This window comes from Lepisma saccharinum, chromosome 28, assembly GCF_977018435.1.
Source record: "Lepisma saccharinum chromosome 28, izLepSacc3.1, whole genome shotgun sequence".
NCBI lineage: Eukaryota > Metazoa > Arthropoda > Insecta > Zygentoma > Lepismatidae > Lepisma > Lepisma saccharinum.
In genome coordinates this window covers 1,018,022-1,162,200 of record NC_139256.1, presented here as the reverse complement: position 1 = coordinate 1,162,200, position 144,179 = coordinate 1,018,022, and the positions used below count along the sequence as shown (strand labels likewise).

The 144,179-nt window shown below is 39.1% G+C and overlaps 1 long non-coding RNA gene across 1 annotated transcript; it reads left to right on the top strand.

The window, feature by feature from the left end:
* Window positions 1-62,409: 62,409 nt before the first annotated feature.
* Window positions 62,410-128,150, top strand: LOC145981054 (uncharacterized). Its single transcript, XR_014440922.1, has 3 exons — window positions 62,410-62,535; window positions 113,333-113,389; window positions 127,992-128,150. It is a non-coding gene; the product is annotated as an uncharacterized LOC145981054 (long non-coding RNA).
* The last annotated feature ends 16,029 nt before the right edge of the window (window positions 128,151-144,179 follow it).

Below are 144,179 nucleotides of genomic sequence, written 5' to 3'. Positions count from 1 at the left end.
GAAATTTCTAACCTTGTTTTGATTATCCAGTATAATGTCATCAAACACAACAACAGAGTTATCAAGACATTCATCTAATGGCTTAACTTCTGATTCAAAAGTGGCTATATCCAATCCATCATATAGCTTCATCAGCTGCTGATATTTTAATTGTTCCAAGCTCTTAGAGAAGACATACAAGTGCCTGTTTTTCCAGTCTAACCAGTTGGGTGCCAATAAAAAATTATCAATCATTAGTGTAGTTTTACCACAAGCAGATGGCCCAACAATAAGACACCTAATATTATCAGGCAGCAGCGTGCCATTTCTCTTATTCTGTTGTTCAGGTTCTGGCAGCCTTTTTATAACATCCCAGGTGCTCATATTATTATTTTGTCTGCATCGATCCAGCTGTTTTCCGGATGACCCAGCCATTTGACAAATAACTTGTTGCCTTTTCTGCGGATGATTTTTTCTATGAGATATGTGTCAGGCTGTTTAGTTTTGCTGAGCTCTTGTTCATAGAACCTGCCTTTGAGAATTTCTCCTCGGTGATCTTTTATTATATATGTGTTAAGGGTCCCGGGTTTAACTTGAACCACTGTAAATAATTCAGTACTCCAGTTTCTAGTAAAGCCTCTTTGGAATAAGTGCTTATATTTGCTGATTCTTACTTGGTCACCCACCCTGTATTTGGCCCTTCTTGTTGTTGGCTGGTATCTAGGATAATAAACAGTCCTGATCAATTTTTGCTCATCAGATGAAGTTACTTCAGAGGGTTTCATGTTGATTGTGGAATGAACCGAGTTGTTATATTTATGTAGAAGTTCTGGAAGAATATTAAGCCATTTATAATTACCTTGAAGTGTAAATTGTTTATACATAAGATTTTTTAAGGTTCTGTTGAATCTCTCTACAATTGAGGCTTTGAGATCACTGTAACTCGAGTAATGTTTTATTGCCTGGCTTTTAATAAATTGTTGAAACACTGAATTATAAAATTCTTTGCCATTATCTGTTTGCAAATAGCGCGGTGATCTTCCTGAATGATTGATGATTGTCCTGAAGGCTTCTGTAACACATTTTCCAGTCTTGGATTTGAGTGGCACAGCCCAGGCAAATTTTGAAAATGTGTCTATTACAGTGAGTAGATACTTGTAGCCCTTGTTGATTTTGTCTAAGTTTTTCAACTGTCCAGTTGCCAACTCAATCAAGTCGCTCTGCCATAAATCATCTATGCCCTTTGTGACTACTGGCAGTCTCTTATAATTATGTCTGGCCTGTCTGTGTAATTCATCAACAATAATTTGTCTAGACATAATATGTAAACAAGAATATTGCAACTATAGGGTGTTCAGCAGCTGATACTGCAGGATTTTCTAAATATAATTTGTCCCCTATTTGTATTTTAAATTCCATAGTGCCATCATCTTCAGCATAGGCTGTTTCTAATGTATTGGGGTCTGTAAAATCCTCTAATTCTACACTGGTGATTTTCACTTTGTTATCAGCATTTGTTATTGATAAGGTAGGGTAGTGGTGTGCCTGTGGCTGATGCCAATATTTGATCTTGATTGGTCTCAGTGTGCCCCCAACAAAAAACTGGTAATAAAATTGTGCAGGGGACAGCATATATATTTTGCCACCTGGTGTAAATGGTGAATCATATTCTTTGTTGGGGATGCTGTACAATTCAAGAATTACTGTATGTTTTGGATTCTCGATTATGCCTGTTATTTCTTTTTCTGCTGTAAGCAATCTGCTTGTTACAGATTCAAGGTGCTCATTGATGGTCCTAACAACATCATCGTGGCCTGGCTTAATTTTTATGTCCACAATAAGTTTCTTGTATTGTTGTACAATCTCTTGAAGCTGGGTGGCAAAAACAGACAGAGCATTTGCTTGATTGGATTCCATGGTTCCTAGCTGCTGATTGATATTAGCTACAATTTGCAGCAAATTGTAGCTAATATCAACCAACAGCTAGGAACCATGGAATCCAATCAAGCAAATGCTCTGTCTGTTTTTGCCACCCAGCTTCAAGAAATTGTGCAACAATACAAGAAACTTGTTGTGGACATAAAAATTAAGCCAGGCCACGATGATGTTGTTAGGACCATCAATGAGCACCTTGAATCTGTAACAAGCAGATTGCTTACAGCAGAAAAGGAAATAACAAGCATAATCGAGAATCCAAAACATACAGTAATTCTTGAATTGTACAGCATCCCCAACAAAGAATATGATTCACCATTTACACCAGGTGGCAAAATATATATGCTGTCCCCTGCACAATTTTATTATCAATTTTTTGTTGGGGGCACATTGAGACCAATCAAGATCAAATATTGGCATCAGCCACAGGCACACCACTACCCTACCTTATCAATAACAAATGCTGATAACAAAGTGAAAATCACCAGTGTAGAATTAGAGGATTTTACAGACCCCAATACATTAGAAACAGCCTATGCTGAAGATGATGGCACTTTGGAATTTAAAATACAAATAGGGGACAAATTATATTTAGAAAATCCTGCAGTATCAGCTGCTGAACACCCTATAGTTGCAATATTCTTGTTTACATATTATGTCTAGACAAATTATTGTTGATGAATTACACAGACAGGCCAGACATAATTATAAGAGACTGCCAGTAGTCACAAAGGGCATAGATGATTTATGGCAGAGCGACTTGATTGAGTTGGCAACTGGACAGTTGAAAAACTTAGACAAAATCAACAAGGGCTACAAGTATCTACTCACTGTAATAGACACATTTTCAAAATTTGCCTGGGCTGTGCCACTCAAATCCAAGACTGGAAAATGTGTTACAGAAGCCTTCAGGACAATCATCAATCATTCAGGAAGATCACCGCGCTATTTGCAAACAGATAATGGCAAAGAATTTTATAATTCAGTGTTTCAACAATTTATTAAAAGCCAGGCAATAAAACATTACTCGAGTTACAGTGATCTCAAAGCCTCAATTGTAGAGAGATTCAACAGAACCTTAAAAAATCTTATGTATAAACAATTTACACTTCAAGGTAATTATAAATGGCTTAATATTCTTCCAGAACTTCTACATAAATATAACAACTCGGTTCATTCCACAATCAACATGAAACCCTCTGAAGTAACTTCATCTGATGAGCAAAAATTGATCAGGACTGTTTATTATCCTAGATACCAGCCAACAACAAGAAGGGCCAAATACAGGGTGGGTGACCAAGTAAGAATCAGCAAATATAAGCACTTATTCAAAAGAGGCTTTACTAGAAACTGGAGTACTGAATTATTTACAGTGGTTCAAGTTAAACCCGGGACCCTTAACACATATATAATAAAAGATCACCGAGGAGAAATTCTCAAAGGCAGGTTCTATGAACAAGAGCTCAGCAAAACTAAACAGCCTGACACATATCTCATAGAAAAAATCATCCGCAGAAAAGGCAACAAGTTATTTGTCAAATGGCTGGGTCATCCGGAAAACAGCTGGATCGATGCAGACAAAATAATAATATGAGCACCTGGGATGTTATAAAAAGGCTGCCAGAACCTGAACAACAGAATAAGAGAAATGGCACGCTGCTGCCTGATAATATTAGGTGTCTTATTGTTGGGCCATCTGCTTGTGGTAAAACTACACTAATGATTGATAATTTTTTATTGGCACCCAACTGGTTAGACTGGAAAAACAGGCACTTGTATGTTTTCTCTAAGAGCTTGGAACAATTAAAATATCAGCAGCTGATGAAGCTATATGATGGATTGGATATTGCCACTTTTGAACCAGATGTTAAGCCACTTCACGAATGTCTCGATAATTCTGTTGTTGTGTTTGATGACATTATACTGGATAATCAAAACAAGGTTAGAAATTTCTTTACACAGGGCCGGCACAAAAACATTGACTGCTTCTACCTGGCACAGACTTTTTCTAAAATTCCGAAGCAGCTGATCCGAGACAACAGCAATTTTATATGTGTGTTTCATCAAGACCATACCAACCTCAAACACATACATGATGAATATGTAGGTGGGGACTTGAGCTACAATGATTTTTCCAAATTTTGCAGCAGGTGCTGGAACCAGGACAGTTATGGGTTTGTCACAATTGATATGACAAGAACACCCAATAGTGGCAAATACAGAAATAAAATCAACGATTTTCTAGACGTTGAGACATAAATAAATAACCATGAAAAGGCCAATCATTGATGATCTTAAGTTAAGAGATTATCTTGTAAAAAGATTTAAGGGATGGAAATCAGAGAACCGTGGAATTTATGAAAAACACAAACAAACAGAACAGCCTGTAATTGATGCTATTAATAATTTAGGTAAGAATATCAAAACTGTTACAGAGCAAAATCAAAATTTGATCACAGAGCTTGTACCTGTAGCTGCAAGGAACATATTAGATTATCCATTCACCCCACTTTCCAGTATTCATACACCTAGTCCTGTTGCCCCTCGAAGAATTGAAGCTACTCAGGATCCTATTGAATTGGGTCTTCTTGCTCAAAAATATTTAACCACACCTAAAGACAACAAAGATGAGGTTTTTGGCTTATATGCCGACACAGAGCTTGATGGCAGCATTATTCATAGAATCGGCAATTTCAGAGTAACTTTTATGGGGGATGATATAATTGTTTATTCAGAATCTCGTCTCGGAGAAAAAGGTGGTTTTGTTAAGTACCCCGGAACACCTGGATTGTGGGAACTGATGACTAGGAAAAGGCCTGGCAGCTATACAGATCAAGATTATGAACATTACAAAGAAATATTAATAAAATCAGATGCTCTATACCAGAACAATGATCCCACACAAAAAAGAGTCAAGTCTAGCAGTGGAGCAAAATACAACAATTTAATCAAGCCCATATGGTCACAGATCAAGACTGGCAGTGGAATCAAACAATACAACACCCTGCCTAAAGAATTTGTGTGGGTTGATGATGTCAGGAAACTTGTAGATAGGTTGCTGGTAATAGCTGGGGAGGAAAATGCTGGGAACCACAATTTTTACAATGAAAAAGTTGGAATTATGGACATGATAAGCACAAAATTGTCTAATTTTATAGTGAATGACCCTAAGGGGATTGGATATCTCATAAAAATTATTAATACTCTACCACCTAAATTTTGGAATATTTCTGAGGGTCGGGGGTTGGTTAATGACATTATAAACAAGCTGCCATTTGAACTACATATTCCAGGCTATCAGTATTGTGGTCCAGGCACAAAATTGGATCATAGATTAAACAGAGGTGATCCTGGTGTAAATCCCCTAGATGCTGCTTGTAGAGACCATGACATAGCATACAATACACATACCGACCTTGACAAGAGACATGTTGCAGACAAGAAATTAGAAGAGGCTGCATTTGGTAGATTTGTAAGCAAAGATGCATCTTTGAGTGAGAGAATATCAGCATTGGGAACCACCATAGCTATGAGCACCAAACAAAAACTGGGGTGGGGGCTGTGAATATGTATATAATAAACCTACAATGAAGGCCAAGGGTGTTATGTATCAAATACCTTATGCAGGTCTCAAATCTCTTAAAACTATTGACAGTCTTTTAACCAAAAAACAGCGCAAGAAAAAAAGCTCTTGTATTGCAAAGGGCCATGGTATGAAATTGTTGCTTAGCACACCCCAATTAAAAAAATTACAGCAATCCAGGAAAAAATTGCATACAGGGGGATTCATATTTACCATCCCTGCCATCTTAGCAGCACTCGGGGCTGTAGGGAGCTTGGCTGGGGGATCAGCTGCCATAGCAAAAACAGTAATAGATGCCAAGAAGAATAGGGCAGAATTAGATGAGCAGAGGCGCCATAACCTGGCAATGGAGAAAAAAGGCAAAGGTGTTAAGAGAGCCATGAGTAAGTTTAAAAAAAACAAGAGCCGCTTACAAACCAAGATATTGAAGCTTTAATCAAGCCACTGGGCATCAAACATTTTAGGGGTGTGTACATGTCTGATTCTTTACCGGAACAACCACTCAACAAAGAGTGTGGCATTGTTAATTTGGATGAGTACAAAAATCAGGGCACTCACTGGATCTGTTATCTTAAATATTTAAAAGATGAGGCATTTGTGTTTGATTCATTTGGAGGTAATCCACCTGAAAATTTAATAAAATATCTAAAATCACCCAATCTTTATTACAATAATGCTCGTGTTCAAAATTTCAAAGATGTTAATTGCGGACATTTGTGTTTATCTGTTCTCAGATATATGTCTCAAATAAATAAACCATCAATTGAAGATTTTCAAAAGGCCTTGTGGTATCTGAAACATCATGGGGGTATTCCATCTCACCAGCCAAAATTCAATATTGAAACTCAAATTGCATGATGACATAGTGTATCCCAAAACAATAGCTCTCAGGGCATTTTACGGCATGTACTTGATCCCTAATATTACGCACCACAACAATACAATTGCAGTAGGGGATCAAAAAATTGTCATCACTCCAGGGCAGTATAATCTGTCCACTCTAAATGCTCACTTACCCAGAGGTGTGGTGTTAAGTCAAAATTCTGTCACTCACAGAGTAGAAATTGCATCTGCTACAGAAACAGTGCATCTGGGTACTATAGGAGAGCTGTTAGGATTTGAGAACAACACAAAACTCGAACCGGCCATCAAACACACTGCTATGAATATACCCAAATTCTTAGCCATAGAGACTCTGAATATTCACTGTAATGTGGCCGAGGGTATGATCACCAAATCAAATGGCATAGGCACTCACAAACAAACCGGCATCATTGCAACATTCAAACCTAATTCCGAATTCATGGAGCCAATCATCTACAATCCATCCCCAACATTATATTTTCCTGTATGCCATAATAGAATAGATTATATTGAATTGATGGTCACTAATGAAAAAGAAGAATTAGTTGATTTTGCTGGAGCCACAACAACTGCTATCATAGAGATTAACATTTAAATAAAAATACATACAATGGAAAATATTGAGAGTTATGAGCTACAATCATTCCCCCCAAACAGGAGGACATTTGCAAATTTAAATCAACCCAACACGGAGGTTGAGGTTGATCTTGATGTTGGGGATGGATTTATACACCCTCACAGAGCAGATCTATACATCAAATTTGATGTTGTAAAGCTCGATGGAACAGATTATCCGGCAAATTCGAATATAAGATTGGTGGACAATTTTGTGCCGCATCTGTTCTCTGAAATTGAGATCAGAAAGCATGGCGTTGTTATAAACAGAATAGATTATCCCGGCATTACCTCCACAGCTTTGGCCACATTAAAATTATCCAAAACCGAGGCTTCATACTACAAAATAGGCGGATTTGAGGCTGGTGATAAGATATTAACCAAGAGCCACACAGTGCTGTTCCCGATGCGCCTGTTGCCAGGATTCTTCTCAGATTACAAAGATATCATGTGGAAGGGTGGGTTAAGAATTACATTTAGAAGAGCTGCAAATGATAATAATGCTTTGATGAGGTACAGTGCGATAAACCCTACAGGAGAAGCTCTGCCCAATACCTTACCTGATGAGGGCAAGTGCATTATTCAGACTATGGAGTTAAGAATCCCCGTTGTTGAGTATGAAGCCAGTTACGCTCTTAAATACAAAGCAGATATCCTAAAAAATCCCCAGATTCCTCTGCAATTTTACACATATCAATGCGTACAGAAGGTTGCCACTGGTACCTATTATGAATTTGATGCAACAAATTCATTCTCCAGCATACAATTTGACATGCCCGATTTTGTGGTGGTACTGTTTCAGACTGGGAGACACAACAATCAGGAAAAAAATTCAAGTAGATTTGATAACTGCAACATCAAGAACATATATCTTAAAAATGGCAGAAATGAGGTATTCCCTAGGGAAAATTATAATTTAGACATGTCCAAGAATGATTTTCTTAAATTATATGAGGCTTTTTCTTCCTTCAAGCGCGTCACTACTGGCAATACTGACCTGTACTACGCACCAGATGAATTCAAGGAACGGAGACCCATGTTTGTCATCAACACTTCAAAAAGAAAACAAGTTGTGGTTAATGACAGAACAAACATTAAAATTATCTGTGAATTCCACGAGGCATTACCTGAAGACACCATATGCAGTGTCATTCTCATAGGTGAAAAATCATATATTTATGATGTGAGAAATGAGAGAGTCACAGAGCAGTTCTAGAAGAATTACATTATCTTAATGCTAGATATACAAGTTGAGCCTGGTGTCCAATTGAACTCAAACCGGAAGTGGACCGGAAGTAGGCAAACCGGAAGTGGACCGGAAGTGGACCGGAAGTGGACCGGAAGTGGACCGGAAGTAGACCGGAAGTAGACCGGAAGTGGACCGGAAGTGGACCGGAAGTAAATATGTGTGGGTGGGTGTGGGTGTGGGTGGGTGTGGGTGTGTGTGTGTGGGTATCTGAGGGGCTTCGTACTTTCTGAGGGGGGTTCGTACTTTCTGAGAGATTCCCGAGGGCATTTTTACAAAAATCTTGGATTAGGCAAGAGTTCCACACTTGAGCAAAAAGCTCATGTAACCATGTTGAGCAAGTTTTAAGTATAGCAAAGCTGCTGGAGAGGGGTTCGTACTTTCTCGCACTGTCCGTACCACAAAACCTACTACTGGCGTATGAGGATTGTTTGCGAGAGCATGGCGTCGGGGACATTGGACGATGCCACCGCGTATCGCACTCTCCATGAAAGCATACTGTTCTTTCTCTGCGATGAGACCCAGTTCCATGTTGGTGTATTTCATCATAGATTCCCAAGTCAATCCCGGCGTCGTGAAGAAATACGCAGGATCCAACTTGTAGATCGAGATGCATCTCTTGCGAAACGACTCGAAAATGTCCATGAGAAGTGTCACGTCCAATTTGAGATAGAGATCGTGATAGTCGCGAAAAGTTTGGCAATTGAAGGCCGTCCACACACTACGAGCGTGTTCGTAGTCCTCTTCGGAACAGACGTCCTCCGTGAGATGAGAATAAAATGCCTCCCGGGGTGGAAGTTCCGTCTCGTCAAATTTGTCGAAATCGTTGACGTACTCGTAGGGGTAGACTCCCTTGCGACGCAACAGATTCAAATTCTCATCTCCCGAAAACATTTGCTTGGTGGCCACAAGATCTTCGTCGCCAAGTTGAGATGCAAGGGTGGCGAGGCTGGAGGACAGGAAATTGTGAGAGTCCAGGATTCTAACTTCCACACTTCCTCCTTCTTCGAGAGGGATCCACACTCTTACTGCAATATACTTCTCGCTCGTTCTAGGGATGATGCTGATTCGAGTCGTGATATTGTACAACTCTTTGATGAACAGATGCGTATCATATTTTTCCGTTTAATGCAGAAACACATCAACAAAATGCGACTCCTTAATTTTAAGATTGCACGAATTACAGATGGTGTTCAGGAATAATCCATTCTGATGGTCATGGTGTACGACCTTGTGATTTTCGGGGGTGAAAGCCTGGTTACACTCCGCGCATCTTGTCGCCGTGTCATGTCTCCGTTGTTGTTCCGTTGTCAGAGCAGGTGGAGAAACGTAAGAGCCTTTCAGGCTGGGTGCAAGTTCTCTTGCGCATTCCGCTATCTTCTTAACAAAATTTTTTGCCGCATCGGGTCCACAATACAAGATGACATCATTTAATTTTTCTCCGTAGATGGAGAAACTGCAAGGCTCGTGGTGAAAAATTTGCATTGTGCTTGAGGTAGAGGGATCAGGGTTGCAAGACGTCATGGGAACTTGGAAGCTTTCAAAGTCGGCATAAAGGACGACGGGATGGTGGAGAAGAGCCTGGTGCTTCTGAAATTTCATCTTGGTTCCGGGTTCCGGCATGACATCTTCGGGTTCTGCATTCACGGAGCCAAAACACTTGTGCTGTTCTTTCATCTTCTTTCCCTCGCGAAAAATTCTCAAACACCGATCGCAAATTTCAATCTTATCGTGATCCTTGCTGATCTGTCTTCCGACTAGGCGAGAAAAATTCCGTATCAAACTGTAACGGCCATCTACAAGCAGGAGTCGAATTACATTATTCTGGCTTCTCGCAGGTCTTAACACACGAATGTCGCCGCAATCGTCAACCCCAAACACAGAAATGTCGAGATCTTCTTTTTTTCCTCTCTATAGTTTTTTAAAAATTGATTGATCTTATTCAGGGGCACAGGATAGGAAATTCCTCTCATGACATTCTTAAATTTTCGCTCGTATCGTCTGTAATTGGACAAGCGTTTCGGGTTTTTATCATTATTAGCCGGGTGTAATGCGGCGATGATAGACCATAAGAAACTCTTCGCATCATTACTTTCTATGTTTAACACTGCATTTTGCTTTTTTTTGTTTTTTTTTTTTTGAGCGCTGCGTAAGGGGTTGAAGTTGCACACTCGAAGCTGTAACATGTGGCTGCGACCGCAAAGACTCCATCCACTTCCGCGTCCTTCAAACTCTTCTTGTTTTTGTCCCAGGTGCTCAAATAGCCGTGTCACAATCTCGTCAAGATCGTCGTGATTGCCCTCATGTAAGCCTTCGCACCCTACGTAAAAGCTGAAAGTGCTTGTCTCGGACGAGACAACTTTCTCATACAGCAGGGTCAATACGAGATGAATTTTAACTGCAACATTAATGAGGGAATCCCGTAATTTATCAACTACCAGAGATTTCACATTGTCGAGGAAGGTGCTCGAGTCACACTTTTCGTCACTTCCAGATTTATACGTCATGATGCGTGCACTTTTATTCAAAGCACCGCCTTCATGCGCATCAATGCGAGATTTCTTTGCCGGGGGGACGACATCATGTTCCGGTAGACGACATTTTTTCAAATGCTTCGAGATGTTCGATTTCGAAATTAATTTTCCACAGTTGCGACATGCCGTCATTTTACCGCAAAGACCGGAGGGGCCTGGTTGCGGTTCCATTTTTCTCAGTTATTTATATATACAGAGAAATTTTTTGGGGCTGTGGTGGTGGTAGGGGAAAGCGCACTGAAACAGAAGGAAAAAAAATAGATAAAAAAAATGCTAGACATTTTTCCTTCCACAAGTGCATATATATATATTAGACGCGAACAGTGTGTGACCTGTTGTAGGAGGTGTGTGTCAATTTTTATGACTCCTCTGAATATGTGTGTGTGTCAGACGCAAAACAAAATAAATATATATCGTGAAAACAAAATATAACACACTTGAAAAAAAAAAAGAACTTACCTTTCAAGAGAGATAGAGAGACTTCAAAAAAAACTTGTAGCTCACTAAAACTTCCACGATGATATATATGTATACTGTCAGACAAAACAATTAAGTAGTGGGGTTTGACCTATAACCAGCACCACTTACAAGTGTAGAAAAGGAGAGGCTATTTGATTGAACAATCCGATTTGCCTACACTTAAAACAATGGCAAGAGGGGCTTATACCCCAATTCTTCAGGTGTAATATGCCCTGATTTTTTAAGAATTTTGAATTCTAGTGTAGAAAAGGTGAAGCCTCTCAGACAGATTTGCCCACACTTAAAACAATGGCAAGAGGGGCTTATACCCCAATTCTTCAGGTGTGATATGCTCTGAATTTTAAGAATTTTGAATTCTAGTGTAGAAAAGGTGAAGCCTCTCAGACAGATTTGCCTATACTTAAGACTATGCCAAGTACCCATATCATCTTATTGTTTATAGTGTGTTTTTCTGTCAAAATTCCTGGGATTTTGAATTCTAGTGTAGAAAAGGTGAGCCCCCCCTCAGATTGATTCTGCCATGTGTACAAAAGCTGAATCTCTCAATTTGCTGTCTATAAGCTTGTCAAAAATAAGCCGCCCCCCTGTTATTGTTTTGGCTACATTTGAAATTGAGGGAAAAATATTTATATTCTCAAGCAAAACTCCCCAATCAATATATTGATCCAAGGGCAGGCTGTTTCATGTTTTTTCTAATCTTTTGATCAGTCACATGTCCCGGCAGGCAATTAATTATGCAGGGGCCTGGGAGAGTTATGCGTGCATCCAAGAGATACAATCTATATTGTGCTTTTCAGGGCAAATTCCCCCCATACATGCTCTCATGTTATTGACTCCAAGAGGAATTCTCAGTAATAAGAATATTGACCCCTTGCATGTTGTTTGCCGGAACACAATTCTAATCTTGTTTTGCTGTATTAATATAAACCTAAGCAAGAACTTACAGAACATTCAATGCACAATTTTTATAGTCCGACTATGAAATTGTATTTAGCTGATATAGAGCTATGAGTTCTGGGCTCTCAATAAAATGTGGACATAGTCCCATGGCTTATTGCCTTGTAAACAGGAGGCTCGGGTTTGAATCCTGATAAAATATAATGCCTCCCCTGATGGCAAAGTGTTAATATTGGTGCCTTGTAAACAAGGGGCTCGGGTTTGAGGCCTGATAAAATGTGTAAGATTGAAATACATGTGGCAAAATAATATCTCTACACGTGAGATTTTGAGAATATTCACTGCTAGCTGATATACAGCTGAGGTTTGAAAGTGTGTTGTACAACAGCATAAAAATATACACACACACACACATATTTACTTCTGGTTTAAGTTCAATTGGACACCAGCCTCAACTCATATATCTAATATTAAAACAATGTAATTCTTCTAGAATTGCTCTGTGACCCTCTCATTTCTTACATCATAAACATGATTTTTCACCTATGAGAATAACACTACATATGGTGTCATCAGGTAATGCCTCATGGAATTCACAGATAATTTTAATGTTTGTCCTGTCATTCACCACAACTTGTTTTCTTTTTGAGGTGTTGATTACAAACATGGGTCTCTGTGTTTTGAATTCATCTGGTGTGTAATACATTTCAGTATTTCCAATAGTGACTCTTTTGAATGCTGAAAATGCCTCATATAATTTAAGGAAATCATCTTTGGACATGTCTAAATTATAATTTTCTCTAGGAAATACCTCATTTCTGCCATTTTTAAGATATATGTTCTTGATGTTGCAGTTATCAAATCTACTTGAATTTTTTTCCTGATTATTGTGTCTTCCATTCTGAAACAATACCACCACAAAATCAGGCATGTCATATTGTATGCTGGAGAATGAATTTGTAGCATCAAACTCATAATAAGTACCAGATGCGGGCTTCTGTACACATTGATATGTATAAAATTGTAGAGGAATTTGTGGATTTTTTATTATATCAGCTTTGTATTTAAGAGCATAACTGGCCTCATATTCAACAACCGGGATTCTTAACTCCATAGTCTGAATAATGCATTTGCCTTCATCAGGTAGGGTATTGGGCAGAGCTTCCCTGTAGAGTTTAATGTGCTGTACCTCATCAAAGCATTGTTATCATTTGCAGCTCTTCTAAATGTGATTCTTAAACCACCCTTCCACATAATATCTTTGTAATCTGAGAAGAATCCTGGCAATAGGCGCATCGGGAACAGCACTGTGTGGCTCTTAGATATAATTTTATCACCAGCCTCAAATCCACCTATTTTGTAGTAAGAAGCCTCGGTTTTGGATAATTTTAGAGTGGCCAAAGCTGTGGAGGTAATGCCGGGATAATCTATTCTGTTTATAACAACGCCATGCTTTCTGATCTCAATTTCAGAGAACAGATGCCGGATAATCTGTTCCATCGAGCTTTACAACATCAAATTTGATGTATAGATCTGCTCTGTGGGGGTGTATAAATCCATCCCCTACATCAAGATCAACCTCAATTTCTGTGTTGGGTTGATTTAAATTTGCAAATGTCCTCCTGTTTGGGGGGAATGATTGTAGCTCATAACTCTCAATATTTTCCATTTTCTTCTTGTATGTATTTTTATTTAAATATTAATCTCTATGATAGCAGTTGTTGTGGCTCCAGCAAAATCAACTAATTCTTCTTTTTCATTAGTGACCATCAATTCAATATAATCTATTCTATTATGGCACACAGGAAAATATAATGTTGGGGATGGATTGTAGATGATTGGCTCCATAAATTCAGAATTGGGTTTAAATGTTGCAATGATGCCAGTTTGTTTGTGAGCGCCTATACCATTTGATTTGGTGATCATACCCTCAGCCACATTACAGTGAATATTCAGAGTCTCTATGGCCAAGAATTTAGGTATATTCATAGCAGTGTGTTTGATGGCCGGTTCGAGTTTTGTGTTGTTCTCAAAGCCTAACAGCTCTCCTATAATACACAGATCCACTGTTTCTGTAGCAGATACAATCTCTACTCTGTGAGTGACAGAATTTTGACTTAACACTACACCTCTGGGTAATTGAGCATTTAGAGTGGATAGATTATATTGCCCTGGAGTGATGACAATTTTTTGATCCCCTACTGCAATTTTGTTGTTGTGGTGTGTAATATTAGGGATCAAGTACATGCCGTAAAATGCTCTGAGAGCTATTGTTTTGGGATACACTATGTCATCATGCAATTTGAGTTTCAAAATTGAATTTTGGCTGGTGAGATGGAATACCCCCATGATGTTTCAGATAGAACAGGGCTTTTTGAAAATTTTCAATTGATGGTTTATTTATTTGAGACATATATCTGAGAACAGATAAACACAAATGTCCACAATTAACATCTTTGAAGTTTTGAACACGGGCATTATTGTAATAAAGATTAGTTGAATTTAGATATTTTATTAAATTTTCAGGAGGAACACCTCCAAATGAATCAAACACAAATGCCTCATTGTTTAAATATTTAAGATAACAAATCCAGTGAGTGCCCTGATTTTTGTACTTATCCAAATTAACAATGCCACACTCTTTGTTGAGTGGTTGTTCTGGCAAAGAATCAGACATGTACACACCTCTAAAATTTTTGATGCCCAGTGGCTTGATTAAAGCTTCAATATCTTGGTTTGTAAGCGGCTCTTGTTTTTTTTAAACTTATTCATGGCTCTCTTAACACCTTTGCCCTGTTTCTCCATGGCCAGGTTATGGCGCCTCTGCTCATCTAATTCTGCCCTATTTTTCTTGGCATCTATTACTGTTTTTGCTATGGCAGCTGATCCCCCGGCCAAGCTCCCAACAGCCCCGAGAGCAGCTAAGATGGCAGGGATGGTAAATATAAATCCCCCCACATGTGATTTTTTTCTTTATTGCTGTAATTTTTTTAATTGGGGGGTACTAAGCAACAATTTCATACCATGGCCCTTGGCAATACAAGAATTTTTTTTCTTGCGCTGCTTTTTGGTCAAAAGGCTATCAATAGGCCCAAGAGATTTGAGACCTGCATAAGGTATTTGATACATAACACCCTTGGCCTTCATTCTAGGTTTATTATATACATATTTACAACCCCCACCCCAGTTTTTGTTTGGTGCTCATAGCTATGGTGGTTCCCAATGCTGCTATTTTTTCACTTAAAGAAGCATCTTTGCTTACAAATCTACCAAATGCAGCCTCTTCTAATTTCTTGTCTGCAACATGTCTCTTGTCAAGATCAGAATTTGTGTTGTATGCTATGTCATGGTCTCTACAAGCAGCATCTAGGGGATTTACACCAGGATCACCTCTGTTTAATCTATGATCCAATTTTGTGCCTGCACCACAATACTGATAGCCTGGAATATGTAGTTCAAATGGCAGCTTGTTTATAATGTCATTAACCAGGCCCCGGCCCTCAGAAATATTCCAAAATTTAGGTGGTAGAGTATTAATAATTTTTATAAGATATCCAATCCCCTTAGTGTCATTCACTATAAAATTAGACAATTTTGTGCTTATCATGTCCATAATTCCAACCTTTTCATTGTAAAAATTGTTGTTGCCAGCATTTTCCTCCCCAGCTATCACCAATAACCTATCTACAAGTTTCCTGACATCATCAACCCAGACAAATTCTTTAGGCAGGGTGTTGTATTGTTTGATTCCACTGCCAGTCTTAATTTGTGACCATATGGGCTTGATTAAATTATTGTATTTTGCCCCACTGCTAGACTTGACTCTTTTTTGTATGGGATCATTGTTCTGGTATAGAGCATCTGATTTTATTAATATTTCTTTGTAATATTCATAATCTTGATCTGTATAGCTGCCAGGCCTTTTCCTAGTCATCAGTTCCCACAATCCAGGTGTTCCGGGGTACTTAACAAAAGCACCTTTTTCTCCGAGACGAGATTCTGAATAAACAATCAGATCATCTCCCATAAATGTTACTCTGAAATTGCCAATTCTATGTATGATGCTACCATCAAGCTCTGTGTCAGCATATAAGCCAAACACCTCATATTTATTGTCTTTAGGTGTGGTTAAATATTTTTGAGCAAGAAGACCCAATTCAATAGGATCCTGAGTAGCTTCAATTCTTCTAGGAGCAATAGGACTAGGTGTATGAATACTGGAAAGTGGGGTGAATGGATAATCTAAAATGTTCCTAGCAGCTACAGGCACAAGCTCTGTGATCAAATTTTGATTTTGCTCTGTAACAGTTTTGATATTTTTACCTAAATCACTAATAGCATCAATTATGGGCTGTTCTGTTTGTTTGTGTTGTTCATAAATTCCTCGGTTCTGTGATTTCCATCCCTTAAATCTTTTTACAAGATAATCTCTTAATTTAAGATCATCAATGATTGGCCTTTTCATGTTTATTTATATATGTTTCAATGTCTAGAAAATTGTTGATTTTATTTCTATATTTGCCACTATTGGGTGTTCTTGTCATATCAATTGTGACAAACCCATAACTGTCCTGGTTCCAGCACCTACTGCAAAACTTGGAAAAATCATTGTAGCTCAAGTCCCCACCTACATATTCATCATGTATGTGTTTGAGATTGGTATGATCTTGATGAAACACACATATAAAATTGCTGTTGTCTCGGATCAGCTGCTTGGGTATTTTTGAAAAAGTCTGTGCCAGGTAGAAGCAATCAATATTTTTGTGCCGGCCCTGTGTAAAGAAATTTCTAACCTTGTTTTGATTATCCAGTATAATGTCATCAAACACAACAACAGAATTATCGAGACAGTCATGAAGTGGCTTAACATCTGGTTCAAAAGTAGTAATATCCAATCCATCATATAGCTTCATCAGCTGCTGATATTTTAATTGTTCCAAGCTCTTAGAGAAGACATACAAGTGCCTGTTTTTCCAGTCTAACCAGTTGGGTGCCAATAAAAAATTATCAACCATTAGTGTAGTTTTACCACAAGCAGATGGCCCAACAATAAGACACCTAATATTATCAGGCAGCAAGTTGCCATTTCTCTTATTCTGTTGTTCAGGTTCTGGCAGCCTTTTTATAACATCCCAGGTGCTCATATTATTATTTTGTTTGCATCGATCCAGCTGTGTTCTGGAAGTCCTAGCCATTTGACAAATAACTTGTTGCCTTTTCTGCGGATGATTTTTTCTATGAGATATGTGTCAGGCTGTTTAGTTTTGCTGAGTTCTTCTTCATAGAATCTGCCTTTGAGAATTTCTCCTCGATGATCCTTTATTATATATGTGTTAAGGGTCCCAGGTTTAATTTGACCCACTGTAAATAATTCAGTGCTCCAGTTTCTTGTAAAGCCTCTTTTGAATAAGTGCTTATATTTGCTGATTCTTACTTGATCACCCACCCTGTATTTGGCCTTTCTTGTTGTTGGCTGGTATCTAGGATAATAAACAGTCCTGATCAATTTTTGCTCATCAGATGAAGTTACTTCAGAGGGTTTCATGTTGATTGTGGAATGGACCGAGTTGTTATATTTATGTAGAAGTTCTGGAAGAATATTAATCCATTTATAATTACCTTGGAGGGTAAATTGTTTATACATAAGATTTTTTAGGGTTTTGTTGAATCTCTCTACAATTGAGGCTTTGAGATCACTGTAACTCGAGTAATGTTTTATTGCCTGGCTTTTAATAAATTGTTGAAACACTGAATTATAAAATTCTTTGCCATTATCTGTTTGCAAATAGCGCGGGGATCTTCCACTCTGATTGATGATTGTCCTGATGGCTTCTGTAACACATTTTCCAGTCTTGGATTTGAGTGGCACAGCCCAGGCAAATTTTGAAAATGTATCTATGATAGTGAGTAGATACTTGTAGCCCTTGTTGATTTTGTCTAAGTTTTTCAACTGTCCACTTGCCATTTCAATCAAGTCGCTCTGCCATAAATCATCTATGCCCTTTGTGACTACTTGCAGTCTCTTAAAATTATGCCTGGCTTGTCTGTGTAATTCATCAACAATAATTTCTCTAGACATAATATGTAAACAGGAATATTGCAACTATGGGGTGTTCAGCAGCTGATACTGCAGGATTTTCTAAATATAATTTGTCCCCTATTTGTATTTTAAAATGCAAAGAGCCATCATCTTCAGCATAGGCTGTTTCTAATGTATTGGGATCTGTAAAATCCTCTAATTCTACACTGGTGATTTTCACTTTGTTATCAGCATTTGTTATTGATAAGGTGGGGTAGTGGTTTGCCTGTGGTTGTAGCCAATATTTGATCTTGATTGGTCTCAATGTGCCCCCAACAAAAAATTGGTAATAAAATTGTGCAGGGGACAGCATATATATTTTGCCACCTGGTGTAAATGGAGAATCATATTCTTTGTTGGGGATGCTGTACAATTCAAGAATTACTGTATGTTTTGGATTCTCGATTATGCCTGTTATTTCCTTTTCTGCTGTAAGCAATCTGCTTGTTACAGATTCAAGGTGCTCATTGATGGTCCTAACAACATCATCATGGCCTGGCTTGATTTTTATGTCCACAATAAATTTCTTGTATTGTTGCACAATCTCTTGAAGCTGGGTGGCAAAAACAGACAGAGCATTTGCTTGATTGGATTCCATGGTTCCTAGCTGTTGCTCGATATTAGCTACAATTTGTTGCAAATTTTCAACAACTGCCAATTTTGAATTTTGAGCAGTAAGATCATGGACCTGTCTTCTGATATCCTCAAACAGGGCATGCAGTTCATTAATATGTTGATTGGTTGGTAGAGTGGCCACTGTCTGAGTGAGATGTTTGATCTCTGCTTGGATATTCTTGATATCTTCTGATTTCAATATCCTATTCACTGCCCTCTTAATATTTTTAAGTTCCTGTGATGTAGGAAGATTTGATACTGTATTTTGCAAAGATTCAAGTGCCAATTTTACATTGTTTAATTCAGAAGCATCAGCCACATTTTGCATAGCATTTTGGAGCAGGGCTATATCTGCCTGAGTGGGTGTTGATTGTTGTAAAATTTCAAGTTTTGTTTGAATATCATCGATCAAATGATGAAAATGAGATAGTTCAGATTCAGTGTTGAGGTTTTCAAGCTTTGTGATTTGGTGCTGGACACTAACAAGAGTGTCTACAATACCGGGCAGGCGAGATTCTAGAGTTTCTTGTACATTTGACAAATCACTTTGCACTGCTGCTATTGTACCTTCAAGATGGGTTATGGTACTTTGAATTTTTCCAAAATCTTCATATGTTTCAAGTTGCAGCTTAATATTTGCTACACTCCGAGTTATTGCACTCAAAGCATCAGAAGATGGCAAATTGTTCATAAAATTTTCAAGTGTCTCAATTTTTTCTTTAACCTCGGCTATGGCATTGTGCAGAGGATCCAGATTAGGTATTTGGAGTGATTGAATCTGTTCTTTTAGAGTGGAAATCACTAGATCAAAATCTTCTTGTGATTTTATGCTTTTGACAATTGTTTGGAGCTGTGCCTGGACATTATTTATTTGCTCTTCCAATTGTTGTTTCAATTGCTCAGAATTGGTGGCCTGGGTCTTAAATTTGGCTTGAAGAGCTGCTACAGCTTCTTCTAAACTTTGAAAATTATCTAATGTTGCCAGATCAGTATATTTTTGAAGCAACAATTTGAGTTCAGAATCAATTTTAAGAAGAGGGTCCATGCATTGTGATTGTAAATTTGTAATTTCTAATTGAAGACTGGCATTGAGTGTGGTTTGTAAAGCTTGTAAATCACTTCTTAATTTCTTGACTCTGACATCAAGCATCAGAATCTCATCACTGTTATCTTCATGCCTTGTATGGCCAAATATATCATTAGGCATTTTTGTTTTAGTGGTTATTTATTATAGAGTATCTGATTCTTAATTCTATAAAAAAGGGTATAAGCTTGTCATATGATCCAGGGACCTCAATATATAAGCAGTCACCAGCAGAAACAGTATATACAGTGCCAGAAATCATGTTTGAGTGCTTAATTCTATAAATATTTCTCCCTACTGAAATCTTGACATCACCCTCAGGGGTTGTAATAAATTGCAATTGCCCACCTACAGGTAATTGGTAATGATTTAAATTATTGTTAAATATGTACAATATTTTGCCTGTTTCATTATCAACATCTGTAAGTATGCTGTTCAGATGAATAATTAACAAGCCACTCAGTATAGATATCATATCAGAAGAGGGTTGTGGTGTTGGCAGCTCCATAATAGCCTGTTTTTTGAACCCAAATAAGTTCATAGGCATGTTTATTTATTTCAAATCATGCTCTGTAATTGGGCATTGATTTCCATTTTTCAAATCACAATGCCCCCAAGGTAAAGTATGTATGCCACATGATAAAATGCATCTCTTATCATCATGTGGGTCCAGAGCCACTTTTCTTACAACATTTGTAGTCAATAAGTGATCCACACTCTGAATTCTGGATTCTGATGTTCTGATTGTGCTACATGATTTGAGGCAATTTTTGTAATCTTCAAATTGGAGCTCTGTTTCCACAATCACTCTGCCAATGCCCTTGGCTTTTTTGGCAATAGCGCCACTACATGTTTCAAAACTGTACATCTTGGCCCTTAACCCAGCAAATGCCACAATAACATCACCAAGTGTCTCATCTTTTAACTTGCCAGGCACCTTTTTGTTGTGGAGTTGAATCTCTGTATGTTCACTGGTATCAAAGTATTGAAACAATTCAGGCTGTGCCATATCTTTATAAACATCTTCTGTTTGAATATCAAGAACAAAACTATCTGTATCCATGTACATCAATTTTACACAATCACCATAAAAAGGTTTCAGCACATCATAATACAATTTTAACATGTGTAATTTTGCCAATTCCAATATCACAGCCCCTACATAAATAGGTTTATCAAACTTAATCTTTGTTTTTTTCATGTTGAAAAGTGCCATATTTTCATCATAAATTCTTCTATAATTGAAATTAGGCTTTGCAACCAATTTTTTGCTCAGGCTGGGGTCAGTAATTATTTTAACATCGGTATGTTTTCTGACATTTTCAATAGTTTTGCCATATACAGAATTGACCATCAATTTAAACAAAGATTTATCAAATTGGCTTATTGCTGATGTTCGAAGCTCTGTGTTTGTATCAATATATGACTTCAACCATTTTGAGTGCCTGAACCTCAAAACTTTTCCAACTTTGGTCACTTGAACACCATGATTCATCAGGAACTGGAGGTTTTTGTAATATATGACATATCCCTGTTTTGGCTCCAGTGTCATCATCAATTTCTTCTGTTTAGAGCCAGGTGAGCACTGAACCTCGGGAATTGGGGGCAGATCAGAAAATTTGTTGTGTAAATTATCTGGAATTGTCAGATCAACCTCTAAGAAGAGGCCATAGTCACTGTCATCAAAATCCTTAAGATTCTCAATATTAAAATCTTCGACCCATTCAAGCCCTGCATATGGCAATTTTTTCATCATGGCATAACCATACAGGCTGTTTGCATCCACATACAATATATAATTTGATGGCCGTGCAGGATCATAATCAGGATTATATTTGTTATTTGCTCTGGCATATCTCTGAGAGCATTGCACCATGCCCCCTCTTATACATTGTTCCATAAACAAGTACATATCTTGATCTTGGATCAGATCCAATTGCATTTTAGTGTTTAAAAACATTGCAGACCATGCTAGGCCCGGGGCACTGTAAAAATATATTGGATCCAGCTTATAATTTTGCATGGAAGATTTTCTGAATACCTGCAATATATCAGCTAAGAGGGTCACATCAAGTTTTAAATAAGCCATGTGATAATCACCAAATGTCTTGCATTTTAAATTGTTCCACATCAATTGGGCATGGTGATAATCTTCATCAGTGATTCCAGATCCTCTGATTCTGCTGTTAAACTCTTGTTTTGGTGGCAGAGAACACTCATAAAATTTAGAAAAATCTGTAACATAATCATATGGATATACACCCTTCCGCCTAATTAATTTCAGGTCCTGATTTGGAAACAAAGCACATGTGATTTTGATTTGTTCATCAGATAATTGAGTGGCCAGTGTAGCCAGGCTAGCAGATAAAATTCTGTAAGAATCAAGAAATCTTATGTGAATAGAAACACCATTAACTTTAATTATTTTGCTAATAGCAATATATTTCTCATCATTTTCAGCTAAAATATTTAAATTCTGCTTGTCAAACCCCTCGTACCTGATCAAATGATGAAAATCATAATTGGATGCTCCATGGCAAAATATGGGGATAAATTTTGGTCTCTTGATCTTAATATTACAGCTATTACACAGGGCCATTAAGAATTTACCATCTGTATGAGAATGGTGTTTCACCTTGATATTTGTATCTGAAAATTCAGAATCACATACCGGGCATTTTTCTGCATTGTTGAAATCTTCAATCTGTTTCTCTGTTAAAGGCAACATGGGTTTTGATTTTAATAAAATATTAGATGCTATGTCATGGCACTCATTTTCTATTCTAAGTGCAAATATTTTGATGGCATCTGCTCCCATGTATAAATTTTCTTTACTAACAACACCATCCTGTACAACCACATAATAAAAGCTGGAAGGTTCATGTAGCTGGTATGGTGTAATTGAAGATTCTTCAGGATCTGGATTGCAGAATGCAAGAGGTTTGAGGTTTGATTCAAAATCACAGACAATATATGCTGGGTGTTCCAACAAGGCTTCAAACTTTTTGAATTTTGCTTTTTCACTTGTATTAGGCATCACCATATGAACAGGTTTATAATTGCCACAGTATTTCAGATGCTCAATTAACTTGTTTTTAGCAATTTCTGCATTCTTTTCACAAACACCATTCACCATTTTTCTACCATCAAATACACTCAAACATCTTCTGCACAACTTGAATATTGTATTGGATTTGTCTAGTTGTGTTCTCACTAAAGCTTCAAGATTATGTATCAGAGTGTAATGATTTGTGCCATCCTTTTCAATTAAGAGCAGATCAATCGGAACAGCAGATTCATCATCAAGTGTACTGATTCTGAGAGGATCTATAAAGCAATTGTCACGGCCACTAGAACAAGTAAATACATTAATAGATAATTGTTTGCCATTGATGTGCGTGGGCTTTTTTTCAAATTTATCAATATTCTGAACAAACATTGGATATTCTAAACCCTCCATTGCCTCATCAAAATCATGCTCATGTTGTTTGTAATAACTTATTCTCTGAGGATTCCTTGAAACTGGATACAAAGCAGCTAAAATACACCACAAAAAGCATTTCTGGTCATTATTTTTTATATTAATCACGGCTGTTTTGTTTTTGATATTGGCAGGTAATGGCACATAAGTGGAACCTTGTAATGGGTTGAATTCAGAAATATTAACATATAACTTGTGTGGAGATCCGCATAGGCTCCATCCAGACTCTTTTGCTGCAAATTCAGAGTGTTTAATATTCCATTGTTCTATCAAACTGCTTATTATTTTGTCTGAATTTGTATTTGAATATACCGGTACAGTTTCTGTTATGTGGGGCTGTGTAAATTTTGTGCCATTTGGCTTCTTATATTGTGCAAACAATTTGAGGGACAGCTTATAAGACCCATTTTGTGCATTTAGAATTGCCTGCACATCAGGATTTACACTGTTCAAAAAATTCTTAATGCCACATTTTGGCTCTGATTCAAACGGGTGATCCCTTAATTGGCCCTTAAAACTGCTAGGGATGGGTGGTGCATAGCGTGGCTGCTTTGCAGGTCCAGCATTAACAGGTGCTTCATGCTTCCTTTTCAGACCAGATGTGGATGGTTGTGAGGGCAATGTTGATGACTGTACATAAGAATTACACTTATGCCATTTGTAATATGCCTTGCTTAATATTTTGTGGCATCTTGGACACATTTTCATGGCCTTTCTGCATTTCTTACGGTCGCAAATATGCCGGTGCCTGGCCCAATGAGAACTAGATATATTTTTATTACACTGATTGCAATATTTTTTTTTGGCATTTTTGTTGTTTATTTATAAAAAATTTCTTAGTCCAAAAAAAAACAGAACTATGCCAAAACAATAACTAGGCCCTGGTGATCCCCAATATAAAATAATTTTGCTCTTTTTATGCTGTTGTATAACACTTTTTACCAGGTTTTCAGATCTGGGAGCTATCAATTATATATCAACTAACAATAATTATTCTCAAAATCTCACGTGTGGAGATATTATTTTGCCACATGTATTTCAATCTTACACATTTTGTCAGGACTCAAACCCGAGCCTTTTGTTTACAAGGCAACAATATTAACATTTTGCCATCAGGGGAGGCTTCACATTTTATGAGGACTCAAACCCAGAGGCCTCCTGATTGCAAGGCAATAAAAACCATGGGGCTATGCACTACACTCTACTGGGTCTCCAGGAATTTTGACAGAAAAACACACTATAAACAATAAGATGATATGGGTACTTGACATAATTTTAAGTGTGGGCAAATCTGTCTGAGAGGCTTCACCTTTTCTACACTAGAATTCAAAATTCTTAAAATTCAGAGCATATCACACCTGAAGAATTGGGGTATAAGCCCCTCTTGCCATTGTTTTAAGTGTGGGCAAATCTGTCTGAGAGGCTTCACCTTTTCTACACTAGAATTCAAAATTCTTAAAAAATCAGGGCATATTACACCTGAAGAATTGGGGTATAAGCCCCTCTTGCCATTGTTTTAAGTGTAGGCAAATCGGATTGTTCAATCAAATAGCCTCTCCTTTTCTACACTTGTAAGTGGTGCTGGTTATAGGTCAAACCCCACTACTCAATTAAGAATACTGAACTGCCACGATTGACGTTTACTATGATAATGATGTACAAAAGGAGAAACTGGTACGTTATATAGGAACCCCACCCCACGCGACCCCTATTGGTTGAAACACAATGAGCGCTATAGTCAATGAACCCCCGTTGACCGATTCACTCATGCATGTGTGTGTGTGTGTGTGTGTGTTGCCCTGGTACAACGAACAATGCTATACTTTTTTTTCAACAAAATACTTTTTTTTGATGCACACAATATCCTGGGGGACAAATGGCAATGAACGGGCGTTGACAGTTCCAGCCATGCATGTTGTCGATCATTTCCTCGGCCTCTTCCACGCCCGTCAGGGGTGATGTGGTTTAAAATTCCAAAACAGCAAGTTGACGAGCGTTTTTTTTTGTTTCGATCCCAAAGGGGTTTGGCCAAACTCTAATTGCGTGAGAAACGGGTGGTTCCGCTCTGCGAGAACCAGCACGAAACTCAACCATGCCTGAAACAAAGCATCCACTTGTTTCGTGCTTGTGATTCCATAAAAATAATACGCGAAAAGGTTGGAAGATTCCACGTGCAACAATGCAGCTTTTTTGGTCGAGCGTAATGTGGATAGGTAATCTTCCAAAGCGGATGTTGCTGTGCTCGCTTCCGCCGCATCCGCTTCTGATTCGATTGTTATCGGGGATGTGGATTCTTCATTCATGACCGTGGAGGCGGAAAAAAAATAGATTCGCTTCGGGTGGAAGAGGATGCGAACTGAATGGTTTCGGGGAGTTGCCGTTGATGTTGCGGCGGCGGGGTTTCCGAGGTGGGGTCGTCCGCTGCGGAAGCGGGTAGCATGGGCGATGCGGGCGAAACGATTATTTCTTGCGCCCTCGAAAAAATAACATTGTTCTCCAATCGTGCACACACGCCTGCAAGAAAGACAAAAAGCTTGCGAGCGAAACTGCGAATCGTTCCAGTATGCAGGTTCGGAGCAGAAAAAAGCGAGTGATGTTTCGAAGCCACGAACGTTCGATTTCCGCATCACCCGCACATATCGCCTCTAAAGTTGCGTCGTTCAACGACGATAGTTTCGGAAACGGTTGCAAGATGCTTCGCACGTTGCGCGAAAACAACTGCAATCTTGGACGAAATTTCGGGCTCTTGCCGTGCAAGTCCCGGAATGATCAACGTTTGGGTCGATGCTCTCAACGAATCGAAAATCGATTTCAATTTTTCTCTCCCACTCTCGAGCGACATTCGATATTTTGGATTTTTTTCTCGAACGTTTTGCAGAAAATTTGGATCGTTTGAAAGCGTTTGGTCCGTGATGAAGACGTTGCGTTGAGCGATGGAACACAATTTCTCTATAGGGGTTGAAAGATTCGTTCGACCGAGCGTCGCTATCCACGCAAACATCAAAAATTGCGTAAATACTTTGGGGGCTTCGCACAAGATTATCAGTTTGTTTTTCATGGAATAATCTACGTAAGATTCCAGCATCGAGAACGAACAACGTTGATTAAATTTCTGGCAACATTCGCAATACAAATCCAAACTAGTGACGATTTCGCCACCACGCACCCTGTCGGGGTTATAGGGGCCAGGAATCCTAAAAAACAATTATTATTATTTTGTTTGTTTGCTTGCGTCACAATACAGAAATAATGAGAGGCGCGTGTGTGTGCGTGTGTGGCACATCGTTCCCGAGAGGTTTACAAAGGTGACGATATATAAACATGGTCCCCGGACTTGGAAAATTACGATAAGGCGCATTCGTACTTCAAGGATGAGAAAGTGTATTTACTCGTACCGGCTTTTCTGCGCTGTGAAACATCGTCAGGGCAATAAATGAGGCGCGGAACGTGGAGAGAAAGTGAGTTTTTGAGGTTTTGGTGCAATTTTCTTAGAGGTCAAAAAATCAGGGTTGTCATCAAAGGCATATTTACTATCTACTAGTGGAAATTAAATCTCAAATTACTATACTTTAAGAAAATTATTTATTTGAAAAACTTAAATTGATGTTTTAAGTCATGTTTACGCACAGAAAGGCTAATCAGGACTGGACCTACCGTTTAAATTGGGATCCGAACCACTGTGCAATGCGCCTCCACCATGTATCGAACCTCTTGAGTAGCTACAAGGCGACGACTTTACCACCACGCCATCGGGGAGGCCTTTATTTGAAAACCGGGAATAAAGGTAAACGAGCAGCAGAGTGATTGTTTGTTCGTTTCAAAATACTTAAGTACAATTTTACACAAGTTGCCTCCCACAATGTCCAAAAGTCCTGTTTCACAGTTCTTCACGAATTATACTGGTTTGTTCTGCAGCTGTCTTTGGAAGTAACAGTAACATTTTCGAGTAACATTAACTGTAAACTACTTACCTTATGAAATTAGTACCTGAAATTCAGTTATTTTCCCACCTAACTAGTACCTAACTTCGAAGTTAGTTGTACACTCCTGTTCACATAAAGTGTCACTCTTTATAGGGTCGAACAGTTGAAGTATGTACCAATTGATGTGAACAGAAGTGTACAATTACTATTTTTTTTTTTTTTTGCATAGAAAGGAATTTTCTTCTGTTCCATTTTTACAATTTGTTGAATCATATCCTCGCCTGAAAGAATGGACGAATTAGTGATTATTGAAATCGTGAGACCATGAGAACAATCTTATTTATTGCCAAGAACCAGAATGTATCTATTCCAAGTGTATTTTAATTAGAATAATTTCGACATAAGACTATATAATCTCCAACAATCCTCATTGGTATACCACAGTTCAACAGTAATTCTGAATAATATATTGTTTGCTCAACAAAAATACAATAAAATATTATTTTTTCATCTTTAAGTAAAAGATGTGGATTTTATTACCTCTGTATTTACATATAAAATATATTAACTTAGTTATAATTATGTGGTTGATTGATTTAGTTTATTTTACTATTCTTTTCTGCCATTTTTGTCTAATCGCAAAGACGAGAACGAGTGATAAATGATGAAACTTATGAAGGATCACATACAAAGCATACCCATGCCGGGATTCGAACCAGAGACTCCTATCGTCGTAACGCGCTGTTCTAACCACTCCAACACGGACACCAGCAGTTATAATTGAAGACTAAAATTGGTAAACGCTGTAAGTGCCACAATAGTTCAAACACCGTTTTCCACGTTAAACTGTGAAATGTGCCATGCTTTATAATGTGGTAAATGTAAAATGTGGCTGGTAGCCCTCTAAGTAGTTCAAAGGGCGTGTAAAGAGGTCACTAGTGTGCACGTTCTTACGGGCTGATGTGCGGAACGATGCGATTTCCCAACACTTTCGCTTTTGGCACTTACAACGTTTACCACTTTTAGTCCTCAATTATATATGAACTTAATGCTAAGTTGTTGGTGGTCATCTGTGATTAAATGAATAGTGCACTTGCATTTCATGTTCTGAACCATGTCTTACAATATATAAATAATCTAGAATAAAGTAATTGTATAATTGTAACTAAATTAGATACGTTTTAAAGCTACAGTAATTATAACTGAATTAATTTCTCAAGTGATTAACTTTGAATTACTTTTGAAAAGTAACTTTCCACACACTGTCGATATCTTAGATAAGATACTCAGATAAGAATTGTGAGAGAAGTTTTCTAAGATACAATATGGTAATAATTACCATTAGAATAAAATTCAAATCATTCAAAAATCATTGCATGAAGGGACTACTAAAACTATATATTCGGGATATACGTATAAATTCACATTAACATTTTTCTTTCAATGTAACTTCATTCTCCTTCTTGCCCATCCTGCAACATTATGTGGTTCTCTCATAGATGCGTATGCTTCTTGCTGTCTTGAAATCATCATCCCATTCAGAAAGCAATGAATACCCTAAGATTGTGGGCAAATACCCTTCAAAATTGGAACTAGCAAAAATTTCAAGGAATGTGTGCTATAACTTGACAGACAAGACAAACAAGTTATACCATTCCCATTATTTTCAGTTTCTCAAATATACCGTTCCCAATTGCTGACTACTTGCAACCAGATATTAAGAAGTCTTGCAACATCATTTCTTGAGTATATTTTGGACTCTTGATATCTTGTAAACCATCACCATCCAACCATGTATGTGCAAATTGTGTACAGTTCAAACAATCCACACAGACGATTTTGATTCCATAGAAGCATATCCACAAACTTCCACGGTATTGGGTTGCCATTGTTAGTCAAATCTGTTGACCTTTTTACAAATTTCAAGGTATTCTTAGAAGACACATCAAATAGATTCTCAAATGTTCATCTGCAAAAGGAGCAAATAAAAATATTGTTAATATGGTGTATGAGACTTTGAACTTAACAAAGATGGAAAAAATAATTTTCATTACATTGTTACAACCACAGACAAGTTGAGTTAATAATAAAATGAAAACAACTTAGAGATGTTGTGTAAGTGGATGTGAATATAATTGATCTAAACTGAACCATAATGGTTAACGAAGTGGTCCTTTTATAACAGAATTATAAAAGGTTTGATTCACGGTATCAGCTCACTTCAGTGACTCAGATCTATCTTTACAGTGCATGTTAAATATGACCATAGGCGTGCGCAGACCCTCTGATTAGGGGGGGAGGGGGGTAAAAGCCTTGGAAGTTTAGTCGGAAAGAAAAACTTCACTTTATCTCACTGCTTTAGTTCTATTGCATTGATGGGTATGTGTGTGTGTGTGTGTGTGTATGACATATTATTTATATACATTACATAATCAATTCATTCGGCCCATAACAAACCAATAGCAAAAATGTTATAAATTGTCTCTGAAATATGCGCGCTCCTTTTCCTCCAAACCAAGCTGTTACAGGAGCTACTGTCTGAAGTACTTAATTGTTTTTACACTGTCTCTGGTAATTTACAATGCACTAGGCTACAGAAAATAAATTGTGAGTGAAGCGAGCAAGAAGATTTCACGATCCAAATTTTTGCAAAGTGAAAACTGTATTGATTTAATATGGCGCAAAAAAAATCACGGCACGCCATGGCGTTCTCTTTTACAATTTTTCTCATTCAGATTGTTCAGCGTCGAGGGACAACTCCCGCCGTCCCCTAGTACAGCGCCTAGAATAACGTAGTGTGGAAAACGGCATGGTTCTGCCGTCTCTCGCTGGTTCCACTCGAAAATGATCCGCTAGAGGCGCTGGTGTTGACCCCGGTGCTTGGTGTTCGACTGCTTATAATGGAAGTAAAGGAGGATTTCGCTGCAACGTCTGATTCTTTTCCTTGTAACATTTCTTTGTATCAGAAAATTGTTATGATATTTGGTACAGTAGTCGCGAAAATATTAAAGAATATTATGAACAGTCGATCATGACCTGTCCTTGAGTTTTTTATTAACAATACGGAAGAAAACATAGGCATGGATTGTAACACGTAACATGGCAATTGCTGCGAGAATTAGTATTGTGTATGCATTATCCTGAAAGGTTCATTAATATTATCATTGTCACAAATATTATTTTTATGGAATTTCATACAGACAATACTCGTTTATTTTTCAAAGATTGTTTTACATCCACTCGCGTGTTGTCCAACTTACCGCCCAAAAACTCGCAAGCGTGAAATATGGCACTTTTCGTTTCCCGCTTGCTGGAAAAATGTAAACAACGCGTTGGTTGAGTTATATTTTCATCAATGTTCTACTTCCCAGTCGACACGAATGTAAAGCAATTTGTTGATAGAGATGACAAGGTACATCCTAATCGGCTATTTCAACTCCATGGAATATGAAATTAAATTCTTTCGAATATCTGCATTTCGGGAAAATGACTTCATAATATGTACGCCGCGAAACATTTTTTCTCCTTCATGACACTATTTCAATTTTATTAGTATACAAAAATAAACTTGTGTACACAATCCAACGTTTGACGTCCAGCCTCACATGCGATATGTTGATGCTCGTGTTGCGTTGCACATAAAACGTATTTATGTTACTTTTCTGTGTAAATTAATGCCATTTTGTGACTGCAAATCACTCCACAAATATAATTGTTTCCATCAATTCACTTACCGCTTTTCTAGAGAAACAAATCTACACAATATATTCAAAAAACTAACTAAGCCGCATTACTTTCATAACAAAATTAGCACTTGGGTCGATCGCACTGCCATCTACTTGTCATCGTCTCGGGGAACCAGTTTCTTGGGTCGTTTTCCACACTACGTTATTCAAGGCGCTGTACCCCTAGCTATGACTATGAACTTGACAAGACTGTAAGAAAAGCAGATATTGCGAGCGAACCGAGCAAGAAAATTTTACGAATTTGAAGTCGAGGGGGCAATTGCCCCTCTGTGCCACCCTACAAGTGCTCCTGGCCGTCTGGAAAAAATGATGATAGAAAGACGTGAAAACTAATTCCATTTCGAGTATCCTATTGCCCTGCTACTCTTAATTTCTGCTAGTTTTACTTTCTCTTAATTCAATGTTTGCCCTCCTAGAATTGATTTCCGTCCAAGGTTGTGAAAAAGCAATGTCCCTCTGCCCCCTTGTGGTTGCGCCACTGCAACCAATATCGTTTAATAAGTCATAAGATTCCTCTACACTAAATTTCTAGTTGAAAGTATAATAATGTAGGGACATGGAACGTCTAGAAGGGGGGCAAGGATTACCCCACCTCCCTCTTCGAAAACGAATATCTACCTAAAAGTATATATTTCACACGTATAATTTGATTTCAGTCATAGTAATTTACATTAATTATTACGTAAGTAATGGAGGGACGCAAGTATGCGATAATTTCAAATTCAAGTGGTGTTTTTGAGGGGGCAGAACTATTATCGGGGTAATATGCCCCACGGAAAAATATCTTGCTTGTCCCTATGTGGAAAAAATCTACGAACGTCCGTGAGCCCCCCCTTCCCGCCCCGTGCGCACGCCTATGAATAGGACTTTGACTTCAGTAGGTTATTGAATCAAATATTCATAACGTAATCTGGACAAATTATGATTTCTCTGAAAATCACTCAATTTTACCCACAAATAAATAATTGGCCTTGCACTTGTGAAATATGTGAACTTCTAATATTTACTAATCTATACTAATTTGTAAATTCTCAATAAACACGAAAACTATTGTTTGGTAGACTGTTAGGACTTTACTCTTTTAGCTGTTAGGGTGTACTTTTACACTTTAAATACATAAAGCTTGAACTTATTGGAAATGTTGCGCTACCATTACAAGACGTTCAAAATTATGAAAGAACGAGAAAACCAAATGTTTTATACACCTTACAAAACCGGTTTTCTGACCTGATGCTGTGAAAGAAGATAACAGAACGTTGTCCAGAACTTGCACAAAATTCGGGGATCTCACAATAAATCTATTCCAATCCAACCTAACAGCTTAACCTACTTATTGCATTTAACATTTGCGAGCTTTATGAACTGTGTTCAAGTTTCAAAAACATAAAAGAGAAAAATTTGTTCAAAACAGGTCAGAAACAACTCGTTCCAACCTTGTACAAGGGCAAAGTGAAACTATAATGAACGACTGATTTGTAATACAAATTCCGATGTACGTACATTTGAATAGCACCAGTGAAATACGAAAATAATCTTCCAAGAACGATAGTAGAGTATTTTGTGCAATATCGATTTAACGCCAGAATATAATCTACATCAAGGTATTTCATGCTCTAGTAATAATCACAAAACTGTAATATCTGCATGATGCCTAATTTAATATAACATTCTCTTCTGATTTTACAATTGCAAAGAATTATGAACTTCGTTTGTAAGGAAAAATGCGTGCTGCGTTGTAAAGGTTGAGACGTCGAAGCGATATTCTCACAGAAATTATATCGGAAGGTATTTCCTCAACATATAAATAAATCATACATTCTGCATCACTCTTGCATATTGCAAACGTTTTCCTCTTGATGTATTAAGCAACAAGCATTTAAATATAAGACTTACCTTTCAGTTTTTTCCGATGTTTCCTTTTTCCAACATGTACTGGATTCGTTATTCTCTGGTAACTTGGTTTAACTTTCACGATTTCGACGCACTTGTATTGATCATATCGTTAGAAAACACGGCGTGAAATATCGGCAACAGTGTTGGCTAAAATCTGCACCACGGAGTATATTGCGACGAAACGCCACTTAAAAAGTTTTAATGATAGGCACTACTCTCTGAAGGTACGAAATGTTTTCATTTTTTCACATAGTATTTCAGATGCTTGCGGGAAGAAAATGTGATCTTTGTTTCACCACGAAATCTTCCATACTAGTCATAAAAGAAAGAAAATGCACAGGTATTAACAAAACTACCATTTCAGCGCCATCTGTACGCAGCACTTTGAACATGACGGAGACCTTATATTTTCTGTTATTTACTTAAATCCCTTCAATCGTAACAGAAATATAAGGTTCACATGTTCTAGTGAATAAAACAATCTTTTATATCGGAAAATTTCTTCCTTACAGAATCTATATTAGTTGTACGGTTACCCTTAGAAATTTGGGTCTATGCTTTAGCATGGCTTTAGAACCTCCTTAAGACGTGCTTTATTTTGCTTAAACACAAAATAAGGAAAGTAATTCCCACATGTAAATACAATATGAATTAAGAGAATCTCCTTTTATTAAGAAAATTTACTTTTTCATCTTTTAGTTTACATAGTATATATATATATATATATATATATATATAGAGAGAGAGAGAGAGAGAGAGAGACCATACAGAACAATCTTGGCAATATATAGTGACTGAGGCTCTGTATACCAGCTCTTCAAGCAATCTGAGCACACTATATTTAATCAGAATAATATACAATAGATTTCTAGACCACTCAAAATACTGACGTATTGCAAAGAAAACCATACTAGAAACTCTTCTAATAGTCTAGATGGAATTTTAGACATATTTGTGTATATAAATATTTTCTCCATCATACATAATTGCATTCTTATGAAGTACAGCAACTGTGGATTGGCAAAAAATATCATCCAAGTTATTCTTCTTATACACTTACTGTCATTAACTTTCTTATACTGTGTAAGTTGTCATGAATATACACATACTGCTTTGACTTATAAGCAATCCTAGCCTCAAATAAAATTCTTAAATATTTCACTCAGTTTTATCTTTGGAGAATTGTTTTTTTATTTTTATTTTTACTTTAGTTTTCTCTGAAACTAGGTATACAATGTTTCTAGTAATATACACTTATAGTGTTCTGGAGTAAAATTTCCTAAGTTCCAGTCTCTCTTAGAGAAGACAAAACAATAATTCAAGTTCAGATTAACAGTAAAAATCTATCTGTTATATATATAAAACACTCTTTTTGTTGAAAATATTTCTAAGTCAGAGCCTTTCTCAGTTTGAGGATAACTTTTTACTGACACAAGTAAGTTCAGATCAACAGTAAAAATCTATCTGTTACATATATACGTATAACACACTCTTCGTGTTGAATATATTTCTAAGTCAGAGTTTCTCTCAGTTGGAGGAGAACTTTTTACTGACACAAGTAAGTTCAGATTAACAGCAAAAATCTATCTGTTATGTATAAAACACTCTTGGTGTTGAAAATATTTCTAAGTCAGAGTCTCCCTCAGTTGGAGGAGACAGAAATCAGGCAGAAATGAACAGTTGGACCGTATTTATATAAGAGCCTGGAAACAAAAATGTCAATATCCAACTTTGAACTCAAAGGTTCATGCACATAGAAAAAAACAAAGCAATAACATTACCCTATTACATGAATAGAGTCACATGTAGCTGATTAATATCTCAGGTCATTAGCTCAGACTATTAACATCAACCTAGAACTTTTGCAAGAAATACCTGTAGGAAACTTCCACATGCAAGCTTATAGATAATCAATATCTTACTTCTAACAACAGGGTGTGTTAAATGTAATATACATTTCCCCCTACGTTGACTCCTGGCAAATAAGAATAAAGAACAGGATGTGTTAAAAGTAATGTCTATTTTTTATACAAGTAATTAATACTTTAGTTCCAACAACAGTTATGTTTCAAAAATTATATACATTACTCTCTATGTTGAGTTGTGACTATGAGGATAATAAACAACAATTTTCAAGTATAAATTAGTTAACCTAGGTCAGGCACTAACTTAAACTCAGGCACCATTTTCAAACAAAACTAGCCACCTGCTTGGAGCATAACCCCAAATACACTCACAACTAATCAACAGAGTGTCACATGACCCTAGGAGTAGAATTCCCAAGCTAGATATTAAAAAATTTAAGCTCTTGTTAATCACCTTACTACGAGGGTACTAGCAATGTTAGGCATCTTGCTACACCTAGAACAGCTAAATCCAACAGAAGATATGAAAATATAGCTTGATTTGGCCAAAATAGGCTATGGTATCAAACGGATTTGTCCTGTGAATGCCTTATTTCTCTACTACTTATTTGCGGTTAAGATGGAATATGGATTATCTTCTCGCACAGAAAATAAGCTGTCTTGAGAACAGTGCTCTCCATAACCATTCCCTTTGGCAACCAATTTACAGTTCCTCATTTCACAATGTTCCCTATATATACTAGATACATTGACTGCAGGTTCTTTCCATTTTTTTTCTTTCGAAACATGCAGCTGAGGAATGTCCCTTCTTCTTTCAGAAGCTGCAAATAACATTGAATACAGGACCTTTCTCATTAAATACACAACATAACCTTGCACAGCGCTTACATTTTATATCATTTGCCTGATTTTGCCATGATACAAATTTTTCTCTAAATGTAGTATGGGGTTTAGATTGTAGTATGCCTTTATAAAAAATATATGCTCCGAATTTTGATTCGCTTGTGCTGTCTTGCTGGTTCTTGGAAAGAATAGCTTTAGCAAACGAATACTGATTGTACGTGACCCTACCTGTTTACTTGTACCTACGAAAAATGTATTTTGGTTGCTTTATTTTTTTGTTATTATTATTTCATTATTTTTTCAAACTTTTCAAATGTGCTGGACATGCCTAACAATAATCTGTCTTTTAGTATGCTGTGGGATAGTCCAAACAAGTGTGTTTCTCTAAGACGAGTGTCTAATTCATGTGTTGTAAATTCACATGTTATTGAACCAACTTTCAAACTATTTATGTACGATGTAGCTGCCTCACCTTGCTCCTGCTTTTTTGCATAAAAACAAATTGTTGAATCCATTTATTAATTTCTGGTGCTAATATATTTGTCACTGTAATAAATACGTAGTTCCTCCAAGGTGCAATGTTGTGGATCTTTCGGACTTAATCTGTTATCCAGTACTTGTTATGGTAAACTACCGATTATTTAATTGGAGTAAACACTCATTTCCATTTTTCTATATCATTGGCTTCAATAAAATCATCGAATCTTTTAATATACGAATTCATATCCTGGCTTGGGTCATAAGCCTCAAAGGCAGGTATAAAACTTAAGTGTTTTTTCATACTGTACAACTTGGACTTAGCTTCTATAATTCTGCTTACAGCAGTTTTTATTTATATTCTTTAACCCTCGTCGCCACTTGGTTATGTGTTAATCTTCGTTACAGAAACATAAATACGCATGTCAAGATTGGAACTTCATAAAAGGTATTATTTAAACTTTTAACAAGGTGGATTTACATCTTAACAGTTAAAATCATACATAACGATTACATAAAAAGGGTGCATCAGAGTTACTATGCACAGACTATTACATTGGCCATAGCTGCCAATTCCCCATGCATAATAATGTCTGTTATGGTATATAACAATGATAGTAAATGTAAATACAAAGAAAATCATTTTAAATTACGAACATTTTTCCTTCCAGACAGATGGACGTCATCACAAAGTTGTAGACGGTGAAGTGCTCTGTATACCTGTCGCCCATGAGAGAATCTCACTGATCGTACAAGACTAACAACTTTTTTGTTCAAGAGAGTCTCCCTTATCATACAAGATTCAAACAACGTTTTGTTGAAGAGGGCCTCTTTTATTGTACAAGACTCAAAAACTTTCTGTTCAAGAGCCTCCCTCACTGATTTTACAAGACTCTAACAACCTTCTGGCCAATCCCTCCTCTTCATCTTCTGAAGTCAGTCAAAATACTTGAGGTTAGATTTGTTACACTCTATCCCAATAATCTGTGGAGCAAAGCAGCACATAGAAGCAGAATAGGGGAGAAATCGAACGAGGAATATACGCTGCTTCAAAGGCTGTTAACTGCATTCGCTTCCACCCACGCAATTCGGTTTCCTCTCACGTGTTCATCAGTCGAGACACCTCGAGTTACCACTTGCGCAGAGACTTGTTTTCATTCGATCGCTCGAGACATTCCAGGGACAGAGTATAGGCTTAGGTCTCCTAGCATAAACTTTTTATTCAAATTCCAGTGAAGTGTCGCCTACAAAACATCCAATCACGTTAGTCATTATCTTCAAGCGAAATCTCTCACTCAATGTCTAGGAAGGCTATAATGAACGAGTTGCACAAACCAGCGAGTCGCAACTACCAACGTTTACCGGTGGTGACAAGAGGCATCGACGATTTGTGGCAATGTGACCTCGTGGAAATGAGCAGTGGTAATTTGAAAAAAATACATAAAATCAACAAGTACCTCCACACCGTTATACAACCTCTGACAATAAAGTTCGGTGAATGATCCTGAATATCGAAAGTAGACGAATTCTTAATGAAACCTACCTTACTGACCTTCGAAGTAGTCCCCTCCCATGGCTATGCACCGTTGAGAACGGCTGTATATGTCCTGGAAACGTTTAGAAAAGTCTTCTTTCAGGATGTTGTTCAAGACCCTAGCCACGTTCCGTTGGATGTCCGGAATATCCTCAAATCTCTGACCTTTCAAAGCGATTTTGAGGCGTGGGAAGAGAAAGAAATCTGGAGGATTCAGATCCAAATTTCTTGCAATGCATTGCTACAGAGGATGAGAGCTGGTGTGTGAGGTACGACCCTGAAACGAAACGTCAAAGCATGGAATGGCGTTCTCCTACATCACCCCGCCGGAAGAAGGCCAAGGCGGAAAAATTGTTGTTCCCTCCGGCAGGAATTCCTTGTGGATCATGTCATCACTGTCAAAGAAAGTGATAAACATCGTCTTGATGCCTGATTTTTAATCCTTGACCTTCTTCCGACGGGGTGATGCAGGAGAACGCCATTCCATGCTTTGGCGTTTCGTTTCAGTGTCGTACCTCACACACCAGCTCTCATCCTCTATAGCAATGCATTGCAAGAAATTTGGATCTGAATCCTCCAGATTTCTTTTTCTTCCCACGCCTCAAAATCGCTTTGAAAGGTCAGAGATTTGAGGATATTCCGGACATCCAACGGAACGTGACGAGCGTCTTGAACACAATCCCGAAAGAAGACTTTTCTAAAAGTTTCCAGGACAAGTAAGCCGTTCTCAACGGTGCATAGCCATGGGAGGGGACTACTTCGAAGGACATTAAGAATTCGTCTACTTTCGATATTCAGGATCATTCACCGAACTTTATTGTCAGAGGTGTATATACATTTTCAAAATTTGTATGGGATTTAGCAATCAAGGCCAAAACGAGAACACGTGTTGTTGAAGCATTGAAAACAATTTTCGATAACAATGGCAGACAACCCGATTTCTTCAAACAGACAACGGTAAGGAAATCAACAACTCTGATTTCCGACAATTCATTCAAAAACACAACATTCAGCATTATTCGACCTTCAGTCACATAAAAGCCAGCATAGTGGAACATTTCAATCGAACCTTGAAAACACACAATGTGGAAACGTTTCACGCTTCAGGGTAATTACAAATGGGTCGACATTCTACCGGAACTCGTAAACGATTACAAGCACACAGTTCACAGCAAGATACGCATGAAACCCGTCGACGTTACTAAATCTGACGAGCGGCGTTTAATTTCTACGGTTTATTGTCCAATGTACAGTCTCACGACCAAAAAAAACAAAATATAACATTGGAGAACAGATGAGGATCAGCAAATTCAAAAGTACATTCGAGAAGGGATTCACAAAAAATTGGAGTACGGAACTTTTCACAGTAGTTCGAGTTCTACCCGGAAACCGTCACACGTATATAATAAAAGATAGTCACGACGAAATTTTGAAAGGTAGGTTTTACGAAGAGGAGCTCTCTAAAACAAAATACCCCGACACTTATCTCATCGAGAAAATATTGCGTAGAAAATATAACAAACTGTTGGTAAAATTGCTGGGACTTCCGGAAAAGAGTTGGATCAATGCAAACGAAGTGATTCTATGACTACGTGGAACGTGGTGAACCGTCTACCTGTTTCGGAATGTCAAACTAAAAAAAAAAAGAACGGCGAGTTGCTACCCTATAACATTTGTTGTCTAATCGTGGGCCCTTGTGATTGTGGAAAAACTACGTTACTGGTGGGCAATTTTCTCCTTGCACCGAATTGAATTGATTGGAAGAACATACACCTGTAAGTGTTCTCCTAAGGTATCCGAAGCGCAAACTTTTTTCTTCGACTCCCACGATATATAAATAACCGATTGCCAAGATAAGAAAAAAATATCACGTGAATTATTCACAAAACTCATAGACCTAGCGAGAAATTACCTACGATAAATTAACAATATCAAGATCTCAGATCACACCGAACACAGAGAATAATAATATTTTCGATCACATCATTGCGCTGAGTGACACAAAAAAGTTTATTTTTTATTTTTTTCCAGAATATATATATACATAACATAGCATCATCATAAAACCCAAGGGTATCGTGTATCAAGTACCTTACTCGAATCTAAAAACTCTGGGTGCCTTCGATGGGTTACTCACCAAAATACAACGCGAAAAGAAACGTTCTTGCTTGTCGAAAGGCCACGTAATGAAATTGTTGCTCAGCACTCCTCAATTGAAAAGATTGCAGCAATACAGGAAAAAAACGTCACAGGGGAGGTTTCATATTCAGCATTCCAGCAATTCTAGCGGCGTTGGGTGCCGTGGGAAGTTTAGCAGGTGGGAGCGCCGCCATAGCAAAAAACGTAATCGACGCGAAAAAAACAAGGGCGAATTGAAAGAACAGAAACGTCACAACCTGGAAATGGAGAAAAAAGGTAAAGATAAAACAAATCGACGCTTTGTGAAAGTTTTAGAAAGAGAAGAAGACCTATGTAACCACGACATAGAGTCTCTGATCGAACCTTTGGGAATCAAACACTTCAGAGGAGTTTTCTTGTCAGATTCTTCGCCTTCCTCCATAAGAAAAAAAGAGTGTGGAGTCGTCAACTTGGACAATTACGAAAATCCAGGTACACAAACATTCAAATAACGCTTTCGTTTTCAATTATTTCGGAGGTGTTCCACCATCGGGGTTAGTAACATATCTCAAAGCTTCCAATCTCTATTACAACGACGAGATAATCCAAGGTTTCGAGGAAGTAAACTGCGGTCACCTTTGCGTTTCCATGCTCGCCTTTTTGTCTCGAATAAATAACCCATCAATTCAAGATTTCCATAAAGCACTGTGGCACCTGAAACAACATCATGGGAGTGTTCCATCTCACAAGCTAAACTTTGGTCTTGAAACTCACGTTTAACAACGATATCGTCTATCCTAAATCCATCGCTCTTCATGCATTCTACAGCATGTACCTGATTCCAAATGTGACCGAACACAACAAAATCAAGATCGGAAACGAAAAAAATCAGCACCATGCAGGGACAGTACAATTTGTCCACCTTGCAAGACGGATTACCAAAAGGAGTACTTCTCTCTTAAACTTCCGTGACCCACAGAGATGAGTTGGTGTCTGCAACAGAAAATCTGGACCTGGGTACGATCGGAGAGCTTTTGAGTTTCGAGATCAACACCAAACTCGAACCTGGCATCAAACACTTCGGCGTCAACATTCCTAAATTCGTGATCATCGAGACTTTGAACGTGCACTGTAACGTAGCAGAAGGCATGATCACAAAAGCAGACAATATCGGCAGTCACGAAGAAGCGGGAATCATCTCGACCTTCAAAGCAAATTCAAAATTCATGGAATCATCTCCACGCCTTCGTCGCCAATCTACTTTCCAGTGTTCCGCAACAGAATCGACCATATAGAATTAGTGGTGACCAACGAAAAAGGTGAAGTTGTAGATTTTGCAGAAGCCACGTCAACGGCCATCGTGGAGATTAACATATAAATAACTGCAATCGTAAAAATGGAGCAAATCGAAAGATACGAATTGCAATCTTTCCCTCCCAACCGTCGCACGTTCGCCAATCTCAACGAACTAAACCGAGAGATAGAGGTGAGCATCGACGTTGGAGACGGATTCGTTCATCCTCTCAGAGCAGACCTTTATGTTAAAATCGACGTGGAGAAGCATTCCAGACCAACGCAAATATGAAACTCGTAGACAACTTCGTGCCTCACCTGTTCTCACAAGTTGAAGTTAGAAAACACGGAACGATCATCGATAGAGTCGATCATCCAGGCATCACTTCCCACTGAATCTATCGAAAACAGATGCAACTTACTGCCAAGCGGGAGGTTTTGAAGCAGGAACGAAAATCTTGACGGTACTGTTTCTCATGCCTCTACTTCCGGTTTTTTTCTCAGACTACAACGATATCATCTACATAGAAAGGAGGTTCGAGAATAACTTTTTGCAGATCCTCGAATGACAACAATGTTTTTATGTGATATAGTAACTTGAACACCGACGGCACGCCACTGCCCAACACCCTGACCGAAGCAGCCAAATGCGTCATTCAGAGCATGGAGTTGAGAATTCCAGTGGTAGAATACGAAACCAACTACGTCATCAAGTACAAAGCGGAAAGCTTGAAAATCCATAAGTACCCATTCAGTTTTACAATTACCAGTACGTGCAGAAACCCGCTTCGGGCAACCATTACGAATTCGACGCCACGACACAGTTCAACAACATACAGTTCGACATGCCAGATTTCGTTGTTGTGCTTTTTCAGACCCGACGCGATAACGACCAGGTAAAAGATTCCAGCATTTTCGACAACTGCAAGATCAAGAACGCCTTCCTCACAAACGGAAGAAACGAAGTTTTCCCGCGCTATAATTACAACCTCCACATTACCTCCAACGATTACTTCAAGCTTTACGAAGCATACACCGCATACAAAAGAGTAACCACATCTAACGTGGATATGTACTACACTCGTAATTACCACGTCAAATAGAAAGCAGGTTGTGGTCAACGATCGCACCAGCATCAAAATAGTGTGTGAATTTCACAATCCACTACCCGACGACACCGTTTGCAGCGTCATCCTGGTGGCAGGAAGTCATTCGTCCAAGATGTCAAAAATGAGAGGGTCACGTAACAATTTTAACACCAAGAAGTTTCAAAGTTAAGAACAAGTATCACCATTTTAGAAATCATAAAAATTTGCAAAAAAATGTAAAAAAATTCAAAATACTAAAAACAAAAATGTTGACGTATTAAAAAAAGAGTTGTCAGAAAATTCCAACATCCGAAAGTTCCAACATTTTGCTCGTAGATGGCTCTGTCGTCGCCTATCAAAATTCCGCAACCCTTCCGAAAAACATCCGAAATTCAAAATGGCGACCGGAAGTGGACGTATCTCGGAAACGGTAAGAGATAGTGCAAAAATAACTCGAAAAATCCTCCCCGTTAAACCTCCTGTTGATTTTGTGAACATTGAGTACACGTAAAAACATTGGTGGTCCTGAGGTCAAGGCGTGGGCGAACTGCCGAAATTATTTTTTTTTTTCGATAACTCGTAACTTTCGAAAGGATGATCGTAGGAACATGTTTTTTTTGCGTTAACATCGTCTCGGTGTCTTCTCTGACTGGAAGAAATTCATAATGGCAACCGGAAGTGAAAGACAGTGTACACACACACACACACACACTTGATCAAAAAATCTGTTTTTTCTTGGACATGCATACGTTAGCTTAGCACGTAAAAGTCGTAAAAATAAAAAAGTAGATCAAAGGAAGCGATCAGCGTAAGATAAACATGGCGAAAATTTGCAAAAGGTGAAAAAGTGTTGCCAGAACCTCTACTGTGCATTTTTTCTCCTTTTATGTTAGTTTAGTCCGTAAAAGGTCGTAAAATCAAAAGTAGGTCAAAGGGCGTCTCCAACTCCTACCGTTTCATACTACTCTACATGTAGGTTAGTTTAGTGTGTACAAGATCTAAAAAAAATTCTCATGACAGGTCACAACTGGAGTGAATGTAATTTGTAAAAAGTGAATAGGTTAAGTTACTGTATATCACGTAAGATCGTTGCATACCTACAAAGGATGAGATGGAAAAAAAACGAGTTGCGGTGAAAATTGTACTGGAACGTAATCGATCGTCATAAAATCCACAAAAAATCGTCATAATATGATACAACTGAGGCTAAATCCATAGAAATTGGGGATACCTGCTTGGGATTACTTTGAACCGGCCAAATACACTACTTTAGACGTTTTACATAAACGAATTACACCCTATGTAAGCCTTCATGGTGTGGTGTAAAGCACAAGGGCGCAATTTACTTATATATATATATATATATATATATATATATACACACACACACACACACACACACACACACACACACACACACACACACACACACACACACAGAGCCTCCCCGATGGCGCAGTGGTAGCGTCATTGCCTTGTAATCAAGGGGTCCCGGGTTCGATACCCAGTGGAGGCACAAGTGGTTCGGATCCCACTTTAAACTGTAGGTCCAGTCCCGATTAGCCTTACTGTGCATAAAGTGGACTTAAAACACCAAATCAAACCAAACCAAACACACACACACACACACACACAAACATACACACACACCCCCACACATATATACACACACACACACACACACACACACACAAATATATATGTCCTCCTCTGTTGTTGCCCGTGGGGACAAAGACGCTGAGCGTGACGGTATGGGTTCGAGTACGCCTGGGTTCAGCGTCTGGATTTTCGGCCTCTGTATAGAAGCGGCGTCAACCCTCATCGTGAGAAAATTAGGAAGCTACGAGTGAGCAGTGTAACTCGGTCTGAGAAATATTCTATATGGCCTGAGGTTTCAACGTGACACCCAACGTCACCCCATTACCGGTTCAAGATCTGCACATCTCTAGGTAGGACTGTGGGAGGGAGACTGGCAGTTGGGAGATAGATGAAGGCACTTCGATGGCTGTCTTCGAGCTTGGATTATTATAAATGAATATATGTTTGTGTATTTTGAGTGAAATATGCTCTAAGTATTTAATAAGTATTATGTTATTGGAACGGTTTTATTGGGAAATATTGCTAATTTATTAAAGGAAGTTGTGTCACGTAAATTTTTAAGGCATAGAACTCACTGTTTTAACTCCCTTAATAAAGATTATGGCGTTAAAATACATTGAAAATATGTTTGCATGAGGAGGCTGAAATCCTATCGTTTAAAATTATATTAAAATTCAAGTGATTAGGTACATACAATATTATATTTTACGAAGTTATGCGCATTATAAAAACTGGAAAATCGTAACGGACAGATCTATTTAATTAGAGAAATTCAGCTAATATTTCCTATAGAGATGTATCATTCAACTGCATTACATTAGCTACTGTTCGTTGCTCTGTATTAATATTGATTTTCATTTGTTGACTTTATTATTTTAATAATAAAAATATCATAACAATGATAGGAATGCTTGTGCTAATATGATAACAAATTTTCAGAAGCTTTAATATTTTAATTTCATCTCCACGTCCTGAATTGTTTCTGAGAAAAAGGAAAATTCAATCACGATATTTATGCATCATATCTATTGAGCAGCATCGGCTTCGGGGGGTGGGGGTGGGGGGAGTTACGAAGAAGTGCTCGTTTTCTTCTACCACTCTTATTGAATAGATATTTTTAAACGAAGGCACTATTGAATCTTGCTACATAACACTTTATGTCGTCATTTTGAGCTTAAATGTTAGGATATTATTATATATAATAGTCAAGCCCTTGATCCTACTTTGAAAGAGAAGCAGGGGTACTCACAGGGGTGTACTATGGCACAGACTGCGCCATCAAGATTTTGGGGGGGATTTTTCACCTTTTAAATAACATAAAATACAACACTTATATATTTTTCTAAAATATATCTAAAAATTTTACACCTTAAATGCACCATATTTAATCCATTAGATGAAGAAAAAAAAGTACTTAGGGGCAGGTGGGTGTGCGGATGCCCGTTGCGTCAACCCAATTTGGGGGGATTTTTATGATGGAAATTTGACGTGAACAATATGCATTGGACACAAGTTACCATTACTGCTATATAAATAGCAGATTTTTAGACTTCCAAGGGAAATGTAAAGGGTAATAAGGTGGAATGAAATGTGCAAATCTTACATTTTGACAGGTGGATTCTGCGGGGATTGAGAATTAAACGTTGGGGGTAAGACAATATCCAATTCTTGAATATCAATTTTAAGTCTAAGATTATAGAAGGTATTTAAGTTAGGCGGCGATTGAGCTTTAAATTGAGGGGGTATCCAATTCTCGTATATTACTATTGTCTAGACAAGGGGTTTCCAAACTCTTTCGTTTCCCGCCGCCCTTAGTGTTTCAAGATTTTTCCGTGGTGCCCAAGTCAGAATGTAGACCTCTCTAACACTTGCAACGCTCAGTTAGTGTGATTGGGTAGCTTTCCTTAAGTTACAAAATAAACACATATTTCAAATTCAGAAACATTTTATGTGTAAAATGTACTAAATAAGCACATATTTGGAACAATAATATCATTTCATTGGAATTATTGGATCATTTCGCCACGCCCCTGTAATCGCCCACTTTGGGTTCCTCTGGAGACTGTTGCGAAAATTCTGGTGATTGTGAGTTATTCGTTTTGGAGGAGGCAACATCCACTCTTCAAGATAAACAGTAATAACACCATTAAGCCTTGTTTTCATGATATGAAAAACTCAATATGCTGACCAAGACAGAAATTGATTTTATTATAAAACATGAACTAAATGTAACGTTTCAACCTTCTAGCAAGTCCTTCTTCAGACTCTGCACCAAGTACAAATGTAACAAGGTACAAAACAGGACGATATATATGCACAAAATGTACTCCCTTCCAAACTATCAGAAAGTAGTTTTGCTGCAACATTCTAGCAGTTGGCCTTCGCTTGCCAACTGTACTTTCACCTGATAGGCGATTTAGCTAAACATATTTTCTTTCATCTGGAATTCGCTTGGACTCTTTATCTCACTCTCTTTTTCCTTTCTTTCTTCATTCTTATTCTTTCTTCTCTCCACTTTCTTTCTTGTCCTTTAAAATTTTTCTAACACCTTCTTCATTTTTTTTATCTTTAGTCTTCCATTCCAGTTCATTGTGTTTTCTTCACCTTTTTTCTCTATTTTCTTGGCCTCCTTCCATTTTCTCACCAGCATTCTCTTCTCCCTTCCTATTTGCTTAGCCTCATCCCTCTCTATGTCATGTCCTGTTTCTCTCGTGTGTTTAAATATCGCATTTCTCTCTCTCTCTTAAGTCGTACATCATCCCTATGTTGTTTGAACCTGTCTTTAAGCCTCTTTTTTGTTTCTCCTCTGTACACACTGTGACAGTGTTTACATTTCACTTCGTAGATAATACTTTCCTCTTCTTGTTCTTTGTTTTGTTTTCCTTTTCCTTGTTTGCATTCTTCACTATTCTAAAGATGCTTCTCCTTCCTGAGTTTTGTAGCCCGCTTTCCTAAGCACTTTGCATATCTTTTCTGTGGTATTCCCCATATTCCTTATTCCAAACCTTCTCTCTTTTTCTCTTCCCCTCTTTCTTTCTCTTCAAATTCTCCCCTGCAACTTTTTCTTTCGTCTTCTGTTTATGTCTAGTTTATCCTGTTTCTCGTAGCTATTTTTTTCCAGCCGTTTCCATAGGCTATTTATTTTGCCTTCTCTTTCGTGCATATTTTCTTGATTATGTCCTCCATATTATTTTAATATTTCTTTTTGTCACCTCAATTACATAACTTCTTTTGTGGCAGAATAGCCCTGCTGCACACTTCTTCTAATGCCAAGCGGTTTCAATTTCTTGTCCTCTCTTCCTTTTTATCAATATATCTAGGTAGATATCCTTTTCATCAATATATATCTTGTCTTCTTCTTCTATTTCGAGTTCCAACAATATCCCTCTTTCTTCATCTTGTATTTCTTTGGCAAATATGTCGAGCTGCCTCTTCGTTCCCTTCCATATGCAAAAACCATTGTCCACATATCTGCAAAACAGAATTATTTTGTCACCTCCTTTCTCTAACACTTTCTTTCCCAATTCATTCATAACCAATTCAGCCAATTTTGGGCTTAGGCTAGAACCTATATTCAGTCCTTTACTCATTAACATTATTTTATCCCCCATTTTACTGTAACGTAGTGATGATGTACGACTTAAGAGAGAGAGAGAAATACAATATTTAAACACACGAGAGAAACAATACATGACATAGAGTGGGATAAGACTAAGCAGATAGGAAGGGAGAAGACAGTACTAGTGAAAAAATGGAAGGAGGTCAAGGAAATAGATAAGAAAGGTGAAAAATGAACTGGAATTGGGGACTGAAGATAAAAAAAAATAATGGAAGAAGGTGTTAGAAAGAGTGCAAAGGACAAGAGGGAAAGAGGAGAGAAGAAGGAAGAAGAATCAAGAAAGAAAGGAAAAAGGAAAAAGAGAGTGAGATAAAGAGTCCAAGCGAATTCCAGATGAAAGAAAATATGTTTAGCTAAATCGCCTGTCAGGTGAAAGTACAGTTGGCAAGCGAAGGCCAAGTGCTAGAATGTTCCAGGAAAACAACTTTCTAATAGTTTGGAAGGGAGTACATTTTGTGCATATATATCGTCCTGTTTTGTACCTTGTTATATTTGTACTTGGTTCAGAGTCTGAGAAGACCTTTGCTAGAAAGTTGAAACGTTACGTTTAGTTTGTGTTTTATGATAGAATCAATTTCTGCCTTGGTCAGTATATTAAGTTTTTCATAAACAGTAAGTCTAAAATTGGCACTGAAATTTGTAGTGGGAGGATTGAATATTAAATTTAAAGGGGGAGATATGAAGCTCTTGATAAATGTTAAATCTTAGATTGTTAGTGGATTTCTGTAGTGGGGGAGAGTCCGAAAATTATATTTAGGGGATTATATTTAGCCATATGTTATCCACACGTTTTTTTGGCGCCGAACGTGGGAAAAAAGAAGGTGGAAAAGAGTAAATATCGCGGGGTCCTAAGAAAGTATTGGCATCCCATTAAATTAATATTCTTGAAAGACTGCAAAGAGATGAACTAACTAACTAGCTCCCTAGCCTTCTTAAACCCGAAGGTTCATGGCTGCAGCAACACAGGCCTTCCATCTTTCCCTGTCTTGAGCAAGTTCTATATACTCTTTTCCATCCCTACCGATTTCCTTTAGGTCCATCTCAACGTTGTCCCTCCATCTTCGTCTAGGCCTTCCTACAGGTCTCTTACCATCAGGTTTCCCAACAAGAATCCTGTAAACTCCTCTTTCCTCTCCCATTCGTGCCACATGGCCTGCCCACCTAAGTCTTCTTGATTTAATCATTCTAATAATATCTGGACATGAATACAAATTATGTAGTTCTAAATTATGTAACCTTCTCCACTCACCTGTCTCCTCATCCCTTTTAGGTCCAAATATTTTCCTAAGGATCTTATTTTCAAATACTCTCAATTTATGTTCCTCTTTCAACGTAAGGGACCAAGTTTCGCATCCATATAATACTACAGGCAAAATTACCGTTTTGTATATTTTAACTTTTAGTTTCTTAGATATTAAACGAGAAGACAAAAGTTTATGAAGAGAGAAGTAACATGCATTTCCTGAGTTAAGCCTACTTTTTATTTCCTCTTTAATATAATTTTCATTTGTTAATATTACTCCTAAGTATTTGAATTTGGAAACTGGTTCAAACGAGTTGTTATCAATAATTAGATTTTGATTATTACCTAACACTTGGTTTCGGCCTGTAACCATACATTTAGTTTTCAAAGAGATGAATGTAAACATTTTCTTGCTCGCAATATTGTGTCAGGAAAATGCGTGCCTCGCATTTTACTAAAGTTTTATGCTATAGTTGCATTACATAACACCACTTCTTAAAATATAATGCTTATAGTGTTGGTATTCTGCTTAATTTAAAGCCGGTGCATCATTTATATGATGTACGTCTATTTGCAGTATTATTGTAGTACTGATTCCCTGTATGATGTAATAATTGTACTAAGTATACTTCATACGGTAACATTCTTGCACGTTACGCGATAAAACAGAAAAATAAAAATAAATAATATCAAATTCGTTCATCTTGTCGCAGAACAATTTTACTTTAACAAGCGACATTTGCACTGAAGATATAGAATCCACGTAATTATTGCTATGGATTACCAAAATAATTTTCTTTACCCCAAGCAGAGGGGGTGAGTTCTTTGAAGGAGGAACCGTATTAAATTCTCGCCATTGGCTTAGGAATTTCTAGCTAAGGTTCTGTAATGTCTCGTGAAAAAATAATTGAATCGGTCACACGGCTGCAGCATGTTATTTGGTTTGCCCAGGTTGAATTTTCTATCTTTAAGTTGTGTAACATTTTCTGTTAAATACCCAAATCTTATTCCCCATTTACAAACACTGTTTAAATGCATATTTATATAACTTAACTTATTACACCTAACGAATCAATGTTCTATCTTTCCGTTATTTTGACAACAGAACTATTAAATATACATGGACAGTTTATAATGGTATTTTATTCAAATAAACATAAATTATTACTTATTCTTCAAAACTATTTGAGGAAGTGTAATGAACGATTTTGGGGAGGTAGTGCATCCACGGTTTTGGGGTGATGTTCGATTAAAGGTTATTGAAAGTAGGTTGCGTTCCAGTTTAAGGGATTCATTATTGTCAAGTTTGCTTGTTTTGTGTAGTGAGAGTGACTTGCCTGCACAAATTCCAAATAAAAAAATAATAGATACATTTGCAAGGTCCAGTATACAGAGACAAAAGCTTATTATAAGATGTTCATACTAAAGTTTGTTTTAGTATCTATGCTGTCTTGTAAATAAACTTTAATTTGAAAACAGCACAAACGTTCTACTTCTGATATTCCTTTTCAATGAGTAATCAAAAAACAAAGCAAAAAGAGTAATATGGCTTACGATTCACGTGATACTCTGAGAACTTAAGATTTCTTATGTCGTCATAAAAATGTACTGTGTAAATCGTGTTTCAACATATACGATTAATTGTTTTATGTATACAAAATATTAAGTTTTTAGTTCTTATTAGGGACACAATTGTACAGTTTGTTAATATACATCTTTTAATGAATGATCAACAGAAATAAATAGTAAAGTGTCAATACATATCTTTACTAAAATCCATATAATTATAATTCCTACCTATTGTATTTCCAAATATGCAGCATATTTTCTCTTAACAGAACTCGCACATTGTTATTTCATATAAATTAAAGCCGATTTAAAATCATAATGCATTTTATGACGTTAAATATGTTAAGAGTTATCATTATATCCATACATGTAGTTTGATGTGGAAATTCATCTCTTATCCCCTGATTATTGGAAAATCTTGCTCATTCTAGATTCTAAACAGATCATAGTCTTCACTTTGCACTACACAGTATTTGATGTCATAGTGACATGTTAGATAAAGAAAAGGAATAACTCAGGACGGGGAGTATGGAGTGAAGTGTTCATTAATACTAAATAAAAAAATATCCGAAAAGACTGTCCTAATTAAATACTTTGTGGGGATTATGACATGAACTTTTGCTTCATTGGCTTTTGGGGGGATTGCGCCTTTTGCCTTTAGGGGGATAGGCACCCCTGAAGAGAAGACTAATTTACCTTCCTGTAGTGGCGGCTGTCTCTACACAAATGAAAGTATGTTGTATTTCCTTCCTCAACATTGTTATTAAGATTTTTTTCCTTTCTTCGTTGTTGTTTATTCAGATGGACTCTTAAAGGACCCGTACACTGAGACGCCGGAAGTGCAGCAACAGAACGGAACAGTGTCTCTTCCCGTCTCAGCGGGACATGACCTACAAGATAATCTGCAGACTTCTAGTCGGAAATTCCGTGCTTCGGTTCCGCACGTTATCCTGTAGTTAGCGTTAAAGCAATTGATTTCAATAGAAGCAGACGACAGAAGTTCAGTTGCCGGAGTTTCCTTGAGCGTCTCAGTGTACGTGGTCCTTAAGGGCAGCACACACAGGATCCGGGGACGAGTCATTTTTGTTGCTAACCGCTCGGTAAACTTTTCACATGGGGTTCTTATTGGCCGCCACGCAACGGAAGGAACATATTACTAGAGTCATTTGACAGGATCGCGATACAACAACAGGCTCTGCGGATGGGCAAATCCTTTCTTCCTAGTGCACGACCTGCATGTTACTCATCACTGCAGTCGTTTTACAGCACATATTAATTTAGGTTTAACGGCGCGGTCAAGCATAGGCGCCGAATTCTTCAGATACTTGGAGGGGGTGGGCAAAACTAAGGAAAGTATAAATACCAATTTCTTTCCGTTTGAGGGAGGGCTATGAATTTTCTTTTTTAAAAATCAATAGTGGAGTCCTCAGAATATACCCACTTAAGTTAACCTTCGTAAAATTGTAATTACGATTAGTAGCTTTGGCAACACATATCAGGGTACATCGACCTTAATGAGCGGGACAAAAAATATTATATTGTGATTTTATGCTTATATAACTTTTGGTTGAGAGTTTATCATTCTCTTTATAACTACTTTTGAACGCAATCCTTTATGGTAGTTTAATATCTTCACACATGCTCACACATGCAGACATAAATGTATTTTTTTAACATTAGTTACGCATTGTATAAATATGTAACACTAGTCACAATAATGCAGTATCAAGTAAGACACATCTGATTACAGGTGTAAGTAAAGGAACATATTAATCTTGAATAAATAAAACAGTAGCATATTGCAAAACAGAATATTTTCAACTTCCACTGGACTTTTGCGACGTGAAGCAATATTCAATGAAATATTTCATGGTCGCTTTATCGTCAATAGTTGTCCTGATTATACACCATGGGTTCTGATCTGAAAGTGGCATATGGCATATCTTTAGCATATTGATTAGAGATATTTTAGGAACTACTAATGAGAATATATCATAATAAATTAAATACTAATACATATTTCGTTATTTATTTTACAGTCCTAGTTCAATAATAGTTCAATTTTGGCAATTCATTTTCCACCAAATTATCTGATTAGTATTTCGAACAAAGTACTTTTAGTTTTCTTAGATAGGTACAGGATTAAGCCACTTTAATGTCGTTTGCAGACGCAAAATCAAGTTCCTTTACACCCTGAAAAAGGACTGCTTCTCTTTTATTGCAGTTACACTTCCCATTCCAGGCGCGTACAAGATATAACTATATTTCGGGATCGGTCCGAGAAAATTGTTTTAAATGTAATAATAATGATAATGAGTCCTTAAATAATTTATAAAATTTCCAACACACAAATAATATTTTGCCACAAAATGAAATCGTGTTGACATTTATACCTTGTGCTTCTTATGGAGGGGGCCAAACTAGAATCCTGCTCCACCCCCGGTTTCGGCACTCCTGCATCAAGGTTAGAGATGGAGCTTGGTCCAGAGACGCTAATCGATCTTTTGCAAGAGAGACTTTCGTTTTACGATTACACCGGTCAGCATGGGTTTGGATAACTCGCAGATGACTGTCGTCTCTGGATAATTTAGGCATGCTGATTCAAAAAAAAATAATCCATTTTTACCCAAAAAATATATTGTTGTTTCAGAAAACAGCAATATGTTGACTGCCTTCATTTCACAATAAAATTTCTAGTTCCATCTTTTCCTCAGTAGATAGCTTTGTTTATAAATAGTAGTAGATAGCTTTGTAAAATATTTTTTTTAAATACGAATCCTCCAATTTTGAACTATAAATGAACATAAAATAGTAAGCATTTAATCCACCTTCTATCTTCACAAGGCACCTTGTCACGAAAGTTGTAAACTTTGATTACGTAAGTTCTCTTTTCGAAATCCCTCATACAAATTTACTTCATGAAATGTCCAAAACTCAATGTTATAATGTGGTGGTTGATTCAACTTAATAACGTAGCTAAAAATCCTGATCTAGGGCAAAATGAATGTCATGTGTGTAATCAGCATTCAAAATACTTCGAGAATCACCTATTGCTTTGTAAACAACCAAAATTTCCTTTGCTTAAATTAATTTTGTTCCGTTCTGTAATAGGTGTAATGGAATGGAAAATTTGAGAATTTTGATTGTGAAATTATGAAAACTTCTGACATGATGGATCGCATGTTCGTGATCAGCATTAAAATAATTGCAGAATCACGTATTGGTTTGTAAACAACCGAAATTTCTCTTGTTTAAATTTATATTGTTGTGTTCTGTAATAGGTGTAATGGAATGATTAATATTAGAATTTTCAATCTGAAATTGTGAAAAATCCTGACGTCATGGGAGAAATGGATGTGCTTCCCGTGATCAGCACTCAAAATATTTCCAGACTCAACTATTGATTTGAAATTATCCAAAATCTCCCCCCAAAATCCAGGGCTGTTTTATTCCTCAACTGGTTACCATAATGAGGACAAAATTAAAGCGCTATGGAATTAGGTAGCATAATTGCATTACCTGAAAATATACGTCTAGTGGAAATTCTCTTGCATTTTGACAGATAATGTAGTGGTCAACATGTTTCGTAAATTGTACAAAAAATGCAATCTTCAAGCCGCTTTGATATTTATTGCTCGAATAACTATGTGTTTGCAGTTTGCGAATTAAAGTTTTTCCTCTTTCGCAGAGGGTTCATTTATTTCTGGATTTATGAGTAAAGAGGAAATACATCTATAAGGAAATCTCTTTTCAGATGAAATAAATTAACATTATAATAAGAAATATCTAGACTTACAAAGCAAAGCTACGAAATTAGTTACTTATTTCTCACACAAAAAATGTGTTTCCAAAGCTTTCGCGTTTTCACGTATATGTTGGTGATTTTTGGTTATGAAGCTGTTTTCGAACATACATATTAACAAAATTAAATTATAATATTTACCTAAAAAGTGCCTAAAGTTAGGGGGATACAAACATCCCTGGAATAATTGGCCTCTATGGAGTTATTCCCGATCCCCCTCTTCCCCGTTACCTCATGCATCCCTTATGGCGCAGTCGTAGCATCGTAGCCTTGCATTCAAGGTGTCCCGGGTTCGATTCCCGATAGAGGCACATAATTGATCCCACTTTAAACTGTAAGTACAGTCCCGATTAACCTTCTTTTGCATAAATGGGAATTTAAACACCAAACTCAATCAATCAATGAAAAACGTCGCACACTCTGTCGTGTTACACCCTCCTAACTTCATTTTCTTAGGCATTTTTAAAGAAATGTTATAATTGAGCACTGGCATGAATGGAATGAAAGAAATAAGCACCTCTGTTGCCCTCTCGTTCTTGTATGAAGAACACAATGAGACAAGTCTTGCCTCGTCGTGTCGTGCTCCATTGCTTCCCGTCGTGTCTCGTGGTCTTGTGTCTCGTCTTGTCTGGTCCAGTGTGCGGTTCGGATTTTTCAAATGCATATAATCAGCTGCTGCAAGAGACTCGGGCCTCTCCTAAGCGTAGTGGCTAACACGGCCACCTTGGAAAACTTGGTGCCAGGGTCGATTCTGGTACCATTCCGCATTAGATGACTAGCTTTAACTTCATTATGATCACTTTTCTATTTTCCGCAATTGTCTCCCCATACCAATGTTTTATATCTAAGCCTAGTCCATTGAAGGTCAACAAGAGACCACAAGAACGATGTTTGTCAGTGAATGCAACAACCAACAATATCTTCTATTTTTAAATATTTTTCAGAAAAGTTTACAAATATAAGGACTAATTACATATTTTGTTTTGTGACTCAAATCTAACAGAAAAATACGTGGATATCTTAAAACATTCTAGAATGTATGTTGTTACTCTAGACGCTATTAAGTTATGAGTTCATTAAGCATTTAGATTCCCAAATAATGGTCGTGGATTTTTCGCCTGAAATGTTATTGTAAAACTGTGTCAAATTTTTGATATAATTTCTACGAAATTTCTATATCAAGGTTCCGGTACGGCGTACCGTTTCAAACCGCAAAAAAGAGCACTGTGTGTGTGTGTGTGGTAGCCCCCCAAAACTGACCAACCTAGAAGGAAAAGTATATAATGATTTCCGAAATGAACGGGTAAAATTATTGATTGATTGATTTCCACTTGCATTAATCGCATCCTTTGTATTGGAGAATCTGTTTAGGAGTTTCAAAATGCAATTTCGAACACACTATGTATATTTGTTATAGGGGACTAGTTAGTTGTAAACAATGGGAAAGCTTGAGAAGTATACCAGTGAATTTTAGTTCGTTCTCTTAAATAACGTAACACGGATGAAGAAAGTTCACGATAGGTGATGCTAGTTTATGGTTGCAGCTAATATTGTTCGCGTCATACTAGTTCAAAAATTTCTCGAAAGTTGTATTTCGTATGTTCTCATGAGGTAAGGACCATGCATTGTTTTTGCACAACTGTAGTGCTTAAATTTAAGGCTGTAAATTAATGGGTTTGTGATTGTTGAACTGCACGAGAATCTAAATTTATAATCATGTGCAATGAGAGATATTTCTGCACATCCCTGTCATGGCTGTGTTAAGAAAAAAATAAAACAACGAAAACAGCATCTCGATATTTACGCTTTGTTTATCTAGAAATATGCATTAGCTGGTATCGGTAGGTAAATTCCAAAGGGTGTTTTCCGATACTGATACTGTTAATATCGTCCGATACTGATAGATGAGCATCGATATCAACTCAGCCCTAGTACAGACGCATCACCGATGAAATAGCACCAAATCGATTTTCTCTTACGTACTGGAACTCTAAACTGTTCTGTATTTGCTGGAAATTTTACATTGATGACAAATATTGCAAAATAATTCTTCAGTAAATTTTGCTTGCAGTTCGAAACACTTCTTCAATTTTCAGTAGCACCAACGCAAGCAAGGCATTTCTTTCTTATTTCCCTGTTTCTTGCTTGTTGAACACAAACAGATGTATTGGGACGGGATGCAGTTAATAGTTTTGTGGTCCGCCCCGGTCAGGGAAGTCTGAGACCTATTGAAATTGCACTTTTCCTCCCTGCTGCACACCAGATCCAGGATCCCCCCAAAACCCGAACTTTCTCTTCATCTGGCCCTACACTGGTTCCATGGGCGCCGAAAGGACGACACAAACAGGAAGATTTAGCTAAGGGTGGCTAGAACTTTGTGCGTTAATTATTTTATGGTTCAGAAAATATATTCCCATGCGTTTCAAATTCCAAGAACAGAATTCTAGTGCTTGTCCCTTTTTCGGCGCGGGAATGAATGACGTCACATGCACTCAACACTCCTGCTAATGACCTGCCCTGCAAAGGAGGGAAAGGCCACTTTCTGAAAATTCGGAGAAACATCGAAGCGGTCGGTTCATCTGTTGATTTGGTAGACAGTTGATATCTAAAAGAGAGTCTGACTACCACACAAGATCTTGGGTTCGACTCCCAGGATGATTGATCTCATGTATAATGAAGAATAAACCACGTTTCAATTAAGGAAGGAAACTAGGTATGTAGCAATTGTTTTTACAGCCGTCTGCATGCTCTATAAGTATTATGTTACACAATTTGTATATATTTCTGACTTTCTGTGATTTTTCTTCATTTACCCTCCACCTGCAAATGCGGAAGCTGCTGCTGCTTAGGTGGCTAGGTTGGCTAGACATACAAATATAATTAATCCCTAGTCATACAGCGAATAATACTTATAACATAGTCATGAGTTATGGAGAAGCAAAAAACTTATCAATTATTTTCTGTTTCTATTTGTTGTGCAGTGGTTAACAAGGTGCATTACGATGCCAGGGGTCCTGGGTTCGAATCCCGGTCTGGGCGTGTGTGTTCTTTATGATGGTCCTCTCATCAATTTCACATTACTCATTGTCATATCTTCACGATTAGCCAAAAATTTGCCAGAAACACGAAGTAAAATAAACAAATCAGTCATTTATATATTACGCCGGTTTTCTATCTCTTGGGTTAAATGCGACGATGAAGATGAATGATGCGCCGAAGGAATGGCGATGGGACAGAAATGATACAATCATACCTGTCCAATGTCCAAACCTTGAACCTCTGGTTTCGTAGCGTGTTATACTCGGTGGAATTCTTAGGAAGAAAAACTGTAAAAGTAGTGTGAAAAGAAGCAAAGTTGTACGATGCATAAAAAGCCATGTTTAGTTCATCTAAAACCTTCCAATTATCGAGTTCGTGTTTTAGGTACACTGTATGCACAGTAAGGCTAATCGGGGATCCGAACCACTATGTGCCTCCATCGGGTATCGAACCCGGGACCACTTGATTGCAAGGCGGCGACGCTACCACTGCGTCATCGAGGAGGCCGAGAAAAACTTACAATTAGTCAGTAAAGTTAATATTGAGGGACAAGGCTTGCGAAGAGTTCTTTCATTCGGTTGCGCGTGGTCATCACATCGAGTCACATAGTTTCGAGAGCAGAATTTGCGTCCATATCGTTTTCAAGTACTTCCCAAATTGTCCTCACGATGTTGGAACATCACAGAAATTTTGAAACTAATACAAGCAGGCACATACCCAGGGAAGGGGCTCGGGGGCTGCAGTCCTTTCCCGAAATCCTACAAATATCTGATGTTAATAATGTGTAGTAGTAATTAAATTTACTTCATTAACAGGATTAAACATTTTGTATATGGTAAGTTGCAATATACCAAAAAATAATTCATCTTCAGCGCATTTACTCCTCCCCCAACCTTTTCGTCTTTAGATGGCGGCTGCCGATAAGGGATAAGCCCCTTCCGAAATCAAATTCTGGCTACCGGCCTGACCACCAGGGATCGAACCTTGAACCTTTCATTGATTGATTAATTGAACTGGTGTTTTAAGTCCACTTTATGCACAGTAAGGCTAATCGGGACTGGACCTACAGTTTAAAGTGAGATCAGAACAACTATGTGCCTTCATCGGGAATCGAACCCGGGCAGGTTGTTGAACCTGCCGAATCAAAGACGAGAGCGTAATTACTTGAGAGTGTGGGAACTTTGTTTTATCCAGTGCCATCATATATTCAGTTTTCCACACACAAATAAGATTAATTTTAAGAAATTAAACTTGTGCATATAATTCCTTATCGTCATCATCTCCAAAGTGAACAATGAGATGCCATAGAAGACTCGGGCCCGCCTTTGAACTAAGAGATACCGGATTCGATTCCGGTATGAAGTGTATACATGAGATACCTAGCTTGAACTCATTAAGCACACAATTCATAGTTGTACTGTTGCCAATACTTGTAAACCTGGTTCCAGCACTTTATATCTAAAACCACGGAAAAGTGTTTTATCTACTTCTCAATTTTTTTCCAGCAAATTTACAAATCTAAATACTAATAACATTGTTCTTGGTGTATAAGCCATTAAGCTAATGAGTTCATTCTGCATTTAGTTTCCAGAATAATGGCTGTGTATTTCGCTAGAGTACATCCGTAGACTGTTGGGGGCTACAGAAAGAAATTATGTTCCTTTCCAATTTATTGATTGATTGAGTTGGTGTTTTAAGTCCACTTTATACACAGTAAGGCTAATCGAGACTGGTTCTACAGTGTAAAGTGGGATCCGAACCACTATGAGCATCCAGGGTATCGAACCCGGAACTCCTTGATTACAATGCGACGATGCTACCATGCTCCACCGAGGAAGCCCTTGATCCTTTTCTTTCCAAGACTATATATATATACACACACACACACATATATATAATGTATGTATACAGCATAGGACAATATGGCGTACAAATATTTTGTTAATTTATAATAGTTTGATGGAAAAAATATTACGTTTGGAACACCCCAAACTGATCAACCTAGCTACGTCCCTGTTCATATAATATTGAATCATTTCATCAGAACACCCTACAACGCCAATGGCACCTGCTTCGAAACCCGGCCTGGGTATATGTGTACTTTGTCACTGTTCTTTCATCAATGTCATCATATTATCCCTAATGGCAGAAGTACGAGGCAATATAAGCTGAATCAACAAACCAATCAGTCAGTACTGAATCATTTGTATTTTCAAATATGTAATATATTTTATATTGCTCTGATGCATTTCAAACATATACAGAGTGTCTCAAAACAACTTCAACAAGACTTGGGTGCTGCTATATTACATTAAAACAAATATTTTTATTATAAATTTTACCTCAAGAGAGCTTCGTTCCTACCCTACAAGCGCTTAATATCTATCCTGCGTATATGCAACCCAATACAGCAATCGAGCGCTACGACATAACTTCCAGGGATGTGTGGCAGGCTTGGCACTAGCGTTCCTCGTTAAGACAAATGACTTGATTGGTTTGATTGGTTTGATTTGGTGTTTTAAGTCCACTTTATGCGCAGTAAGGCTAATCGGGACTGGTTCTACAGTGTAAAGTGGGATCCGAACCACTATGAGCATCCACCGGGTATCGAACCCGGGACCCCTTGATTACAAGGCAATGACGCTACCACTGCGCCAAGGGGGAGGCCCACAAATGACTTGAAAAACAACAACTTGGGAGTCTTACCTGAGCAAAATTCAAGGGAAGAATAGTACTTCCGATGTTGTAAGAAGCATTTACAGTATTTACAAACAGACAAAGGATTTTGCAATAAATGCGGACTGAAATCCAATAGTGTGCATTCCAAAATGCTTCCATGAACAAACTCACGAACGAACAAATGCAAACGTAAAGTCTTCACCACATCGTTTCGGACACGCATACTGTAATGTCATAACATTTGCTTTTTCTATTCATTGGAAATAACACATAGATATTTTAGTACAGTTTGTAATCGAGTACACGAGGTAAGTCTCTTACTAAAAATAAAATAATATAAAGTGTTTCTGCAATAAAATGTATAACACCGTTTAATAAAAAATAATTCAGAATGAAACTAACAAAAGGATCACCTCCTTAATAAGAACTATGACCAAATAATCCATACTTATATCAAGCTCTGAGCTGCATAAAATTATAGCACTTGAAGAATTGTAAAGAAGTTTCATTCTCTTGAATGAAATTTCTTATTTGTATGCACGTAAACTATTCTGTGGAAATTTGGGGAAACGTGAGGACGAAAATACCTCGGGGTTGGTGTCTACAGCGACGGCGTAAGAAACGCAGGAAGAAGTTTTATGAAGCCAGGGTAATAATAATAATAATAACGAAAATGCAGTAAATATTCTAGAAAACAGTGGCCAAAAGGAGTCACCAAACACGTACTACAAACATTATTGACAAGTTCAGTGTCAACTGATATGCATGTGAGGATAATTATTTGGTGTTACAGAGTGGGTTTCAAGAAATTTGCGAACATTATTTGCCATACTAGGAAGATGGGAGTTAACAACTGTCGTAAAGTAAAAAGTGAAATGCTCCCCTATGCTTTACACTACTCCATGAAGGCGTATAGGAGATGTGGAGTTAGGGCCCCATATTTTCTTCACCTCGGCCGAAGATGAGGGGGTTAAATGATCAGCACCACGCTCCTGGCTACCAATACCCCTCTAGGTACACACTTTATACGACGCTGGGTGGGCGCCGGATCCGCTAAAATAGGTGTGAGAAGTACAAAAACTTCAAGTGAAAAACTGTGTCACAACAAACTCTCTTTTCGCTCGCTCTCTCTCTCTCTCTCTCTCTCTCTATCTATCTATCTATCTAGACAAAGTGTGGCATATCAAATCCTCACTTAATCAAGTTATATGAAGAATTTCATTTTCTTCGAAACGAGTTCTGTTCCTTTCCGCGCTTATTCAACACTTCATGATATCTAATGACATTGGTTTATAAACAGAGATACTCGCAATTCATACTTATTTACGTGGGAATTAGTTCCCTCATCTTGTGTTTTTGTAGCTGATTTTTATCATCAAACGAGAAAGATTGTTAAGAAAGAAAAAAATGAGAACACATTGTCCATATATTTCATGATTCATTTTACTGTAAGGCTGACATTTCCGGATGGCGTCAGAATTTCAACTTTTCATTTACTCTGTTGGAGATGACAAGGGAGTTTCTCAAGTGGATCAGTTTCCAGAATAATCCGTGCCTACTTCCATTTTTCTCATTTTATTTAACCTTTCTGCCTTTTCAGGGAAACCACATCGACGATCACAAATATTCCAGTGGCACCTTTTCCAGGCAGGAACTCGAACCCTGACCCTCCGAGGTTGAGATCGTGTGTCGATCATTCACAGTAATCGTCCACTGAGGCGGCTCGAGAATATTCCTTGGCAGGATTTCATAATTGCCTTACGTTATTTCATTGTGCATTCCGAGCGCACCATACAGCTCAGCGCTTGATATTAGTATAGATAATTTGATTTTAGTTCTTAGTAAGGAGCTGAACTCATTATATTGAACTAAATGACATTTTTCATTTTATTGCAAGAACCATTAACGTTTTTTTTCTTTTCAGCAATTGACTTGCTCCTGTATTATGTGACGGTCTCGATTACAAACTTGGCTACCATATCTAGGTGTGGTTTAAAAAGAAATGAATTGTTACAACATTACAGTCTGCGTGTTCAAAATGAGGCAGCGAACACATTATGTTTGAACTGCTTCGTTCGTCTATTTAATGAACACCTGTCGCACGTGTCTCTTGCGATTGTTCGAGTCCCAATTTGGAATTCTGGCCTGGACATGATTGTTCTTTTGAGTGTATATTCATTATTTCATCATATCATCACGTAGTTCATCATACCAATTTCATCATATCATCACTCATCCTCATCTTTGCGACAAGCCAAAAGTGGCAGAAAGCGAAGTATAAAAAAACAAACAAATCAATCAGCCAAGCGATTATTCACATTGAATGACACTGGAAACACGATGGAGGCACTTTAACACTGTACATTTGATTAGTTTGTTGTCAAGAGGAAGATCGCGAAACGTACTAGATACACGTTAGACTAGAGCCACATCAGCAGGATACGATAATATTACGTAGCCAATGGAAAATATCCTTAATTTACAGGCGATTTCAGAAACGTAGTAATGATCATAATTTCGTTTTGGAGAATGACAGGACATGTATTTTAAGGGGAAATGGTATTCCATTCCCTGTGCAGCACTCTATGACCGAATCATGAGGGAAACATTAGGAGATAAATATATATAATTCGTCAAGGACTTCCTGTAATGGAGGTATTGCGCGCATTTAGTGGAGTATAAATACGGCACGCAGTGGCTTGGCAATTAGACACAGCATCAAGAAGGCATCCATGGAGGCGCTTATCATGATAGTTCTACTCTTCATTTCATTTGTCGCCATGTCGTTGGCCTGCAAGGGTGTCGAAAAGGAGGTAAGATAACATCTTATTGTAGTACTAAATTAAAAATAGTTTCATATGTGTTATTCAATCAAGTTGGTACTAAATGCATGATTCATATCATATTAATTGAATATTGAAATATTATACTTCCATAAGTCTACCTCAATAAATATCTGTGATTCGTTTGAAATCCTAAAACTGTATCCACATTTTCCATTTTTTATTGAACTCCAAGTTACCGAGATTTTACAATTTCATATGTGGACATTTGTTGTTTTACATTATATTCGTATGTCACGTAATATCAACAGTTACCTTCAACAAATAGACAAAATTTCGATTTATTTATGCTTACCTATTATCATAGCCACGGTAGCGAACTGGTCTGACTCTGTAGCAGAGTGGTTATCACTGCAAGCTCCGACACCAAGGATCCCGGGTTGGAATCCTGGTTAGGACATGGATGTTTGCGTTTGTCGGGGGATATTACCTCATAGGGATTTAACTTTAAAAAAAAGTTGTGAAGGAGTCTGACTACCATGCGAAAGACCGGGTTCGATCACCGGTGGGGACAACCTGTATTTTTTTTACCTGTTCAAGCGCCTTCGGTGTACACCCAGAGCAGTATAACGTTGGTACCTGGAGGAAATTACGGGTAGTAAAAGCGGTCAGGGCCGTGATGCTGATCACATCACCCCAGCTTCGGCCAAGATCAAGAGAATGTGGGACACTAAATCCACACTCCCTATTCACGTACGTAGAGCACAGCGGAGCAATTTACTTTCTTTAAAAATGCTACTATCTATTATCAATTTACTCAAGCGTACTATATTGATCTTCCTATCTGAGATACGTTACTAGATAGGAAGATGCATGTGGCGAACACACAATCATAGGAGCACCAGAAAAGTACTGCTACTGCACTTAGCATTGAAATATGACAACCTAATATTTCTATAAGTAACGTACATAGTAGTCTAAAGAACACAGTACCATGTGTTTAGAATATGACTGATTCCACATCAAATCACCTAGAAAAATTTCCAACTGCAACCCACCGATTCAGATTTTCATGTAGCTTGATGTATTGGTTAATAATAACAAGGTATGAAGACATGCAAAAAATCTTCTCTACATCTCTTAGTTACTGAGAAACAGAAGTTTAAAGTTCCAGAATTTTGCATGGATCAGTCAATACCGAGGGTATGGAGGTAGCCTGCAGTGATTAACAGAGAAAGTTATATCTCAGAGTCAAATCGAGATATCACTTTGCATTCTATTCGTGTAGTTCATACATCTATGTATATTCCACTTGAAAAGCTGTCTCAGAGATTCCTTTGCATAGAGAGCCAGAAAAAAAGTATTGTAAATAATGTTGATTTCTTGTGTCAACGTCTGACGTTACTAAAATTGCATTGTCACTAAAAGGCACTGCAGTTATCATGTAAATTTTTAAAGTATGTTCTAAATTTATTTATTTTATTTTATTTATTTTACCTAAAGTTTCAGATACAGAACTTAATGACTATTTTACACTGAAACAGTAACAGCAGGAAAATAACAATAACAACAACAACAAAATAGAGTACAAGATGGCACTGAAAACAAATCAAAATTATACATACATCGTTAACAATTTTCTAAAACTTTGTTCTGGCAAGAATATGTCCACATTTGGAGGCAGGTTATTATATGAGTGAGGAAGCCTGTAGAAAAGAGACCGCTGTAGAAGGGAGAGCCTTGTGGTGGGATTGTGAAATAGCTTAACGTTGCGGGTTGGCCGTGTGGGAACACGTAGATGAAATTTGTTGAGCAGAAATTCGGATTTAATTTTACCATTCATGATTTTGTGCAAGAATTTCAGGTCTGCTAATTCGCGACGAGTGAGTGGTGGTTGGATATTGAAGACAGACATAATATCTGTTATCTGAAGGTGCCTCAGAGAAGGTATTCTGTGGCGAGCAATGGCGAGGAAAAAGTTGAGAACAGAATCAATCCGGGAAAGATTTGTTTTTGAAGCCATGGTCCAGATAGGAGAGCAGTATTCAAGAATGGGGGAGATAAGGGATTTGTAAAATATGCTGATTGATGATTGGTTTTGGATTTCAGTGAACCTGTACAGAAGACCGAGAAGACGCATTGCTCTTTTAGTAGTGTTCGTAATGTGCTCATTAAAGTTTAGTTTTTCGTCGATGATAACTCCGAGATCTTTTTGAGATTTAACTTTTTTGATGGGATTGTTTTCAGGATAGTAAGCAGAATCGGGGTTGTTCCTTCTTAGGGAAATGGTGAGGCAGGAGCAATTTTTAGGATTCAATTGAAGTTTCCACTGGCGACACCACACAAGTAGTTCTGTAAGAGCTTGCTGTAAGATTAAAGCATCGTGTTCTGATGAGATTTCTGTGAAGAGTTTACAGTCATTGGCAAACAGAAGTATATTTATAGGGAGAGATAACAGTCTGTTGGGGAGATCATCCATGTAAAGAAGAAAGAAAGGTGGGCCTAAGACGCTCCCTTGGGGAACTCCAGACAAAACAGGAAGAAAGTTGGAAGAGGTGCCAGGAAGGATGGCACGCTGCTCACGTGCACTCAAATAGTCTTGTAGGAAGGATAGAAATTTCCCATGGATGTTAAATCTGGATTGTAATTTATGAAGAAGGAGATCATGATTTATTTTATCGAAGGCTTTTGAAATGTCCAAGTATATAACGTCAAGCTGGGAATTATTTGAGATAGATTGAGTAGCATGTGAAAGTAATACCGATAGATTGGTCAAGCAAGAGATGCCTGGAAGGAAACCTTGCTGAGCAGTATTTATAAGGGGAGATGTAAACTTTAGCAACCTGTCTTTAATGGCTATGAAATAAAATTATTGGCTTTTTCAATGCTTCTATTAATAAATCTTCATTGAAACAATTTTTATGTATATTCATATGGGTTATTACATGCCAAATCATCACAAAAAATGAACATTTCAATCTGACCATTTCAATTTTCATGACATTTGGTAGGATTGTTGAAGACATGAATTAAATTACATATGTACATTTTTAGCCGTCAGAAAAGCACGGTATTCATACAGCAAGGTTGCAAATATTATAAAAAATGTATAACTTACGTGAGGAAAGGTAAAACAAAACAATTCATAACTTTGCTTTTAATTATGATATAACTTCCGTCTTGGGCTTGTTTTGAAGCTAAGAGAGCATACGTACAAATTTTTAACAAAAAATGCAGGCTCGACCAGTACATCTCCTCTGTGTGCCTAATCTACAATAAGAGAGCATAATTTTCTTAAAAAAATATCTTTATATGAATATACACTACAAGGTCACATTATGTGACGTTGGAGCTTGCATATGCAAACATATGTATGTTAAAGTTTGTGGGGAATAAAGTATGTTACACACTTAAATGCAGTCTCCGTTTGGTGTAAGATTAATTTTGGGATCACGTTGGAAACAGGAATAAAAAATAACGTAGACTGCCGAAAACCTGTGACCACATCAATATAGAGTGTGTCGTATAAGAATTCGGGGTTGAAAATTGGCCAATAAGTTCATATTCTGTTTCCTCCATATAGGTTATAGAACTGATTGGATCCCACTTTAATCGGTGGTTTATGTTGCGATCAGCCTGTCTGCTTAAAGTTAACTAGTGTTCTAACTAGTGCCAGATCTACAAGCCGCAAAACCCCGCATTGCGGGGAGCCCTGAGACAAGTAAGCCTTTAAGGGGGCCCTCAACCATTGACATAGTAGAGGGTACGTATATTTAGAAAATAAACTTAGTTACTCAGGGGTACAGAAACGAATACAATATATACAGGAAAATGTAAAGTTAAAGTTGCCTGTGAATAGATAGCACCATGCGAAAAGGCACATTTAGGGTATGTGGGCCCCTCATTTCTTCAATGTCGGCCATATTGGAGGTTATGTGATCAGCACCACGCTCTGGGCGCCCTTACCCTCCCCCCGGTACCCTTTGATTTGAGGTTGGGTGGACCCTAGATCCGCTTTATGCGGGGACAAAAATCAGACCTCAGATCACCCATCCAGGGTTTCCCACGTGGCAGTCAGACTAGAATCAAATCAGGCTACAATATCACGAGAAAAGCAGTGGTGAAGGTTTCTTCAACCTATCTTTAATCAGGAAAAAGTTATGACTGCATGATTGTAACAAATGTATATTTTTTAGGTGTGAGAAAACAGTGTCATATATATATATATATATCACATCACCCCCTTCTCATTTAAAAATTTGAGTAGAATTCAATATGGCGGCCACAAATATGGCGGGTGTCCGCTTGGAACATACCTCTAAGCCTAACTTCTTTCTATGATTACCAATTGTGCCCAGCCTAACTCCTTTACTTTTAATAGGCGGTGTTAGGGAACTTTTGAATTACCCTCTACGCCCTTATATACGAGATCAAGAATTACACACATACATTATGTATGTGTGTGTGTGTGTAAAGGTAGGTAGGTAGAGGGACCTTTGGTAATATTTTACGGGGAGGCCCAAGATTTGTAGATCCGGCACTGACTCTAACATCTGAGTTTTAACAGCGATATTTGCCGAAAATTTAGATATTTAGTCAAAAATTCACATATTAACTAAACACCTTAGAGGATTGAGCCGGTGTAGAATTTCAGTAACATCGGACCAAACTTAATAAGGTGGTTCATAAAATATTCTTCTTTCATGTATTGCATCCATTCAGACTTCTCCCGGTGCTTTTCTTGAATCCTTCCTAATAATATATTTATTGAACTTCAGAAACTTTTTTTATGTAGAACGGTGTTAGTAAACTTTTAAAATACGATTCGTCGTTTTGAATGAGAGTAGATACAAAATTATAAATATTTTGATACTTTAATTGTCGTACAGAATTCTTACGCTGGAATTTTTACAGTATTCTTGTACCTTGGACAGTTTATTTTTTGTGACCTTGATCAAGGTTTTTTTTTTCAATATTGCGGACCAATGGCAGATTTCATCTGTGGTGCTACTACATGAAGTTCTAATCCATTGGTTCAGAATGAGAAAGTGTGTCCAGTGAGTGAGAAAGGAAAGTCCAGTCAGGTATAAGTAATTATACACATCACGTAATATAAGAACTATGTTACGTAATGCGTTATTTCAAAGAGACATTAAAGTCGGAATGTTGAAAGTCGTTAGTTTTACGGCCACGGTAGTTACATCATACATCTACTACGCACCATGAAATACGTCAAAGTGCTTAAAGAGAGCGAGAGAAATTCAATTCCTCTTAAGTCTAAGCATTTCAAAATCTTCTGAAGTTTCATAAAACCTACTATTCTGCAATTTGATCAGAAATTTTATCGCATACATTTGAAGTGATTTTATTCAGAGTAGCTATTTAATTTTAATTTGCCAATTACAGGATTATATCATAAATTTTTATGGCATTCAAATGCTTTGCCACATTTCGTAGGCGGTTAAGTGGTTAACTTTCCAAGTTGGTGTTGAAATTCTCGTGTTGAAATCCCAGCCTGAGAATGTGTTCTCGACATTCCTCTGACCGCTGAGTATCCATTCTTCGAATGGTTGCTGTGGAAAGGAGGGGGGGGGGGTGGTGGTGAAGATAAATACGTGAGTATCATTTATTTAAAACAAAATTGAGTATTACATTAATTTAAAAATGCTTTTTTACAATTTTGTTAGATATTGATATCCTTTAAACGACCTGTAAAGTTCAACAAGTAGTAATGGTAAGAATGTGTAATATATTATTGCTTTGATTATCATGCATTCCTTCTATTTTTCCTTTCATAGTGACTCATATATTTTTACTATGTTCCCTGAATATTTAGAGTCCTCGCGTAGTGGCATATTCAATATTGGCAGCTCTTCTCAGCTTCGTTCTTGTTTTACGTCTTGTGAATGTATATAAAACAAATCACTTAAACTATTAACACTGGGTGTAGAAATTCTGGGGTGACTGAAGTCTGATCTGGGAATGGGGTATGTAATATTGGACCGGCAAGACATGCTAAAGTTATCCAGATATATGAACTACGCTTGTTTTCTCTTACTTTAGTTAATACGCGTATTGGAGATGCCTTACATTGTTACCATTCAATGTTCGCGTTATTCTTTATTTACTTTTTTTCTATATGTGTGTCCTGCCTAACTAACATTGCAAGCAGGAATTCTTCTTTGATAGCACACAGCGCCGCGAGCCAGATGTTTGACCTTTGCCAAGTCGTTCGCGCATGCGTTTTTCTATCTGTCAACACACTCATCTCAGGAGTGCACGCATTTTGTGACACTGAATCTGCAATTTTTACGATGTTTCCAGGTTGACTCGAATGGATAACTTTGCGCTTTATAATTATTTACTTGTTATTATGACGTGTATTAAACGTTCTTTAGTGGTCAAACTCTGTCCAGAATTTTTTACTAATTCTTTTTGTTGAAGTTGTGATTGCATATGCATAAACTTGGCAACGCTGTCGGTATTCACTTGTTACTCAACCTCTCTGCGTGGCGTGGTTTTTGACAGTTAGAGCTATGTTTTGCTCTCTCAACGTGTTAGTTAAATGCGCGTCGAATATTCTGGAAACTGGACAAAGAAAGGTAAATGAGTGAATAGTAGAATGTGTAATTGATATCTTGTGTGCAAATAGATTATTTTACATGTGCATTGGCAAACACAAATTAAAAAAATTAAGAAAACATGAAGAGGGTTGAGATGTGTTCGAGTTGATGTACAAAAATTGCTTTGCAGATCGAAGTATGAAATGGTGTGCTTATTATTCAGTGTCTAAGTTATTGTCTTCGTATCGTGCCTTCAGTCGGGCTATCCTAATTGTATCTATTTTTTGCTATTTTGTACCATCTATGTAAGATACTTTTCAGGGAGTTCGCGTCCATTCGCGTCGGTACTTGTAAGCGTTTGCAAACGCCTTTCGCGTATGTGGGACAGGAGAATTTTCTTTTGATGTTCGGAAGGCTTTTTGAGACTTTCATGTGCCAGTTTGCGAAATACGGCCAGCTGCACTAAAAGCATTTCATTTGTGGGAGAGGTGGGTGTTGATTTTAGGGGGTCGAGAGGATTGATCCATAATAAAGTTTGGGTTCAAATGCATACAGGAGAAAACTGTGTTTGTTTTGCTCATTGTTGTTCGGCAACATTTTGCGACGAGGTTGCAGGTTGAAGATAATATTGCCACGTTTTATCTCTTGCTTACAGTGCAAATGTCATGATGATATCTTGAAAGAAATTGAAAGATGTATCTACCACTCTATTAGTGTGATAAGCAGCAGTGTTTACAAATTTTAACTGCACCCCGTTAATTATCATAGTTCATTCATTAAGTTTGCTTGTGGACCTGTCTAAGATTATGGTGGACGGGAGACCGTACTTGAGGAAAACATGTTTTAATAACCCGTCCGCGATTAACTGAGCGTCATGGTTAGGTATGGTGCATATCTCTTGCAACTGTCTACAACTGACATACAGTATCTGTAGCCTCTTGTGGTGGAGGCAAGGCCGCATAAGTGCATGTATATTTTCTGTCACTTCGGCCAGTATGTTCGAGTGTATAGTGCGTAGCCGGGGGTGGCGTTTAGCTATCTGGCAAGGTACACATTTTCTGACCTGTTCGTGTGTATTTGTTTCATGTTTGGAATGTAATACCTATTTACTAAGTGTTGGTAAGTCTTTGTCACTCCTTGGTGTGCGCTTATCATGGGGTTTGTGTGAACAACATCAAAGAAAAGCTCCTTTTGATAACCGGATGCGAACGTAGTTAATCTGTAACGTTTTCTATCGTAAACGAACGTACCGTTTTTTAATTATTGATTGGCTCTCTGGTCATCTTTTTGTATTTTAATTATATTGTTGAAGAATGGGTCTTGTCTTTTTACGATTGCCATGTCAAAAGTGTCACTTTGAGTTGTAAGAACATGCTGAGTTATGTCATCGCTGTCGGTGTGAGTGTTATTGTCAGAGTTGTTGGTATCTAGGACAGAAGAACAGCTTAGTTCATCTGCGAGTGCATCATGTGTTGATGATGAATGTTGAATTTCTAATTAAATTCCTGAATAAATAGTGTTCTCTTGCTAAAATTGAATTCTGTGTTTTTGTATTTCTTAGGAAAGAGAAATAATGATTGTCGGTGATTAATAGAAACATAAGTTTATTACAAAATACCGAACTGTTTTAACACATAAAAGTGCAGCTGTCACCTGGAGTGTGAAAACATCGATTTTTATTCGTGCCTGTTAGACAACGGCTACAATATGCTGTACGTAAATGTCACCCATCCTCTTCATCTTGCATTAAAACTCCGGCTACTCCTACATAGGACTAATAACATAAATCAATTGTTTATTTTCTTTGGGTAGCAGGATTTTAGTATGAGCGCGCTTGAAATCATAGCCTTTAGTGTTTCAAACGCTTGTTTACGTATTTTGTGCTTTAAAAACACTACGTTTCTTTTGAGTAAGCGGAATAAGCCTACCGCTGAGATAAAGATGTTTTTACGTGTATTCTGACAAAGTTGATAACCCCAGGAAAGCCTTTTAAATCTCTCCGATTTTGGCTGAAGGAATTTTGTAATAGCTTTAGTATATTTATGATATTTTGATTCTCTTTTGAGATACTATGTGCCCCAATACTGAATCTTCTCCGAAATCAAAACGGCATCTTTTGTTCATGATTTGAGGTTAGTAGCAAGTAGATTCTGAAACCATTTCTCAATTATTGCAAGCATTTCCGAAAAGCTATTTGTATAGCAAACGCATCATCATTATAGCTAAATACCTCAATGTTCGGGATATCACGTCGGACCATTTGCATTACATGATTCATTATAATTGATCTTCTGGCTAAACCAATTTGTAAACGACTATATTCCCAGTACCCAACACCAATTATATAAAAATCAGATAAATTCTTCGAGACTTCCGTGATAGGAATTTGAAAGATACCACCTTTGATGTTTAGCTTTGGGAGCCATTTATTTCCCCATGTACGCCAAAATGTGTTCAGTTGTCAGCAAAACCACTGATGTTTGTTTGATCCTGTTAAATTTTCGGAAATCAAATACGATTCTGTTTAAATTATCTCATTTTTTAACTTATATCACGAGGTGCCTGTAAATCGACCCTGAGGAAGAACGCAATATTTCCTCCTCAGTTAGTTTAGCAATTTTACTTTTTATTTTGGGCTGCTGCATAACGGGATTCTCGTCTGTCAGTTAAACTAACTAACAAAACTAACTAACTCTCTAGCCTTCTTAAACCCGAAGGTTCATGGCTGCAGCAACACAGGCCTTCCATCTTTCCCTATCTTGAGCAAGTTCTATATACTCTTTTCCATCCCTACCGATTTCCCTTAGGTCCATCTCAACGTTGTCCCTCCATCTTCGTCTTGGCCTTCTTACAGGTCTCTTACCATCAGGTTTCCCAACAAGAATCCTGTAAACTCCTCTTTCCTCTCCCATTCGTGCCACATGGCCTGCCCACCTAAGTCTTCTTGATTTAATTATTCTAATAATATCTGGACATGAATACAAATTATGTAGTTCTAAATTATGTAACCTTCTCCACTCACCTGTCTCCTCATCCCTTTTAGGTCCAAATATTTTCCTAAGGATCTTATTTTCAAATACTCTCAATTTATGTTCCTCTTTCAATGTAAGGGACCAAGTTTCGCATCCATATAATACTACAGGCAAAATTACTGTTTTGTATATTTTAACTTTTAGTTTCTTAGATATTAAACGAGAAGACAAAAGTTTATGAAGAGAGAAGTAACATGCATTTCCTGAATGAATTCTACTTTTTATTTCCTCTTTAATATAATTTTCATTTGTTAATATTACTCCTAAGTATTTGAATTTGGAAACTGGTTCAAACGAGTTGTTATCAATAATTAGATTTTGATTATTACCTAACACTTGGTTTCGGCCTGTAAGCATATATTTAGTTTTCTCTTTGTTAACTTCCAAAACTATCTCGTCTGTCAGTTAGATGTCATATTAATAACAGTTTGCTAAACCTATTGGCTCCCCGTCGTACGTCACGACGTCAGCGTATTTTTACACTACTTCAAGATTTTTTCTTTATCTACATCTGACGATTCGGGATTCAAATTTATTAAATTGAGATCGAACTTTTGTTGACTTGCATTTGAAGTCTCATTCTCGGTCTCGGTGTACGTGATCGAATATTTGTGGTTAGTCTTCAAGATTTCATTTTGTAATACGTCATTTTCGTAATGACTTCGTAAGACGAGATTTCTCCTATTGGTGCTACAATTTTTTAAGGTGACCTGGTTGTCATTTCGGTTCCTTATAAATATGATCCCGGTCTGTGTATTTAACATGAAGTGTCGCATGGAAATGTGAGTGAATAAGGTATGTCGGGTGCGGCCGCTCTTGTGTCAATTTTTTTCAATTTTGTTAATGCGTAGCGTTCCTCTAACTCTGGATCTTAAATAGGATGTACTATTAGTACTAGTTGATGGTAGAGACAGCCCTGAACGGGCAGGTACAAATATCTAACTATTCATTAAAATAGACTCATGATTCGTTTCAAGACTGAAGTGAGCAATGCAAATGGCAGAATGGGTGTAGACTAGCTTACCCTGTTCGGTTTAGAAATAAGACCAGTAGCTCCTGCTTCTCCGATGATTCCAGATTAAAAGGCCTCGTGTCGCTCTCATGCGCACGTATATAAACCCTCCCTTGGCCTCTCGTCACCTCTTGCCAAAGGCCAGTGTTCTTACCATTTCCTGTAGAAAGCTTATTCTACACATTCTGATGCAGGAGCTGACAAGGCCTGCCAGGGTCAATATTTCTTAACCGAACGGGGTATGGTACGACACCCCCTCTTGCGAAACAATTTCCAAAATTGAAATTGTAATAATGAAAGGTTTAAATTGAACCTTCTGCCATTCACCAAAATTTAAAAGGTTTTGTTTATTACATGAAAAAAAAAAAGGTTACATAAAATAAAATAATAAAAAAATGTCGGATACCCTTCACCGAAAATTAACAGAATTAAGCTCAAGCTTGAAAGCTGAAGGAAAGTCTTTTGTTTTCATTAGCCACACGCTGGAAGAGTCTTTCGTAATCAACAATGCTGACGGTGGTCAACATGCGATATAAAGTGTTGTTCGCAGGTCCGTGGAGTCAGCGGAAAGTTCAACACACTGCAGCGTAATGCGATACATGCGACTGGCCCCTAAACAAATGCTAACCAAGCACCACACGTAATCCATGAGAACTTTAATGCCGCATGCTCGCAATCTTCCGCCTCATCAGGATGACAGTTCGAGGCGAGAGCAAAAGACCGTGGTAAACACCAAACTCCACTGGACTGCGCACAACCACACGAAGATTAAAAAATAAATGAAGGTTATGTTTGCACTTGCCACTGACGTTCTTAGCACACTATGTGTGCACACTATGACCTGAGAAATGAGACGGCAGAGCAATCCAAATACATTCCAACCCCGGAGTCCTGGGGTACGAGGCACTGTTCTGTGACATACACGGTCCTTGACCGATCATTTTCACTGGGGGACCGGATTCGAATCCCGGTGTGGAAAGTTCCGGAATACTGGGCAGCAAAGGTCAGATGAAAAGACGTGGCCGTGGGGCGGGCGAACACAGGATAGTCCATTGGAAGCCATTCCAAGTAGCGGTTCCAAGCCCCAAAAATATGCCTTGTCCAATGGCGAACACTGGGGGGATGTGAGGATAGGCCCCCGAAAGTTCACAGCAGACGCCATTGCATACAGTAATTATGGCCACTGGTAGGATGAAACGTCACAGGTGTCCTGGCATGTTGCTGATCCACAGGGCTGGGTCCCAACACATTTGGGTCGTTGATTGTACCCGGAAAGTTCCAATATGTGGTGAAGGACATTGCCTGGCCTTACAGAGCAAAAGGGGACGATGTACATGAAAGATGTTCATGCTTCTTCTTAAGGGGGTTAGATTCGTGGGGGGGGGTTTGCTCTGTAAGATGACATTTCTTCTGATGTTTCTGACGCTGTTCCAGTCCTGGGATGTCACTTGGAATAGGATTTTGGGTGCTGCTACGTGACATACACCGCTGAAAACCAAAGGAGGCTGGTGAGCTCCAAAGCCTTCAGTAATGCGTTCTTCTTCCGGCCTCAAAAAATCACTGGACTTTTCGAAATTCCTTGAACTCTTGGAATTCCCGAACAGGGGAGGAAAACAGGTTGGACATAGGAATAAACTACATTGCTCACAGTCATTCAATATTAAAAGGAAATAAAAAATGTGTAAAGTAATCGTCTTTTATAGGCAAGTGAAAATCATGAGTAAAAATAAGTAAAATAAACTGCCCAATAAGTGATATAAAGTATAAAACAAAGTTTGAATGAAGGCTAAATAAATAAAAGGCGGAAAATGTAATTTGACGCCTTAACACTGGAACACCATTAAAATGAAAATATGACTTCAAAAGTAATATATGTATATATTGACTAAATTATATATATATATATATATATAGCCCCTGGCTTCTCCCAAAATATAAAATAATGTGCAATATAAAACTAAAGTTATGACATGGCACTAAATGTCCTTTGTTGGGACATGATCATTATACAATAAAATGAACGAAAATATCTAGGTTTAAATATTGATAAATATATAAAAGTAATATGTAGATGGTATCAAATATATCCCCTGGTATCAGAAAAATTAACCCGACGAAATCCATTAATATCATGTCAGAAGTGTCAAAGCATTGTAAAAAATGAGGAACTGACGAAAAAAAAATAATTAACCCAAAATCTGGTAACGTCACAGCTGTTAAAACGGACCTAGCCACAAGTAAATTCGGGATCACTAAGATATAATAAAAGAGTAAAAGACATGGCTCCAATGACGTTAAGATCATTAATTACAAAAATACATAAAGATGGAGGAATATATCAAGGCGACATAGTGACGCATTGTTAACGGTCACTAGTCGAGGTTGGTTTGTGCTTGCATACGCCTGACGTATAGCATAAATAAACAGTTAAAATGAAGTTCCAAATTAGTAATAGGATAACAGCAACGGGAAAATGGGACAAAAATATTTCATGAAATTTTGGTTCGTTCGCGATTGACAGATTTAATTTCTCCATGGCCAGTCGAAGGTCAGTCCAATCAGGAAGAATTACATTTGAAAAATTTACAGAGGTATTAAAAAGTGGAGAAATTGCTCGAATAGCTATTTCTGTATCTAAAACTCTACGAGTGTGGATGATTTCATCATCAAAAATCAATTGATCAATAAACGGAGAAAAAAAGAAAAAACGATAAACAATAATAACAAAAAAATCAAATTAAAATTGCTCAAAGCAAACCATAAACACCCCGGGTGTGACCCTAGGAGATTGCCTTGACCGGGCTGAAACCGTCGCCAAATAAGGAGGGGGCGCATTTGTCTCTCTTAGGTAAAATGTAAATTCAAAACTGAAACTAATCTGGGTTATTGATTTAGAAAACATTTCTTGGCTATCTGTGAAGTAAATTTACGGTTCTGAGAATAAAGGAAAGAAAAATATATAAGGCATTGCGTTAAACAGAAAAGAGGAAAAACTTCTCTACGTCATGCTATAGCCCGCCGTGTATTTTCTTTGTCACTTAGCATAAATGCTCGCCGCGTAAGAGATTACACTTGACCCATGACAACTTTAAGCGTCTAAATCCACTCTTTGAGGTTTTAGCCTAATAAGGTAAACAAAAACTACATTTTATGGTCGCCTTAGGAAAAGAAATTGAAACGGAACCGTAAATGAACATCATGACGCCGGGCCGGGAGAAAAGTATAGGATTTCGTATGATATTACTTCAACTAAAGTCTATGACGTGTGGGAGATTAAAATATAAGCACAATTACTCGCTATTACCTACTTTACGAAGATTAACATGAAATTAATCTGTAAGAGGTAATTAAAGTTTATTTGGGAAACTTTTGAAAATTCTGAAGGGACGAGAAAAAAATCGCATAAATAAGCGCCCTTAAAGAGGCTATTATTCACACCTCGTTTGGAGACTAGGAATTTCATTGCCGAAGCCAGCTGAGTGTAAAGTTCATCTACAACAAAGAAAGGTGTCATCAAATTCTCTCTCTCCGAGACTGAAATAAGATATGTTTCTTCCGCTAACTCGAATGTGAAAATTTCCGCACGGAAATCTGGCGACTTACATGGAAGGAAAAATCTTTGACTTGAGTCTTGCGACTGCACATATCCTGAGTTCGAAGGAACGAAAGGAAAACAACGAATGAATCGTGCTTTCGGTGCAGAGATTAAACTTGCTTGTTTAAACCTATCGTAAGCTGACGGAATGTAAACGTGATTATACCTAAGGGGAGGGCTTGATTGATTATACTATTCGCAATACTTCATCGTTATTTAATAAAAAAAAAAATGACAACCAGTTTTGCCTTAATTTAAACAACCTTTTTAACTTTTATCGCTATTTAGTGATTTAGTGATTTGCGATGCGATTAAATAACCACACGAAATCTGTTGAATAATGCTGAAGAGTGTTTATTTAAACATTAAGGAATGCCGTAACTTGAAATATAAATATCATAATATAAATACACATGAAATTTAAGGTATTTAAAATTCAAAGCTACAAAATGCAAAAGGAGGAATATTAAGCTATCCTTTAATAAATAGCTGAAGGAGACAATAAATATATGGATAATAACAAAAAAATCTCGTTAATATGTGAAATACTCTACGCCTTGAATACCGCTTACGTCTCGTTCTACTTTTCATTACAAGTTGGCTTACGCCTAACTATGGTGTTTTAACAAACTAAAAGTCATGCAGACTAAGTCATTCTTATGTCATTGCGCTACAATGACATTGTCATTCCTCTTGCTACGGGTACCTCTGTGTACACAATTAATTCGTAGGGGAAGACATAACCTTAAAACTAATGGAAGGGAGCGTCACACTTACTACCTTTAGTAGCGGACACCATTGCTCCTCTATTCCTTAAAACATATATATAAACACTTGCGCACTCTTTTATATTTCACTACCGGTATTTCTGCGCGTACAACTAAAAACACCTATTATTAATCCTTAGCTAGAACATTGAATCAACGAGCGGGTTATACTCTAAACGAATGGTAGCGTCACTCTTACTACTTACGCCAGCGTATAGTAGCGGACATATAATTGCTCCTCTATTCCTAGAAATATAATTAGCGTTTCGTTTTTTCACATATTAACTTTATTTTAGTAAAAAAAAAAATTCCTTAAACAAGGTAAAAATAAAAATGCTCTGCGACTGACTCGTGTATTCTCTCGACTATCTCCTTATCAATTTGCACTACAATTATTAGTACCAAGGCTCCCATCTTCGGGGCGAGGAGATTTCAGTCATTTTAAATTACGAGTGAGTCGACCACTGATCCTTGTGCATTTCAAAACTATACGTGATAAAATTAAATATCCTCCTTGCGATAATCTTTAACAGTTTAACTTAAAACACATAAACACAAACGGCGTTACTTTTCGGATCATTAACAAGTTACGGTCTGTTTTAAAAATATATATAAAATTGAAACTTTAAAGGACTTTAATTAATTAAAAACACAATTGACTTCAGCAATACTCTCTGCTGTGACCCACTAAGTACACACACCATGGTGTGATTGAGTCGTATCGTTAATAGCCGAAATATCATAAGTTACGCACCAAATTTACGTTAAAAAAAATACCAAATTGTTCAAGAGACTACTGCAAAAACAAGGGTTATCAAAATCAAGTGCCACTTTTAAAATTTAGATAAAATCCTGGGAATTGATGAAAATTTCCCAGGTGGTAGTTCTGTCATAGCCATCAGGGCCTGACCGAAGGTACCGGGTTCGAGCGAACTACGAGCGGAATGACAAGGGCTCGTCGGTAGACGTGCCCGGGCTGGCCAAATTCTGGGCGGAATATGACACTCGAATGTCCGACATCGAACCTTCCGGCGCGCGGAATGACGGACGTACCTTATGCCACATCGCACCGACGCGGAAAACCGCGACGAAGCAAGAGCGCAGAGCTGTTGCCTCATTGCCCGTGGCTACCAAAGGAAACATTCTATTTTCGTTTCCTCCGCATTGTAATGTGCTCTAATGCAGCGGGTGATTAGCCTATTGGGTGGGTGTGGTGGGTAAGGACTGAATTAAAGCTGAGTATTGACATTAACCATCATTAAGATTAAAACTGCGTGCTAAGCAGCTTTCCCCAAATATAAAGATTCGCGGAGAAAAAAAACAATTCTGACATGTCACTATTTAACAAATTTCAATTTTCATTTATTTCGAATGATATAAATGAAAAAATCCGCAACCCCAACACGTAGCGATGCCTATCCTTTCAATTTTCGTTTATTTCAAATTATATAAATGAATAAAAATTCCGCAACTTCACTACGATGCCTATCCTTTCAATTTTCATGTCTGTTTAGGAAAACAAGGCATGACGCTTTTCATTTCCAAAAGAAAATGAAAATGACCGCATCAATCCACCACGTAGCGTTCCTCTAACTCTGGATCTTAAATAGGATGTACTATTAGTACTAGTTGATGGTAGAGACAGCCCTGAACGGGCAGGTACAAATATCTAACTATTCATTAAAATAGACTCATGATTCGTTTCAAGACTGAAGTGAGCAATGCAAATGGCAGAATGGGTGTAGACTAGCTTACCCTGTTCGGTTTAGAAATAAGACCAGTAGCTCCTGCTTCTCCGATGATTCCAGATTAAAAGGCCTCGTGTCGCTCTCATGCGCACGTATATAAACCCTCCCTTGGCCTCTCGTCACCTCTTGCCAAAGGCCAGTGTTCTTACCATTTCCTGTAGAAAGCTTATTCTACACATTCTGATGCAGGAGCTGACAAGGCCTGCCAGGGTCAATATTTCTTAACCGAACGGGGTATGGTACGAATGATGTCATCAGAAACAATGTATGTTAGATGTTAGTTTGGAATTTTTCAGCGTGGAATGTGCCCAGAATTTCAATGGTTATTGTTCTTTCGCTAAGTAAAATGTCACATTTTTAGTGGTAAGGAAGTCATTGCCTAGCGTGCAGGGTAAATCATATGAATTTATTACTTTGAATGGATTCGAGCATTAGAATTCACCAATTGTCAAAGGTAGAATTGCAATTTCAGACACGTTTACGAGATTTCCCGTTACTTATTTGATAGTTTTCTTAGCTGGGAATACATTTGTTCCTGACGGTATGCTATATTTAGAACCAACGCTAATGGGTGCATCGTTGGGTGTAGTTTTGAGGAAATATAGTTCGTTTCTTTCTATTAGTGGTTCCCTGTGGTGGTTGGTAAGAAGAGAGATCCGTGCACTTCTCGCACCTCTTCTAGTTTAAATTTTTATTAGGGTTGTGGAAGCAATCTTCTGTTTGCCTATTATGTAAGTTACTGATTGATTGATTGATTTGGTGTTTTAGGTACATTTTATGCACAGTAAGGCTATTCGGTACTAGACCTACAGTTTAAAGTGGTATCTGAAGCACTATGTGTGTCTACCTGATATCGAACCCAAGACCCCTTGATTATAAGGCAACGACTCTACCACAGCACCATCGGAGAGGCCCTACATCTTCTAAAGGAGGTGGGGTATCCCCTATTGGGACACCGCTGTGTCCCCTATTGGCTTGGTTTGCACCTCTCACTCTGAAATTTGGGCGAAAGTTCCTATATGTACCCCTGAATATCACGTTCCCCTGACAATAAACATTTGTTCGGGGTTGTATGTGACACAATCAAAATATGTGTGTTGTTTGGGAATGCTACTTTGTGACGCGACTCCCGTGCAGTGGGAGATTTACATGTTTTGTAAGTGTTCCGTTATTTGCAGCATGCCGTTCTGACGGTGTCCAGCTGGTATTGCGTGCCGTGCCTCTTCCCGCACAGCTATGGCCGCTGGTGGTGTGACCTTTTGCGTTGGTGGGTCATGGCCGCATGCGTGACTGCAATGAGCGGTGCCTGCGTGGGAGCTTTGGTTTGGCGCGGTGACGTATGCGGGAGGTGGGTAGGAGGTTGATCTGTGAAGACATGGTTGTGTAGGCTAGGGTATGGTTGTTGGTGTGAGGTGAAATATTTGTGGATGTGACGTAGTAGTCATGACTCATGTTGAGAGGGGTCGTAGGGGTTTGTTGTGTGGTGTTAGGAAACGGAGTTTGGCTGTGTTGCTGAATTTGCAGGTTTTACATTATGGATGCTTGTTTTATTCTGCTCCTTGCTCTTTCTTGCCTGAATCAGCGATTCTTGTCTTTCGTGGTATCGCTGGAATGTTATTAGCTCGGAGTTGGTGTCAAACTAACTGTCGCCTAACGCTTGAGTGAGCTTACTTATTAACTCCGATATTTTGTATCACATAATTTGCACGCTTGTAGTTTGAGGAAAAAATTGTAATATAAGGTATTTCTTTTTAATCACATAATGGTAAATTCCTTCGTTCAAATTCAGGTGTGAAAATGGGATATTATTCTTGTAAACTGTTTTATGAATGAATATACTCAAATTGTGAGTTTATGCGAATGGGATGTGGTTGGGTTGTGGTGGAGTGTAGCTACCTTTGAATAACGTTATAACTTCATTATTTATTTGATTGAATGATAGTGGTACGTCTGAGTGCAAACGGGGTAACATTTCTTTACTTTCTCGTTTGTTCAATTAGGGACGTTTCTCACGCTTTCAAGTATTGAAAACAATTCTTTAACTTGTGAAAGAATTTGTCCCGAGAAAGTTTGGGGGTAGAGTGTGCTGGAGATATGTGCAACCATATTGGTTATGAGTTGAATCCAAGAGATGTCAGGTGTTTTGGTTAGTGTGATTTTCTAATTCCGTTTAGTTGTCTAAAGGCCGGATGTAATTGTAGATAATTAATGTTCCTCTTGAACGTGTTAAAGGGTGCTGGGAACTGGATTGCTCAAATCACGAGTTAGATGTATTATCTCGTCAAGCGATTGGTTCAAGGCGACATGCAGTGAAGTGTTCGTTCATCAAGCCAATTGCCAAGGTTTAGTACTTACTTAGTCGCACACTAGGGGTTGGGGAGGTTGGTGTTGTTATTTGGGATTGTGATTTTTTAGTATCATTCAACGTTGTTAGTAAGAGTCATGGGCATTGTTAGTACTGATTGTTAGGTTAATTTTGGGGGTATTTGCTAGTTTAAAGAAAGATAAAACATACATTGTACAGTGACGTAAGAAAAGTTTGTGTAACTTGTACGGTAGTGTACAAAGCTACTTTAATGCCAGCATCTCCACCATGATGCGTTCACCCGGTTTCTTGAAGCATTGAAAGGGATTGATGTTGCTTAAAACAGCTTATCGCCCCTGTTTGCTTCTAGTCAAGGTATTGAGAGAATAAGAGAAGCTCTTGGTTGAAAAGTTACCCTTATTCTGGGGGGAACCCGGCCAGCTCGTGAGCGACTCGCTGCAGGCGTTGCGTCTCGGTGCGTATCTTCGTGTGGAACGAAGAACGGGAAAGTGTGACGCAGTTGTAGTGAATTTTACTTCAGGTGTTCCTTGAGACGCACGCAGTGCAGTTGATCGGTGTCGGCAATTTCACAGGCGTATTGGACGCACGTCGCGTCCGAGTGGATGTGAGAATGGATTAGAATGGCAGGCGGACGTCGACACTGGCTATCGTACGGCGGCCATATGGCAGATCGAAGGGCCGCGATTGGTGAAGGGCTGTAACAGCGCGATGTGGACTTCGGCAGAGGCTGCAAGAGTTCTAGTCCACGGAGTCCTCTCTCTATCTTGGGCCGCCGACGTTTAACGTCGCTTCGCTCGATCCGTCGATTATCTAAGCGCCTCGCTGCAACTATGACTTCCGACCGCTTCTTCCAAATTTCGTTTCTTTTTTAATTGGTTACTGTGCCATGACGTCATTTGAGCAATATTTCCGGGATTACAGTTGTTTACTTGTTTTGATCTCGCAGTTACATCCGCCAGTACGTATATTGTATACTCGGGGTTCAAAGTCTTATAAGTGGTATTTTGTTTGTCACTGCCTAACCGAGTTTATGGTTGATGACCTGATCCGATATGATCTTAAAATTTCTCCCTTGTAGTACTATATATATATATATATATATATATATATATATATATATACTCTATGTGATCAAAAGTATCCGGACACACCGCGAAACGTGTGTTTATCATAGAGGGCAACATAGTACTGCCATCTACCGCGTGGAACACATAGTCAGCGAACTCAGTAGTCTGCAGACAGTGTGATACAGCAGTATAGACTTTCGAAGTGGTCCGTTGGTTGAATGCCACTTGTGTAGGAAGTGTGTGTGTGTGAGATTTCCACCCTTCTAAACATTCCTCTGTCCACTGTTTCCAATGTTATAGTGAAGGGATATGTACAAACCCAAAAGCGTGCAGGCCAACCTCCCATGTCGACCTCCAAAGACCATGGAGTGTTAAAGAGGGTCGTACAGCATTATTGTCAATCATCCATCGCCACCATCATACAGGAATTCGGAACTGCATCAGGATCTACTCCAAGCACCATTACTGTTTGGCGCAAGGTGTGGCAACTTGGTTTGTATGGCAGAGCAGCTGCCCATGAGTCAAACATCACACTGACAAATGCCAAACGCTGCCTCGTGTGGTGCAAGGAGCGTCGAAACTGGACCATAGAACATGGAAAAATTGTTGTGTGGAGTGATGCATCACAGTACACAATGTGGCGATCCGATGGTAGGGTGTGGGTGTGGCGAATGCCTGGTGAACGACATCTACCAGCCTGTATAGTGCCAACAGTGAAATTCGGAGGTGGTGAGGTGGCAGTGTGGTCATGTTTCTCCTGGAGGGGACTTGGCCCCCTTGTTGCTTTACATGGCAATGTCACGGCACAAGCTTACGTTGACATTTTAACACCTTTCATGCTGCCTACCGTCTGAGACCAGTTCGGGGATGACAATTGTGTCTTCTAACACAACCGAACACCCGTCCATACTGCAGGGCTTGGTTTGGGGGAGTGGTTGCGCAGAGTCCTGATTTGAATCCCACAGAACATCTCTGGCAAGTTTTGGAATGCCGATTTCATGCTAGACCACACCGATCCACATCAATACCTATTCTCATTTTGGCGCTCTGCGAGGAATGGGCTGCCATTCCTCAGGAAACCTTCCGGCACTTGATTGAAAGTATGCCTGTGAGAGTGAACGCTGTCATCAATTCTAAGGGTGGGCCAACAGTGTATTGACTGCCAGTGTCCCCGATGGAGAATTGCCCAAACTTGTACTTTATTTTCAGGTGGGTGTCCGGATACTTCTGATCACATAGAGTATATATATATATATATATATTGTACAGATATGGTGATTGAAAGTAGGAGAAAACCTCGTCAAGAGATTATTTATGCTTGTTCATTAACTGGAATTCTCCGACCGGCAAGCAATCTCAAGAATGTGCACGCAACATTATTTTCTCAGAGCTTTGACTGAGAGGTAATACGTGGATCTGACATGATCCAGTGTGTCCCAAAGGTGTAATAACCTCTCGAGGCTAAAGATTATAAAAGCTATCTCGCCCAAGGGCTCACTCGCTATTTATGAACTCTAACAAAGGTGTATGAACTTTACGGCTGCATAAGCCTTGCAGCCGCTCGTGCGGGATTGCTCGGAAAAGCAGTACCGAACCTTGGCATCAGTGACAATACGGTCAGCTGGGAGAATTTGGACATCCGTCTACTAGGTATGAACAAGCGTGAATAGTCTAAATCAAAGATCCATATCTTCTTTCCCTCAGTCGGAGCAGGTTCGATTACAAGTGTTTTAAGCTCTACCTAAATGTGTCATTTTTGCATCCCTGTGACTTCAGATCCTGGTAAAAGGGGACTACAACATGGTGGAGGTGATACGGGCTCTCTTTGCAATTGAGTACGCATCTGTACCAATTGTTTCAAATTGAATTAGCCTACCCCGCCCTCTCCTATTTTGGAAGCATCTCACAAATTAACATTTGCCAGCAGTCACAATTTAATACTCCCACAGTACGGTTAAGATGCTTCAGGCCCAGTGACAATCTTGTACATTACCATACGGAATACAAACCGCCCCCACACAAAATCTAGTTCTTCTGGACAATATTCATTCTGTACGTGCTTAAGCATCATTCACACCGGAATGAGAACAATTGCTTGTATTTATTTGAAAAACGACATATAAATGAATCAACTAAGTGCATCTCCTTACTTTCATTTGCTCTGTGTTCAGCACGACGAACTCTAGTCTATGGATACGTCACAGATAGCATTGTACGAACACCTAGATGCCTCTCTCAACTAAATCACAGAGTTAGCTGCAGCAAATACGGCGACCCCAGTGAAGCCACAACTCCTATCACCGGCCACCTCCGCTCCACTAACACGGTTAAGATCTGCTAACAGAAACTACCCCCAATTCTTACTAGGATTAGAAACACCCAGCAGAATCCGGCACCAACCCTTTGCAAGCACCCCAACTAACAATCCAAATAACTCTAACATTACTAATAGCACCAATAGCAAATAACACTACTGCAGAACTCGCCACCACTGACATGGTCACACCAATCCCCCAGCAGAATCCGGAAGCAACCCTTTGAAAGCACCCCAACTAACATTCCAAATAACTCTAGCAATGCTAATAGAACAAATAACACTACTGCAGAACTCCCCACCAATGACATGGTGTCACCAATCCTAACTGCGCTATATCCGACGCCTGGTACTACTTTCATATAGGTGTGACACCTATAAATAATTTTTTTCGCACTTCTTTACATTACTAACGTACTATTCTGCATTGAGGAACATTTCATTATGTAAAATAATGAATTTCTAATGAAAATAATGTCTATTTCTTACATTTACGAATACTTACTGTAATTCGTTATTTCGATTCTGTAACACACATTACGGCGATAGCGTACTGGTTTGTCGCGCGATGAGAGAGTATTTTGTTGATTTATGCAGTGTTGCAACCTTGTTCACCGAAAATACCTACATTGGTGCCAGGATTGGAAATTATGCTAATACCTTGGAAACCATTGACGATAGTCTCACACACCATTCACGTTAGCCCCACAAACCATTCCCGTTTGCCCCACAAACCATTCCCGTTTGCCCAACAAACCATTTCCCGTAAGGTTAGGTTAGGTTAGATAAGCATAGTTTAAAAAAATAAAAAAATAAAAAAATACTCGACACGTCATGTTATATTGAAAACACGGCGAGGTTTGAAACACTGACTACAGGGTTTACGTCATCTAACACACTTAACATTGTGCTCTCGTGCAGAAAGCAAATGACGGTAGCAGCAACAGCGTGTCTGACAGACATTTTCGCAGAAAACAACATGTATTCGCATTAAAATTGATCAAAACTACATTCACGAACTTCCACAACGCTACAGAAAATTATTTGCGTAAGTACTTTCTCCTGTAATTTTGAAGATATCCGTCTCACCTATATGAAAGTGTTGCACGACGCCTTTCAGCAGAAACAACCCCAAGGAAGTCGAGCTCTTCCTATGCGCATATATGTTCTCTCCTTCAAGGTAATACGCCAGATCAGGCTCAGAAATTTGTAACGTACAACCAAAATCCCCCTCTTCCCCTTCCATACCCATCCTATCATGTACAAAGTATGAAGCAAACTCCCGCTCAAATCCTTCCCCCACATACAGCTACGCAGATGGCTTCTCTGGGAAATTTTCAAGGACAAACCTTTTCCATGCATTCCACAGCCTGTTACAACCTCGGCTCACAAACCAAGTTTCAAAATTTCACACTACGCGGCTCAACTAACTGATAATACTGCCTCTAGTGACGACATAAGTACGCTGTCCACCCAGCTTGGAAATATGTGTTTACATTGGCAGAAGAAGTTGAACCCAAATTCAATGCTTGAATTTTGCGCAAACGTGTTTGAGTTTACAAGGAATGCAAATCAAAACACGCAGAACAGAGATAATTGAGCTAAAAAAAGGGAAAAAACAACTCCCCTTCCTACAGAGGTAATTATAGGGCTAATCAAAGAGGCAACTATAGGTCAAACCCTAGAGGACATTTCAGAGGAAATAATAAGTTTCAAGTAGAGGTCTGGATCGAAATATGGGTAAGCGCGACGGTAAAAATGAACCGACCTGTAATTTCTGTGGCCGATATAACCATTTGAGTACTAACTGTTATTACAAGCCACGAGGAGACAATGGTTTAAACTAAAATTATCTTCGGCTTGCTGGAACGAAATATATTAGGAAGATATTAGTAGAATAGACAAAGTTCCTATACTTGAGAAAGATTGGCTGTATTATATCAACAGCAGTATACAGGAGAGCGAAACAGACTTACTTATTGATGTGGGTTCCCAGATATCGATTTATGCCTCCCACCTCCTCCCTTCGAAAAGAAAAACCTACAATGTAAAGTCCACAATTCAAGGTGTATCTGGAACAAAACTGAGTCTGTCTGAAATTGTAGGACTCCCTCTCAAAATTGGAAAATACAAATATTAGCACCCTTTCAGAATCATAGACATTACAACCCTCCCCCCAATTTTAGGAAATGACTTTTTGCAAACACAGAGGTGTGAGATGTCGTTAAAAGACTATACAATAACTATCCATCATTGAGGACATACTTCAAATTACAGTATTTTGAGGTCAAAGTAAAAAACTCACCAAGTGTCGTATGACGTATTCAACCAAATTGAAAATGCAAATGTGTATACAGGGTAAGCTACACTCTCAAACACAATTCAGTTAAATCCCCGGTCCAAAACTTACCTCATTCTGAAACTCACCCCTATCAACTCACACCATCTGCTTCCCTTATGATTCAGCATGAAACAGTCCTTCCCAATGCTACAGTAAACTCTACTTCACCTGTCATTCACATACACAACTTTACTGAAAACACAATCACTTTGGAAACAGACACGATATTAGGCGAAATACCAACATGTGAAATTTTAAATGAAGTCACTTCCATTGGGGAAAATATAAGCGAAAATGTTACATTTTCATTCACTTGTAGTGAAAGTAACACAGCAGAACAACACATCAGTGCAAGCCAAAGCCAAAATAAATTTGATTCCTCCCTGCTCAATGTTAACCCTGAAATCCCCCCAGAAGAGAGAGAAAAATCCCAAAGCTCGCATACACGTATGCAGAAATTTTTCTCTGGCCAGCGGATAAATTAACTAAATCTAACAATTTTGGAATACGACATCAAGCTTACAGATAACACCCCAGTGTATGCCAAATCCTACCCTATCCCCCTTTCATTACAGGGGAACTCATCAAACAGGATATTCTGAAGTTATTAGACCAAGGTGTAACAGAACGCTGTGAAGGAAGTCCCGACCGACACCCAGTCCTATTAATCAAAGAACCTAAGCGGACCTATCGTCTTATTTCTGATTAGGACACTAAACTTATTAATAGCTACAATTTCACATCAAATTCGACATTTCTCTATGATTATGGCAGAAATGACTGGTAAAAAGCTTTATTCAATTTTGGACTTTTCTAGTGCTTTTTTTCAAGTCCTTTTAACAGAGCCTTCTAAGGACATTACCGCTCTCTCTATTAAAAATCTTGGTAGCTTTAGGTATGCTCGTTTATGCCAGGGGCTAAAAACTTCCCCCAGTGTAATGAACCGCATAAGTGAGCTCACCGTTAGATGAACAGACAGTCCAGAACTTGTTATATATAGAAAAGATGTGATATTATACAGTTTGAATTCCCAGACAAGATTAATCTACCGGAAAGAGTCTTCCAAAACCTAAGAAAATAAACCATTAAAATGTCATCTTCTCAGTGTATGCTGGCCTTTACTTAAGTAAAAGTTCTTGGCAATTTGGTATCTCAGAATATGGTTAGAATTTCTGAACATATTCTTAAAGCTACTCTGGACTATCCCACCCCAAATACCAAGCGCAAGTTTCGTAGTTTTTTGGAACTTGTGAACTTCATTAGGAGATTTGTTCTAGATTTTGCAGGACCGACCGAATGTTTATTCAAGCTTCTCAAAAATAATGTTAAATTAGAGTGGATTGACGAACAGCAGACAAGTTTCGAAAAGCTAAAACAAATGATAACTTCAACCTCTATCATCCGCCCTTATGACCCTAAGCGTTCCTCATTGGTGTTCATAGACGCCTGTGGGGATGGGATTAGAGGAGCTCTGTTACAGTCCGACGAAGAAGGAAATTTACATCCTTGTGCTTACTTCTCGAAATCCTTAACACCAACAGAGAAAAAGGCTAACACATTTTCCCTTGAAATTGTAGGCGCTTACTACGTTCTGAAAACTTTCAAGTTCTTTCTTACGAATCAACGATTTGTGGTTCTTACAGACAATAAAGGATTATCCTATCTTCGTCAACCAAATACCCTAGTTCCTATTTGGGAAGAAGAGCACTTTATTTTCAAAATTTTGACATCGAAATCAGACACATCAGCCGAACCAAAAATGAACTAGCGGACTACTAATCATAACAAAAAGGATGACGGTGATGAACATGATGGTCTGTTTTTTATCAAGTATTCCATACGCGATCAGAAGAATTTGATATATGCACAGAACAGCGTAAAGACCCTTATTTAAAATATATTATTCATATTTTAGAAAACAAAGATCAAGGTAGCAATGCTAGGATAAAAAACTCTCCTATTCTTATGCACTCAGAAATAACATTTTGTACAGAACAACAAAAATCAAAACAGGACGTCGAGATAGGCTTTGCGTTCCCCACGCATTAAGAAATCAAGTGTTCGACCTTAATCATACACATAAAATGAATGATGTAACCAAGGTGCACAAATATCATACAGCTTAATGTTCAAGTGCTACTTCTTTCCTAACATGGAGAAATATGTCTATGATAAGGTTTGACATTGCATTCCTTGCGAGATCTCAAAGAAACCACAAGGTTCTACCCCCACACCCTCCAGACATTTCCAACTACATCCCTTCCTTTCAAACAAATTGACTTTGACGTCTGTGGATCCTTAGTTTCTTCCAAGACACGCAAATACAATTATTTTCTATCAATAGTGAACAATTGTGCTAGATACGCCATCACAGCACTATGGGTAATCATGACGCACAAAACATAGCAACAACTCTAGTTGAGAAAGTTTTTCTATTACTTGGTTTCGCGGACACTATTTATTTAGTCAGCTCAAACACCAAATTCAAGCCTCATTTTAAGAGAGTTGGCAAATATTACCGGCGTGCAGCTCAAACATGTGGACACATCGCACATTTCACCAACGGGCTACTTGAGAGTTCATTCAGCTACTTAAAGAAAGTCATGACAGTCTATGTTTTTGGAGAAAACGTATGCGTGGTGTGACTACCTGGCTAGTGCCACGTACAGTCATAATATTACCCTCCATTCTGAATTACGTCAAAGTGCATATTTTACATTGTTTGGCAATAACCCAAGGATCCTACGAGACGCGGCCCTCCCTACGAACCCTGACAACATCTCACAGACAATCGCAGAAAGACTTGAACTCCTGACTTCCATTCATCAGAGCGCACATGACAATTTACACAAGCGTTTCGAACAACAGAAACAGTACACAGATCGAAACTCTAGACAAATTCAGTACTCACCAGGTCAACATGTGTGTATTCTAGATTCCAGTCCGACTCCAGGAGTTTCTAAAGCATTTGCATCATCCTATAAGCACAAAGGAACTATTCAATGCATCCAGAAACCCTCTTCGGTAAGGATTAAGAGTTCACGCAGTTCAAAAACATACAGTGCGACGTGCCAGACTTCGTGGTGGTGCAGTAGTGTATATTAGTTGTTTCAACGCAATACTTTGTAGGTATCCTCTTTTTTTATCAATTGAATATCACTTTTTGACATATTTTGACAATTTTTTGTCGATGTTTTAGCGTTTAGCGATGTTTTAGTACAAATTTTCACTATACTCATTTTTTTTCCACTCATACTTGGTAGGTATATTATGATCTTACGTGATACAACTTAACCTATCCTTTTTTTACGATTATTTAATTTTTTTTACGATCCTAAGTGATATAACTTAACCTATCATTTTTTTTATTTATGCACTGTTTGAACGTCATCATTTGAGGATCATATTTTGTAGGTATTTTTTTTTTATCAATCGAATATAAGTTTTTGACATATTTTGACAATTTTTTGTCGATGTTATAGCGTTTAGCGATGTTTTAGTACAAATTTTTACTGCACTCATTTTTTCCATTTATACTTGGTAGGTATATCACGATCTTACGTGATACAACTTAACCTATCCTTTTTTTTCACGATTTTTTAATTTTTTTTACGATCCTAAGTGATATAACTTAACCTATCATTTTTTTTATTTACGCACCGAACTAACCTACAAGGGACTCTGTTTGTTTTAATATTTCAGTATTATAAGGTTTTCACAAATTTTATATAACCTAAAATGTGTTGGATGTTGATTTTTAGTATGTGGCAATTTTTTATGAATTTTAAAACTGCTCTGTGACCCTCTCGTTCTTCACGTCGTAGGCGAAGGACTTCTCTGCAATCAGGATGACACTGCATAGGGTATCCCCGGGCAAGGCATCGTGGAACTCGCAAACACCCACTCTACAAAAATTCTACTATATGATCTTTCACTGGCTAAGCTAACCTACAAATAGGAATTGGCAGTACTGACTTATAAACCCACTGGGTCTTCTTGGCATGTTTTTTCATGATGTGTTGCCAGGCTATTGGGCATCTTGGCGTATACAATGTATATATTTTGAGAGGGGGGTTATAGCTTTTTATGCTGTACGAATACTAAAAACTTGACAGTGACAACCAACAGAGTAAATAAACCTACATGCAGAAACTAACAACACTAGTTTCTGACAGTGAATTTGAAATAAAATATTAAACAAAATACATGAGGAAGCACTGTGATTACAAATAATACCAGTGTTATGCCCCCCCAACTCCAACTGGGCAACTGGGGAAAATAATTGTACAACAATTTGTACCTAATTGTACAATACTTGTACCTAATTGTACAACATATACACAGACATAAAAGAGAGAGCCTTCCCGTAACTTACTTCATGCACAATTTATATGATTTTACAACTGTGAAAAGAAAGCATATGTGTTCTGTATGCACACATTCATTCTTATTTTTCGAAGTTGAATGGAAGCACATGTTTTTACGCTCTCGTAATACTGACCTTGCCCCAGTGATTTTAAATTGCTTCCATCCGCTTTTTTTTCTGTGTTATTTCCGCATGCACGCAACATTCGCTTTCAATAGTTTAATGAAATACAGAAGGAGTGTTAGTTTAGCAGGTTTTGAGTTTACAATTTATTAAATTAAACAATAATTTATGTAAGAATATACTTGTACTTACCGAACACAAAATAATAAAAAGCACATGTGAATCTTTGCGTGTGTTCATGTTATATGACGACTGAGTAAAAAAATAATGTTGACTCCCCGAAAGATAAAAGTTCCTGGTTCGACATCAGATGCATGCAAATTTTATGTTTTGCTCTCCAAAATCTTGATTTTTATGTTTGTGCTATTTGTCATACAGCAGAGGAGAAGAGGGGAGAGGGGAGGGGAGGGGGTACTATTAGCGCCATCTATTAGCAAACAATAGAAATAAAAAAGTAGGGTCAAACTTTTTCAACACCCAAAACTTTTAAACGTCCTCGTTTAGTAATACGATCAGCAGAAGATGTTTGAAGGAGTACTCTTAGTCGAGAAAGCTAATTGCTAGGGCCCATATATTGCTAAAATGTTCTTTAATTTACATATTTCTCATACCGCCATATGTTGTTCTAGTTGACTTCTTCCAAAAAAATGCTAATTAGCGAGAGTTAATTAAGCAAGGCAAGTAAAAGAAGCAAATAGGACAATATGTGGTGGCGTGGAAATATGTAAAAATTCGACTCGATTCGAATTAAAATTGGGGGATATTTTGCATTTTTTCCTATAATGTACAAAACATTTACCGTACATAATCTTTTCCATTTACAACAGTATAAAATAAGAGGAATGTGTGACAATATCCATATTAATTAGGAAGGTATGTCGTATGCTAGGTTAGCTAATTGTGTCTTCTACAGCTTCACTGTTTAGAGGAAAGATGGAAAAAGAGAGCTCTACGGAAACTAATGCTCTTAACAATATTGTACGTCCCCGTGAAAATTATATATAAATAAGGCATAAGCGTATTATCTATTTTCATGTCAGATTTTCCCAACCTGTGAGCTGTAGTGTTTAGGTGACAAGCGACGCGCTCAAATATAATACCGTTGACAATATTGTACGCCCCGTGAAAATTATATATAAATAAGGCATAAGCGTATTATCTGCTTTCACGTCAGATTTTCCCGACCTGTGAGCTGTAGTGTTTAGGTGACAAGCGACGCGCTCAAATATAATACCGTTGACAATATTGAACGCCCCGTGAAAATTATATATAAATAAGGCATAAGCGTATTATCTGCTTTCATGTCAGATTTTCCCGACCTGTGAGCTGTAGTGTTTAGGTGACAAACGACCTGCTCAAATATGATACTGCTGACAATATTGAACGCCCCGTGAAAATTATATATAAATAAGGCATAAGCGTATTATTTGCTTTCACGTCAGATTTTCCCAACCTGTGAGCTGTAGTGTTTAGGTGACAAACGACCTGCTCAAATATAATACTGTTGACAATATTGTACGCACGTGAAAATTATATATAAATAAGGCATAAGCGTATTATCTGCTTTCACGTCAGATTTTCCCAACCTGTGAGCTGTAGTGTTTAGGTGACAAACGACCTGCTCAAATATAATACCGTTGACAATATTGTACGCCCCGTGAAAATTATATATAAATAAGGCATAAGCGTATTATCTGCTTTCATGTCAGATTTTCCCGACCTGTGAGCTGTAGTGTTTAGGTGACAAGCGCCGCGCTCAAATATAATACCGTTGACAATATTGTACGCCCCGTGAAAATTATATATAAATAAGGCATAAGCGTATTATCTGCTTTCATGTCAGATTTTCCCGACCTGTGAGCTGTAGTGTTTAGGTGACAAGCGACGCGCTTAAATATAATACTGTTGACAATATTGTACGCCCCGTGAAAATTATATATAAATAAGGCATAAGCGTATTATCTGCTTTCATGTCAGATTTTGCCGACCTGTGAGCTGTAGTGTTTAGGCGACAAGCGGCCCGCTCAAATATAATACCGTTGACAATATTGAACGCCCCGTGAAAATTATATATAAATAAGGCATAAGCGTATTATCTGTTTTCATGTCAGATTTTGCCGACCTGTGAGCTGTTGTGTTTAGGTGACAAGCGACGCGCTCAAATATAATACCGTTGACAATATTGTACGCCCCGTGAAAATTATATATAAATAAGGCATAAGCGTATTATCTGCTTTCATGTCAGATTTTCCCGACCTGTGAGCTGTAGTGTTTAGGTGACAAGCGCCGCGCTCAAATATAATACTGTTGACAATATTGTACGTATATTGTATTGTATAGGAGACTAGAAGCATATACTTTGGCGAAAAAAAAAAACCCAAATAAGGTCATAGAAAATAGTTAAAAAAAAGTGAGCAATTATATTTTGCATTGCACAGCATTTGGTATTAAATAACATACCCCCAAAAAATCTCTGCATTATGCGTTCTGAAAAAAATTGCCCTACGTGCCAAATTACTGTGTCAAGTAAACATTTTCAAAGGCACTGTCGTACTTGTGTGCCGGGAAAGCGAATATGTGCAACCAAACTGTGCTCTAAGTGTGGAAAAAATTTTTCTATTGACTACTTCAAGCGACACCAGCTTACTTGCAAGAGCACTGGAACATCTCTACCGCAACCTTCCAAGCGAAAGGTAGAAGTAACCTCCCTCGATGCATCGCCACCTACCAAATGCGTCAAGCTGACGAAGAAAGCAGACCGAATTGCGTTTGAGCATTTATTAGAAGACTTTAACATAACATCAGACAGCTTCTGCGATGTGCGTAGTTTTCTGGAGAGCGAGCGAGCTAAGATAATATCCATCCTCAACGATGCATTGGCTACATACTCCACTAAATTCTATGCCGTGCTATGCTGCAAGTATAAGAAACCGTCTGATGAAATACCGGTCTTTTTTCACAATGGCTCGGGATATGATTTCCATCACTTGGTTACACATCTAGGGTACGACAATGCGAGAATCAATGTCCTGGCGCAGAACGAGGAGCGTTATATTAGCATCAGCAAGTGGGTGCCGATCCCCAACTCAAGCAAGAGCATCGAGCTTCGGTTCCTCGACTCTCTGAGGTTCCTCCAGGCAAGCATCGATGCTCTTGCTGGGAAGCTCAAAGACGACCAACTAGCCATTACTACATCAAGTTTCCCGAACTTAGATGTCGCACTCATCAGACGTAAAGGGGTCTACCCCTACGAATACGTCACAGACCCTTCCAAGTTCGAAGAAGAGTTGCTGCCTCCCCAGGATAAGTTCTACAGCCAGTTGAGAGGTTCAGGTATTACCGACGAGGAGTACAAGCATGCTCAGTCTATGTGGGTCGAGTTGGGTTGCCGAACTTTCGGTGATTACCACGATGCATACCTGAAGCTTGATGTGACGCTTCTAGCATGTGCGACGTTTGTTGTGGTGGGATCATTGGAGGAAATGTGATTCTCCCAATATGTCATCTGACTTACTAGCATATGCGATACGAAGAACAGGTGTGTATGTGACTTACTAGGATTAGGCTCATGGTAATGAGGTCCTAGTAGCTGAAACGTTGTCGGGGTATTTTGCAATTTTTTTTCAAATATGAACACGTTAAACTGGACTGTCTCGGATTTTGAGTTTTGTATTCGCCCCCGAGAAAATTCTATATAAAATAACATACCTGAAAATTATATTCACAGTAGATTCATTTTTTGAGTTTTGTAATTACCCCAAGAAATTCTATATAAAATAACATACCTGAAAATTGTATTTACAGTAGATTGAATTCTTGAGTTTTTGTATTCGCACACAAGAAATTCTATATAAATAACATACCTGAAATTCTATTTACAGTAGATTGAATTTTTGAGTTTTGTAATCACTCCAAGAAATTCTATATAAAATAACATACCTGAAAATTGTGTCGCTATATACTAGACTTTTTGATTTCTGTGATTTTGGAGAAAGCAATGGCATCCACCACCAGTTTCAATCGTAAAAATGATAAAACTGAATGTGTTACTTGTGGGAAGCTAATCTTAAGGAACAATTTATCGGTACACAGGGCAAGATGTAGCAAAACAGGTTCGAGAATTAATCGTTCGTTACCTTCTAAGCCCTGTGCTCGATGCGGAAAAATAATCAGCATTGCAAATTTAAGTAAACATCTCAAAATTTGCAAACCATCGATCGAACAAGGAACATCGAAAAGGAAAATCAATAATTCAGAAACGGAAGCTTCCACTTCCAAGCAAATTAAATTATCTAATGAACGCAAACCAATTAGATCTGCATTTAACGACCAACTCCAGGATTTTTCAATTAAGTCAGAATCAGGTCGTGACATTCTTAGTTTCTTGGATGAAACGAAAACATCTGTACTAAATATTTTAAAAGATAAACTTGAAAACAACTCTATAAAAGTATACGTTGTTCTGTTTTCTGAATACGAGAAAGTTGATGGCACAACGAGTATTTTTTATCATCGTACAAAAAACCAGACTCTTTATTTGGCGGACGTCGAAAATTTGGACAACTTCTATTATAAAGTTTCCAACGAGCTGGTTAAGAAACATGACGATTTCGAAGCTAAAGGGTCGGGATGGTCTCTATGTGGAAGTCCTCACACGTTAACTGTTTACGTGAACCAATTCTCGCCTCTTCGCGCTTCCAGCTACGTTCCTCTTCCACCGAACATTCAACACAAGAGGGCTGTGTTAAATATACAGAACAGCGATAAAAAGTGTTTCCTTTGGTGTATATTGGCTGCACTGCATCCTGTTCATTGGTCAAATCATCCAGAACAGGTTTCTAATTACAAACAATACGAGACCGACTTTCAAAGTGTAATGTCTGACATTGAATACCCGGTGACATTGTCGGATATAACAAAGTTCGAAAATCGTGCAGGAAAACGCATCGCTATTAATGTGTATTCCTTCACGTCAGATAAATATCTCGTGCATCCCGTCAGGATAAGCGATATCGACGATGACGATGCCTGTGTAATAAATCTCCTTCTAATTTCAAACGAGGATGTTCATCACTACACGCTAATTCGTTCACTATCACGTTTGGTCAGAAGTCAATCAACCAAGCATGCAAACAACATCGAAGTTTGCCCGAGATGCCTAACCATGTTCGACGATCGTGACCGACGTGATCATCAAAATCTTCATAGTCGTCAAATTGCTATCGAGAAACTTGCCGAACATAAAATTTACTGCGGCGACAACAGACCGGCTAGAATGTTGATGCCCGAAACGAACGAAGTCGAAGAATTCAAAATGCACAAGGCATTGTTGGAACATCCTGCAATCATCGTTGCAGATTTCGAGGCGTTCCTCAAACCACTCTCCTACTGCGAACCGGATCCCGAACTTTCCTCCACAACGCCGTACCAGCTTCATCAACCTAATAGTTTCGGCTATGTTGTTGTGCGACGTGATAAAATAAATGAAGCATATATATACCGCGGGCCAAATGCAATCGAACACTTCCTGGAAAAAATGGTGGAGGAGGTTGAGGTAATTGGTAGCGTACTGCTTACATCAAAACCGATGGCACCTTTAACTGAAAATGAACTTCAAAATTACAATTCCACTGAGGTGTGTCCGGTATGTGATCAAAGTTTCACTGATGAGAACAAAAAAATATTCCACCACGATCATTTCAGCGGAAACTACATAGGTGGAATTTGCAACACGTGCAATCTTAAAATCCAGAAACCTAAATTCATCCCCATATTCTTTCACAACGGAAGCGGATATGATTTTCACCACCTTGTGAGACATCTTGGCTACGATCCGAAACGTATAGGCGTCTTGGCCGAGAATGAAGAACGCTACATTAGTCTCAGCAAGCAAGTGTCGATTCCGGGAACGAAAAATACAATCGAGATGCGCTTCCTGGATTCGTATAGATTTCTCTCTGCAAGTCTGGATGCTTTAGCGAACAAACTCACCGACGATCAATTTAAAATAACTAGAGCTAGTTTTCCCAACGTAGACGTAGAACTCGTTAGACGTAAAGGGATTTATCCTTACGAATATGTCAGTGATGGTTCTAAATTTAACGACGACGCTCTTCCACTTCCAAGAGAATTTTACAGCAGACTCAGAGAGAAAAAAATCACGGACGAAGAATACCAACACGCGCAACTCATGTGGGAGAAATTAGAATGTAGGACACTCGGAGACTACCACGATGCATACTTAAAATTAGACGTGACGATACTCGCGGATGTTTTTCAAGCGTTCAGGAAAACGGCAACGAATATTTATAAATTAGATCCAGCGTATTTCTACAGTCTACCGGGATTAGCGTGGTCGGCAATGTTATTCCAGACAAAGGTCAAGCTGGAACTGATATCGGACGTTGACATGTTGCTATTTATCGAAAGAGGGATACGAGGTGGAATGGTGCAATGCGTACAGAGACATGCAAAAGCTAATAACGTACACATGAAAGAAGATTACGATTCAAATCGAGCATCGAATTACATCTTCTACGCCGACGTTAATAATCTCTACGGACATGCCATGGTTCAGAAACTTCCTTACGGGGGATTCGAATGGTTAGATCCCACTTCGATAGACATTATTCATTTCGACGATAGCGAGCGTGGTTTCTTCGCAGAGGTAGATCTCCAATTCTCCGACCACCAGCACGACACGTTTTCGGATTTGCCTCCGACTCCCGAAATCAAATGTCCACCCGACTCGGTTCAAGACAAGCTTTTGTTAACATTGGACCCTAAACAGAGATACGTCGTCCACTACAAGAATCTCCGGTTTTTGATTGGGAAGGGTGTTCAGATAGTAAATGTTAGAAGAATACTAAAGTTTAAACATTCCACGTGGTTAAGACCTTACATAGAAACTAACACACAACATAGAACAGCTGCCACTTCCGATTTAGACAAGGATTTTTTTTAAATTAATGAACAATGCGGTGTACGGAAAGACCATGGAGAATGTTAGAAAGCACGTAGACGTGAAATTAATTTCCGATAAGAATAAATGTCGGAAGTGGATAGCCGATCCTAGATTCAAGTCGAGAAAAATTTACAACGAGAATTTAGCACTTTTCAATCTACATATAAAATTGATGAAATTCAGAAAACCAATTTACGTTGGCGCAACGGTTCTCGACTTGTCGAAACTTTACATGTTCGAATTTCATTATGACGTGATGAAACCCTTCTACAATGATAAAATATCACTTTTGTACACGGACACCGACAGCTTCATTTACAGCATACAAACACCTAACCTATACGAAGACATAAAAAATCCTTCCATGCTTGAGTATTTCGATACTTCTGCGTACCCTCAACCCAACAGATTTGGAATTCCATCCCTCAACAAAAAAGTCCTAGGTAAACTGAAAGATGAATGTAACGGTGATATTATTGTCGAGTTCGCGGGTTTGCGTTCGAAGATGTATGCCATGAGAACAGAGAGTAGCATCACGAAGAAAGCAAAAGGTGTGGGCAAAAATACGGTGGAGAACAAACTCACCTTCCACGATTACATCGATTGCCTTTACTCACAATCGACGATACTAAGCATAGAACAAAGAATCCAAAGTGTAGACCACGTGATTACAACAAACAAAGTTAGGAAAGTAGCATTAGATCCGCATGACGATAAAAGATGTATTTTGTCTTGTGGAATCCACACGTTGCCTTGGGGACACTATCGTTTAGAAATTAGTAAAAATTGTAGGCAATGCAAATGAAAAAAAATGAACTTAAATAACTATAACTAAAATAAAAAAATTAACTATCTCACATACACAATAAATAACTAGCAAGGACAATGAATCACTTTGGTTTCCGAAAGCAAACAATGGAGACTGTACACCACACGGCAGATCATGAATTTCTACCTTCCATGTTATCTAAACTCAACGGTCTGTTGATCAATCAATTTTCGGAACGCTGACGATTTCGGATTCGCGACGATCGATGTGACGAGAAAACCCAACGACGGAAAATACAGAAACAAAATCAACGACTTTCTAAACGTTGCAACGTTGTGAGAATAAATAACCAGCATGCCTATGAATTTGTTCGGTTTCAAAAAACAGATCATTATGGAAACCATACCAGATCATGAAGTCTTACCTTCCGTGTTACCTAAACTCAACGGTCTGTTGATCATTCACCTCAACAGCATTTGGACGAAACTGAATGACGATGTGGGCAAGATGTTTTATGTTTTTAATAACAATTTACATTTCTACGAAATTCCGATCGACGGGAAACTTCAAATCACCGTGAATCCGGAAAACGCAGGCGAAATCAAAATTTCTACCGGCAAGAACATTTTTCGAATCAAGCACGACAAGATGCTTTCTAACATTACGTACGATGTGTCTGCAGGAGATTATTTTTACATAGAACTCCTCGGAGATTACGACAAACTCATTCCTCTTTTTGTAGAATTACGAATCGTCTATCCTATTATAAATAACCGTTAACAAAATGCCTAACGACATTTTCGGCAACACCAAGCGTGTAGACCACGCAGAAGAGATTCTCATGTTGGACATTCGAGTTAAGAAGTTGAGGACCGATTTGATCGCTTTGCAGGAAACCTTAAACAAAAGTTTAGAGTCGGAAATCGCTACGCTCCAAACGCAATGTCTCGACCCCATTCTGAAAATCGATTCCGAACTGAAAACGCTCATAAAAAATTATGTCGACGTACCTTCTTACGACAACGTTCAAAATATACAGTTGAGCGTGGATTCGCTTCAAAATGATTTGGCCAAATTACAGCAATTTCAATCGAAAAATGAAGATTTGGAAAAATTGAAACTCGAAATCGAAGAACGAACTTCCGCAATAGAAAAGAATTTCTCTGAACTTCAAACCGTCGTGAACGATATTGATGTAGAACGCTTGCATGTCGTCGTTTCCAAATTACAAGAAGAATTCACCAGCACGTTGGAAGAAATTAAATCCAAGTTGCAGACTTTGGAAGATACAATGACGAACCTTCCATCGTCGGACGAACTGCAGGTCATCGGTAAAAGCGTCGCGAACATAAAAATTCAATTGGAGGCCTATCGAGATTTCGAACACATTCAAACCACCATCGCTACGCTTCAAGCGTCCTTGGAATTGATCAACGAAGAAATTAAAAATATTCGCGCTGAAGCGAGAGCGTTGACAAGCATTCAAGACACGTTGAGCACGGTTCAGCAGAAGATCGAATATTTAGAAAATTTGAACGTCGAAACGAATCTCGCTCATTTTCATCACGTACTCGACAACATACAGGGTGACTTGGAATCGTTACGGACGAGCGTGCCTTCGAGCGAAGATTTGGAAAAATTGAAAACGGCGGTGACGGCACTATCCGATTCGAGCGACATCAAAAGTTCATTGAGCGATCTCGAGAGTAAAGTGGCCAATCTCCCCACCTCCAAAGAATTGCACGCTTTGAAAAGAAACATATCTCGAATGCTGAAACGACTGGAAACGGAAACGGCGAACGTGGAACAGATTCGAGACGAAATTAGTTCGCTGGTGTCGACGCTGCCCACTTCCCAGAGCGTCGCCGACCTTCACACGCAGTTTACAGAGATGCGAAGGATCGTGAACGATCTTACCGAGAAGAGCTCGAAATTGAATCAAGTCGAGAACCTTCAGAACATCGTCGTCAACATCAGAGATCAAGTTGGAGTGCTGGAATCCACGCAGGAATCGACGCTGGCCTCTTTCGGTGCCAAGTTGCAAGAACTCAACGAAAACTACAAGCAGTTGAACGTGGAAGTGAAAATCAAACCGTCGTTTTCTGTCGTAACGGATACCATAATCGAGCATTTGCTGCCTATCGAAAATAAACTCGGACACGTTCACAGTAATCTCGTCACCTTCGACACTAAATTCGCTAAACTGCATTCTCTGCAAGCCATCGAAATCAACAGCGTACCCAATCAACAGAGAATCTCCACGTTCGTTGAAGGTAACAAACTGTACATGTTGCATCCTTATCATCCGTACTACAAGTTTCTCCTCGATGGCACGATTCAGATAAACGAATTTTCGTACTGGTCTCACGGTAGAAAAGCTAGCGTTCCTACCATGACTTTGATATCGAATCGTGGTGTCCAGAAAGCAGGAAACATTCCTCTGGCACGTTGGAACGAAACGCGCAACATATATGAAATACACGAAGACGAAGATCTCACCGTTTTCGACGTGAGTGCCGGCGATAAGCTGATCATTCAAAACACGAGCGAAGTGCCACCCTCTTTGAATCCCATCACGCTTGTGCTTCTCTTGAAACGTAATCTCTAAAAAAAAATGTCTAGGCAAGCCATCGTCGAAGAATTGCATAAACCTGCACGCCGTAACTACGAACGTTTGGCTGTGGTAACCAAGGGCATCGACGACCTCTGGCAAAGTGACCTCGTGGAGATGAGTAGCGGCAATTTGAAAAACATACATAAATTGAACAAGGGCAACAAGTACCTCCTCACCGTCATAGACACGTTTTCGAAATTCGCATGGGCTCTACCTTTGAAGGCGAAAACGGGAACGTGCGTCACGGAAGCATTCAAATTAATTTTTCGCGAAAGCGGTGGCAGACGACCACGGTTTCTGCAAACGGACAACGGTAAAGAATTTTACAACGCCGTATTCCAAAAGTTTATTCAAAAACACAAGATTCGACATTATTCGAGCTTCAGTCACATCAAAGCCAGCATCGTGGAAAGATTCAATCGAACCTTGAAAACACACATGTGGAAACGATTCACGCTTCGGGGAAATTACAAATGGGTCGACATCCTGCCGGAACTCGTCGACACCTATAATGATACGGTACACAGAACGATAGGCATGAAGCCAGTTGACGTTACCAAGTCTGACGAGCAGCGTTTAATTTCTACAGTTTACTGTCCAAAGTACACACCCACGACAAAAAAAGCTAAATACAAAATTGGAGACCAGGTGAGGATCAGCAAATTCAAACGCACCTTCGAGAAGGGATTCACAAAAAATTGGAGCACGGAACTCTTTACGGTGGTTCGAGTTCTACCCGGAAACCAACACACGTATATAATAAAAGATAGTAGCGGCGAGATTTTGAAAGGAAGATTTTACGAAGAGGAACTCTCTAAAACGAAACACCCCGACACGTACCTCATCGAGAAAGTATTGCGTAGGAAAGGTGACAAACTGTTTGTCAAATGGCTGGGACTTCCAGAAAAGAGTTGGATCGACGCGGACGAAGTGATCTTGTGAGTACGTGGAACGTGGTGAAGCGTCTACCGGATCCGGAAAGTCAAACGAAGAAAAAGAACGGCAAGTTGCTTCCCGACAGCATCCGCTGTCTGATCGTAGGTCCTTCGGGGTGTGGGAAAACGACACTGCTCGTGGACAATTTTCTCCTCGCACCGAATTGGTTAGATTGGAAGAACAGGCACCTGTACGTGTTCTCGAAAAGTTTGGAGCAATCCAAATACCAGCAACTGATGAAACTGTACGATGGTCTGGACATTGCAACGTTTGCCTCGGAAATAAAACCACTCGACGATTGTCGTGAAAATTCAGTTGTTGTGTTCGACGACGCCATCCTGGAAAATCAAAATGAAATTCGCAACTTTTTCACGCAAGGTCGTCACAAAGGAATGGATTGTTTTTACCTAGCTCAAACGTTTTCCAAAATTCCAAAACAGTTAATACGCGACAACGCTAATTTCATATGTTTGTTTCGTCAAGATCACACCAACCTCAAGCACGCGTACGATGACTACGTAGGCGGAGACATGAACTACAATCAATTTTCGGAAGGCTGCTCTACTTGCTGGAATGGTGACGATTTCGGATTCGCGACGATCGACATGACGAGAAAACCCAACGACGGAAAATACAGAAACAAAATCAACGATTTTCTAAACGTTGCAACGTTGTGAGAAACGACGTATATAAATAACGTCATGACGAAACGAAAAATCGAAGACGAAAATCTCAAGTTGCGAAAATACCTCGCGAAACGCTTCAAAGGTTGGAAATCCGAGAATCGCGGATTCTACGAAGAGAAGAAACGTCAGGATCAACCCGTGATCGATGCCATCAGCAGTCTAGGTAAAGAAATTAAAAGTGTCACGGAACAAAATAAAAATTTGATTAATGAACTCGTACCGCTTGCAGCTAAAAGTTACGCCGTACCCACACCTATTTCGAGCATTCCTTCGACGCCGTTCGAACTGAAGGATGCACCGGCACGACGTCGAGCCATTGGTAGCACGTCGTCTTCGGATAAAATCGAGTTGGGACCTTTGGCACGAGACTACCTGAGCACGGGGAAATTCGACAAGGATGAAGTGTTCGGATTGTATCCCAGCATGGAAACCAGCGAAGGCGGCGGTGTGGTGTGGAAGATTGGGAAATCGAAGGTGACCTTCGAAGGCAACGACATTAAAGTCAATTTAGGCGACAAGGATAGTTGGAACAGGTATCCGGGTACGGTGGGACTGTGGGAACTCGTCGCCAAAAAGCAGCCGAAAGATTACACCGACGAAGATTACCAAAGTTACAAGGAAATTCTGATCATGACGGATGCCTTGTACCAGAACAACGACGCCTCGCAGAATAGGGTGAAATCGAGCAGCGGCGAGAAGTACAGGAATCTCATCAAACCGATTTGGAACCAGGTCAAAACAGGCAGCGGCGTCAAACGCTACAACACGTTACCCAAAGAATTCGTTTGGGTGGACGACGTGAGGAAACTCGTGGACCGATTGTTGGTGATAGCCGGCGAAGAGAATGCAGGCAACCGTAATTTCTACAACGAGAAGGTTGGCATCGTGGACATGATCAGCACGAAACTTTCCAACTTCATCGTGAACGATGACAAGGGCATAGGTTACCTGATCAAAATCATCAACACGCTGCCTCCGAAATTTTGGAACGTGGCCGAAGGAAAAGGACTCGTGAACGACATCATCAACAAGTTACCTTTCGAGATGCATCTACCTGGCTACCAGTACTGCGGACCGGGTACCAAACTCGAGAAAAGATTGGAGAGAGGAGACAAGGGTGTGAATCCGTTGGACGCGGCATGCAAAGATCACGACATCGCCTACAACACCACGCAGACGGATCTGGACGCACGTCACGAAGCAGACAAAAAATTGGAACATGGAGCTTTCGAAAGGTTCGTGAGCAGAGACGCATCGCTGGGTGAACGGGTCGCCGCACTGGGTACCACCATCGCCATGAACACAAAACAAAAATTGGGGTGGGGTATATAAATAACATACCGTAAAAAAAAACTTGATATATAAATAACACACATCGTAAAAAAATAATCTTCGGTATATATAAATAACACACATCGTGAAAAACAATTAAATTTCTCTCTAACACTTTGAAATTTTTCTTTGATATGACAACTGAAAAAATGAGCGATCTCCAAGCATTAAAACAAATGCTAAATTTGTCAGTCGAGTATGTAAAAATTCAGGAATTGGAAGTCGACAAACCTTACACGATAACTTCCGGTTCAATCGTTTCTACCCAGTATGGTCCCAAGGTACGTCTGTTGCTCAACGCACAATACAGTCTATTTTTACCAGATCGATACGCTAACATGTTATCCGACGAGAAGCTATCTATTTTAATCGAGAACAAAACTCGAATCGTGTACAAGGGGACAAAGGAACTTCTTGGCAAGAAAACGAAGCACGTAATAGAATTTGTGTAACGACTGCGAGGCCTTGAAAATATATAAATAACATACCGTAAAAAAACTACACAAAAAAATCTCAGAATATATATATAAATAACATACCGTGAAAATAACACATAGAGCATCAACATGAAGCACAAGGGTGTCGTGTACCAGATACCATACTCCAATCTTAAAAATCTAGGTACCCTCGATGGGTTACTCACCAAGAAACAACGCGAGAAGAAACGTTCTTGCTTGTCGAAAGGACACGGAATGAAATTGCTGCTCAGCACACCTCAATTGAAAAGATTGCAGCGTTCGCGGAAACAGCAAAAGGTCGGAGGTTTCATATTCAGCATCCCGGCCATCCTGGCAGCATTGGGGGCCGTTGGAAGTTTGGCCGGCGGAAGTGCCGCCATCGCGAAAACCGTCATCGACTCGGAGAAGAACAAGGCGGAATTGGAAGAACAGAAACGTCACAACCTGGCCATGGAGAAGAAAAAGGGGAAGGGCGTGATGAGAAAGTTTAAAAAAAAGAAACAGAAGCACTCACCAACCGAGACATTGAATCTCTGATCGAACCGTTACAAATCAAACACTTCAGAGGAGTTTTCATGTCCGACTCGTTACCTTCAACCGTCAAAAGAAGAGAATGCGGGGTAGTCAACTTGGACGGTCAAGAAAATCCAGGCACGCATTGGATATGTTACCACAAAAATGATGATAAAGCATTCGTTTTCGATTCTTTCGGAGGTGTTCCACCTACAAATTTAGTCTATTATCTGAAAACGAACAAAACCTCCATATACTACAACGACGAACGCATTCAAGATTTCGGAGACGTGAACTGCGGTCATCTCTGCCTCTCCGTGCTCGCGTTTCTCTCTAAAATAAATAACCCTACGGTCGAAGATTTCCAGAAAGCATTGTGGAACCTCAAACAGCATCACTAGGATGGGCGTGTTCCATCTCACGAGCGAATCTTCCATCTTGAAACTCACGCTGCACGACGACATCGTCTATCCTAAATCCGTGGCTCTGCGTGCATTCTACAGCATGTACCTCATACCCAACGTTACGCAGCACAACAACAAAATTAGCGTAGGAAGCGAACACATCGTCGTCACGCCAGGACAATACAATCTTTCCACTTTGCAAGCTCAATTACCCAAAGACACATACCTTTCTCAAAATTCGAAAAAAAATCGAAAGTTACGAATTGCAATCTTTCCCTCCCAAGCGTTGTACGTTCGCCAATCTCAACGAGGCGAACAGGGAGATCGAATACGATGTGGACGTAGGCGATGGGTTCATTCATCCTCACAGAGCGGACCTCTACCTTCAATTCGACGTGGTGAAGAAGGAAAGCGGAGACGCGTTTCCCGCAGCAGCAACCTTGATACTCGTGGACAACTTCGTGCCTCACCTGTTCTCGCAGGTGGAGGTGAGGAAACACAACACCGTCATCGACAGAATAGATTATCCAGGCATCACGTCGACGGCAGTGGGAACGTTGAAATTATCCAAAACGGACGCAGCGTACTACCAGGCCGGGGGATTCGAAGCAGGAACCAAAATATCGACGACAAGTCACACGGTGCTCTTTCCCATGCGTCTGCTGCCTGGTTTCTTCTCGGACTACAAGGAGATCATGTGGAAGGGAGGACTGAGGGTCACGTTTCGAAGAGCGGCCAACGACAACGACGCACTGATGCGATACGCTACTTTGGGTCCGGACGGCACCACGCCGATAGCCAACACTTTACCCGAAGCGGCGAAATGCGTCATCCGGAGCATGGAATTGAGAATGCCGGTGGTGGAATACGAAACGAACTACGCCCTCAAGTACAAAGCGGAGATCTTGAAAAGTCCGCAGGTGTTGATTCACTTTCACGGTTACCAGTGCGTGCAGAAGATGGCGTCGGGAAGTCACATGGAATTCGACGTGACGACGCAGTTCAACAACATACAGTTCGACATGCCAGATTTCGTCGTAGTGCTTTTTCAGACCGGGCGCGATAACAATCAGGAGAAAGATTCCAGCAAGTTCGACGACTGCAAGATCAAGAACGTTTATCTGAAGAATGGACGCAACGAAGTGTTCCCGCGCGAGAATTACAACCTCGACGTGACCAAAGACGATTACCTCAAACTTTACGAAGCTTACACGGCTTACAAACGCGTGACCGAGGGAAGCGTGGACATGTACTACACGCCCAGCGAATTCAAAGCCCGGAGACCCATGACCGTCATCAACACATCTAAGAGGAAGAAGGTTGTGGTCAACGATCGAACCAACATCAAGGTCGTCTGCGAGTTCCACGACGCCTTGCCCGAGGATACCCTATGCAGTGTCATCCTGATTGCGGAGAAGTCCTTCGCCTACGACGTGAAGAACGAGAGGGTCACAGAGCAGTTTTAAAATTCATAAAAAATTGCCACATACTAAAAATCAACATCCAACACATTTTAGGTTATATAAAATTTGTGAAAACCTTATAATACTGAAATATTAAAACAAACAGAGTCCCTTGTAGGTTAGTTCGGTGCGTAAATAAAAAAATGATAGGTTAAGTTATATCACTTAGGATCGTAAAGAAAATTAAAAAATCGTAAAAAAAAAGGATAGGTTAAGTTGTATCACGTAAGATCGTGATATACCTACCAAGTATAAATGGAAAAAATGAGTGCAGTGAAAATTTGTACTAAAACATCGCTAAACGCTATAACATCGACAAAAAATTGTCAAAATATGTCAAAAACTTATATTCGATTGATAAAAAAAAATACCTACAAAATATGATCCTCAAATGATGACGTTCAAACAGTGCATAAATAAAAAAAATGATAGGTTAAGTTATATCACTTAGGATCGTAAAAAAAATTAAATAATCGTAAAAAAAGGATACGTTAAGTTGTATCACGTAAGATCATAATATACCTACCAAGTATGAGTGGAAAAAAAATGAGTATAGTGAAAATTTGTACTAAAACATCGCTAAACGCTAAAACATCGACAAAAAATTGTCAAAATATGTCAAAAAGTGATATTCAATTGGTAAAAAAAGAGGATACCTACTAAGTATTGCGTTGAAACAACCCAATTAGACTACTTGGTGCTGTTTCAGACTGGACGTGATAACAACCAGCAAAAAGATTCCAGCAAATTCGACATCTGGAAAATCAAGAACGCGTACCTCAAGAACGGTCGCAACGAAGTTATCCCGAAAGAGAACTACAACCTCGACATCACCCACCACGACTACCTCAAACTGTACGAAGCGTACACTGCGTAAGGAAGGTGACCACCGGCAACGTGGACGTGTACTATGCCCCCAGCGAATTAAAATCTCTCAGACCCATGTTCGTCATCAACACATCGAAGATGATGCAGGTGGTGGTCAACAATCGCACCAACATCAAGATCTTGTGCAATTTCCACACCCAGTAAACTCGAGAACTATGTCGCCGTTATATTCGTGCTTGAATTTGCCGGGTATCTTTTTAATGCGAGCCGGGATGCCTTACCTGTTTGTCTGAGATCGTTCGACTTGTCGAAGAGCTCGACCATGGATGGGATTGTCTTGATGTCCTCGTATATGTCGCGCGTGCAAACGTTGTAAACCAAACTGTCCGTGTCATTGTAGAGCAGTGTGATTTTGTGACCGTACGTTTGCGAAGAACGTCGTAATATATGTGGAACATATATTAAGGTGGCTAGTGCGGAAAAGTGGCAATTTGTGACCAAAAACACGTCTGATTTTTTCAGATTTTTTGGAGGTCGTTTAGGTGGCGCGCATTGACCTTGAAGTTTTGATAGTGATTTGGTTATGCAACACGCACAACAATTTCAGAAAAATGTCATTATTAGGCTATTTCATGTCTTATTTTCTGCATTATGGTCATTTATTGTTTTGTTTATGGCAAATATGTTACATTCGTGCCTTAGGGGTGGTTTTCTATGCTGTTTACGTATGCTTTTGCTCAAAAATTGTCAATTTGAGGCTAAAAACTCCATTTTTCTATTGATGGTTTCCAATTGGTTTCGACTGTGTTTTATTCGAAAGTTTTCCGATATAAAAGACTAAATATAATATTTTGACTTTCTAATTGCTAACAGTTCTTCAATTACTGTCCAGCGCTTCGCTTATTTTCATAGCTTATTATGCTTTGAAAATAACCCAGAGCTCACCACGAGGAGGTGGCTGGACTGCGAGCTCCACCCATGTTGGCAAACATAATTTTACTAAGGGGCAGGCCAAGATTTTCTTCTAGATTTCTCCTTGAACTTTATAGTCACATTTTGTTCGAAATGTCGGCATATGTTCTCCAGATTCCAATTTTGCTTTGATGTAGCCATCACGTGCGCTGGCGCCGAAAACGGAAGAAGCAGCCTCTGTGATAATTTTCACAAGTCGCTCCACTCCTTGTGTGTGGCAGGGGAAGTCTTGAATTTCCGCTATTTTTTGTTTTTAATGTAATCATCTGCTTCTTCATTTGTAATATTATTGGTCAACGGAGGCTCGTGGAGGGAGCACGAAGCCCAATCAACCATGTCATAGTATTGGTCTGCATTAAAATTGATGGTTGGTAAAACAAAAGTGCGAATTCTTTTGCCTTTTTTCAATCCTCTTGCTTTCTTAATTCTTTGCCAACCAAGACTTCTTATTCTGGGTTTTGGTCGGTTATTAAAGCCAGCAGGACATTTTCAGGATGGGCGAAGAATGCGTTTTGTTGAATGACTCTATGAATCAGATCTCTCAAGTGGTGCGGGAGAAATCGGGACAAGTAGATCAAATTCTAGAGGTGTCGGGCTCCGTCAGTTATCGATGGTTCCTTCTTGATCCCAAACCACACCGGTGCGTACACCTTCATTATGTAGTATGTGCCAGCATATGCAGTACGCTGCCAGCACTGACCACGGGAAGCACCTTTTGTGACTATTTTGTATGTTGAGCTGATAATCCCTCGTTCCGCATTTGTTGTCTCCTTGGCAGGTACCATTCCCCGTCCGATCCTTTTTCGCTTTTGTTGCTGTGTTTGGGGACTCCGCATGCACTGCACCGCCAGCGCCGCCATTTCTGCCCCGAACCATGTACGCGTCTGTTGCCCGTTGAGTGTCACTGACCACTTTGCTTGCATTCTCGGCGTGTTTCTTCGTCCCTTCGTGATTCTGCAACCCCGCACTACTTTTCTCCACTGCACTGCTTCAGTCATGGTGTTTGTTTCCCGCTGTGCAATTGTTCCTTCATGCTACATTTCTTCTTTTGTCCCTACCGTTGTCGATCGCTACCCTTTCGATTCACTTGTCTTGCGGGACACTCCTATTTCCTTTTTGGAACCCCATGCGCATGCGTTCCGCAGCTGCCGCCTGGTGTTTTTCGGAGGGGCGACTTTGGTGTTCCTTTTAACTTCTTTCGTTACACCTTTCTATCTTCACCGGTACTGGCTGTACAGAGGTGTGACGTTCATTTTCACACGTTTTCGGCGTTGTCTAGCTCCTCACAGAGGCATCTCTCGGCAAAGTGGAAGGGGCACTGTCGTCTCTATTTCATGGGAGGTATCTGTGGTTTTAGTTTGTACCATACCTTTAGAATCACCCTGTATATATATATATATATATATATATATATATACATCATATACATGTATACATACACACACAAATTGCCCCCTCCAGATTAGGAAGTTGTTTAACTGAAACATCCATTTCACCCAGCAGGTAACCAAAAATAGTACTCACAGCAACAGAATGAATTTGTTTTTTCCATTGCCATGATTACTACTTTTGGTATTTGCTTATTATTGGCCCATTGAAACATCAAATATTGTTCCTGAAAAACCAGTTCAATTCCAGTAACAACATGGCCTGTGGTAGCGGATATACATTCTACCCATGGCAACCCACAATCCTCTCTTCTTATTTTATTTCTCTTTTGGAAACCACGTAGAAAAAATGGGTGGTCACAAAAACACTTTTTCTGTTTTTTAAAGTTTTAATTATATGCTAATCTTGTACATATATTATCGAAATAAGCTGTAATTTTCACAGCCATATATATTTATGCATTGATGTTTTATTTGCTGTGTATGAATCTGTGTTTTAAGTTCACTTCTGTACAGCTAATCGGGACTGTAGCTATATTTTTTATTCAGAATCCCCTGGTTAAGAGGCAGAAACATTACCACTATATTATTGCAATTTATATATTAATATTTAATAGCCTTGTATGCAAACCATCATTATTATTTATCAACTAGCTGATTGCCGGCGTTGCCGGGTATTTATTTATGCCATTTTTCAATTAGACAGGAATATAATGAATTCTAACTATAGTGTAAAATGAACTTTCAGTTGAACGGCATTGGGAGTGTCACTATTCATCTTAGTGACTCCGAAAACTATGGATTACACATTAACATTATTCGTTTACATGTCACCCCTTCCTAACCTCTATCCTAGGGGTGCCAGGGGTGTCTTGGAGTTGAACGGCATTGGGAGTGTCACTATTAATCTTAGCGACTCAGAAAATAATGGTTTCCATAATAATATCGGTCGTTTTACATGTCACGCTCTTCCCACTACCACCCCTAGGTGTGCCAGAGGTGTATTAGAGTTGAACGGCATTGGGAGTGTCACTATTCATCTTAGCGACCCCGAAAACTATGGATTCAACACTAGATTGTTGATTTCTTGTTTTAAGTCCACGTTATGAACAGTAAGGCTAATCGGGAATGGACCTACAGTTTAAAGTGGGATCCGAACCACTTGTGCCTCCACTTGGTATCGAACCCAGGACCCCTTGATTACAAGGCAACAACGCTGTCACTGCTCCATCGGGGAGGCCCAGGATTCGTCACTAATATTGGTCGATTTAGATTATTTTTTCATGTCACCCCCTTCCCACCACCTTTCCTAAGGGTGCCAGGGGTGTCCTGGGGTTGAATGGCATTGGAAGTGTCACTATTCATGTTAGCGAGCACGGAACTATAGACTTCACACTAATATTGGTCGTTTTCGATTATTTTTACATTACATCCCTTATCACCCCAGCCCCTAGGAGTGCCAGGTGTGTCTTACCCCCACAGTATTTGTCTCCAGATTGCAAGTGATATGTGTACCAACTTCGGTTGAAATTGCTGCAGGCGTTCGAGTGTTATGCCGGAACAAACAAATACACACACACACACAGTAAGATGAAATGTAGTTTGTTCACAAACTTAAAATTAATAAATAAAGAAAATGATACGTTTAGGCCGTTCGCCACATTAAACTGATTGGCTGCAAGAGGATGTGTGTATGAAGAATGGAATAAATTACGCTCATTGCTCTTTACCAATATTTAATAGAATCGCACAAGTGAGGGGGGGGGGGTCATGCACGAGCCAGCAAGATATCTAAACACTGACAATGATAAAACCCAAAGTGTCACCACTGTACCTGATTTCCTTCGCGGTTCCTAGGCTGAGTCACGACGTGGCGCTCCATCGGTCCATCGAAGATGTCCTCAGTGGGTTCGCCCAAACCTTTTAAATGGACCAACTTAACACTGTCACTCGCAACACACTTCGCGCTTCGCTCCCTCGATCAAGACTCCTCCGGTGACATCTCGTCACCCGGGGACTGCTGGCGTTCTTGATTACATAGCATTTTATTTCCGGCTCGTGAGAAAAACAAGTTAGAAATTTTAAGATTCAAACTTAATTCGTTTTATTAACTTTACATAGATTTAATAACCAAGAAACTTAATAATTATATAGCATATAAGATTACAGAATTCAATTAGATAATTAGCAGTGATTAACATTTTAGGAAACCGAAACTAAAAATACATGTTTCCGTACAATTACAGTGTGAAGATACCAAAGAATGTTGCAGGGGACTGATTTGCTCAACCGAATGTTTTTAGGTAAGAAGATACATTTGAATCCATCATGTTGCAATGTGAAGTATATAGTCTATTAATGTTAAGGTATAACAATGAAGATTTTCTCTCTTTTAAGAATGGGAGGAAACATGTTAAATCTTTATTATTTCTTAGTTATAAGTGTGTCAAGGTTCGATTACCGTTTCGCTCTTTCCCATTTCGCCTTTACTCCTTATCAGGACATCTGAGCATTTTGGTTAGAGTCAATATTCCATCAAGAACAACCACATGGAGGAAACTTCATGAATTCGTATTGTCTGTTCTCCATAAGGAAAACACACGTGAGCAGGTGAATTCGTCGACAACACTCCCTCTCGTTGCATGCGAAGAGATTTGACGTGTTAATTCACCGTATGTTTATATCATTTCCTTACATGGAAAACACATTAGTTGATGATATGCATGACTAGTTTCCTACGTTAAGTATATACTTTATTGTTTGACTTTAATATTTGCAAAGTTTAAACACAGCATTTTCATTGCACAAAATATATTTTACAAAAGGCGTGGGATATCCATTATGATAACGAAATAGAAATGCAAAAAACTATGTAACAGACTGGTATTCAAACCAAATAGAATGTTCTGAAATGATCACTTTAACTTATTAAGTTTCATTCAGATCGTGACACAAGAGCAAGAGAAAATGAAGCTAGCATGAAAACGTTGAAAGCTATAAACCAAGATCCACTTCAAATTTTCATCTCCTCTGAGGGAATAACTCACAATTTCCAAAGAGTCTCTTAGAAATGGGATAATGTGTTTGTTCTATTATATAGATGTGCTCATCAGGGAGATATGAAATTCTTGAAATTGTTTCATACATTAGTATGTGTATAATCAGAATATCTATCACCTATTCATTGATTTTAAAAAAAACATATGATTCAATCAAAAGATATAAATTATATACTAATATATTAGTCGAGTTTGGAATACCTAAGAAGCTTGTTTATTTGATGAAAGTATGCACCAGTGAAACAGAAAGGAAAATCCGTGTGGATATTAATATGCCTGACAAAATTACAATTTATGAAGGGTTAAAACAAGGAGATGCATTATCTCCATTGCTCTTTAATTTTGTCTCAGAATACGCTGTTAGGAAGGTAAAAGAAACTGACGAAGGACTAAAATTAAACGGTGTGACTCAGTTGTTAGTATATGCAGATGATGTAAACTTACTGAGGGATGATGTACCTAAATACAATTAAGAATAATACTAAAATATTTTTCAATGCAGCTAAAGAGATAGGTTTGGAAGTTAGTAAAGAGGAAACTAAATATATGCTAACAGGCCGAAACCAAGTGTTATCTAATAATGAAAATGTAATTATTGATAACAACTCGTTTGATCGAGTCTCCAAATTCAAGTACCTTGGATTAATACTAACAAATGAAAATGATATTAAAGAAGAATTAAAAAGAAGGCTTAATTCAGAAAATGAATGTTACTTTTCTCTTCACAAACTTTTGTCTTGTCGTTTAATATCTAAGAATCTAAAAGTTAAAATATACAAAACAGTAATTTTGCCTGTAATATTATATGGATGAGAAACGTGGTCCCTTTCATTGAAAGAGGAACATAAATTGAGAATATTTAAAAATAAGATCCTTAGGAAAATATTTGAACCTAAAAAGGGATGAGGAGACAGGTGAGTGGAGAGGGTTACATAATTTAGAAATACATAATTTGTATTCATGTCCAGATATTATTAGAATGATTAAATCAAGAAGACTTAGGTGGGCAGGCCATGTGGCACGAATGGGAGAGGAAAGAGGAGTTTACAGGATTCTTGTTGGGAAACCTGATGGTAAGAGACCTGTAGGAAGGCCAAGACGAAGATGGAGGGACAAGGTTGAGATGAACCTAAAGGAAATCGGTAGGGATGGAAAAGAGTATATAGATCTTGCTCAAGATAGGGGCAGATGAAAGGTTTGTGTTGCTGCAGCCGTGAACCTTCAGGTTCAAAAAGGCTAGAGAGTTAGTTAATTAGCATGTGTGAATTTTTTGAGTTTTACTGGTATTCATGTGTTTTGAATTTCAATTTTCGCGGCGAAATTTCAAATATGTAATAATACAAACGAATGCTTTGTGAAATGTTCAAAATAAAATTTAAAAGTGGCAAAAAGGATTTAAGGATGGAAATTCTACAACTACCGTAAGGACATATTCCGAGATTCGGATACCTTCTTAAGTCTAGTGTGGTATGGCTATTTTCTACTAACAATGTCGGTAAGTATGGTATCAAGATTCGAACATTGTAAGTTAAAGTTTTGTACGTACATTTCATTAAAATATACCACGATTAGACTTAACACTTTCTCGCACTAATAAAACGGGGTGCCCATACGGGCTACCCGTAGAGCGACTGATTCCACGTTGCGGGAGCATTTTTTAAATATATTGTTTCATAATTTATCTCAAATATCTAGATGGTCGATACTGTATCTTTAAGGTCACTGGAAGAAAGTCGTTGAACACTCCGGTTTCAACTCTGAAACGAACTCCTCATGGAAAAGAGAGTACAGACGGGTGTATATATACGGCAGCAGGAGGCTTCTCAGATCATTCGCTGATAAAATGACGGACAGGAAAGAGCTCACCATGTTGGAAAGAGGGATCATAGTAGGCTGCTCCATAGCGGACATGAGTATACATAGCATAGCTGATGCCCGACAGGTCCCTGAATCAAATGTAGCCTTTCTCGTCAAGAAGTGGAAGGGAAAGTGACCCTGAAGAAATGCACCACGAAGTGGAAGACCCACAAAATTGGACGACCGGGACAGGAGAGTGCTGAAGAGGGAGATTCGGAAAAACAGGACCCGTCCGATGCATTTGATTGCAGAAGAGTTTCAAAGTGCGACCAATTGATTGTTTCGACCAAGACATTTCGCAAGGATGCCCATGCGCTCGATTATCATGATCGAGCCGCTGCCCACAAACCCTGATAACAAAAACAATAAACGGCAGAGACTACGCTGGTGTAAAGAGCGGAGAAACTGGACGGTGGAGCAATGGCGGAAGGTCCTATGGAGCGATGAATCACACTTTACATTGTTTCGATCAGATGGAAGAGTGTGGGTATGGATTACCCGGAGAACGTCTGTTACCCGAGTGTGTAGTGCCCATAGTGAAATATGGTGGTGGTGGCATCATGTTCTGGGGTTGTTTCAGCTGGCATGGCCTGGGTCCACTGGTACCTGTGTATGGCCACATGACGTCTGCGTCCTACCGAGATATTCTCGACAACTCCATGCTCCCCACGTTGTGGCGTTTTTATGGAAACGAAGAATGTGTGTTCCAGGTTGATAATGCGACTTGTCATGTTTCCAGGGCTACCATGGAGTGGTGTGCAGAAAATAATGTCACCCGACTGTATTTGCCTGCTCAGAGCCCTGACTTCAACCCTATCGAACATCTATGGGACGAACTGGAACACCGATTGAGGTCACGATCGCCTCGCCCTTCTACACTTACAGGGTTGTTGACTGTACTGCAGGAGGAATGGCGGAATATCCCACTCGGTGTACCACAGTACCACGACGAGTGACTGCTGTTATCGCTGCCAAAGGCGGACCACCCTCCTATTGATTGCAAGAAAACTGAAGGTATCCGCTGACATGTGGTATCCAATGACTTTCTTCCACATAGTGTATTTTACAGTTTTATATCGTATTTCATTACATTTGTTGCTGAAATCTTTTCACCAGGCCACGACTTTACATCAGCATTTGTGCTGGCGGAAGTCAAGTTTAAATAGATCAATTTAGGATCACATTTTTGCTTGTTGTGAATTAATTTCTGAATTTTTTGCAAGACGTTTTACAAATGTATGAGTGGTTAACGTCTGGAATGGTATTATTCCAGACCTACGTCTTGCAAGTTAATATCTGGCATGAAGATACTTTGCCAATTGGTGTCATTTCTTAGAGTGACTACTTTTTTAATAAAAATATGAATTATTGCAGAATCGTCATTTATAGCGGCACTGGGATGTTAAAGTCGTGCGAGATCATAGGTGACAGGGAGGTCCTGAGGAGTGAGAATTGGTTATGAGAGGACGATAGCGGGTTGATGGGAAAGGGATACCCTGGAGTGTATGCTGTAAATCTTTATATTGACCGGAATAAGGTGATTTGGATATATTCATATCTGGGACTCGTTATATAAGAACGATTTTATCTGGTTTTTATGTCCAAGTGGGGTGTACGGGGTGACCTTATACATAGTACACCCAAATGTCAACCTCACCTCCACGTTAGTACACCCTGGACTGAAAACTAACGAGGCTCTGGCGACTGGCCCCATGGCCAGTATAATTCTGTTTGTATTGTCCTGTTCTTTTGTCCTTATGTGTGCTGAGTTCCCCATTGCAGCCTCAGCTTTTAACGAAAGTCAGAACATTTTAATATTTTATGATTTTAATTCTGCAACGTTAGAGTTGTGATTTGTAACGATAAGGGGCTGGACCCCGTATAATGTGACGGGTGCAGAATAGCCTTAGTGCTGACGCACCCAAAATTTTAAATTCAAATTCAAATTTTATGTCCAAGTGCCTGTATAATGTATAATCCTTCATTCTGTTATGAGAGCTGTATCGATGGTTTTCCTTCTTGCAGATCTGTTCCCATGAGCCGCAGTGTTTGTTATTTTAAAAGTTGTTGCATTTTAAGGTTACAGTAACACTGGCTCATGGAATGGTTTGTTGTTCACAGTACACAAAGCGCGGAGCATTTCATGGTACCGAATCAAATAATCTCTGAAATTACCTCAGCCGAGCTTTTTGGCTCTATTAAATCTATGGTGATTTCCGTTCCCCCACTTTTAAATTGGTTATTGGGGGAAGAATAGATTAGGAGTTAAATAGAAGAGTACAAATGGGTGGAGGACTATACCAAAGCGTTCGAAGATAAATACGGAACAGAAATTTACCTATGAAATGCAATAAGGAAATATATAACACACACTATGTGCCAATAATTACGTACGGAATAGAGACTCGGACATTGACAGAGAGATAAGAAAGACGCAGGCAATGAAGATGAAAATTTTTAAGTAGTATGTTTGGGAAGACTAGAATGAATAGAATAAGGAAAGAGGAGATCCAACCGACAGGATGTATGGTGAAGCTTCAGGACAGGATAGATCAGGCACAGATGAGATGGTTTGGAAACATGAAGAGGATGGCTACAGTAAGACTACCAACGGGAATAAGGGGCAGACCAAGATTTCGATGGAAAGAGCCTTAGGAGAAGAGGACAAGAATAGAACACCGTAGAAACAGAGGACTGGTTGAAGACCAGGAGGAAATGCAGAGGCTTGACTTCAATGAGAACCCAGTCAGAGGCAGGTAACGGCGAAGGATAATGATCATTATGGGAAATCGAAATCTTACCTGATTCTTTGTCTCAATTTATCTTTCTAACTGCATTACATTGTGTAGCAAGCTTTGAATTCCTAATTTGAATTTTTGGTTCCGTGAGAGGAAAATTATCCAGTTGATTGGAGAGCGCATTTACAGGATTCTTGGTTTGGCCAGTAGGTTTTAGGTTAGTACTGATCTGTTGTAGATTGCTAGTAGGTGCCGCCGCTGTGCGGGCAATCTGGGAACTTCAAGGGATACGACTCTGTAGGAGAATGTGCAACAGGAGAGGAAATTTTGGGAGTGAATTGAGTGCCAGCATATCAATTTTTGATCTGGAGAGACGGAAGGGATGTTGGTTAAAAGTTACTCCGGAGACAGGATGAAGCAGTATTAGCCGGTGCTTGGACTGCTGATGCGGTCTGCAAAGGTTCCGGAAAATTGGGGAGTGGAGATTGAGAATACAAAGATTGTAGGTATTTTGCATGGGTAATGGAACGCCATTTTTCATTTTGTTCTTCTGTGAAGCGGGTTTGGATGAGTGGTTTTCGTCATTCATAATTTTGCAGGTGTGCGATCAGGCCTTTGGTTTGGTGTGCATGTCTTGTTAGTCAGACATGCAATGCATTTGGAGCGCAGTCCGGAAATTATGTCTGAGAGGATGTGGGTGCCAGTGTCTCAGGAAAAGTACAGTAGCACTAGTGATTTTTTTTTATATAATATGATCATGAACTGATTCAGTTGAACATGTTTCCTCTCGAAAAGGATCTGCTCCGGTTGGATGGGCATGAGGTATTCTTTGAAGAGGGTGGAAATTTAATCTTTTATGTGCGCAAAAAGGAGCTCCCGGAAAATTGTACGGGACTTTATATCTTGGAAGAATTCCAAGTTCGGATAGGAACAGAGGTAGCATTTCTTTTTCTTTAAATGGTGATCAATTAAAACTTTAATTTACAGCTTAGTAAATAAGTGTTCCACCACGCTAGTCTTTCCCCGCTAAACAGGAATGGGAATATAGCTTGTGGAATAATATTCGTCATTACCATGCTGGGGTTGTGTTTCTTTGGGAGTGCTAGTCGAAGGGTCAGGAGTTTTACGTAACCTTTTTGGGGTTTCAGGAATTGTGTGTATGCATCAAAGGCGGCACGGGAGAGGGTGATCGGATGAGGGTGTTGGCGTGTCTGCTGGAGTTTGAGAGGTTGCAGTATAAGCAGATGTGAGAATCAAGATCTGATCTAGATATTTGTATAGGTCAGTGTGGAGAGAACCATTCATTCATGAGGGACGGTTGACCGTATTCACGAAGACCTACCGTCAGTTAATAGAGTGTACTGAACATTTGAGCAAATAGAAAAAAATATTTCAGTGAGGTAAAATAAACGCAATTTCCAAAATTAATTCCGCATTTCAATTTTAAGTCGGGGCGTGCTTGCTGAAAATCAGGGGAGTAAGATGTTGAATGTCCTGCGGGTGGTCTGAGAAAGCGTTAGTAGATAATTGTTCGAGTGTTTTCTGTTATTGGGAGGTATGATAAATTTTCACTAGATTGGGATATTGTTAATCTTAACAAACAAACCGATCTCCACCATGATGCGTTACTCTCCACACTCGTCTGGCCGAAACACCATTCGCTGTCGGCAGGTTCAATGTCGCTGAAGTCGCCTTATCATGAAGCTTCAGGTTATAGCCAATGGCATTCTCTTGGCTGATTGATTGCTTGCTTTTCTTTTCTTTACTTCACTTTTGTACCACCTTTGGCTATTTTGCGAAGATAGGGATGAGTGATGATATGGTGAAATTGATGAATGGACATTCCTAAACATCCATGTCCAGGCCGGGATTCGAACCCAGAGTCCGACTTTGTAACGTTGCATACTCTGTTTGTCTGTTTACATGATTTTCAGTGTTCGCTCCATCTCTCTCATCAGTGTACACACACACAGAGACACACACACTCACACCTATGTACACAGTGTGTGTATATATAGAGAGAATTCCATGCCAAAGTAACCTTGAATCCCGTATATTAAAATTTTGTGAGTTAACAATCTATTATATTTTGCATAAAACTGAAATATTATTCTGAATTAAGTAGAATGTTAGGAGGTAATTTACATCTTGTTCGTATATTTTAACTTTTTAATTACTTTTTTCTATTGTGTCTCAACCGGTACATACAAATAATTAGGTTTTCCTTTAACTTGGAAATTTATCTTCTACACCATTAAAATATTAAAAGGTAAATTATCTTCTCTCCTTGTCTTACAGATTCCATACAAAAGTTGAAAGCAAATATTTATATTTGCCCGAAGTGGACATTTTGTCTTTTTTCCGCCTGCTTCTCTCTAACGGAATACAAATGAATTAGCAAGTCCTCTGCAGTAACCAGCGGACTGAACCACATCGATAGAAAAAAAAACAGGATTCAATCTCGCTCTGTAGAGGGAGATTTCAAGATGTAATTTTGACCCGAACGAGGGGAATTTTTGACACCCCGTCTGTAATACTCTCCGCTCCCAATAAACACCTTGACCATTTTACATATTAACAGTTTAAAATCAGATAATAGTAACTTTATTTTTAAATTATTTTAAGTATTACTGTAAAAAAATATTTTAGTGTAGTTACTCATTTTTATAATAGCTTCATAATAATATCAAAATAACAGTGATGGTACAAACGATGGCAAAAGGCTGTACTGAGCATTTTTACATTCTTCAGTACATCTTTGTTCAAACCTACTAACTGACTATATATTTGAACATGCTGAACAATAAAATCCACTTCTATTATTCCTTTGGATCCATTATATGATTTACTAAAACTAAAAGACTAGCGTGGTGGAACACTTATTTACTAAGCTGTAAATTAAAGTTTTAATTGATCACCATTTAAAGAAAAAGAAATGCTACCTCTGTTCCTATCCGAACTTGGAATTCTTCCAAGATATAAAGTCCCGTACAATTTTCCGGGAGCTCTTTTTTGCGCACATAAAAGATTAAATTTCCACCCTCTTCAAAGAATACCTCATGCCCATCCAACCGGAGCAGATCCTTTTCGAGAGGAAACATGTTTCAACTGAATCAGTTCATGATCATATTATATAAAAAAAAAAATCACTAGTGCTACTGTAGTTTCCCTGAGACACTGGCACCCACATCCTCTCAGACATAATTTCCGGACTGCGCTCCAAATGCATTGCATGTCTGACTAACAAGACATTCACACCAAGCCAAAGGCCTGATCGCACACTTGCAAAATTATGAATGACGGATACCACTCATCCAAACCCGCTTCGCAGAAGAACAAAATGAAAAATGGCGTTCCATTACCCATGCAAAATACCTACAATCTTTGTGTTCTCAATCTCCACTCCCCAATTTTCCGGAACCTTTGCAGACCGCATCAGCAGTCCAAGCACCGGCTAATACTGCTTCATCCTGTCTCCGGAGTAACCTTTAACCAACATCCCTTCCTTCTCTCCAGATCAAAAATTGATATGCTGGCACTCAATTCACTCCCAAAATTTACTCTCCTGTTGCACATTCTCCTACAGAGTCGTATCCCTTGAAGTTCCCAGATTGCCCGCACAGCGGCGGCACCTACTAGCAATCTACAACAGATCAGTACTAACCTAAAACCTACTGGCCAAACCAAGAATCCTGTAAATGCGCTCTCCTATCAAGTGGATAATTTTCCTCTCACGGAACCAAAAATTCAAATTAGGAATTCAAAGCTTGCTACACAATGTAATGCAGTTAGAAAGATAAATTGAGACAAAGAATCAGGTAAGATTTCGATTTCCCATAATGATCATTATCCTTCGCCGTTACCTGCCTCTGACTGGGTTCTCATTGAAGTCAAGCCTCTGCATTTCCTCCTGGTCTTCAACCAGTCCTCTGTTTCTACGGTGTTCTATTCTTGTCCTCTTCTCCTAAGGCTCTTTCCATCGAAATCTTGGTCTGCCCCTTATTCCCGTTGGTAGTCTTACTGTAGCCATCCTCTTCATGTTTCCAAACCATCTCATCTGTGCCTGATCTATCCTGTCCTGAAGCTTCACCATACATCCTGTCGGTTGGATCTCCTCTTTCCTTATTCTATTCATTCTAGTCTTCCCAAACATACTACTTAAAAATTTTCATCTTCATTGCCTGCGTCTTTCTTATCTCTCTGTCAATGTCCGAGTCTCTATTCCGTACGTAATTATTGGCACATAGTGTGTGTTATATATTTCCTTATTGCATTTCATAGGTAAATTTCTGTTCCGTATTTATCTTCGAACGCTTTGGTATAGTCCTCCACCCATTTGTACTCTTCTATTTAACTCCTAATCTATTCTTCCCCCAATAACCAATTTAAAAGTGGGGGAACGGAAATCACCATAGATTTAATAGAGCCAAAAAGCTCGGCTGAGGTAATTTCAGAGATTATTTGATTCGGTACCATGAAATGCTCCGCGCTTTGTGTACTGTGAACAACAAACCATTCCATGAGCCAGTGTTACTGTAACCTTAAAATGCAACAACTTTTAAAATAACAAACACTGCGGCTCATGGGAACAGATCTGCAAGAAGGAAAACCATCGATACAGCTCTCATAACAGAATGAAGGATTATACATTATACAGGCACTTGGACATAAAATTTGAATTTGAATTTAAAATTTTGGGTGCGTCAGCACTAAGGCTATTCTGCACCCGTCACATTATACGGGGTCCAGCCCCTTATCGTTACAAATCACAACTCTAACGTTGCAGAATTAAAATCATAAAATATTAAAATGTTCTGACTTTCGTTAAAAGCTGAGGCTGCAATGGGGAACTCAGCACACATAAGGACAAAAGAACAGGACAATACAAACAGAATTATACTGGCCATGGGGCCAGTCGCCAGAGCCTCGTTAGTTTTCAGTCCAGGGTGTACTAACGTGGAGGTGAGGTTGACATTTGGGTGTACTATGTATAAGGTCACCCCGTACACCCCACTTGGACATAAAAACCAGATAAAATCGTTCTTATATAACGAGTCCCAGATATGAATATATCCAAATCACCTTATTCCGGTCAATATAAAGATTTACAGCATACACTCCAGGGTATCCCTTTCCCATCAACCCGCTATCGTCCTCTCATAACCAATTCTCACTCCTCAGGACCTCCCTGTCACCTATGATCTCGCACGACTTTAACATCCCAGTGCCGCTATAAATGACGATTCTGCAATAATTCATATTTTTATTAAAAAAGTAGTCACTCTAAGAAATGACACCAATTGGCAAAGTATCTTCATGCCAGATATTAACTTGCAAGACGTAGGTCTGGAATAATACCATTCCAGACGTTAACCACTCATACATTTGTAAAACGTCTTGCAAAAAATTCAGAAATTAATTCACAACAAGCAAAAATGTGATCCTAAATTGATCTATTTAAACTTGACTTCCGCCAGCACAAATGCTGATGTAAAGTCGTGGCCTGGTGAAAAGATTTCAGCAACAAATGTAATGAAATACGATATAAAACTGTAAAATACACTATGTGGAAGAAAGTCATTGGATACCACATGTCAGCGGATACCTTCAGTTTTCTTGCAATCAATAGGAGGGTGGTCCGCCTTTGGCAGCGATAACAGCAGTCACTCGTCGTGGTACTGTGGTACACCGAGTGGGATATTCCGCCATTCCTCCTGCAGTACAGTCAACAACCCTGTAAGTGTAGAAGGGCGAGGCGATCGTGACCTCAATCGGTGTTCCAGTTCGTCCCATAGATGTTCGATAGGGTTGAAGTCAGGGCTCTGAGCAGGCAAATACAGTCGGGTGACATTATTTTCTGCACACCACTCCATGGTAGCCCTGGAAACATGACAAGTCGCATTATCGACCTGGAACACACATTCTTCGTTTCCATAAAAACGCCACAACGTGGGGAGCATGGAGTTGTCGAGAATATCTCGGTAGGACGCAGACGTCATGTGGCCATACACAGGTACCAGTGGACCAAGGCCATGCCAGCTGAAACAACCCCAGAACATGATGCCACCACCACCATATTTCACTATGGGCACTACACACTCGGGTAACAGACGTTCTCCGGGTAATCCATACCCACACTCTCCCATCTGATCGAAACAATGTAAAGTGTGATTCATCGCTCCATAGGACCTTCCGCCATTGCTCCACCGTCCAGTTTCTCCGCTCTTTACACCAGCGTAGTCTCTGCCGTTTATTGTTTTTGTTATCAGGGTTTGTGGGCAGCGGCTCGATCATGATAATCGAGCGCATGGGCATCCTTGCGAAATGTCTTGGTCGAAACAATCAATTGGTCGCACTTTGAAACTCTTCTGCAATCAAATGCATCGGACGGATCCTGTTTTTCCGAATCTCCCTCTTCAGCACTCTCCTGTCCCGGTCGTCCAATTTCGTGGGTCTTCCACTTCGTGGTGCATTTCTTCAGGGTCACTTTCCCTTCCACTTCTTGATGAGAAAGGCTACAGTTGATTCAGGGACCTGTCGGGCATCAGCTATGCTATGTATACTCATGTCCCCTATGGAGCAGCCTACTATGATCCCTGTTTCCAAAATGCTGAGCTCTTTCCTGTCCGTCATTTTATCAGCGAATGATCTGAGAAGCCTCCTGCTGCCGTATATATACACACCCGTCTGTACTCTCTTTTCCATGAGGAGTTCGTTTCAGAGTTGAAACCGGAGTGTTCAACGACTTTCTTCCAGTGACCTTAAAGATACAGTATCGACCATCTAGATATTTGAGATAAATTATGAAACAATATATTTAAAAAGTGCTCCCGCAACGTGGAATCAGTCGCTCTACGGGTAGCCCGTATGGGCACCCCGTTTTATTAGTGCGAGAAAGTGTTAAGTCTAATCGTGGTATATTTTAATGAAATGTACGTACAAAACTTTAACTTACAATGTTCGAATCTTGATACCATACTTACCGACATTGTTAGTAGAAAATAGCCGTACCACACTAGACTTATGAAGGTATCCGAATCTCGGAATATGTCCTTACGGTAGTTGTAGAATTTCCACCCTCAAATCCTTTTTGCCACTTTTAAATTTTATTTTGAACATTTCACAAACTTTTGATGGCCCTTCAGAATGCTTATGTATTCCAAAGGACTAACAGAGCCACTCAACACATATTGCAGACCTTGCTCCGGTTACTGTTCTCTTCCGACAGATCAAATTGTACCTCTGAAATACACACTAATGAAAACAAAACTGGTCGGTAATTCACAAACACATTCAACAACATTTACAACAGGCGGCATCAAACTTTTCCCTCATCTTAAAACTCCCACCTCGCTACAACATGTGTAACTTTCACACTCAACACACAGCATCATCGTACTTGACCCTTAATCTCAAAAGAAGAATTCTCCCCCTCCACATGCTTATATAAATGAAGAAAAAAATAGATAACATCCACCTCATGATAATTATGGTTAATTATCTCTAAATTAAACAGAAATAATCAACCGATATTTAGTTTTTCTATCTGTATTCCAATTGCGATGTGTTCGAATGGCGTTCTTTCCACACAGTCACGAGAAAATCGGCTTCACATTCGCGAATAAGCAATTCTGTAATTTATTTTTATAATATGACATATGAATAGTGCGAGTCAGTTTGCGTATTTATCTGCCGACAGACACACAGACCGACAGAAAACAATGAATCCTTGCAAACTTTGAGATCAAAATACTAAAAGGAAATATCTAGTACAACCTGCAAAGAAGACAGAATGGACAGAATGGCAACTCAACCCACTGTACACTTCTAATTGTTCAAGGACAGTAATTACCCTCACAGTGATACATACCATCCTCTGTCTGATACGTGCCTATTTTTTCTTGTGTAAACACACTCACCCACCACCATTCGACCCACAAAACATAAGACAGACGTCACAAACCACAACAAAATCTTTAATCAGCCACCTACTTGAACTTCTATCCTTATCAGTGACACGAATCGTGCTCCCTGTTTAAATTCAAATATTAAATTTATTATACACTGCCTCTTAAAAGTTAAGCACGCAATGTAATTTTCTTTTATAATTCGGTAATTTCTCGATTATGGAAACAATTCCAAACAAGTCAAATAGTTGCCCGGAGTCCTGTTCCCGGTCGTCCAACGGTTACTACCCCCTCTGATAATCAATATATTGCTATAGTAGAAAAGCGGAACCGACGTGCCAGCTCCAAGGCGTTATATCCATGGTTGCAGCGGCACTTCGTAAGACAATATCTGCCAGTACTGTTCGTCGAAGGCTCCACGTGAAGGGATTGTACCACGTGTTTGTGTTGCACTAACCGCCCAAGCCAGTGGAGCAAGATTAAAGTGGTGTCGTGAACATGTCAATTGGACTGTCTCAGATTGGTGCAACGTCCTGTTCACGGACGAGTCCAGATTTGCACTCACTCAGACGATTAGCGCGTAAGGGTCTGGAGAGAACGAGACACAAGCAATCAGGCCAAGAACATCATCGAACATCACGCATTCAGAGGTGGCAGCGTCATGGTGTGGGCTCGAATTTCAATGGGATATGGCACCGAGCTGCACATCTTTAAAGTGACATTGAGTAAACATCGTTGATGAGTACTTGGAAAGTGAGGGTATTTCTCGTATGTAGTAACCGGCGTATTCCTCCGACCTTAATCACATTGAAAATCTTTAGGATGTTCTCGGGCCGTGCTGTCTGTGCACGTTTACCTCCTCCACCCAATCTCAGAGAGTTGGAAACTGCCCTAATGGAGGAATGGCCATTGCTCGCATCTGCGATGGTTGATCACCTAATTGAAAGAATGGAAAATCATTGTAAAATGTGTGTGAAAGTCTGGGATGGTCACATATCATATTAATGTAAGTTTTGTTTTGGTCACATACCATATTACCGTAAATTTTGTTTGGTTTGTTTGCCTTTAAACATCTTTATGTTAATGATCCAAACGTGACGTCATCATATAAGTTACGAAAAGTAAATATTCTTTATCATCTTTGTACACAATTCTCGTTTTCTTTAATGCATAACACATTTGCTACCTTCATGTTCAAATTTATGTAAATCTAAGCTTTACTTTTCCATTTCTGTTGATTTTACTATCGTGTGCTTAACTTTTGTAAGCGTGCTTATATCATATTCAATGTGATTTGTCAAACCATTTATTTCCGATTTTATAAGAGTACATTTTAATTTTCAGATTTCCAATATGAGTTGGAAGCAGACATTCGACCCTTACTGCAGAGAGTGATGCACATTTTCAACTAAAGTTAGAATTGATCACAAGCACATAGAAACATTTCCTGTTCTTATACCTTTATAAAAAAATAGCACTTGTAACAGTACTGACAATAAATAATGTAATAAAATAATAATATTGTTGTGCTTATGTAACTGGTAAATTAGTTTCTAATAAATTTAACAACTCCAAAAAATCTTCTCCATCCGTGTATATCTGTTTAAAAGAATCACATCATTATGTCGTTCTCCCTTGAATAAAAATATTCTTCATCCAATTACTTGTGTTTCCGACGACATCTATGCGGCCAACTCTTTTTCCTTTCAGGTTTTACTTATTTCCGATACAGAGTATTAAATATCAGAATGTAACAGGAAGAACTGAACTATCTCTTTTGACGAGCTGTGTATTTGCGATTTGACTTTGGTTCTCTTATGTCCCGGTGTCGTACGTCCAACAAGCAGTATTGATTGATTGATAGATTGATTTGGTGTTTTGAGTCCACTTTATGTACAGTAATGCTAATCGGGACTGGACCTACAGTTTAAAGTGGGTTTCGAACCACTATGTGCCTCCACCGGGAATCGAACCCCGGACCCCTTGATAACAAGGCAACGACGCTACCACTGCGCCATCGGGGAGGCCCCAACCAACAAGCAGTATAGCTGCTTGTATGTATGTGTATGTAAAATTAGATATTTAAAACACCATTAAGCCTTGTTTCCATGGTTATGAAAAACTAAATATGCTGACCAATGCAGTAATTTATTTTAATAAAAACATAAACTAAACGTAACGTTTCAACCTTCTAGCAAGGTCTTCATCAGACTCTGTATCAAGTACAAAAGTAACAAGATACACAAAAAGGGCATTATATATACAGAAAAATTACTCCCTCCAGACTGTTAGAAAGTTGTTAGGAACTTTCTAGCAGGTGGCTTTCACTTGCCAACTGTACTTTCACCTAAAAGGCTAAACATAATTACTTTCATATAGAATGTGGTTGGACTTTTTATCTCACGCTCTTTTTCCTTCATTTTTCTCCCTTCTCCTCTCCTCTTTCTCTCTTGTCCTTTCCACTCTTTCTAACACCTTCTTCCATTCTTTGTTTAACTTCAGTCCCCCATTCCAGTTCATTATGTCTTCTTCACCTTTCTTCTTTATTTCCTTGGCTTTCTTCCATTTTGTCACTAGAATTCTCTTCTCCCTTCCTATCTGCTTAGCCTCATCCCACTCTATGTCATGTCCTGTTTCTCTCGTGTGTTTAAATATTGCATTTCTATCTCTCTTAAGTCGTACATCATCCCTATGTTGTTTCAACCTGTCTTTCAGCCTTTTTTCGTTTCTCCTATGTACACACTCTGACATTCTTTACATTTTACTTCGTAGATAATCCCTTCCTCTTCTCTGGTCTCCTTTTTCTTGCTTGCATTCTTCGCTATTCCTAAGATGCTTTTCCCTCCCTTACTCCTTATTCCAAACCTTCTCTCCTCTTTTTCTTTCTCTTCCAATTCTCCCCTGCCCGTTTTCTTACTTCTTCTGTTTATGTCCAGTCTATCCTGCTTCTCATAGCCATTCTTTTCCAGCTGTTTTCATAGGCTATTTATTTTGCCTTCTTTTTCACATTCTTTCATTCATATTTTCTTGAATCTGTCCTCCATATTCTTTATAAAAGTTATTTTTGTCACCTCACTTACATCACTTCTTTTCCCTGCTGCACACTTCTTCTGATGCCAAGCGGTTAAAATTTCTTGTCCTCTCTTCTTTTTCATCAATATATCTAGGTAGCTTAATTTGTCTTCTTCTTCTATTTCAAGTTCCAATAATATCCCTCTTTCTTCATCTTGTATTTCTTTGGCAAAAATGTCGAGCTGCCTCTTCTTTCCCTTCCATATGCCAAGACAATCGTCCACATATCTGCAAAACAGAATTATTTTGTCTCCTCCTTTTTCTATCATTTTCTTTTCCCATTCATTCATAACCAATTGCTCCTCCTTTATCTGCCTGCTTTATCACCACATCATTTCTTGTCTTGATTTTCTTCATCCCTTCCCTTTCTTTTTGACTCAAATTATCTACTTTTCCTTGTTTTCCCATTTCTTTTTCAGTATGGCTGCTGTTCTTCTTCTAATCTTGTCTCTTTCTGGTTCTTTTATATGGAGCACTGCTTCTTCAATGTCGTATATAATTTCCTCATAATCTACATTTCTTTCTTTAACTTTGAAACCTCTTCCTAGTTTTAAATAAGCTTCCTCTTCTTTTGTTAGGTCTACATTCCCTATTAACACAACTCTTCTTCTTGTATCCTCTTCTTCTTCCTCTTCTCCTCTTTATTCTGTCCATCCTAGTCCCTCTCCTTTCTTCTACAATTTTATTTTCTCTCTAAATTTCTCATGCCAGATTTTCATTTCATGAAATGTATATTCTCTCGTAAAAATGGTGACACCATCTTACGTTGCGTTTAGTTTATGTTTTTAATAAAATAAATTACTCCCTTGGTCAGCATATTTAGTTTTTCATAGATATTTAAGCATCTTCCTTTATATCAAATATAGGATTTTTCTTCTCAACTTAATTATCTCTAAAATATTACTGTTCATACCAGATAAGGGTTATTATTATAGGATTAATATTATACCTGGAAGACGCATTTCCTACCCATAACTTGCAGGGTCAGCCTGATGGTACAGGGGTAACGTTGATGTCATGCAATCAAGAGATCCCGGATTCGATACACGGTTGAGGCACATAGTTTTTCGAATCTCAATTTAATCAGTCCCGATGAGAATAATTTTAAAACGACAAAATAAAACTCAAACTTACACACAACGTGTGAACTTTCTATCATGTCATTACTTTTCAGCTTGTTATTTCAACTTGTGTGAAATCACCTAGTGTACGATTTTTCATTAAAGTATTTTTAATGAGTTACTTACATGTGTATAAAGTTCGAGATCTTGTACAGAGACCATTGGACGGCTTTTAGATACCAGCCTGTCTGTCTAACTTGTCCAGATATTGATTGCGGTTGTACTCCTGCGTGGACATGCTGTCTAAGGCGGTGTGTTTTGGACTCCTACTGGGAGTCCACATGGGTCCATTTCCTGATTTTTTGGCCTGTGTATAGGACGGGTGGCAACCAACCATCTTGAGGAAAATGGGGAGCTACGAGTGAGTAGCTTAACCCTGTGTGGGATACATCTTTTAACGGTTGAGGGTTCGACGTGCTGATTCCAAGTAATGCCATTACTGGTTGAAGATTTCCACACCTCTAGTTAGAATTGTTGGAGGGAGTCTGGCAGTCGGATGATAGGTCAAGGCCCTTTTATGTCTGTCGATCCACGGATTATTATTATTGATTGCCGGTCGAAAGTTACCCCTTTAACCTTGTAAGTAAATTATTATATTTTACTTTCTTACACCCTTTCTAACGGTGAAAGCGGCCCCGGCGCCCACCCAGCGTCGAATATCATGGGTACCTGGGGGAAACCCTGGGGGGTGAAGGCGGTCAGGGGCGTGATGCTGATCACATCACCCCCACTCACGACCGGATCAAGAAAGTGTGGGGCGTTACCCACACACCCCCTATACGCCTTCATGACGTGGTGCTATGCACAGGGGAACACTTTACTTCTTCTTTTTTTTACACCCTTGAGTGCAAGAAAATCACTCTCGAACATTTCAAGGTCCACGTCTGCATAATGTGACAAAGTGGGTCAGAAAAAACAAAACTCACGTGCGAATGAGTAACATCACCAGTACGACGAAGTCTTGATGATGTATAACAGACATGTCATTTACATATTTACTTCTGACAAACAATTCCAGATAATTAAAGAACTTTCCATTGATATATTTCAAGACCCATTCTTTGCTCCTTCTATATTTCTGAAAATTGCTATTACTGTACATAAAATTCTTTCAATTTTCTTTCATTTCCATCGTTACAAGCCCCAACCGAGTTTTCTTTTGGAGTGCATTACTATTGTCGTTTCCAGAGCAGCCAGTCTTTCTCCCAGGCCAGCATCTCTGCTCATCACTCTCCGGAAAGTCCTGTGCTCCAACTGCTGGTAGGCCTCGTTCCTTGCAGCGAGATCCTCTTTGTCGCCGTACGCGATATCGTGGTCTTTGCAGGCTGCATCCAAGGGGTTGACCCAGGGATCGCCTCGATACAGTCGGTTGGCCAACTTGGTGCCGGGACCGCAGTATTGGTAACCCGGAATATGCATCTCGAAAGGCAACTTGTTGATGATATCGTTGGTGAGCCCCTTCCCTTCCGCCTGTCACCAGAATCGCGGGGGCGAGATGTTGATGATCCTGATCAGGTACCCGATGCCTTTGGGTTCGTTGACGATGAAGCGATTCAGTTTGGAAGCGAACATGTCCGTGATGCCGACTTTCTCCTAGTGGAAGTAACGATTCCAAGCCTTTTCTTCGCTGGCAATAACCAGGAACGGATTCTCGAGCTTGCGAACGTTGTCCAACCAGACGAATTCCACTGGCAAGTTCGTGTACCGTTTGATTCCGCTGCCGCTAGACTCGAGCGGCGGTGGTGGCTGCTGCTGCAGCTTGATTTCGTTCCACAGCGGTTTGACGATGTTCTTGTACTTCTCGCTGCTGCTCGATTTGACCCTGTTCTGGAAAGGTTTGATGTTCTGGTACAGCGCGTTGGTCAGCTGGAGGATTTCCTTGTATTTGTCGTAATCCTCTTTGGAATACACTTCGGCATCGGGACGTTTCTTCGTGACCAGTTCCCAGAGTCCCGGCGTACCCGAATACCTCCTGTAGTAACCCTGCGTCCAGCTTGACTTCCGTCGTAGACGATGAGGTCGTCTTTCGAAAGTAGCTTTCTTGCTGCCGATGCTCCGCACGACACCTCCGGAAGGATCTAGTTCCGAGTACAATCCAAAAACTTCGTCTCTGTCGCTTGCACTCACATACTTGGCCGCGATTTGTCCTCGTCGTATTCGTTCCATGGAAAACGAGCCGCTGTTGCTGCTGCCACCAGGCGACTGGCGCCTTGTGGTAGGCGGGGGCAACTGGAAGTGTTGCAGAGCCGCGACGGGTGAAGGAGGAGTGAGAGGACAATCTGTGATGTTGTGAACCGCCACCGGCACCAACTCCGTGATCAGATCCTTGTTGTGCTCAGCAACATCCTTGATTTCTTTGTCCAGGTGGCCGGTCGCGTCGATGAGCGGCTGCTCCTCTGGCTTCTTCTGCTCATAATATCTGCGATTCTCTTCCTTCCACCCTTTGAATCGTTTGGCAAGATACTCGGTCAACTTGATGTTTTCCTCAGCTTTTCATTTGGACATTGGGAAATAAATTAAAGTTAGACTATTTGTTTTTACAATTTCGTTATTTTATTTTGACGTAAGAAAGAATACAAAGCTGTCAACGAAATGATATTGTTGATAATCCTATATCTTTCGCTGTTCATCTCCTACCATGCATCTATAAATTTTCTAACATTGTGGTTATGGCATCCATAAAACCTGTCTCCCATCTCTTCCGTTATTGCGAGAATATCTTCGGTGTTCTCGATCCTTCTCCCCATGATTTTAAATATGTGATCCTTCATGATCATCTGGCACGGCACGGCGAACGCCGGCGAACTATCGGCGATATCGATTATTCTATGGATGTCAACTTCTTCGTTATCCAACACGACCTTCAAGATCTGATAGAGCAGCTCCACAGGAAAGTCGGTTACGTTAAGTGTTCGAGAAGACTCCATTTTATTATCCTTTTTCACCTAGTACTATTACATTACATTTCTTGAATCGAGAAACTCGTTGATCTTGTTGCGATATTTCCCCTGGTTCGGTGTGCGAGTCATGTCTATCGTCGCAAAGCCGTAGTCGTCGACATTCCAGCAATGTTAACAGAGATTCCGGAACGCCTCGCACCACATGTCTCCGCCGACAACCTCGTCGTACGCATGCTTGAAGTTGGTATTATCCTGCCGGAACAGGCACAGATAGTTAGCGTTGTCCCTGATCAGCTGCTTGTGGATTTTGGAGAAGGTCTGAGCCAAGTAAAAGCAATCCATACCCTTGTGGCGGCCTTGAGTGAAGTAATTTTGCACCTCGTCCTGATTTTCCAGGATGACATCTTCGAAGACGACCACCGAATTCTCGTGACTCTCGTCCAAAGGCACCATCTGCGACGCTAAGGTGGCTGTTCCCAGATCGCTGTAGATGTCGGTCAGTTGCTTGTATTTCGGTTGCTCAAGACTTTTGAAAAAACGTACAGCTGCCTGTTCTCCCAATCGAGTCAGTGTGGAGACAGGATGAAATTGTCCACCATCAACGACGGATCCCGATTTGCCCACTATGAGGCATCGAATGCTTTTGGGGAGCAACTCGCCGCTTTTTCTTTCTTCCTTCACCTTCGGCGACGTCGGGTAGCCTCTTGTTACTTCCCAGCTCATACGATATTGCCGGCATTTACCCAAAGAATTCTGCGAACGGGGAAGACCCAGCCACTTGACGTAAAGTTTACCCTTCTTGCGTCGCAGCACTTTTTCTACGAGGTACGTGTCCGGGTATTGGGTGGAGAATATTTCCTGTAGAATCTCCCCTCTATGTCCTCACCGTCCACGGCGCTTTTAAGTCTGTACGTGGGTATGTAGGGCGGGGATTATGGCAGGAGAACGTCGGTTACGGTGAAGATCTTGGTGGACCAGTTAATGGTGAAACCCCTTCGAACACACCCGGTCGCTTGAACTTCCTCACCCTCACCTTGCTCCCTATTTTATACTTTGCTCTCTTGTGACCCTGGCTTCGCTTGAAGTACACCTCGAAGAGTAAGTGCCTCTCGTCTTGCTTCATCACCTCCGACGGTTTCATTCCGGTTGTCCTGTGGCGACGGTTGTTGTATTCGTTCAGAAGTTCTGGCATCAGGTCCGCCCACTTTTAGTTCCCGCGGAGAGTGAACCGCTTCCACATGAGATTCTTGAGGGTCCTGTTGAAGCGCTCCACGATGCTCGCCTTCAGCTCGCTGTAGGTGGAATAGTGGAGGATGCCGTTATCCTTCAGCACCTTCTGGAAGGCAGAGTTGTAAAATTCCTTGCCGCGATCTGTCTGAAGGAAACGAGGCAATCTTTTCTCGGAGGTGCCGACGCCGAGAACGGATCCGAAAGCTTTTGCCACCTCCAGAGCCGTCTTGTTCTTGGCGGGTACCGCCCAAGCGTACTTGCTGAAAGTATCCGACGGTGAGCAGGTACCTAAAACCTTTGTTGATCTTGTGAAGGCCCTTGCGATTTCCCATGCTCATCTCCACGAAGTCGGCTTTCCAGAGATCGTCGATCCCCTTGGTAACCACGGGCAGTCGAGGATACTTCCTGCGAGCAGGTTTGTGCAGTTCGTTCACAATAGCCGCTCTCCTGGCAACGGAGGCGGCTTGGGGGGCTTATAGACGACAGATGAAGGCGCTGAGACAAAGGCAAAGACAAAGACATACTATTATCTTGCTTGCTGTCTTTCAGTTCTTCATTCTTTTCTTTGCTTTCTTGCTTACTTACTTACGTACAACGACTGTTTGGCGACGGGATAGGATAGCACCAGCTCCAAGATAAACGGTATTGGAAGCTCCACGCTCGTCACTGTATCTTCTGCATACAGACGATCCCCAACGGAAACATTGTCGTACAACCAACGGCAAATTAAATAGGAGAAAAAATATTTTCACGACGGAAAATAAGTTGGCAATGCTGCGAACACCGAGGCATTCTTGATTGGATGTTTGAGTAGCGTCGAGCAAACTTTCCTGTAAGCACAACTCCAGTATCGAAGGTCATGCTACACGTGGACTGGCAACTTTCCGAAGCGTGATGTCTGTCTACACAGTTCTCCCAAAACGCCTGGTTGAAGATGAATCTTCTGCTAGCATTTTATTTTTCAGATGTAGTTCTGATATTGTAGTCATTTTACAATTATTTTTATTTGATCTTGTTTTGCTTTGCTTTTATGTTACTTTTATAATTAATCTCAACTATGAAGATTGAGGATAATCAGATTAAATTGATGAAGGAACACTTAAAAAAAATTGCCAGACCAGGACTCGAAGCCGGAATCTAGAGCGGATAGGTTGGGGAAGACCGTCAATAACTCCCGGCCATGAACTGGCTAACAACATGTGTAATTCGTCAGGAGTATTTTTTGTTCTGTTCGTGTCTAATACCTGCTTTCGGACAATATTTATAAGTAAAAGTGACATTAATATACACTTTGTTCAGTGGGGATAAGCCACGTATTGTTTGAGAGAAGGGACACACCTCGTTCATATACCAGATACAATCATGGCCTATACATGAATTGGTTGATTGAATTGCTTTATTTTACTTCGCTTCTTGTGTCACTTTTGGCTAATCTGCTAAGATAAGGATGAATGAGTGATGATATGATTAAATTGATGAATGGACATTCACAAACATCCATGCTCAGGTCAGAATTAGAACCCGGGACCCCTGGCGTCGTAGTGCGATGTGCTAACAACTCGGCCGGCACTTGCTAAACACTACTTTCGGAGATCATTTGGACATGACAATTTTGATATACAAGTTGCATTTTCTCTACTTACATTTATTATGTCCAAATTTTATCCTAATATATAATCTCGCAACAACGCAAAATGTTTCAATTGACTCGAATTCACAATGACTAATATATACTTCACTTACATTTTTAAATGCAAAATCTGGGAGACGAAAATGTGCCTCAACACGAAATGAAAATGCAATTTTCACAAAATACACTAAAAATGCTGACCAAAGCAGACTTTATTATACATTATATATATATATATATATATATATATATATATATATAATGAATAACATTACACACGTAATCATCTAACAGGGTTTTCTTCGGAATAAGATTCACGAGGGCTTAATAGGATTAAGTATCATTCACTAGAAAGCAATAGCAATAAACATGAGATAAATCTGGAATGAGGGGTTAGTATTCAGCATAAGAGAAGGGCAGCAGTTAAAACGAAATACACATGTAAGGAAGAGGTGTGTAAGTGTAAGTTTCTATGTGAAAATTGACTGAGTGGTAGCACTAGACGCTTTTACGTCAGGGGTCCCAGGTTCGAATACGGGCCTGGTCATTGGTGTTATTTTTGAATGTTCTATTTATCATATGTTCACTAATCTTCATTGTCGCGATTGCCCAAAAGTGGCAGAAAAGCTACGCTAAATAACAAAGATTAAAATATATGTGAAAATTAAAAGGTGAATTAAGAGCTGATAGTAAGATATATTTTATGTTCGATTGAAGTTCTGTTAAGATGTCAAACCTGTAGCAAGCATATAGCGAAGTTGTGTGAAGGATTGAAGATAAGCTTCTATCACATTTAATCTAAGCTCACACGAAGAGCTAGAGCTCTGTGTGAGCTAGAGCAATGCAAAGCACAGAAAGCACATACACAAGAGAGAAACAATGAATTTCAAGGCTGCAAATTTCTGCAAATGTCAGAGTTTGAACTCTAAAATAATAATTCTTATGTGACGAATAGTATCATGTTGTAAGCCAGTGGGGATTTGAGGTGCTTTGCGTATTGTTGCTTTTCGAAATCATTTTCGTTGTTACCATTCTTGATATAGGCAGCATTTTACATTTTTTTGTTTCAAGTCCATTTTATGCACAGATAGGCTAATCGGAACTGGGCCTACAGTATAAAGTGGGATCCTAGCCTTCATATGTCTCCACCGGATATGAAACCCAGGGCCCCTTGATTGCAAGGCTTGACGTTATCACTACGTCATCGTGGAGACCCTTCGCAAGGGGTTACATCTGCATCGATAAACATAAATTCATTTTAGACTGATTTCGGACACTAAATAGAGTTCATTATCACCATAGACTGGAAATTAGTTTTTTGCGAAAATACGAGGAATACCTATTGCTGTTCTCTTGTTACTATTCATTAGAAAATAAGAATTATTTCATTTCACTCTCACGGTCTATCGTTGCTATTGATTGACGAAACAACAATGTTTCTAACACCGAAGGTTAGATTTTTGTTATTTCAAGCCATTTTTATACCAGTCTCCGTTAGTTGCGATGATGAAGATTAAATATATTATGATGAGTTGTCATAAGGCATTATGGTTATTTGAGTTTCGTGCGTGCGTGCTGGAATAAAATAACTCAACTCACGTCCAAAGACGATGCACTCATTTAGTGTGGAGAATTCACGAGAGGTGGAAGGTCAATGCAGAAATAAAACATTGTTGCTTCCGTGGTTAACCGAAGAGTCGCTAGATGGCTCTGGCCGGTGTACATATTTAAATTGTAAATGCTCAACTCACGCCTCAACTAATTGTCAGTTGCCTAACAAAGTAAAATCCATTATTGCTTAAGCCCCATGGCAGTTAACTTGGTTTTGGAATTATCACACTTGTGATTCGTTTGTCTGAAATCCGATTTGCTTGCGGTTGGCTTATGCACAGGGACATTTTCAAGTGCCGGCCGCTGCACGCATGGGCATTTTGCAGTTATGGCGGTAAATTATAAAATTTACAGCGTTTTGAACTAAGTGTCGTCGTAAGCTAAAAGTAAAAAGTTTATTTCAATATGTATTACAAAAGGATTCTTAACAAATACACATGCATGTTAACGTCAGGTTACCTAAACATGTAAATTGTTGAGTCGTCAAGGAAAATCGTGCTGTGCACAAAAGGACGGGGGAACGAGGATGGAAGCTGATAAAACGGCATCGCAATGAGGAAATGGTGACAAAAATCTGCGGATTTCTGCGTGCAGGCTTTAGCTGCACGATGATGGTACATTGCCTTAGAGCTAGGAACGTTCAGTGAATGATTCAACAAGCACAGATCATTGGTGATGACAGCTGGACTTTGATTGCTGATGAAAAATTAAGGTAGGATGAGGAACTGATATTTGCCTCGTCACAGCACAATGGAGGCAAGCTGCATTTCTACTATTTGCGTTGCATGAGCTCATGTAAAGACATTGGTTGGTAGATCTACCCGTTTGTCATCGCATATCATAGCATGCTAGCAGGTGATTCGTGTGATACTTGAGAAAAGGAATAGATTATTGTTTGTACCGCATGGTCGAGCGCGATGGTGGTGGACGCCATTGATGTTTGAAAATTGAATTTTTAATATCTCGAGCGTAACACGAGTGAGATTCGATTATTAAGTTGTAATTTGGGTGTAATAATTGTCAGAAGGGAATATCACCACAAATTTGTACTGCATGATGTACATTTTATGTTCTTAAATTCTCGAAGTTCACATGACTATATTTGTATTGCTCACGAGCTGCTGATTCACAACTGCGTTAACAAAATCGTTGAGATACAGTTAACCTCAAGTCTAAGCATTGCTCTCGGCTCACAGAGAATTATGTAATGTTGTCTTTGTGAATTACACGTAATTAAGTTGCCAAAAGAAGGAATAAGAGAAAAATAAGATTTAATATTCCTCTAGTTTATAGTGTGAATGCTGACAATGTAAAAGTTGGTTTGCATACAGTACATTACGCGTGTGGTAGTATGGTGATTATTGTATAAATATATATAAATATATCTTCTAGCCCAATAATGAGATACAATTCTCGGAACTATATTATATGTTTCAGTTAAGGATGAAAAGTTCTCTTAAATCGATACAAGCAATAAAACATATGTGTAAAGTGTCAAAACAATAAATTGGCTTATTGTTTCTTTGTGTATATATTTCTTTACATTTTCTCTCTTATGTATTCTGGTTAATCGCGACAGTGCATAAATGTTTAATTATTTCCTTTTAGAAGGGTAGAAATCCGTATGTGTCTGTAAATTAGGTGTTTTCAACCTGGCGTCCTAAGATATAGAATTTTCATTCCGTAGTAATCGGCAGGCGTTACTGGCGTTATCAGGCAGGTCGTCCTGGAAAAGGAAAGAAGGGTGGGTTGTTGCTGCTGCGAAAGATCATAGTCTCTCAAATCCACTCTAGCTCCTCACAATGTGATAGGTGTAGGTGGGATGAAGACCAGGTTCTAAACTCAGCTATTTGACTTTGAAGCGCGTTACGCTAACCAATTTGTCACAGGGTTGGTTTTCAGTTCATCAAATCACACTATTCGTCATTCAAATTCCAGAGGTAGCAAAGCAACGTAAAAGAACGAAAACAGAAAACAAGACTTATCATCAGCCAGCAAATCCACACACAAACCTCTTCTAGCAATCGTTCTGCAGAATGGCCTTGAAGATTAAAGATTGCCCACTTCCTGGTTCAGCTAGAGACAATTCAGGTGCCTTATCAAAGCTGCCCTGAAACACGCAAGGTTTCTAACACACTTCGCTATGGGGTCTACTATAATTACCTTTGCCGTTGTTTGTACTAGACTCAGGATTTCATGTTGTCGTGCTTGATCCTGAACAGGATTTTCCCGTGATGCAACCTGATCGCGATACCACTCGAGGGATGCAAGTCCCCCGATCCGGAGACTTCCGCCACCGAGCGGAATTCAGAGGCTCATAAAAGGCTTCGAGGCACAAGTACAGGCATGCGCAAGAACTGTAAACAAAATTAATAAGAGCGTAAAAGTCTTCGGCTCGTACGGATGAGCAAGGATTCTCCTGGACTAGCGGGGATTTTTTTAAAAATAGAATTAGGTTAGTTTAGATTTTAATAGATTGTAAAAAATAAGGGCGCAAAAGGGAACGACTCGGCCGATTTGCACGTCTACTTCCGATCACGTGAACTGGGGCTCGATTCGACGGTTTGAAGACCTAAAAAAACAGCTCGTAAAAGGGAACGACTCGCCCGATTGGCTCGTCCATTTCCGGTCACGTCACGTCTGGCTCGATTCGACGGCTGCCAAGTTCACAACACTGCTAGTGAGGTTAACACACACCGTAAGAGGCTACAAATCGTCAGAGTTGGCAACACTCCTAGTGAGGTTAACACACACAGTAAAAGGCTACAACTCGTCAGAGTTCGCAACACTGCTAGTGAAGTTAACACACACCGTAAAAGGGAACGTCTCGCCCGGGCGAATCAGAGGTGGCAACACTGCTAGTGAGGCTAACACACACAGTAAAATGCTACAACTCGTCAGAGTTGGCAACACTGCTAGTGAGGTTAACACGCACCGCAAAAGGCTACAAAAATAAAGGCGTAAAAGGAAACGGCTCGCCCGGGCGAGTCAGCTCCTACCCCAGACCTCTACTACTGAGATATTTCAGGCTGTGAGGGTGGATCGAAGCTTGTTATTTAAACAAGCGATGTTCAAAATGTGGATCCTAATTTCATATTTCCCTATCATTCTCTTTTCTATAGATGGTTATGTGTTTCAAAACGTCGCGCTTTAAAAAGCACTTCGTGGATTACGATTCGAAATGTTTCCCGTGACAAACCATGTATTGAACAATTGATCTTTGGTAAACTGTGCTATGTGATAGTGTGGAATTATGATACATAATTCTACATGCATGCTAACAACCCTATAGGTCTTTCACATGCATGCATGCACAATACCGTAAAATACATTCAAGAATTACAAGAATTAGATGAACTTGGTGAAGTTCGAAACATACAATTTGCCGCCTCACCCGGAGAGAGAGAGGGAGAGAGATCCTAGTAAAACTTCCTTGCTCGGGCGCACGTAGAATCCAATGAGATTACGGCAAACTGGTCTCGTAAGTTTATACATCAGAAAAAATGCTGGATGATCTTGGTGTCGAAGACAGCATGGCGCCTCCCTCTTGCCGCATGGGAAGTCCCGGTAAGCTCCGTGCACCGGTGCAAGGTCGGATGCGATATCGACCGTGCATCATCATGACCTCAAGAATGGGAGAATTGAGATTTCACCGTAATCCTAATACTATGATTGATTGATACGATGGCATATTTTGGCTAAAATTAAGCTATATTTTCATTTCTTCTGGTGGGTTTAGCTAAACTGTAAGTGTAACAAGTTGCTTAATCATTCTACGAATTCTATACTAAAATGATTATCAAGAGCCAAGCTGGCCTGGAATTACCTTGCCCGTTGTTGGATGTGTATATAATATTTGTATAACCCCTCGCCCCCTTCCCCTTTTCTTAGATTCTTAGAATAGGAATATATACCTGTAAGTGAAATTTGGGAATTCAAAGAATTATGCTAGCTCATGGAACTTCTGATAAATTAAGCTGGATTGGGAATGTGCCGTTAGTGACTTTGGTGATAATTCTGAGAATTAAGTTCGCTCGGGAATGTCCCATCAGTGACTCTGGTCGGAATTCTAAGAATTTAGCTAGCTCGTGAATTCTGAGAATTTAGCTGGCTCGGGAATATCCCGTCAGTGACCCTGGCGGAATTCTGAGAACTGAGCTGGTTCGGGAAGGTTACGCCAGGGTCAAGTGACCCCTCTGTTGATTAGTTGAGAGTGTAAAAATATATACATGTTTCGCTTGGGCATTGATATCCTTTGTCAAAAAGCAGTTGTTACCGAGAGTCGTAACAAGTTTTTGCGAGACCAATTGTGACACATACGTACAGTTACTTAATACACTAATGCAAAGATCGGTCTCTCCAGTAATATAAATAAAATACTATCACCCAAAATATTTTGCTATTTTGATACACATAGGCATAGACTTGTGTCTCCAGCAAAATATATATATAATAACCAATATCCAAAATAGTTTACTCTTCTTAATATACTTAAGCTTAGATAAATTTCTACTCATTTTTTTATAAATGTTTGTGCTAAATACATTATCTCCAAGCGAGATTGAAATATCGACACCTTCTAGAGTTGTGATGTATCCAGATTTTTTTTATATATAGCAAATAAAAACAATGGCCAAAACTCAATACCCCCAAGTCCGGTAAATTCATATCCAAAACAAATTTGCCAAAAACACGGGGCAATATGCACCGGTCAACTGAAAAATCATTTATTACCAACCTAACTCTGTATCTATTGTGGAAATCCTATTAGCATACCCAATCTGAACAGACATAAGAAGAGTTGCCTATCACAACCATCAACCAGCCAGACCAATCCTAGAAAAATAAAAGAAGATATAGCTCGTGAATCGAAGCAAAGTAGATCTTCGACCACACCTAATGCTACAGATTTCGGTGTTCGAATCAATAATCACTCCTTTTAATCGGAACCACGCTGTATTATTAATAGTTTCTTGAAGGACATAAAATCTTCAATAATTGAACTCCTGAAAAATAAACTTAAAAATTAATCTATTAAGTTCTATATTATCCTATCCTCTGAATGTGAGAAATATGATGAAACGTCATATATTTCACCATTGTTCCAAGACCCAGACTCTATATTTGAGTGATATCGATAATTTGGAACAAATCCATGCCCAGCTTATGGACACACTGCTCACAAAACACTGGTTCTCGTTGGAAATTGTGCGGGACTCCACACAAACTGGAACTGGATATAAGTCAATTCTCTCCCGTCTCTGCTTCTACCTATGTCCCTCTTCCAGCGGATATTCAGAATAAGAAAGCAGTTCATTGGAAAAACAATCCAGAGAATGTTCGTTATTATATGCAGTATGAGGCAGAGTTGAATGTGCTATGTTGGGTATCAAGTATCCTGTTGCGATATCCGATATAAGAAAATTTGAAAATCGGGTGCGAGATCCCTTGGCAATCAATGTGAATGCCCATACAGCACACAGCAAATTTGTATATCCCCTCACAATAAGCACCATCGATGATGACCATGCTATTGTCATCTATTTGTTACTTATTTCAGATGGCAATATTTTCAATTACTTTTTTATTCGCGATCTCTCTCGTCTGGTTAGAAGACAAGCAACCAAACATCACTGGGAAATCAAGATTTGTCATAGGTGTTTGTCCACATTTGATAATCAGAACTATGACGCTATCAAAAAACTTGAAGAGCACAAATAATATTGTGGTGAAAACAAACCCATGCGTATAGATATGCCCAAACCAGGAGAGGTCGAGAAATTCAAACAATACAAGGCCCTGTTGGAGCATCCAGCTCTAATAATAGCAGATTTTGAGGCAATTCTCGAACCAATCAACGTGGTTCATTCAGATCCAGAAATCTCTTCGACAACACCTTATCAGTTCCATGAGGTATGTAGTTATGGTTACGTAGTTGTGTGGCACAATTCATGAAACCTATTATGCC